This window comes from Podarcis raffonei, chromosome 8 (genome assembly GCF_027172205.1).
Source record: "Podarcis raffonei isolate rPodRaf1 chromosome 8, rPodRaf1.pri, whole genome shotgun sequence".
Taxonomy (NCBI): Eukaryota; Metazoa; Chordata; class Lepidosauria; order Squamata; family Lacertidae; genus Podarcis; species Podarcis raffonei.
The window spans coordinates 88,733,529-88,855,424 of NC_070609.1; the positions used below are offsets into that span (position 1 = coordinate 88,733,529).

At 45.8% G+C, this 121,896-nt stretch overlaps 7 protein-coding genes, 1 long non-coding RNA gene and 5 pseudogenes across 9 annotated transcripts; 7 read left to right on the forward strand and 6 right to left on the reverse strand.

Moving 5' to 3' along the window:
- Positions 1-11,835: 11,835 nt before the first annotated feature.
- On the reverse strand, positions 11,836-26,712 carry VAMP8 (vesicle associated membrane protein 8). 2 transcript variants are annotated; one of them, XM_053401451.1, is made up of 3 exons: positions 26,635-26,712; positions 15,520-15,681; positions 11,836-12,270 (listed from the first exon to the last, which is right to left on the reverse strand). In XM_053401451.1, the coding sequence occupies exons 2-3, from the start codon at positions 15,658-15,660 to the stop codon at positions 12,127-12,129; spliced, it is 285 nt and encodes a 94-aa protein (XP_053257426.1). In that variant the 5' UTR covers positions 15,661-15,681; positions 26,635-26,712; the 3' UTR covers positions 11,836-12,126. The 2 variants fall into 2 exon arrangements, with proteins under 2 accessions (XP_053257426.1, XP_053257425.1); XM_053401450.1 differs by lacking the exon at positions 26,635-26,712 and adding an exon at positions 26,518-26,628.
- A 13,853-nt stretch (positions 26,713-40,565) lies between these two features.
- LOC128420358 (disintegrin and metalloproteinase domain-containing protein 21-like) lies at positions 40,566-43,409 on the reverse strand. Its single transcript, XM_053401958.1, has one exon. It carries the CDS (start codon positions 42,819-42,821, stop codon positions 40,566-40,568), a length of 2,256 nt encoding a protein of 751 aa, XP_053257933.1. The 5' UTR covers positions 42,822-43,409.
- A 5,414-nt stretch (positions 43,410-48,823) lies between these two features.
- LOC128420046 (cytochrome b-like) lies at positions 48,824-50,111 on the reverse strand (annotated as a pseudogene).
- Positions 50,112-50,216: 105 nt separating this feature from the next.
- On the reverse strand, positions 50,217-52,320 carry LOC128420359 (NADH-ubiquinone oxidoreductase chain 5-like). Its single transcript, XM_053401959.1, is given in 2 exon segments — positions 50,217-51,548; positions 52,311-52,320. Coding segments are annotated over 2 exon segments (633 nt in total). The 3' UTR covers positions 50,217-50,925.
- An 806-nt stretch (positions 52,321-53,126) lies between these two features.
- LOC128420360 (NADH-ubiquinone oxidoreductase chain 2-like) lies at positions 53,127-56,081 on the forward strand (annotated as a pseudogene).
- Positions 56,082-56,143: 62 nt separating this feature from the next.
- Positions 56,144-58,521, forward strand: LOC128420361 (cytochrome c oxidase subunit 2-like; annotated as a pseudogene).
- Positions 58,522-58,882: 361 nt separating this feature from the next.
- LOC128420039 (NADH-ubiquinone oxidoreductase chain 4-like) lies at positions 58,883-62,820 on the forward strand (annotated as a pseudogene).
- On the forward strand, positions 61,361-62,820 carry LOC128420362 (NADH-ubiquinone oxidoreductase chain 5-like). Its single transcript, XM_053401961.1, is given in 2 exon segments — positions 61,361-61,400; positions 61,489-62,820. Coding segments are annotated over 2 exon segments (663 nt in total). The 3' UTR covers positions 62,112-62,820.
- A 116-nt stretch (positions 62,821-62,936) lies between these two features.
- Positions 62,937-64,213, forward strand: LOC128420045 (cytochrome b-like; annotated as a pseudogene).
- Positions 64,214-80,902: 16,689 nt separating this feature from the next.
- Positions 80,903-90,631, reverse strand: LOC128420034 (disintegrin and metalloproteinase domain-containing protein 21-like). Its single transcript, XM_053401414.1, has 2 exons — positions 90,481-90,631; positions 80,903-83,934 (listed from the first exon to the last, which is right to left on the reverse strand). Exon 2 carries the CDS (start codon positions 83,443-83,445, stop codon positions 81,190-81,192), a length of 2,256 nt encoding a protein of 751 aa, XP_053257389.1. The 5' UTR covers positions 83,446-83,934; positions 90,481-90,631; the 3' UTR covers positions 80,903-81,189.
- Positions 90,632-92,197: 1,566 nt separating this feature from the next.
- LOC128420363 (transmembrane protein 116-like) lies at positions 92,198-105,435 on the forward strand. The gene is made up of 5 exons (XM_053401962.1): positions 92,198-92,301; positions 96,720-96,846; positions 100,322-100,481; positions 100,925-100,998; positions 104,658-105,435. The coding sequence occupies exons 1-5, from the start codon at positions 92,198-92,200 to the stop codon at positions 104,865-104,867; spliced, it is 675 nt and encodes a 224-aa protein (XP_053257937.1). The 3' UTR covers positions 104,868-105,435.
- On the forward strand, positions 103,696-104,496 carry LOC128420058 (uncharacterized). Its single transcript, XR_008331960.1, has 2 exons — positions 103,696-103,918; positions 104,284-104,496. It is a non-coding gene; the product is annotated as an uncharacterized LOC128420058 (long non-coding RNA).
- Positions 105,436-106,613: 1,178 nt separating the features above from the next.
- Positions 106,614-109,156, reverse strand: LOC128420036 (disintegrin and metalloproteinase domain-containing protein 21-like). The gene has a single exon (XM_053401415.1). The coding sequence runs from the start codon at positions 109,154-109,156 to the stop codon at positions 106,901-106,903; it is 2,256 nt and encodes a 751-aa protein (XP_053257390.1). The 3' UTR covers positions 106,614-106,900.
- Between the last annotated feature and the right edge of the window lie 12,740 nt (positions 109,157-121,896).

The following is a 121,896-nucleotide window of genomic DNA, read 5'->3' on the forward strand; positions in this document are numbered from 1 at the left end:
GACCAACTAAGTTTGTTATTGGTATGAGCTTTCGTGTGCGTGCACACTTCTTAATCTCCTTTCTTATCATGTATATCCATTGGTTCAGCCCCTCCCCCCTGGAGCTACAGAAAACAAGCTTGCTCCATCTCCCATATTCTTCTTAATTTCCCTAGTTTATTGGACTTTATGGCCCTTTTTGTTGCAACACCTAGTGACCCAGAAGTTAAGCTGCACTGACAACAATGTGGTGCTTAACTCTGAGCTCCGTGCAACGTGATGTTTTGGACTATAACTTCCATCACGCCCAGCCATTCAGCCCTATGATGCTAGGTACAACAGGAGTTGCAGTCTTAAACATCTAGAGGTCAGGGTAAAGGTAAAGGGACCCCTGACTGTTAGGTCCAGTCGCGGATGACTCTGGGGTTGTGGCGCGCATCTCCGGGTCATGTGGCCAGCATGACTAAGCCACTTTCTGGCGAACCAGAGCAGCGCACAGAAACACCGTTTACCTTCCTGCCAGAGCAGTACCTATTTATCTACTTGCACTTCGACGTGCTTTCGAACTGCTAGGTTGGCAGGAGCAGGGACCAAGCAACGGGAGCTCACCCCGTTGCGGGGATTCGAACCGCCAACCTTCTGATCAGCAAGTCCTAGGCTCTGTGAAGCCTTATGTCGAGGGATACTCATAGTCCAGTGATCTACAAGGTTTCTGAGGCAGTGGACATACCCATGTTCATCATTATTACATGAACATGTGTACATTTTGTTTCTCTCCAAATGTCTTTAGCGCATGTCCTTACCAGCCTCTTCTGCCCAGTCTAAAAGACGAGAAGAGAAGAACTCCAGAGCTGGTGCCTCTCAAACTCTGCTTCTTGTTGCCTCGCTCCATAATATCTACACAGATTTCCATCTTTGGCAGAGATCAGACCAGCTGCTCAGAAGCAGGCTGACCCCTCCTCTCTCCTCCTCTTGACCTTACCGTTTTGTAACAGCATTCCCAGCAGAAAGTTGTTTCAAGGCTTATGGGAGGCCTGCAAGGGGGACAGGGACTGTACAAGACAATTTCTGAAGAATCAAGAAAGTTGCTTTCCCTAACATAAAATCCTGGATGCCTGGACTTCTAGTGCTAAAGGCAGGGTCAAAACTAGGCTTTATTTCACCCAGGTTAAAGACCCAGTTTGGCACCCCTTATATGCATTTGCCAGGGATGCGGGTGGTACTGTGCATTAAACCACAGAGCCTAGGACTTGCTGATCAGAAGGTAGGCGGTTTGAATCCCCGTGACAGGGTGAGCACCTGTTGCTCGGTCCCTGCTCCTGCCCACCTAGCAGTTCAAAACCACGTCAAAGTGCAAGTAGATAAATAGGTACCGCTCCAGTGGGAAGTTAAACGGCGTTTCCATTCACTGCTCTGGTTTGCCAGAAGCGGCTTAGTCATGCTGGCCACATGACTTGGAAGCTGTACGCCGGCTCCCTCGGCCAAGAAAGCGAGATGAGCGCCACAACCGCAGAGTTGGCCACAACTTGACCTAATGGTCAGGGGTCCCTTTACCTTTATGTACATTTGCCAACACACACACACAGGCTGGGAGCCTCAATGGCACCCCTCTAGAGGCTGCACCTGGGGCAGCAAACCTGGCTAGCCCCCCCCCCCGCCATAGCTGCAGCTCTGCTAAAGGTGGTTCTTCTAAGCATTCTTCTGTGAAAGTCTTCAGTGGTCAATGGAAGAGCTGTTGCACTTTCTTCATATCTCCCAGTCAGATCCCCAGCAGCATACAAACCTTTTTACCCACACTTAATTCTACTTGTTTCTTTTCAATATTGTGCAAAAATGAAAATGGAATAAGTGTAAGGTACTTGTTGAGTGAACACCTCAAACTTTTTCTGTCCTAGGTCAGAAAGGTTCCTTTCTTTGTACAAAGGGTGCGGGGGGGGTTGAGAGTGTCTGCTATTTATTGTGCATTCATTTATTTGCTGGTGTGGTAGTGGTTAGACAATATTGTGTCAAGCAAGTGTTGTCCCATAGTTTTTGGTGCACTTTCCCACCACTTTCCTGAATGCAAAAGTGTGGTTTTAAATGTAAGTGGGTTTGTTTCAAATTGACTTTAATTGTGGAATCTGAATTTGCTAGTTGTAATTGAATCCCACCCCAAAACAGCAGGAATGCCCCTCCTCCGCAAGACAAAAAGATTCTAGGATGTGTGCCTCACTGACAATTTCAATACCCAGAAGGTGGAAGAACCAACAAGGGGCTCATCTATTTTGGATCTGGTCCTCACCAGTAGGGAAGAACTGATAAATGAAGTGGAAGTCCTGGGAAACTTGGGAGGAAGTGATCATATTCTCCTGGGTTTCAGGAAAAAAGGGGAAACTGAGCGTAGTCAGAGACAAACTCAGCACTTTTAAAAGGCCAGTTTCAAAAAGCTGAAGGAGCTACTGGGTGTGATCCCATGGTCAGAAACACTCTATGAGAAGGAAGTCCAAGAAGGATGGGAGTTTCTAAAAGGAGAAATGTTGAAGGCCCAAATGCAGACGATACCAACAAGAAAGGAAAGTGGGAGACATCTAAGGAAACTGGTGTGGCTGCATAAAGAGCTTACAGATGAGCTGGGAGTTAAGAAGGGCATGTATAAGAAATGGAAGAAAGGGGAACTCACAAAGGAGGAGTATGCACGAGTAGCCAACAGTTGCAGAGAGGAAATAAGGTTGGCTAAAGTTCAGAATAGCTCAGGCTTGCAAGAGAGGTTAAAAATAATAATAAAGGTTTCTTTGGCTGTGTCCGAAGCAAGAGGAGGAACAAGCAAGTGGTACGTCCTCTCGCTGGGGAACACAGAGAAATGCTATTGGGGACCGAGAAAAGGCAGAACTACTCAACACCTACTTTGCCTTTGTTTTCACCCAAAAGGAAAGTGATGCCCAAACTGGTGATAACAGAATAAATGATGTAAGGAGGGAGCTGCAGCCCATGATAGGAAAAGAGGCAGTAAGGGAACACCTAGCCACTTTAAATGAATTCAGATCTCCAGGGCCTGATGAGCTGCGTCCAAGGGTATTAGAGGAGCTTGCAAATGTAATTTCAGAGCATTTGAGAATTCTTTGAGAACAGGTGAGGTCCCTACAGACTGGAGGCCGGCAAAGGTTGCCCCCATCTTCAAAGGCGGGGGGGAGACGCAGGTAACTACCAACCTGTGAGCTTGATATTGATACCAAGGAAGGTCCTGGAACAGATAATTCAGCAGTTGGTCTGCAAGCATTTAGAAAAGGATGCTGTGATTACTAAGACCCAGCATGGGTTTCTCAGAAATATGTCAGACCAATCTGATTTCTTTTTTTTATGTAATTACAAACTTGTTGGATCAGGGAAATGCTGTTGACATGGTGTATCTTGATTTCAGTAAGGCTTTTGACAAAGTCTCCCATGATATTCTCACAAGGAAGCTGGTAAAATGAGGGTTTGTAGCTGGTTGACTGACTGAACCCAAAGAGTACTCATTAATGGTTTCTTGTCATGCTGGAAAGAAGTGACAAGGGGGGTGTCGCAGGGTTCTGTCCTGGGCCCGTTGATGTTCATCGTATTTATAAATGACTTGGATGAAGGAATTGAGGGGGTGCTCATCAAATTTCCAGATGACACCAAACTGGGAGGGGTAGCTAATGTTGCAGAAGACAGACAGAATTCAAAACGACCTTAACAGATTGGAGAACTGGACGTAAGCTAACAAAATGAATTTCCGTAGGGACAAATGTAAGTTTCTGCACTTAGGCACCAGGAACCAGATGCACAAATATAGGATGGGGGACACCTGGCTTACTAGCAGTACACGTGAAAAGGATCTAGGGGTCTTGGTGGATCACAAGCTTAACACGAGTCCACAGTGTGATGCAGCAGCAAAAAAAGCTAATGCTATTCTAGGCTGCATCAACAGACGTCTAGTGTCTGTTAGGATATAGTTCCATTCCTCCTTAAAAGAGTCAGGCATGATTGTTGTGTCTCACATGCCTGTTTACTCCCAGCACTGTGCTCACTGGGAGTTTCCATTTTGTATATAGCTTTTGTTCCGTCTGTTTTCCCTGACACAAATGCAAGCAGTCATGTTTTTCCTTTGTTCTGACCTACGTTGAATAAAGCTGTAAATACACTCTCCTGTCTGAATCTTCCGTTGTGGAAACTCTGCTGAAAAGGGTGTACACGAGTCTTGGAATATCTCTGAGGCTCATGTCGCTAATTGACTGATGCTGTTTCCATGGGAGACCGGTGATTGTCCGGAGACGACGTGCAGGCTGCCTGATGCCTTTGTCTCCCTGGCAGTATCCCAACAGTATCCAGATCAAGGGAAGTAATAGCACTACTGTATTCTGCCTGGGTCAGACCACATCTGGAATACTGTGTTCAATTCTGGGCACCACAATTTAAAAAGGATGTTCACCAGCTGTAACGTGTGCAGAGGAGGGAACCAAAATGATCAAGGGTCTGGAAACCAGACCATATGAGGAATGTTTGAAGGAGCTGGGTATGTTTAGCCTAGAAAAAAGGAGAGGAGATACGATAGACATCTTCAAATATCTTAAGGGCTGTCACATGGAAGAGGGAGCATGCTTGTTCTTTTCTGTTCTTGAGGGTAGGACTAGAGGCATTGGCTTTAAGTTACAAGAAAGGAGATTCTGACTAAACATTTGGAAAAACTTTCTGACAGTCAGAGCTGTTCGGTGGTGGAACAGACTTCCATGGGACGTGATGGACTCTCTTTTCCTGGAGGTTTCAAAGCAGAGACTGGATGGCTATCATGGATTCTTTACCTGAAATTCCTGCACTGCAGGGGGTTGGACTAGATGGGTGCCTTCCAACTCGAAGATTCTATGACTTTAAGAGCCCAGTCGCACACAGTCAGTCTCAGAATTGTTGCCTGGCACAAAGGAGCAAATGCCTGTGCCCACAGAACTCCTTCCCATTTTAAAACTTTTTGATATGTTAATAGACCAGCCTTAGAAATGCCAGCAGCACAACGAGGCGCCTTCAGTTGCTCCAGCTGCAACAAAACATGTCTCTCCTGCATTGGCCTCCCCAGCCACAGCAGACACTGTAACTCTCCAGTAGTTTTGACTTCATTCCCAAAGGCGCACTCCTGTCTTGTTTCCTGAGTCAGACGGATGCCAACAACAGAATAAAGAAACACAATGGGCCAGGTGGGGGGCTGCAGCCCCCACCGACATACTTCCTCATCTCCATCCATAAGGGATAAGGAATCTGAGCATGATGCTAGCAAGGGCTGTGCCTGCCTCAGCCAGAAACTCCCTTTATTATAAGGCTGGGCTATTATATGGGAGTCCCAGGTCACTAGGTCAAAGGTGCTTTCAGACAATGGCATCTGTCATCACCTGCCTTCCCCCCAGAGAAGCACTGGGTACAGGGGGTGGGGGAAGGGGAAGAGGGCATCCCATTTGAGGATCCCATTTAAAACTAGTGCTGCCCCTATATAAAGTGTTATCCTTAGCTACCATGTGAGAGTGAGTGAGTGAGTGAGTGAGTGAGTGGACTGTTAAAAGGTTGTGATAAATGGCAATGAAATACAAAAAGCACAGGCTGACAATTCAATTAGCTTAAATGTTCATTTCGTATACTCAGTGATCGTTCCTGGTAACTGGTTCACATAATTGGCCTTAACAAGCCATCTTAGTATTGTAAGTGATGGCCACCAATTTGGATAGCTTTAGAAGAGCTGAGGCTCCAATACTTTGGCCGCCTCACGAGAAGAGAAGACTCCCTGGAAAAGACCCTGATGTTGGGAAAGATGGAGGGCACAAGGAGAAGGGGACGACAGAGGACGAGATGGTGGGACAGTGTTCTTGAAGCTGCCAGCATAAGTTTGACCAAACTGCGGGAGGCAGTGGAAGACAGGAGTGCCTGGTGTGCTCTGGTCCGGGGGGTCACAAAGAGTCGGACACGACTAAACAACAATAACAACAGCAGAGTCTCCCAGCCATGAGGGCTCTGCTCTGCCTCCATTGTCAAGGCAGCAATGCTTCTGAATACCAGTTGCCGGAAACCACAGGAGGAGAGAGCTGCTCTTGTGCTCAGATTCTGCTTACTGGCTCCCCGTAAGAGACATCTGGTTGGCTGCTGTCTTCTTATGTTTTAATTAACAACTCTTGTGGGTCAAGAAACCACGGTCTCTATTCAGACCAAAATGACCAGAATCAAATGCACTACTGCTGTGTTAGCAACATCAAAGTGACCTCCCCAGGGTGCAAGCTTGGGCAGTGTGTATGGAGGTCCTGGGTTGCCCAGATTACAGGACCCCATCCTCAGCCCCGCTGATGTGGTCCACAAAGTAATACATTTGGCACCAGACTGGCTGCAGCAGTTGCCAGGAGGAGGCATACAAGATGCCACCCAACCGTCTTAGGGACTCCACTCTGGATTTGTGGAGGGTTTACTTTATAACCTTTTCTTCTCCTGAAAATATCTGACCAGGCAGTGGAAGTTTAGGATCAGTGTTTTCCTTCTCCTAGATGGGCTCCCTTCTCAAGTTGACGAGCCCCCTCTGCCCCTCCCGTCTCTGCATGTACAGAAACTGCTCCACCCACCACAGCCTCTCTTTACATGTAGAGGAAGTTCCTTAGTCACAGAGGGTTTGAGACCCATCAGCTGCCCTCACCTGGTTCAGCTGGCCAGTCAAAGCCATTCCCGGGGTGTGACCACTGTCGCACGCTGGCAGCTTCTAGGAGCCACAGGTGATAACTGAATGCAGGGTGGGAACAAACTACCCCAGAAGCAGCCAATGTGTCCCCCCACCAGAGGTGCTACTGCTCCCCTAACATCCTGACAATTAGCTGCTTTTCTTTTAGGAGAAAGAACCTCCCTCTCAATATATTGAGGAGCTGCAGATGATTTTTTTAAAGGAAGGTTAGCATTGCAAACACTGAAACCCAGAGTTTAGCAGCACCATGGTGTGGCTTTCAGGACAGGCAGGTTCCGATCCACCCACTTGACCCATTTTCTCACTTGGTTAAGCAGGTTGCGGCTATGCACCTAAAACTGGTTGGGGTGGAAGTTAGCAAGACAAAAAGACATACATGGAGGCCCAAGTGCGCCTTTTCCATGGAAGGTACATTAATACTTGCAAGACACATTCCCCTTCTTTGCAGGTTTGGGGAGATCAACAAGGCTTGCATAGAAGTACATCAGCCTGCTCCCCAATGACTTTGCAGAAGGGGGTGGATCCAGTTAACCTCTAATTCTGTCTTCAACCTTCCCTGACAATCCACACCTCTCCAAGCTCTCTGGCATTTCCCAACTCTGAAACCTCAGATTCTTTAACTGGGTAATTTCAAGGACTAAGCCAGCAATCTTTTGTACACAGAGAGAATCTGCAACTGAGATAAAGGCTGAATCTGTCAGAACTAAATCAGCATGGTCCTAAACAGATTGACTCAAGTGAGCAGGGTCCTGCTTTGGACCACAGACAATCATTAAGCCAAAGCAAACACAAGTTGTTTACAAGTTGGGCAAGACCCCACTCCCTGCTTATTTCTCAACTGCACATGACCCACCCAGTTTTCATTAGGCAGTCGGGGTGGTGGGAATCTTCAAAGCAACCAGGAAAGGCAAAACAAAATCTAGTACTTTTCTTTAAAAGGAAAAAATGCCCTAACCAAAACCCAACCTCAGTCTGTGTTCTACTTTACCAAAAAGCTTTTACAGTCAGAAGACTAAGATGCAAGTGTAAGTTCACAGCTTTGAAAACAAGAATTCCCCCCCTTTAATTCTTTCATTCGCAACGTGATGTTCTTCAGATGTTTTGGAATAAAACTCCCATTGGTTCCAGCCAGCACCGTGCAGAAGGCTGCTTTAGACGACATGGTTTCAAACCAAGGTCCTCCCAAATGGTTTTCTTTTTAATAGAAAAAAAGGTGTTGGTGCTCAGCATGAAGTTGTTACAGTTAAGTGCTGCACTTCTAACATTTGAAAAAAACAATGCACAAAAAACTGCCAGTACTACATACCCTTGAGTACCCCCAGAAAAAAAAGCACTGGCCTCCCCCTACAGAAACCCATTTCAAATTTTGATTTCTAAAACACCCACATTTTAAAAAACCCCCAACATTATGACGTTTTTCATTGGCAGTTCAGTTTAAGAAAGCTATTGACACAAACACAAAACATTATTCACTCCTGCCTAGAATGCTAACATAGAAACACTCTCATTTAGTACCGGCACTTTAAACCATCCTCACAATGTTTTTTTCAGAAACCATTTCCTTGGAGTTTTCATTCTGGACAGCAGGGGGCACTGCTGTCCTTTTAAGTTAGCCAATGCAGGAATTTGTTCCCCAAACCATTATCCTTTGTATTACATTTGAGACGTTTCCAAATTCTGCATTTAAAAAACAAGCCCCTGAATGCCTAGCATGCTCAACATCGCAATTTGATGGGAAAACATAAGTGTTGTAAGAAAAATACAGCTCCCTTTCCCTTACGGGATATCCAAGAGCCGATATAGAGCCCTTATGTAGGTTCTCTGTCTATAGGAGAAAATCACAGAGGCCAACCAGAGAATATTGAGAAGCAAAGTGGCTAGTAAGCCTGATCTTTATTAAACTGTTGCAACAGGGTCCCCCACTCCCCCCCCCACAGGGAAGGAGAGGAACTCAGAACATTGCTGTGCAAGCTCTTATATAGACTTTTGAAATTGCCTACACTGAACTCTAGACCATCCCCCAAAACATCATACATACATAACAGAAAGACGTGGTCCCCAGCAGAAATTTGAGTGTTGAGTCAGTCCTGTCAGCCAGGATACCTGATAATACCTTATTTGATTGCCTTTTCTGGGTAGCCTGGCCATTCCTTTGAGATGGTAAATAGTTCCTTAATCTTTTACACATATCGATAGTGTGCTCAGCTTAACAGATACTTACCAGACTGTATTTACAGGGAGGTGTGAGCCCCTACAGTCCAAAGACAACTAGAAAGCTTTTCCCATTTCCTTCCTCGGTGCAGAGAAATATTTGAGGTCAATTTGGGAGAGTCAAAATGGCTCAGGATTGTTCTCCTGTACTATTTCAGACACATGGTCTATACACACACACACACACACACACACACACTATATTTTTCACTCCATAAGACGCACCTGACCATAAGACGCACCTAGTTTTTAGAGGAGGAAAACAAGAAAAGCCAGCAAGAACTGCAGACACGCTCGCTTGGCACAGCTCTCTAAAGATACACAGTGGCTCTTGCTGGCTTTTCCGGGAGGTGGGAGAAGGGACTGACGGACTGCCCTCCGTCCCTTCTCCCACCTCCTGGAAAAGTTAGAGCAAGCTGCGCAGCTATCTCTGAAGCCAGCACAGCAAGAGGGAGAGCTGCACAGCGCCTCTAGTTGTGCTGGCTTCTCAGCAAAGCAGGATGAGGGATGGAAGGGAGCCTCTTGCTGTGCTGGCTTCAGCAAAAGCTGTGCAGCGCCTCTTCAGCGAAGTGGGAGGAGGAACGGAAGGGGCTCCGTGTAAGGGCTCCATTCTGTTCCTCCTCCTGCTTCGCCGAGAAGCCAGCAGAACAAGAGACGCTGCGCAGCTCTTGCTCTTCTGGCTTCAGTGATAGCTGCGCAGCCTGCATTCGCTCCATGAGACGCACACACATTTCTCCTTACTTTTTAGGAGGAAAAAAGTGTGTCTTATGGAGCGAAAAATATGGTATGTGTTTGCCTTGTACAATTATGAGCATTATATATATATATATATATATATATATATATATATATATATATGAATGACCTTAGAATTCCTACAGCAATAACTAAACCCAAAGATGAGTGCACATACATGAGATACACAGATACAACTGCCACACGCAGGACCCATTCCAGTTTGAACACAAGGCGGAATTCACTAACTGTTGATATACATAGTGAAAACTGGGAGGTTTGGCGCGGGGTGTGTGTTTATTGACTGATTTAAACCATTTATATATTGCTTAACTAAAATAGTCTCTAAGCCTCTGGGCCTGCCCCTCCCCTGAAGAAGCCCAATGAAGTGTTCTGCAGTAGACAAAAGCTAGCACACTATTTTGTAAAATCTGTCATGTAATCAGTGCTTTGGGGGGGGGGTTACTCAAGGATACACAGTACTGGCACCTATGATTTCGAATGTTAAAAGCGTGGCACTTACTGTAACAACTTCATGGAGAGTACCAGCACCCTTTTTCAAAAAGAAAAAGAAGAAAAAGAAAAAGTACTGGCCCTAATACAGATTTTGGGATCTGAGAGCCAGTGTGGTGTAGAGGTTAGAGCAGTGTTTCTTGATCTTGGGCCCCCAGCTGTTGTTTGACTACAACTCCCATCATCCCTAGCCACTGGTCCTGCTAGCTAGGGATGATAGGAGTTGTAGTCAAACAACAAGCTGGGGGCCCAAGATCAAGAAACACTGGGTTAGTGTGTTGGACTAAGACCTAGGAGACCAGTGTTCAAATCTCCAAAATGGAGAAAAGTCATCCACAACGATGTGAGGGACTGATAAAGTCATACAGAAAACAATAACTTTAAGTTATTGCTGCTAAAGATAGTTCTACAAGCTGCTGAATCATAAGGTGTGCTTAGTTTTTAACACATGGCTTCTCTATTTTGGATTTATTTCTGTCAAATCATGATGTGGTGTAATGTGTCATTTGTTGTTGTTCATCAGAGGTTGTATTTACCTAAGACCTGCTAAGGAACAGCTGATTGTTATTACGTTCACATACAGTATGTAAAACCACAGAATTCAAAGAGGGTGTACTTTCTTTTTCCCATGACACACACAAAAATTACACACACACATTTTTTCTTACAGGCCTACACAGCTTCCTCTTCTTTTCTGTCAGATCCAAGGTCCATCCCACAGTGCTATGAAATGAGTCACAGAGGCAAACTTCTTCTAAACGGATTTCTGTATTAGCCAATTACTTATAAATACATTTATTACAGTGAGCAAATCTGTGTATGCAGGGAGAAACAACAAAAACAAAACCATCAGCTACAGCGGAGACCCTGCAAAGATCCAAGGAACTTGATCAGGAAAGGCCACAGTCAGGCAGAAGGCCTGGAGCAGAGGGCCAGGGCAGGCAGAGGAAGAGGGGCAGAGAAGCAGGCTCCCATGCTCTGCCATGCAGGGTGGCACACCCCAGGAGAAAGGCCTGTCTCAGAATCAAGGTCTAAGGCAGCCTGGGCCAAACGGGCATTCTCCAGATGTTTTAGACTACAAACCCGTACCAGCCCCAGCAGTGATGGGAGTTGTAACCTAAAACACCTGGAGGGTACTTGATTGGCAAAGGCTGTCAAAGGGAATTAAATACACAACAGTGAATGAAGCAGAAACTTAGAGCACCTTTAAAAAACAAACAAACCTGCCTCATAGTTTTGGTTTTTTTTAAAAGCCACTTATGGACAAACGTCTCCTCTCCAAAGTGTTCACAGGAGACTTGGATGCCTGGATGGCCTCTGCACAATGCCCATCCCCGCTTTTAAAGGAGAATACAGACATTTCCCCACCCCAAACATTAATTACCAATAAAACCTCTATACAAGGAGCATCCCTCCATAGGGCTTCTGGGGCTCCCCAAACCCATTCTGGCCAACAGGGAACGCTGATCCCTTCCCCCAAGCAACGTTTGTCAACACTGTCACCTAATTAAGATGGAAGTGACCCAGCCAGGTCCCTCAAAGAGGCTGCTTGGGGAGGAGCAGCTAAAGGCACTTTGGGAATCAGAACCCTCCAGGGAGCAGGAGAGAGGAAGGGAATCTTAGCAGCTGCCAGGCACAGGTAACAGGAATTGCATCGCAAACAGTTGTTGGCACCAGTATCTGCAGGCTGGAGTGGGGGGTCTGTTTGGAAACTTAGGGAGTGTGGAAACGAAGCTCTTAAGGTCTGGTGGCAGAGATTCTTATTGCCCTGAGGCTAAAGAGAGGAGGAGCTGGTGAGGAAGGAAAGGGCAGTCTAGGGAGGGGAGTGTGTTTGTGTGTTCTGAAGGAGCAGTCAAGGACCCCTGACAGCGGTGCTCAGCCAAGGGCCTGGTGGTTCCGTTAGTAATTTTGAGGACTAAGAGAAGCAGTGGCAGACAGGAGCCAGAGTTGGAGCGAGCCGAGAAGATCCAATGCCAGGAGGAAGAGAGTTAGGTTGGGATGACACCCGTAGCAAAGAGAATGATCAAGATCAGGATGATGGCCACAATGATGCAGATGATGATGATCATCTTGGCATTCTTCCACCAGTACTTGCGTGCCACCTTCTGTGAGGTTGTCTTGAAGTGTTCCGACTACAATGGAGAGAGAGAGAGAGAGAGAGCTGTGAACACAGGAGGAGAGAGACCCCCTCAGCCACACACCAACCAATGTGGGACCGGAAAGGTCTCCTCACAAAAAACAAACAAGAATTAAGAACGTGAGATGAGTCCTGCTGGATCAGGCCATGGCCCATCTAGTGAAGCATCCATTTCTCACAGTGGCCAATTAGGTGCCTGTGGGAAACCTGCTAGCAGCACTCTCCAGGTGCCAGTTACAGCGCTATGAGAGACGGAGGACAACCTTCCTCCATGCTATGCATCACTTATACAATTCTATCCTGTCACCTTTTTGCTCAACTTAGAAGTCCCAAACACTGCAAACCCCCAGGGGAGTCACTCAATTCCCTTGATCAGTTGCTTGCCTTTTCCTGGAGCTTTCCAAACTCCGCAAAACCCTTTTTTGAGGAAAGGCAACCAGAAGTGAACATAGTATTCCAAATGCAGTTGTACAACAGATTTGTGTAACTGCATCAAGTTACCAGCAGTTTTATTTTCAGTTCCTTTCCTAATGTTACTGGGGTCCCAATACAGGTCAAACCCAGCAGTTATAAATTTGGCACAGAAACGGACTGGCAGCCAGGCTATAATCATTGTGATGGGTTCAGAATGCCTAGTCCCAGTTATTAAAGTGGCCACCTAGCTGTGGTATCCAGTCATCCAAGGCAGCCCAACACACAATGCATGGCAGTAGTCTATGTGCTGTTTGCATCTTCTGCAGCTCTGTCAGGCCATCTACAGCAGCCATTCCATCAGGAATGGAACTGCAGGGCCTCTCCATCAGCTCTGCTAAGAGATTGCCAAATGCTTGGCTCTGCTCCAAATTCTTTTCATTCCTGCTGCTCAAGACCTCCAAAACTAAGGATTAGTGCTTGTTTCCCCCTCCCCTCGACCTATTTCCTTTTGGGTTGTAAGCCTGAGGCAATCTTCTCGTTTATATTTGTAAGCTGAGCTTGAGAGCACTTTTTGTGTGTGTTGAAAACCGGGATAAAAATGCCAATAAAATAATAATTAGCAAGTGTGTCTCTGTGTTGAAAGTGTCTCTGGAATTCTGTAAATATTTTATAGTTAATATTTTTATTCTACTGTTGTATTACCCATCCTGGGAGCATTTGTTGAAGGGCTGGATAATAAATTGAAATTAATAATAATAATAATAATAATGATGATGATGATGATGATGATAATGGCAGCTCATGGCCCCCTGTTTCGATCAGGTACCCCCAATTAAGGCTGCTGAGCAACTTTCCAGCCACCAAACCCAGGTGACAGATTCAAAAGTCAGGTAAAACCTTGCACATTCCTGTGCGCTAGTCTTAGGTGGTACAGCCAACTGCTCCGCCTCATTCCAGGAAACAGCTTAGCAAGTTGTAAATACCAAAGGTAGAATAAAGGGCAGAGGGTGGTTGGGGCCTTCCTGGGCTCTCGGGGATTAATCAGCCACACTACAAACAGCTCCACCCGTCCACTATGCTCCTTAGACACAGGACCTCTGGTGCGCTGCCTGAAAGGAGCTGGGCCTTTGGGTGCTGAGGCCCACCCTCTGCCTCAGCACCCATAGGCTGGTCACACGGCTAACGCAGACCAAATTGTGCCAGATTCTGACTTTTGAGTCAGAGGAGATCTCGGTTTAGAAGAGCCCAAGTTGGCAATGATAAAAGGACACCTGGGATCAGCTGCGCACCATGGAGAAAACCTGCATGTTATTTTCAGAGCAGCTGGGAAGAAAATGTGCTGGGTGCAAGTCCCTCTCTGCAGTAAGGAGGGATTTAAGACCCCGTCCCAACAAGCTACTTGCAGGGAAAAATCACACTTGAAAGCCAAAGGAGCTAAACATTTCGCCCGCTCTGAATTCTGAGCAGTGGTTGGACTGAGGCACTGTTATCCGTGGATAAGGAGAAGGAGTTTCAATTTGCAGCAGAAACACTGAATGCAAAGAATGCCTCCGTTGGCTGTACAGTGGGCTACAAACACACGTCTAAATACACCTATAGAGTTAGAACATGCTTGCCACTTGCAACATCCTTGAACTAGTGTGGAAAACCAGAGGATCATACCAAGTCACACCTTATGGTTTTGATGGCACTATTGCCAGAGCCCCAGCAATGTTGAAAAAGCCCCTGCTCTACCCATGAGCAACTTCCCCTTCAAGCTGAAGCTCTCAAGCTCAGAGCAAGTTTGCTGAGGGCAGGGGGTCTGCACCCTCCAGGTGCCTCCTCCCATCATCCTGAGGCAGCATGGCCAATGGTCAGGGATTATGGGAGCTGTAGTTCAGCAAAACGTAGACAGCCACAGGTTCCCTGTCCTTAGGCCCAGGTCTGTGTTTCTAACTGGAAAACATCTTTCCTTCCAATGGAAACTTGCAGATGTGGCGCAAGCAGAGATAACCAGATGTACAAATGTAAGATGGGGGACACCAGGCTGGCCAGTAGTACATGTGAAAGGGATCTAGGGGTCTTAGTAGACCACAAGCCTAACGTGAGTCTGCCCAGGAATGGAAAAGTACCACTTTACTCTGCCTTGGTCAGATCTCACTTGGAGTTTTGTGTCCTATTCTTGACAGCACAGTTTAAGAATTGTAATGACAAGCTGAAACATGTGCAGAGGGAGTGACCAAGATGATCAAGGGTCTAGAAATCAAACCTTATGAGGAACAGTTAAGGGAGTTGGGTATGTTTAGCCTGGAGAAGAGAACATTGAATCGAATCATAACATTGTGGAGTTGGAAGCGACCAAGAGTCCAACCCCCCAATAACCAGGAATAACCATCTTCAAATATTTAAGGGGCTGTCCCAAGTTAGATGGAGTGAGATTGTTTTCTGCAGGTACAGAATGAAGGACCCAGACCAGTGGACCCAAATTACAAGAAAGGAGATTCTAACTAAACATTGGGAATAAATTTCTCACGGTAAGAGCTGCTTGCCAGTGGAACAGACTCCCTCAGAAGATGGTGGACTCTCCTTCATTGGTTTTGAAACGGAGACTGGATGGCCATCTGTCAGAGATTCTTTAACTGTGATTTCTGCATTGCAGAGGGTTGAACTAGATGACCCTTGGGATTCTAGGAACTACCATCACTTTCCCCAAGGCCTGCTTGGGGACTCTGCTCTTCTCTACCGAGTCACTAGGCAAGTCCCCCCACTCTTCAATGAAAGGAGCTTGGTGGCCTCCTGTGAAAACCTCACCCCCTTTGACTCTGCTCAGAGCACAAGTCTCAGAACCTACCGTCGCTTCCAGGTCCTCCGTCTTGTTGCGCAGGTGGTCCAGGTTCTCTCCCCTTGCCAGCATACGCTCCACATTCTGCGTCATGATGTTCTTGACACCCTCCACCTCATTCTGGAGGTTCTTCACCTTGTCGCTTGCCATCCCGGGGGCACTTCCACCCTCCTGGAGGGAAGAGAAGGAAGGAAGAGGGCTTAGGATGGAAGACCTGGGTCAGCCATGGATGTTGGCAACCGGAAGAAGGAAATCCAAATGGAGCTCCCAGCGTCCCACACACCAACAAATATGGGACGGGAAAGGTCTTCTGCACAACCCTCACAAAACATAAACAAGAATGCACTTGAGAAACCCACAAGCAGGACCCAAGCACAAGAGCAACTCTCCCTTCCTGTGGCTTCCAGCAACTGGTCTTCAGAAGCATTGCTGCTTCCAATCGTGGATGCAGAGCAGTCATCCTGGCTAGTACCCATCGACAGCCCTCTCCTCCATGAATTTGTCCAATCCTATTTTTAAGCCATCTAGGTTGGTAGCCATCACTGCCTCCATTGACAGACTGTGCAAGGTTGATCCAGGGGATTGTGAATGAAGGAGCTGCTGACTGCCTAGGCCCCTGTTCAGAAAATATCTCTGTTCCACAACTGCCAATATCATAATGCCTTTATACATATCTATGGTTTGACTGCCCTTAGAATACTGCAAACAGCTCTGGTTGCCACACCTCAAAAGGGACATTGTAGAATTGGGTAATGTGAAGAAAGGGGCAACCAGATGATCAGGGGGCTGGAGCAAATTTAAAACTTCCCAAGGAGGAAAGGGAACAATATTTTAGGAGTTTTAGTTAGGACTAAAAAAAAGTGAGTAAGGGGCAGGGGACAGGACAGATGCATATAAGATCATGCATAGTGTGTGGAGAAAGTAGACTCTGTTAGAACCCAAAGAAATCATCTAATGAAATGGAATACTGGAAGATCCAGAACAGACAAAAAAAAGAAGTAGCGCTTATCACAGAATCCGCAGTATGCAATGATGGCCACAACCTTATATGGCTTTAAAAGGGGTCCAGACAAATAAATATAGGATAAGGGTATCAACAGCTACTAGCCATGATGGCAACGTGCTTCCTCCACTGTCCAAGGCAGAATGACAGTTCCTGGGAGTCTGAAGTGGCGAGAGTACGACTGTAGCACTCAGGTTCTGGTTGCAGACTTCACATTGGGCCATCTGGTTGGCCAATGCAAGAACAGGATGCTGGACTAGATGGGCCCCCTTTGGCCTGCTCTATCAGCCAGGCTCTCCTCCTATTCTTAACAGGGCACACAATTTGCCACTATAGTAGCTGCTCATGCAAATGCCACTTGTGCAAGGACTAAGCAAGAACCAACAGACCAAAGAGGAAGAGAGCTCAAATTAATCCATTGGCCTTGCACCAAGACACACTCTGAAAATAGGAACCAAGTCTGATCAGAAAGAGCAGGCTTCGGTCGTACAAGAGAGGCCACTTTCACCCTGCCTGCCTGGGAGTGGCGCGGCGGCTTGGGCGCCCACAGACTCCGCACTGCCCCAAACAGCCCGCCCGCCACCTCCCCCTCAGCTGTAGGGCGGCTGAGTGGGAAGAGGCAGGCAGGCTCCTTGGAGGCCCCACAGAGTGTCCTGCCCTGGCTCACGCCGCCCATGGGCACAGGGCATGCCCGCCACCCCAGGTGCCCGATCGGCTTGCTTCACCGCTGTCTTCAGCCCAAGCATCACATTTCCTCGAGGGCAACTTTTTGCACCATAGAGGTGCTGTGACATTAAGACTGTTAAAACCATAATGTATTTCTACATTATGAGAACATAACAAAGAACTGGGCCCATCTAATCCAGCATCCTGTTTTCAGTTGGTCAACCAGATGCCCCAATGGAAAGCTTGCAAGCAGGACCTGGTTGCCACAGCGCTCTCGCCACAGCGCTCTAACCCAGCGGCCAGTAGTCAGAGGAACATTACCTCTGAAAGTGGGGAGAACATAGGAATTGTGACTGGGAGCCATCGCTCGCCTAATCCTCTTTGAAAGCCATCCAAGTTGCTGGCCATTACTGCACCTTGTGGGAGCAAATCCCATAGTTTAACTATGCGCTATGTGAAGAAGTACTTTATTATATATTAATTATGCTATATTATGTACTATTCATATTAATTAAAGCACAGGAGGAACTCAGCATTATTAGAAACCCCACTGAAATGCCAGGAGTGTTAGACAAGGCCAAACAGATAAACAACAGTTGTCTCAAGGAAGAGAAACCATTCGTCATCCTTATTCACATAGATGTTGCAATCCCGGTATCACCAGATTCACTCAAGAGTTCCACAGAGTTGTTTCCTCAGAAATTATCAGAGTCAGATGACCAAACTTGGGGATAAGAAAGCAAAGACAACCAAACTCCAGAAGTGGAGACTGCAGTCACCCAGGGGTGCCATCTCACCCTCAGGATTGTGGGTGCTCACCACCATAACGAGAACGTGTGACATCACACACACACACCCATGCACAATGCACAAAGTTGCATTGCGCTTTTGGTGGGGGGCTTCTCCTCCCCCTCGCAGCCAGCAAGGCACCCTTTTCCGTGGGGAGGGGCTCAGGCATGGAGGCAGAGATTCTGCCTCTGAGCCCACCTCCCTGGAAAAGGGGGCCTCACTTGCTGGCTGCAGAGGGTGGGGCTGAACTGCTTCTGTCTCAGAGGCAGAGCCACAGAGGCTGGTTGGCTGCCTCCCTCTGGTTTTGCTCACTGACTTTGCGGGTGCCCAGCCCCCATAATTATATTATTGTGGGTGCCCAAGCACCCACAGCCCCTGGGGTTGGCTCCTGTGCAGTCACCGTGGCCACAATTTCTGGACACTACAACACACGTCTTCTGAACTAATGCAGAGATACAATGGGCAGCCTCCACTGGCCTGGTAATTACTGATTCTATTTTATTTCATTACTATTGTATAGAAGAACAGTTACGACAGACCCTGTAATGATCAGTGTGGAAATCGCAGCTGTACTCAGGATGCCACCTTTCCTATTAACCACTGTGTCACTTTTATATAAAAAATAATAACCATTTTAGGGAATAGAAGCATATTACATCATTCAAGGCTCATTTTTTCTAACTGTAATTGCTGCCTTCAATATACTTCTTGTGGGACTGAATCATCAGTGTCCTGCTTTAGGGCTGTATTCCACCAAGTTATAGCAGACCCACAGAACTAGTGGAGCTTAGTCATGTGCATTTCTTTCAATAGGCCTACTCTGAGTACAGCTAACATTGGCTGCAACCATTTAGTATGAAGTCAGATAAAACAAATGTGGACAGATTTTATTTCAGATGTCATAGAGTCACTGGAATTTGATTTCCACATCTCACTGGCCTGAAGTCTTTTAAAAACAGGTTCTACCACCTGGTGGTAGGCAAGAGTGCTTGGGGACAGCCAGGTTTGGTGGTGAATTCTATATCAAAGAGCAAAAACGCCACGGAATAAGGACAGCAAGCCCCTGCTTCAACCAGCCATCTTCAACACATGAAACCATTCTGTATCTTCTGAAACCAATCCTTAAAACCAGAGACCAAAGAACTCCAGCTCACGGTCCAGACACATCTAAGGATGTTGGCAGGGAGACACTCAAACGGTGCTCCATCCTACCTGCCCCGGCACCCGAGCCTGCTGCCAAGTCAGTGCTTCTGGAGAAGCTGCAGCAAAGAAGCAGGAATGCTGTGCAGGAAGGCACCAGAGGTCTTGAGCAAGTCCCCAGCAGAAGTGACACATACTTCTTTCCACCGGGAATGCAGAATATGCCAAGCATCCCCCAGAACCAGCAGAGCCACTCTGCAGTCAACAGCCTGGCATCATCCCCAGCTCAGAGTTGCTTTAGTGGGGAGTAACAGAATCACAGAGTTGGTAGGGACCCAAGGGTCATCTAGCCCAACCCCCTGCAATGCAGGAATCTCAGCTAAAGCATCCATGACAGATGCCCACCCAACCTCTGCTTAAAAACCTCCAAGGAAGGAGAGTCCACAGCCTCCCAAGGGAGACCGTTCCACTGCCAAACAGCTCTTACGGTCAGAAAGTTTTTTTCAATGTTTAGTCAGAATCTCCTTTCTTGTAACTTGAAGCTATTGGTTTGAGTCCTACACTCCAGAGCAGGAAAAAGCAAGCATGCTACCCCTCTCCATGTGACAATCCTTAAGATATTTGAAGATGGCCATCGTATCTCCTCTCAGTCTCCCCTTTTCCAGGCTAAACATACCCAGCTCCTTCAAGAGGTCCTCGTAAGGCTTAGTTTCCAGACCCTTGGTCCTCTTGGTTGCCCTCCTCTGAACACCTTCCAGCTTGTCAACATCCTTCTTAAATTGTGCCTGACTTGGTTTAAAAAAAATTGATGTTTTTGTTGTTATTTTTGGAAAATTAATAAAATGTTCCAAATCCTTCTTAAATTGTGGTGCCCGGAATTTGACAAAGTATTCCAGGTGTGGTCTGGCCCAGGCAGAATACAGTGGTACTATTATTTCCCTTGATCTGGACACTAGACTTCTGTTGATGCAGCCTAGAATAGCATTAGCTTTTTTTGCTGCTGCATCACACTGTGGACTCGTGTTAAGCTTGTGATCCACCAAGACCCCTAGATCCTTTTCACGTGTACTGCTAGTTAGCCAGGTGTCCCCCATCCTATATTTGTGAACCTGGTTCGTCCTGCCAAAGTGCAGAACTTTACTTTTATCCCTACGGAAATTCATTTTGTTAGCTTGTTCTCCAATCTGTTAAGGTCGTTTTGAATTCTATCTCTGTCTTCTGTGACATTAGCTACCCCTCCCAGTTTGGTGTCATCTGCAAATTTGATGAGCACCCCCTCAATTCCTTCATCCAAGTCATTTATAAATATGATGAACATCAACGGGCCCAGGACAGAACCCTGCGACACCCCCCTTGTCACTTCTTTCCAGGATGACAAGAAACCATTAATGAGTACTCTTTGGGTTCGGTCAGTCAACCAGCTACATATCCACCTAACAGTTACCTCATTCAACCCACATTTTACCAGCTTCCTTGTGAGAATATCATGGGGGACTTTGTCAAAAGCCTTACTGAAACCTGCAACTGTTGGCTACTCGTGCATACTCCTCCTTTGTGATTTCCCCTTTCTTCCATTTCTTATACATGCCCTTCTTAACTCCCAGCTCATCTGTAAGCTCTTTATGCAGCCACACCAGTTTCCTTAGATGCCTCCCACTTTTCTTTCTTGTTGATATTGCCTGCATTTGGGCCTTCAATATTTCCCCTTTTAGAAACTCCCATCCTTCTTAGACTCCCTTCTCTTTGAGTATTTCTGACCATGGGATCACACCCAGTAGCTCCTTCAGCTTTTTTGAAATTGGCCTTTTTAAAGTCCAGAGTGTGTTGCTGACTACACTCAGTTCCCTCTTTTTCCCTGAAACCCAGGAGAACATGATCACTTCCTCTCAAGTTTCCCAGGACTTCCACTTCATTTATCAGTTCTTCCCTACTGGTGAGGACCAGGTCCAAAATAGATGAGCCCCTTGTTGGTTCTTCCACCTTCTGGGAAATGAAATTGTCAGTGATGCAATGGAGGAACTTCTCAGACCTTACACTCTTGGCAGAGTCTGAGTCCCAACAGATATCAAGGAAATTGAAGTCCCCCATGATCACTATATCTCTCCCTTTTGAATGTTTGGTAATCTGCTCTAGTAAGGCATCATCCAAGTCTTCAGTGTGGCTTGGTGGTCTATAGCAGACACACACAGTAAGGTCACTGTTGTTTCTCTCTCCTGCCATTTTTACCCATATAAATCTCAATCTGCTTTTCATGCTCCAGGTCATGGACTTCTTCAGAAGTGTACACATCCTTTATATACAATGCTACTCCTCCTCCCTTCCTGTTTGGCTTATTCCTTCTGAACAGGTTATACCCCTCAATTCCTACATTTCATTCACGAGTCTCATCCCACCAGGTTTCAGCAATGCCTACCAGGTTGTATTTGCCATCCTGTATTAAAAGCTCCAATTCATCTTGTTTGTTTCTCATCCTGTTTGTTTCCCATACTCTGTGCATTTGTGTAGTGCAAGAGGCTTCAACCTCTGGAGCCCAGCAATGCTGGTGCAGCCAAGAGTGTTGTTCCTGGGCTTCTAACAGCAGCACAGGGAGAGCAGTCTTTTTTCCTGCCACCCAGCTGATTGCTGGGCATCTTTCCTCTTATAAGCGTCAAGCTGACCAGTTGGTAGTTGCCTGGTCCTCTTCTTTTATCGCTTTCGAAAATGGGGACATCTGCCTATCTCCAGTCCACAGGGACCTCACTTGTTCTCCACAAATTCTCAATGATTATAGACAGAGGCTCTGAGATCACATCTGCAGTTACTTTAGTACCCTTGGCTGCAGCTCATTAGAGATTTGATTTGAATTAATTTAAAGTAGCTAAGTGTTCCTTTACCACCTCTTCCTATCTTGGGCTGCAGCTACCACTCTGCAGCATTTATTATATCACCACCAGATTGGGCGCAGCTTTCTTTTTGAGTGAAGACAGAGGCAAAGCAGGTGATGAGCAGTTTCGGCTTCTGCCACCCAGTAGCATTTCTGTTTTGTTTACACACAGAGGACCTACTACCTGCTTGTTCTTCCTCTTGTTTCAAACATAGATGGGGAAAAATATTTTTATTATTTTTGACCTCTCTTGCAAGCCTAAGTTCATGCCAAGCTTTAGCCTATCTGGCCTTCTCCATGAAAGTGTTGGCTAACCTAAAAACATTTTTACTGGCAGGCAATGTATCACTCCTCAAAAAATTAGTAAGGGAATAAAGGGACTTTTCCTGTCTCTGGTGGGAATGCACACAGGCTGCTGTATTCTCAAATGAAATCTTTCAGGAGATATAAAAATTATTAAAACGCATATTAAAATTTATCCTCTATTATCCTTACTAAATATGTTGAAATATACCACGAAGACATTTTGCCAAAAGGAAATTTTGACATGGATGCTGTCAGCTGTCAGGATTTTTACAGCACAACAGTGGAAATGACTAAAAGAAATATGTCTATATCCTTATGGTATAAAAATATATGGAAATTGGTTATTGCAGGAAAAAACAGCACGTACGTTACAGGTCTCTAAAGGGCTGGAAGATTCCAGTGATTTCTACTCAGTATGGTGGGATTTTATTTTACATAGTTTAGCTTCAGATTCACAGAGAAATATGGATGCCATGATCTTAGATTAGATGTTGGGGTACTTAACTTCCTCCCTGCGCATGCCAAGCCTCTTCTGTGACACACTTCCAGTTCCAGAGGTTGGAAGGATGATCTCACTAGGGGCGTCCTTCACCTCCAAGTTGCCATAATGGCAGTTTGTGGGTCTGGGGGCCAGGTCGTCTCTTCCCATGCCCCATACCACTTATGTGCCTTGAAATGTTTTTCCTCACTCACTGCCCCAAAGAGGCTCCAAGCACCAAACCCTTTGACTCGGGGCTCCTTTTCGCCACACAGATGTCCAAACCTACAACTGTGATTTTTTTTCCTTACTAGAAAATTGTATACTCCCAAATGCATTTGCAAAAAGGATTGATTCCATTTGTCTTAAGGATTTGTAAACAGAACTCCATAAGCAAGCTCTAATGCTTTAATTTGGCTGCCAAGGAACAAAGGACTATTGGGTTTAATTCTTTCACAGTCATATTCTTAACCTTGTAAATTATACCCAGGTTTTCTCGTTCCCACAATTTTTACTCTCCTGCAGGGTTGGTTCAAAGGCTTGGCTTCAGCCATTATAGTCTCTGGGCAGCTCCAGATGCACTTTTCCATTTGCATTCATAATTCTTTGTGTTCGCGATGGTATCGGGGCAGTTATAAGCAGTCGCACTTTCAATACAGTTTGAGCCTACCAACAGTTTCAGGGTGGACACACCGTTTCATTTCTGGTCAGTGCATGTCCTGTAACTGCCTGCTGAAATCCTTTAACTCCTCATTCCACAAATGTTCTGGTTTACTTTTTTTTGTCTCACCTTTGTTGGACTATAGTGCAAGAGGATACCTCCCAACAGCAATAAGACAATAACACTGGGGAAGTGGAACGATGTGTGCATGACTAGGATAAATACACCACTAATGCACAATGATTGTGTCAATGGCATGTTATGGTACACCCCCCAAACAAACAAAGCAATCTGGAGGGGCCCTCTGTGCTCTAGCATTCTACTTATAGCTGCTAGAGTCTGAACCAGGTTAATTTTTACAGAACCACAAATACAAGCAAGCAGTAACAGAAATTCAGGAATATATTCAGCTAAAGGTAGGGCATAGGGAATCTAATTTTGAATAAATGTGCAATTAATTGTTTTGAATTTTATCATGTTATTATGGGGTCATGGGTTGTGCAAGCCTCCATTCTGATTTTATTTTTATTTTTTTGTGATGTGTAGCGGGCAAATTTGGAGTAGAGTCCCTAAGACGGTCAGATGGCACCTGGTATGCCCCTTCCAGCACCTCCTGCAGTCAAGCTGGTGCCAAATGTCTTGCTCTGCTTTCCTTTGGACCACATCAGTGAGGCCAAGACAGGGGTCTTGTCTGGACAGCCTAGACAGTCCACCGCTCTTAACCACCTGTATAGAGCCACCACACTGTATAGAGCTGTATAGAGCCACCACACTGGCTCTATACAGTGGCCGTGGGGGCTGTGGCCGAAAAAGTTTCACATCCACTGATCTAAACTGTGTACAAGGATGACCTTAGAGGGGTGAGGAGTGGCTTTCCTGGACAGCCAGCATTTCAAAATCCAACATTCCACAGAACAAAGAAGCTGGGCTTTTCCTTGAACATTCTTTTGGCAGCTCTGACATGAAAACTGGAGTAAAACATCCCACGCATTGCCAGGGCTGGAATTAATAGCTGCCTTATCTTCAAACCTATTCCTGGAAGCTGTTTGCTAGGAAATGCAAAGCGGGAGTCCAAAAGTCTGGACCAGGGCAGGTCTGCTATACCCTGTGCTTGCTTCCCTAAACAATGAAAACACCACCACCATTTACAGTCACCCTGAGGCAGCTAAGTGCACCCTCCGTGCAAGACCCAGCACAGTTCAGGGGATACAGGGCTGAGGTTACACCAGGAGGGGTCAAAACCCAGTGCAGTCCTGGGCTCACACCCAAGTCATGGGATAGGCACTCACTCTCTGCTATCACTCACTTTTGCACAAGGAACCCACTGACCTCACACAGCTGTTGTGATGACAGTCAATAACAGACCATAAAAGCTATTTCCATGTAGAAAAACCGCTACACAGCTAATGAGCAACCAGTGCAGGTCAAGAGTAATGAGAAACTGGAATTGAACATGGTAGCCTCTCCCAACAAAATGCTCTGCAGATGTTTTGGACTACAACTCCCATCGGTCCCATCATCAAACTTGGGTGGAGGTGACAGGAAATGTAGTCTAGAAACAGATTCTGGGCTCATCCACCCTTACCTTTTGCCCCACTCTTTCCAGGCGCAGATCCGTACTTAAATGCTCCGTGTCAGAATGTTTTCTCTCTTTTTTTTTGCCCCAGTGAAATCTTGCTCTTTAGCACTCAGAGCAAACGTCAATTCAGGTTTTCTACAGATTGCCATTTGCTCCAAGCGAGCTTTAAAGAGTGGGTTTTTGTGGTGAAAGCTCTGAGGCAAAAAAAAAGGGGTGGGTGCTCAGACACAGAGCTTTAAAGTGCAGACCTTGCCTGGAGGAAAGGCAAGTGTGGATAAACCCTCACGCTATATATTTAAAGTGCATGACTTCCCCCAGATAATTCTGGGAGCTGTGGTTTATAAAGGGTGCTGGAAATGGCAGCTCTGTGAGGAGGAAACTACCATTCCCAGGATTCTCTGGGAGGAAGTCATGTGCTTTAAATGTGCATTGAATATGCTGTAATTGTACAGCGTGGATTTGACAGCTGGACGGCTTATGGCTCAAGAATGCTGGACTGGTGTATGAAGAATCCAGAGGACGAAAGAGCAGCATAATAAAGTTTCAGTGATGAGATTAACAGAAGAAATATCCTAGCAGTGGGACGGGCTCTGGACTCTCCTTTCTTAAGAGGTATCTGAGCACGGATCCAGCAGCGATGGGCTTCTGGCAATGGCGGGGGTAGGACTGGATGACATTTGGGGCCCCTTGGGGGCAAGATTTCAGTGCCCCCCCAGAGTGCTAAGCTGCAGCCAGGGGTGACACTTGAATAAAAAATGGGGCGGGGGGGGGGCAGGTAATCCCTGCCCCGCATAATTGATCATATGACACGGTGCACTATTTGAAGGCAAGACTCATCAACTTTGGGGGGCGCTGGACCCTCAGATATTTTATTGGGATGCCGAAGACCCCACAACCCCGAGGAGTTGGCTCCTATATGGCTGCAGCGGTTCAAGTGTCGGCTTGGGGTCAAGGCGGGGCTCAGCCACGGCCAGTTCCACCTCTCCCAGCCTAACCTGCCTCGCAGGCTTGTTGGGAAGATAAAGAGCGGGCGGGACTCGGGGGAGCCACCGGCTGTTGCGGAAAGCCGCGAACTGTTGCTCGAGCTTGCCAAAGTGCCACTTGTCGGTTTCTAGAGGGCGTCTGCAAAGGCCGGAAAGGTTTCGAGGAGAAGCCCGGGAGGAGGAGCCCAACTCGCCCCAGCAGCCCAGACCAGGAAGAGCGCCAAGCCCCGCAAAGAGGTTTCCCGAGGGGGCCGGAGCCGCGTCCCGGGGCCTCCGAAACCCCCCCCCCCGCCGCCACCACTCCTGCCCTGCGCCCCTGAGCGCCGCCTCGACGCCGGCCGAGCCCGAGGGCGGAAGGAAGGCGCGCCAGAGCCGGGGGAACCCCGAGCGCCCCAGGGACGCGGCCCCGGCCTCGAGAGGAAGCCCCCGCCCTCCCCTGGCCAAGCGCCCGCGCCGCGCCCCCGGCCGAGCCACGTCGAGGCGCGGCGCCGGACGGGGCGGCGAGAAGGCAGCAAACTCGGCGCGGCTGGAAAGCTCACCATGAGCCCGTCGAGTGGGTCCCCCAAGCAGCCGCTTCCCGGTCCTCGGCGAGCTCCCCAAAACTTCCTGCTTCTCTCTGGCTCCCCGCCGGCGGCCGCCCCTTCCTGTCCGCCTACCTTCTGGTCTCAGGTGGCCCGGGGCGGGTCCTCTCCTCCGACGCCGCGCCTCCTTCCGAGAGAGCGGCCCCGGGAGGAGCCCCACCCCCGCGGCGGATGCTGCTGCTTTGTGTTTCCTTGACGTGGCTCGATGGCATGGGCGTTGCCAGGGGGGCAGCTGCCCCTCCCTGCCCCCCTAAATCAATAAAATCAGTAAAAATACATAGCAGACTTAGGTTCTGCCACCCCCAGCAAAAGGCCTGCCCCCCAACAAAAATCTTGGCTACACCCATGTACACAGGGGTTGTAGTTACAGGTAGGTCTGCTGGTCTGCTGTAGTCGAAACAAAATTAAAAAAAATCCTTCCAGTAGCACCTTAAGACCAACTAAGTTTGTTATTGGTATGAGCTTTCGTTTGCATGCACACAAAAGCTCATACCAGTAACAAACTTAGTTGGTTTTAAGGTGCTACTGGAATGAATTTTTTTAGTTTGTTTTGACCTAGGGGTTGGTTACGTTCGCCCCCGCCAAGGGCGTAGGCTCAGGGGGGGCGCAGAAATCTCTCCACACTGACTTGGAGTGGCTAGGAGCCTTCCCGCCCCGTCCGCACTCTCCTTGCCAAGGGCACAAGAAAGCCTAGGTCCGCCTCTTTTAACACATCTTTACACTTGGAAGTTTGCAATGGAGGAGGTGCAGAACATTATATCTCAAGAAAAGACCTGCGCAGAGCTTGTCTGAGGCCCAGGAGTGGGACTGTTTTGTTGTTTCTCAGACCGGACTGGAGTTCTTTAGCCCCTGTTGGCCAAGGTGTGAACATCTCTGTTATGTACTAAAGTTCTCACCCTGGGCCAGCAGGGGGATACTGTAGATAGTTTTCACTCAGGTCCACATATGCAAATAAGGGATTGAAAGTGACATTCAGTGATTGGATAGTTTTAGAAAGTTGTTACAGTTGCGTTGTACTGGAGCTCTATATAAGCAGGCTGGCTGAACTCTTCAGTTCAGTTCTGTTCTGGCCTGTGAATAAACGAGCTGATTGGAGAATCACTGTGTCGTCTGATATGTTCACCCACAACTTAATCTCCGTCAAGGGTAAAGACACCCCACCCTCCTCCTCAGTGCCTCCCCGTTGTGAACTCCAGCAGAAGAGAATCTGGCTGACATGGAGCTGTGCTGGGGTGGGGGGAGAGAGATGTGAAACTTAGCAGGAAGGGACAGGTCACTTTCATTGTGCTCTAAGGCAATACAGTGGTACCTCGGGTTAAGTACTTAATTCGTTCTGGAGGTCCACTCTTAACCTGAAACTGTTCAGAAAGGAAACCCACATGACCTGAAAGTGTTGCTGTGCAATGCCAGGTCAATGATGAATAAAACCACTGCCATCCACGACCTGATTGTGGATGGAGGATTTGACCTGGCATGTGTGACAGAGACCTGGTTGGATGAAGCAGATGGGCCTGTCCTTGCCGCTGCTTGCCCACCAGGTTTCTCTTACGCACAGCAACCCAGGTCATGTGGGCGGGGAGGGGGGGGTTGCAGTGATTTTTAGGAAGTCATTAGTCTGCACCAGGCGTCCTATTGGGAAGACCCAGTTTTCTGAGTGCATGTTCTGGAAGTTGGGCAATAGGGGCAGTACAGTTTCTGCTGGTCCAAGCTAGTTTGAACCAGCCCAAGCCAATTTGAACATGTCCAAGTGGATTGGGACTGGCCCAGACAGGTTGGAGCAAGTCCAGGCCAATTGGAGCAGGTGCAGGTGGTTTGAAACTGGCCCAAGCTGGTTAGAAAAGGTTCAGGCTGGTTGGAACAAGTTCATACCAGTTCGGTCCGGTCCAAGCCATTGGAACCAGCACAAACCAGTTGGAAAAGGTCCCAGCAGGATCCAACTTGCCCAGACCAGTTTAAACTGTTCCAGACTGGTTGGAACAGGTCTATGTTGGTTTGAACCGGTCCAAGCCACTTGGAAGCTCTTCAGACCGGTTTGAACCAGTCCAAGCTGGTTTGAACTGGTTGAGGCCGGTTTGAACTGCCCCAAGCCAGTTTGAACAGTTCCAAGTGGGTTGGAACCGGCCCAGACAGGTTGGAGGAGGTCCAGGCCAGTTGGAGCTGGTGCTGGTCATTTGAAACTGGTTGTGCTTGTCCCGGGGGGGGGGGGTTACCATGTGGAGTGCTCTAAGTCCGGTCCTAGGTCAAGGGTAAGGAGGCTGTCCGTCAAGGGGAAAGCGAGGTCCAAAGCGAGGAGTCGGGCGTGGTCAGGAACTCAGGAGAGCAGGTCAGGGTGCCGGCAGGAACAGGTAACCAACGATGTTACTCCCACAACCTGGGACTGGGCTGACTGGCCTTTATCTCCTCTGGAGCCTAGGGCAGACCTGGCCCACAGGTGACTCGCCTCTCCTGGCCTTAAGGCGAGCACTCCTCCTGAGAGAACTTAGTTCCCTCCGCCTCTCTGCCCTGAGCCTCTGCAGCTTAGGAGAGGCTGGAGGGTTACTGGACCCAGAGACAACCTCACCTTCCCCTGACAGGGCTGAGAGAGGCACACCTGCAGGCAATGGGTCCTCGATCACCTCCGGAGCCAGAGCGGATTCAGCTGGTGTCTGCTCCTGAGGATCCGGCACAGGTAAGGGCCCTTCAGGTTCAAGCCCCAGCCCCGGCTCAGCCAGCCCTGGAGACGGGGGATCCTGTGCAGGCTGGGATTCCTCAGGTTCAGCCGCTGAATCAGATTCCCAGGACATCACACTGCTCCAAGCTAGTTAGAACAGGTCCAGGCCGGTTGGAACAGGTCTATGTCGCTTAGAATTAGCCCAGACCAGTTGGAACCTGTTCATACCAGTTGGGTCCGGTCCAGTTTGGTTGGAACCAGCCCAAACCAGTTGGGAAAGGTCCTGGCAGGTTCCAACTTGCCCAGACCAGTTTCAACTGGCCCAGACTGGTTTGAACTAGCTCAGACTGCTTGGAACAGGTCTAGACTGAGTTGTGGTGGTCCAAGCCAGTTTGAACTGGTCTAGGTCAGTTTGTGCCCGTCCAAGCCAGTTTGAATAGTTTGAGGCTGCTTGGAACAGTTCTGTGTCACTTGGGAGCAGCCCAGACCTGTAGGAACCAGTTCATACCGGTTGGATCTGGTCCAAGCCAGTAGGAACCAGCCCAAACCAGTTAGAAAAGATCCAGGCGGGTTCTAACTTGCCCAGACTAGTTTGAACTAGCCCAAACTGGTTGGAACTAGCTTACATAGGAACAGGTCTAGCCTATGGAGGCCAGGGCCTAAGGCACACCCCCGAGAGGTGACCCAGGGGAGTGCCTAGTTGATGTGCATCAGCAGGGCTCCCCCTGCTGGTGTTAACCCTTCCGGGTCTTCAAGCAAGCAGGCCGAAGCTGGATAGTCAGATAGGACCAATGCCTAAGACAATTGCACTCATCACCTGTAACCAATAAAGTTGCTGGCAATTTTACAAGTACTATTACAAATATTGTATCGGAAGGAAAGTCTGTAGAGAACCCTGTGGACATAAGAAGATGCTTTCAGAAATATTATAAACAACTGTATAAAAAGGGTAAAGAAGATAAAGCTAAAATTGAGCAATTTATCAGAACTAATGGTTTGCAGAAGATTCCCAAAGGTAAAAGGATCCTACTAAATAGTCTAATCACAAGACAGGAGGTGGAAAGCGCAATAAATTTAATACAACTTGGCAAGGCCCCGGGACCAGATGGTTTAGCAGCAAAATACTATACGACATTGAAAGATTGGGTTATCCAGCCATTGTTAGAAGTTTGCAATAAGATTATAGGAGGGGACAAAGCACCCGAAACCTGGAAGGAAGCCTATATTACTCTGATTCCAAAACAAGATCAAGATAGATGGAACGTCAAAAATTATAGACCAATTTCCCTACTTAACGTGGATTACAAAATCTTTGCCAATATATTGGCCAACAGGCTTAAGAAGGTCTTGTCAGAATATATACATGAGAACCAGACAGGTTTTCTGCTTGGATGACATATCAAAGATAATATAAGGAGTATAGTAGATATTATGGAAAAATTGGAAGCAAAAAAATTGTAAAGCAATGTTAATGTTCATTGATGCGGAGAAGGCCTTTGACAATGTATCTTGGAATTTTATGACACAAAATTAAGAAAGTATTGGGGTGGGTCAGGAATTCTTAAATGGTATTAATGCGATTTATCATGAACAAAAAGTTAAAATTATAGTAAATAATGTGGTATAGGAAGAAATTAGAATTGAGAAGGGAACCAGGCAAGGGTGCCCACTTTCCCCTCTGCTTTTTATCTCGGTCCTTGAGGTCTTGTTAAGTATGATAAGGACGGAAGAACAAATTAAAGGTATAGTAGTAGGATCCTAACAATATAAATTAAAAGCCTTTGCTGATGACTTGGTGTTGACGCTTCAATATCCAGACTCCAGTGCAGTAAAAGCACGGGAGATGATACAGGAGTTCAGACAGGTAGCAGGAGTTAAGTTAAATGAGAGCAAAACCAAAGTATTAGAGAAAAGTCTGGACAATGAGGAAAGGAAATTATTACAAAAAAAGACAGGCCTAGTCTTTGTGAAAAAAGTTTAATATCTGGGGGTTAATTTGTCGGTGAAAAATTTGAACTTACACAAAGATGATTATGAGAAATTATGGAATGAAATCAAGAGAGATCTGGAAATTTGGTAAAATTTAAAATTGTCATTAATGGGCCGGATTTCTGTGGTTAAGATGGATGTATTGCCAAAGATGCTGTTTTTGTTTCAAGTCCTCCCAATTACTGAGAATGTGAAATGTTTTAAAGAATGGCAGAAAATTTTATCTAGATTTATCTGGCAGGGGGGAATACCCAGAATTAAATATAAACTACTCTAATGGTTATGGGGTTGCTCGTGCGTAAGTTGCCGCCACTCCTGGCTAGGTGGCCTGGTTAAACCTTTCCTGGCTGGACAGCCCCTCACTTCGTGGCTGTTCAGTCACTGGCAGAATCCGACAGTGGGCGTTTCTTCAACCTTTTCCAACATAAAAGTTGTTTGACGCCCAGTCTCCTCCTAGCCTCCCTGCGCGGAAGCCTTCTGCGCAGGGTGGGCGTGGGTAGCGGAGGACCTGTGCTCTCTCCGCTGGTGTCCAGTGAAGAGTCTCGGAGCCTGCTCTCCGCTTCCCCCATTGGCCCCCCTCCATCCCTGGTGTCGCGCTGATTTTCTTCCCCAACAGGAGACCTGCCTCTCTCCCTACTTGGCCCCTCTCCAGCATCGTCGTGGAGCCCCTCCTCCTCCTCTCGTTCCGATGGCAGTTCCCTGACAACCACTAATGGACTCAAAAGAAAGAGGGGGATTCTCCCTGCCAGATTTGAAGATTTACTTTGAAGCCGCAGCTCTTTGTTGGGTTAAGGAATGGATACAACTGGTCGAGGCCAGTTTATGCTGGTCCAAAGTTTGAACTGGCCCAGACTGCTTGGAACACGTCCAGGTCAGTTGGAACAGGAGTCTCTTGGCCAAAGGAGCCGGCGTACAGCTTCTGGGTCATGTGGCCAGCATGACTAAGCTGCTTCTGGAGAACCACAGCAGCACACGGAAACGCCATTTACCTTTCCACGGAGCGGTACCTATTTATCTGCTTACACTTTGAAGTGCTTTTGAACTGCTAGGTTGGCAGGAGCAGGGACCGAGCAATGGGAGCTCACCCCGTTGCGGGGATTCGAACAGCCAACCTTCTGATCGGCAAGTCCCAGGCTCTGTGGTTTAACCCACAGCGCCACCTGTGTCCCGTTATGTTGGGGTAGGGGAATGCTAAAACAGCCCAGGGAAGACAGGAACAGGTTTTCCTGTCATCTCCAGCTGGGTGAGAGTGCCTTTTTCAAAAATGATTTTTTATGAAGACAACTCTGCATACAGCTTGTTCGCTTCAGCCCTGTGTGAGCTGGCGACAACTTATTGCCTAGGCTTGTAGGGTCCTGCCCGCCTCTGCTCCCCCCTCTTTTCATCTTCAGGGCTCAGTGGTGGGAGGGAGGGCAGAGATAATCACCAGCACCCCCTCCACCCCCCAGGTCTCAAGTTTGGGCCCTGAAATCTATGGGGACGGGGGTGCTCCTAACCTGGCAAGTCTACTGAGCATGTTCAGGAGCTACACAATGCTGATCGACTTTTGCTTTTGGGCAGGTGGGTTTTTTTTTTAATAGAAAAAACAGGATGGAGAAGGAAATGGAACTGTCATGCTTAACTAGGCCTTTTCCAGGAGGCGAGCAAAAGGGGCTGCAGTGTGTTGAACCCCGCTGCAACATTTTGTTGCAGGTTCTACTCGTCTTTCAAAATGGCACTGGATGCTCCTTCTGAAAAGCAAATGGGGATTTTTTTGGGGGGGTGGAGGTGGCTGCTCTTTGGGGCCACTCAGTTTATGGGATTTCTACCCCAGTATCTTCTCAGATGACAATCTACACTGTCCCCCCTCCCTGTGTTGCCATTTTATTCTAACGCCAACCCTGTGAGGTATGTCAGGCTGAGAGGATGAGCAACAGGTCCATGACAACCCAAGGAGAGTCGGGGGCACTATTCATGTTATTTCATGTCAAAGATTTCTAGTGGGGAGGGGCAGCGGTAGAGCACCTTGTTTCGAATGCGGAAGGTACGAAAAGGGGGGGAAAGCTGAGGCAAACAATTTCAGAGGAGGCCTTTGTTACGAAAAAGGAGCAATGCAGAAGCAAGCACCAGGTGGCTGGAATGGTAAACAGGATGTGGATGCTATTGGATTGTACCGTGGGAACCAGGGACAGTTTGTAAAGTGCTCTGAGAGCCGGATGTTACCTCAGAGCAGCACATGACCCTGTACTGGAAGTACATGGGTGGAGTTTATTCTCTCTCTGCAGCAGGGAAGCAGAGTGTGCAGACATGTTTTCTCTGTACTGGTGAACGACAGGAATAAAGACATGTAAATATATTTCTGTCTGTCTCTTTCCCCCTCCCTGGGAGAGGAGTGGGAGGAGTGGTGTGTTCTCCTTCACGTTGAGGAGAATCGCCGATTGGAGACCTCCTTTGATCTTGCCGGGAGACGCAGACAGGAGGTCATAAGGATTCAAGCCGGGCACCTGGAGGGTGGCCAAATTCCTCTGGACTCAGAGCTAAGCTGGAGGCTCTGACTTTTGGCTTGAATTCCGACAACTGGTAGCAGAGGATGGTTATCTGATCTATGAGAATCTGCATGAGAGGTGAGAGGTCGATGAATCGTTGCCATCCTCTGCACCTAAGGAGATAAAGAAAAGCGTCTGCCTGCAGCCAGAAAGCTGAAACAGACAGCTGGACACCGAGAGGAGTGTATTCCAAGGCAACGGAGCCAGAAAAGGTATGCAGCATTTCGGGCAAGAGAGAATGAACGCAGAAAGGCTTATTTTCTGGTTCACGAGAAAGAGCTGCGTTTGAAAAAAACAAGCTCTGAAAGAGCAGGCTTGCATACCAGGAATTCCTGTGGTTAGATAAGGAGTTCCGTCCTGAGCAGGTTGCTAGGCAACGTCTGCCAGTTACTGAGTGGCCTAAAAAGAGCCTGGGAAATCGAAAGTGTATCTGCGCAGCTGTGCAAGGGTTTTGAAAAAAAACAGCCCGAAGGTTTGCCTGCCAGTGAAGCAGTAAACAAAGACTTTTGGAGTTTACTGGCTTGAAAAGTGAAAGCTGGCTTGAGATTGACTGTAAAGCTGACCCTTGGATTCAGCATGGATTCCAAGAAGGCGGGAGGTTTGCCCTATCCCCCTCCCCTCACTAATGACAATTATTCATCTTGGTCTATAAAGATGAAGGCCCTGCTGCAGAATCAGAGGGTCTTTGACGTGATTGAGAACCCCATCCCAGCAGCACCAACCCAAGGTTGGGAGTCACAGAATCTGAAAGCCAGAACGGCTATAATTCTGTGTGTGTCAGATGACCAATTGGTGCATATTCAGGGTTTGGAATATGCACGGGAAATTTGGGAGATGCTACGAAGAACACATCAGAGGGATGCTGGTTCTTCAGCGTTGCTGTATTTTGAGAAGCTGACCAATCTGAGGCTTGCGCCTGATGGAGATGTTCAAGCGCACCTGACGGAGATGAAATATCTGCGCCAGCAGATGGTGGAACGCAATTTCCGTCTGCAGGAGGAAGTGTTTTGCTTCATGATGATCAACAGCTTAAATCGGACTTACAAAACGGTTGCCAGTCAGCTTGGTTCCCTCCCGGCACAAGATTTGACCGCGGAGAGGGTGTGTGCCGTAGTTCTGAATGAACAGGACAGACTTGCTGCACTGGAAGTAAAGGACAGGGGCAGGGAGGAACGGAGTTCTAATTCCCCCGCAGATGAAGCTACTGGAGAAAAAGCTCTAGCTTTGAACGCTGTCCGATGCTACAATTGTGGACAGGCTGGGCATCTTCAGCGGAACTGTAAGAAGCCACGTCAGCCTAAAGGAGCGAAGGGCCGCTCAGCAAAGCCTGAGGCGTCAGGCAAAGGTCACACCAAGACTTCGGTGAAACCTGGAAAAGCTTTGATGGCGAAAGGAACCACGCCAGACGTTGGGAACTCGTTTGTTATTGACACGGGCGCGACAGTTCATATGTCTCCACACAAAGAACTCTTTTCATCGTTTAAGAAGCAAAGCTTCGCTGTGAAACAGGCCAACGGTCAGGAGCTGGAAGCGGCCGGCGTGGGGACTGTCTATCTTAAGAGTCTGGACTTGACAATAAACAATGTTTACTTGGTTCCTGAATTGAAGTTCAATCTGCTGAGTGTTTCGCAGATTGCAAAGAGAGGACTGAAACTGTCCTACGATGCTGAGAGCTGCGAGATCTACAAAGATGGAGAGTTATATCTTTCGGCCAAAGAGAAGGATGGACTATATTTGTTGACTTTTGCACAAAGTGATTACATGGAATGTAATTCATCTGTGTCTAACCTAGTTTCTCTTGCAGGTGTGAGCAAGAAGAAGACCGGAGTCAACAGAGCATTTCAGCGGGTGTATGCTGATGTGATTGGTCCTCTAGAACCATCTAGAGGCAATGCAAGATATTATCTTGTGTGTGTGGATCATTTCTCTAACTATGTCTGGATTTATGTGTTGAGAAAGCCACAGGAAGCCTTGGAGAGGTTTCAGGAGTTTTGTGACAAAGTTAAGTGTATGCATGATGCTAACATTGATTGTCTATTCACAGATGAGAAGCAGATTTTTCTTTTACAGGATTTCCAAAGGTTCCTGCAGAAGAAGGGGATCAGACACAAGATTTCTGTTTCAGCGGAAGCGTGGAACAGGGGTGTCTGTGTACGGGTGAACAGAGAATTGCAAAAGGGGATGGAAGCGCAATTGCTAAGTTCACATCTGCCACATGAGTACTGGGCCGAGTCTCTGATGTCGTACTGTTATACGAAAGTGAGAAAGGTTTCAAAAGAGTTGGGAAGTTCTCCTTTTGAGAAACTGTTCCACAGAAAACCTTCTGTTGCCCATTTCAAGGTTTTTGGGTCTCATGTGAGAACAGAAGCTCCAGGTGGAGTAAAAAATGCCAGAGGCATTTTTGTGGGGTATGAAAAGGGTCTCTACAGAGTAATTTTGTCTGAATCTGGTCAGGTGATTCTCACAAAATTTCTAGAGAGTGCTCCTGAACAGGAGAGAGTGATAGTACACACTTTTCCCACTGATGACGATTCAGATGATGATGATTTCACTGATTTCAGCTGTACAGAAAGTGATGACACTGATAGCTCGGAGAGCTCAGTTGTCACAGTCATTGAGAGGAAATCTCACACAATAGATAGGCCTTCACAACTGAAGGATGAACCACTGTTTACCATTGGAACTAGTTCTCCAAAGAGTCCTGAGACTGGACCAGTGAGCAGAGAGGATCAGCACCTCATACGTAGGTCTGAGAGAGTAACAAAGGGTCAACCACCCAAGAGGTACTCAAAAGAGTTTGCTAACTTAGCTGTTGCATGTGTTGCTGTTGTAAACAACCGAGGACAGGTTGGAGCTGTGTCTAAGTCAGAGACAAAGACACAACAGAGAGTTGCTAGCCAAGGTAATGCAGATGCACTCATTCCTTGGAAACCAGACAACCAGAGAGGTACACTGGGGAAACCAGTGGCGGGGAGTTCCAAGGGTGGAACTGAAACAACAGGGGAGTGTTATGTGTATAACAACTGTTTGTTTTCTTCTCTGGACCATGCTTTGCTTGCTGCAACACGCATTGATTCTTTTGGGGGAGGATGTTACGAAAAAGGAGCAATGCAGAAGCAAGCACCAGGTGGCTGGAATGGTAAACAGGATGTGGATGCTATTGGATTGTACCGTGGGAACCAGGGACAGTTTGTAAAGTGCTCTGAGAGCCGGATGTTACCTCAGAGCAGCACATGACCCTGTACTGGAAGTACATGGGTGGAGTTTATTCTCTCTCTGCAGCAGGGAAGCAGAGTGTGCAGACATGTTTTCTCTGTACTGGTGAACGACAGGAATAAAGACATGTAAATATATTTCTGTCTGTCTCTTTCCCCCTCCCTGGGAGAGGAGTGGGAGGAGTGGTGTGTTCTCCTTCACGTTGAGGAGAATCGCCGATTGGAGACCTCCTTTGATCTTGCCGGGAGACGCAGACAGGAGGTCATAAGGATTCAAGCCGGGCACCTGGAGGGTGGCCAAATTCCTCTGGACTCAGAGCTAAGCTGGAGGCTCTGACTTTTGGCTTGAATTCCGACAGCCTTTTTGTCTGTTTAAAGATGTGGATAAGGAGACGGAATACATTTAAGGGAGGAAAACAGGGTGATAGCCGAAGAAAAGCACAGTAAACAGCAGCAACAGTGAGGATAGGAGACTCCAGAGAGGCTGGAAACGGACTAGGCCTCAACATGAAAGCAAAGTACCGTATTTTTCACTCTATAGGACGCACTTTCCCCCCTCCAAAAATTAAGGGGACATGTGTGTGCGTCCTATGGAGCAAATGCAGGCTCCTTGGCTTCAGCGATAGCAACGCGAAGCCTCCGAAGCGCAGAGGGAGCACTCCCTCCGCGCTCTGGAGGCTTCGCGTTGCTTTCGCTGAAGCCTGGAGAGCGAGAGGGGTCGATCAGCGAAAGGAACCTGAAGCCTTTGGAGTGCAGCACGAGTTCCAGCAGCGCTCCAAAGGCTTCAGGCGGCTATCCCTGAAGCCTTTCGAGCGCAGCGGGACCTCACGATGCGCTCCAAAGGCTTCGGGTTCCTTTTGCTGAAGCCGGGAGAGCAAGACTCTCCTGGCTTCAGCCGAGAGGGAGAGCTGCGCAGCGCCCCTTCAGCCAAGCGGGAGGAGAAATGGAAGGGGCTCCATTTATCCTGCCGCTTCGCTGTAGGGGCGCTGAGCAGAGAGGGGGAGAATATTTTTTTTCCTGTTCTCCCCCTCCTATGGTCCAGTGCGTCCTATGGCCCGGTGTGTCCTATAAAGCGAAAAATACGGTATTTCATGGAGTTGGACCAGTGGCTTTCAGGCAAGGGTCCCTCCCAGACCTACCTGGAGGTGTCAGGGATTAAACCCAAGACCTTCAGCATGCAGATCAAGGGGTTTAGTGCTGCGTTGTGTTCCTTCCCCCCCTAAAGAGTAAATTAAGGTGGTAGTCCTCATGGTCTTGAGGGGGTGGGAAAGAGCTGATTGAAATGGCACCACCGTATTCTGCTGCTTCAACTGGAATTTTGCTGCTCTCCAGTTCTGCTGCAGCCACTGACCCGCCCGTCTCCCCATCTCTCTCCTAGGCCCTGACAGCGTCATCCCAGGGCCTCCTGAACTGCGCTGTTTACTGCTGGACCCAGCATACGTTCCGCTGCATGAAGCGCAGGGCCTGCCAAGACGGCGAGACCCAGACGCCGCTCCTGCGGTCCCAGAAGAGGTTCTACGAAAGCACGCTCCCCGCTGCTGGACGCCAGGTGGAGGCTCCTGGCTGCGGGCTCCACGGCGCTGTGAGCAAGGGAGCTTTTGGAGTCCCTCTGGCTGAGCACCCGAAACTCTCTCCTCCCACTCCTTTGGCACCCTCCTCACTGCCACGTATTGCCAGAGGGGAAGGTGGGCAGCCCAGCCACCTTGGCCCACCAGGCTCCCCACCTGATCCCACCCATTCCCTGCCAAGTTAAAGAGACCTTATCCAGTCCAGCGCCCTGTAACCTATCAGGTGGGAGGGAACGGCCAATAACTTTGGCATTCAGAAAAGGACTGGTCTACACAAGGAGCAAGACTGCGATGGGCCAGCGGCGGCAGCAACGGCAACCTCTCCCCAATGAGCCTTTTGGTGGAGCAGGAAAACTGAGGCTTCGTCATGGGACCTGGATGGTGTGTTTGACAACCGTTACTTATATGGGCGAGGGGGAGCCTCTTTTCATTCTGCAGCCGTTCCTGTACAGGAGATTATTCCAGGACTGTGTTGGAATCTGGATGTGTGTGATAATAGGCTGCTGTGGGGCCGACCTTTTCTTCCTCAGAGCTGCTTGTTTTTGTCGTTTTCCACTCAACAGTAAAGACAAAAGGGAACATGTAGCATTTATTGTCTTGGATATTATTATTATTATTATTATTATTATTATTACTACTACTACTACTGTTAACATTTATATGAGCCAGTGTGGTGTAGTGCTTAAGAGCGGTGGACTCGTAATCTGGTGAACCGGGTTCGATTCCCCGCTCCTCCACATGCAGCTGCTGGGTGACCTTGGGCCAGTCACACTTCTCTGAAGTCTCTCAGCCCCACTCACCTCACAGAGTGTTTGTTGTGGGGGAGGAAGGGAAAGGAGATTGTTAGCTGCTTTGAGACTCCTTAAGGTAGTGATAAACCAGGATATCAAATCCAAACTACCCTTCTTCTTCTTCTTGTATCTCATCTTTCCTCCCAGGAGCTCAAGCTGGCTTACCTCCTACTCCTCCCCACTTTATCCTTACGACAACCCTGTGAGGTAGGTTAGGCAAAGCTACTGTGACTGGCACAAGAGCCACCCCGTGAGCTTCGTGTCTGAGTGGGGATTCGAACCCAAGTCTCTCCCAGACCTAGTCCAGCTCTCTAACTACTGCGCTATCACTGACTCATACACACACACCACACCATCGTGTGTGGTGTGTGTGTACGCTTGTACACACGGAGGGGGCCCTTTGAATACATTGCGAGTTGTGCACATCTCTGCATGCTTACTTGGAAGCAAGTGCCACCCCTGCAATGGGACTCCCTCCTGGGCGAGTTTGGGCGGCCATATAAGCATGTCTCTCTTCCATCATTTGCTCAGCCGAAGCTCAGTTTTGGCCAACATGGTGTCCTCCAGCCGCTTTGAACCAAAACTGCCCTCAGCCCTGGCCATCAAATTGCAATAAGAGAATCTTGTGCTCAGGTCCTGCTTGTGGGTTTACCACATGCCTCTGCTTGGCCACTGTAAGAACATGATGTTGGACTTGATGGGCCATTGGCCTGACTCGCCAGGACTCTTCTCCTGTTATGTCTTTGCTGTTTCACCCTGGATGAAAAGGGCGAGTGAGGGAAAGCCAAGTTTGTACACATGGTTAATTGTGCAAACCCAGTTCCTAAATGCTAGTGAAATGACACTTAACGGTCCTTGAAGTTCTGAGTTAGTCACCCAACAAGGACAAACTGTTTTACTACTGCTAGGTTACACAGCACGGAGTGAAACATTTGATTTCATTAAACTATTTCAGTGCATTCTTCTTAAGGCTTTTGCAACTGGGGGAAAATGCAAATTTTATTAGAGCAAAGACCGTATTACAATTGCTCCTATTATAAGGACTATATACAGGGGAAATTTATTTCTGGGATGAGGGAGCATGTGCGCCGCCCCGACATATGGCTGAACTACAGTTCCCATCAGCCACTGGCACAGCATGGTCAACAGCCAGGGATGATGGGAACTGGAGTCCACTTGCCACCAACCTCTGCTTTATTATAGATGCTTTGGAGTGCAGTCGATGTCTTAACAGGAGGTCCAAGGATGCCTTGAAATGTCCACAAGCATTACTCTTTGGAATCTGTAGAGTTCAATCCTTCCTTTACTTTGCAAACGCGACAAGAATCAACTTGGTCAACATCTAGGCTGCTGCCTTGCAGATTCCCTCCAACCCGTGAGCTGGTGAATTGCCTACACCATTCTGGTAGCTTCCGCAGCCTTGGCACAATAAAAGTGATAGCGGCAAGAACCAGGACTCCTAGAGGGATCACTGTTTCAAAAGTTCGTTTCACGACTTTTGTGCTCCAGTTCTGCCTTGGATACCCACCATCGATGCTTCCCCCAGACCCCCAAAACATGCAGTTTGGAGGGGCCCAGCCACTGTTGCAGTGGCAGTTATTGAGGTTGTTACAAACACCTCTGTCATTGCACTTTTTGTTGGGATCACACACTGCCTTCTTCCTGAAAATGCACGTATGGTTCTTGCAGAGTTTCCCAGGGCCACATGGAGTGCCATCAGGCACCATTCCGAGATCCACAAAATCTGTCCTGCCATGGTAGGCCACGCTCCAGCAGCTAGCGCTAGTGCCTGACAACTCAGTGGGAGTCACGGCATAGTGTGGCATTGAAGGTATGTTTCTGACGTTGGTACACTGAACTCTCCCGCACTTTACGTCTTGAGGCTGGCATTTCACAAAAGTACTTCCTGTCCAATCCCTGCCACAGTTGCCATACGCATCCCCCACACTATTCCGAGACTGAAAGCAGGATGCTGGAGCCGCTGTGGCTCCATAGCCAAAGATCCTGGCGCACAGGTACTTGTGAGTCCAACACTGCTTGGCATAACAATGGGAATCATGTTTGCTGCACGGCGTCCCGTCTTGCATGTACACATCATTGGGGCACCACTCAGATTTCCCACTACAGTACTCAGGAAGGTCACACTCATTGATCTGAATTCGACAAAGGTCTCCACTTGGAAGGAAGTGACAGTTTTTACAACATGGCCCAGAAGAGCATTGTGCAGGTGGCTTCAAGGTGCAGTCAGGGTTGCAGCAAAGATTCTGCTTGCACCTCTGCGTGCCGCCGCAGTCGCATTCTTCTCCCTTATCCAACACTCCATTGCCACAATGCTTGATAGATGGTATCTTTTGGGGCCTGTTGTTCAGGCAGTCCAGGTTCCCTTCCAGCACAAGTTCTGCAAAAGTGTGAATGCTGCAGTTGCTGAACTTGTTCGTTTCTGCCTTGTACGAATGCATGACACAGGTTTTGTATCCTCCACAAACACAGTTGGATTCGTCGTGTTCAAGCCCCATGTGATGACCCAACTCATGGGACATGGCCCTTGAAAAGAGAATTGGATTCTTCTGTAAGTAGCTCAAAACCCCTGCAGAATAGCTTGGCCTGCAGATGGCATTACCATATGACTTCCCGAGGGTGTGCTCGAACTCCTGGTGAGTGAGCAACAGGGCTGTGTCGTGCTTCATCCACTTCGCAAGACCGTTCACTCTCCAGCTGTTGAAATTATTCAGAAGCAACCCAACGTCATTTGTAACCTCGAAAGGGTTGCCTGTGTTCCAGATCTCCAGTCCAATCAGGACAATACTTGTGTGCAGCTCCCGGAAGTGCACACCCATTAAGTTAACTATGTCCAAAATGAGGTATGCCATCCTGGTTTCATTGGCACCTTCAAACTGAAACAGCTTCTCGTCCACAACAATGTACAGCTCAATGTATTTTGGGTGCCTTGGGTCACGCCGGGTCCCTCTTTCCGCCCTCAGTTCTTCTGCCTGACGCTTTGCAACTGGAGCTCTCATTCCACACATACAAGGCTTTGGTTCGTTGATCAGGTAGAGAAGGTGCTGAAAAGTTGAAGAACCGTGGAAAGGCTCTATGCCATAATTTCTGTCTCTGATACTTAGGAATCCTGTCAAGCCAGAGCAGGTCTTCAGAACCACAAGCGAATTGGCTACGCCATCCACATGCCCTTCGTGGTAGCATTCAACAGGGATGTAGGGATGACTTTCGATCCGTCTGCCCTGGGAACTGTATGTGAAGAGTGGGAGGTTTTTGACCAGGAAGTCGTGCTTCCTGGGCTTCAACTGAATGACGTAGTCCTTTCCTGATACATTGAGGATATAGGAAAGTTCATTCTTCTTGGCTTTCCCTCCCCAAAGCACCAACTGCCTTGGGGTGATCACTTCATACGACGTATACTCAGGAGCAGGAAATGAGCTGGTGGGAAGGAGGAACCCCAGCAAAATAACAGGATTCGTCAACTGCAGAACCAGCCATTTGTGGAGGCCACCACTGCCATGTGCCATGATTTGCTTCCACTATTCACTATCCTTAAACAGCCTAGAGTAGAGAGGAGACAGACTGGGCTTTCTGACTTCACATCCCCACCAATCATTGATTCTCAAGAGGCTTTTTTAGACTTGTCAGCGTGCTCAAGAAAACACAAGGCAATTCCTGCCACTGCCACCATCTCTCTCTTGACGGTCGTCAACATCATTTGGTTGTGAGAGAGTTCAAAAAGGTGAAGTGGCCACTGCTGTCTGGCATTTTCAAATGGAGTTAGGGTAACCAAAACACTGGCCGTCCTTAAACCTTTGACTCTAAAGGCCTCCGCAACTTTAGGGCCTAGGCGCCAACATTTTCTCTTCTCAGAAGCGGTTGTGGTCACCTTTTTGGGTGATAAGAAGGACCAAAAGGAAGAAGGGTGGACACCAAAGAGAGGAAGATACCCCAATAATTATATTCCTCTAGTCCCAGGAATTCTCATTTAATCTTCTAAAGTGTATTTCCAGAGACTTCTAGATGACAAAGGAGATGACAAAGAGGGAGGAGGAACCACCATGCCGGTTCAAATGTCCTCTCCTGTGGTGGGAAATTCCATGACCAGGCTAACGGTTTCTCATGCTATTTGAATATGGACATTCCATCTGCTGAGGCAGGTGGGCATTGGAAGAGCACGGAACACGGTAGAGAGCAGCTGTTTGCTATTCTCGATGTGGATCCGAACCCACTTATTGCTGGAATCCTGGCCAAGAGGGCTGACCTAGGCCACATTCACACTGTGGGTTTAAAGGGGAATTGTGAAGGAAGAGTATACATGAGTAGCCAACTGTGACAGGGGGAAAGGTCAGGCGGGCTAAAGCTCAGAATGATCTCAGGCTTGCAAGAGAGGTGAAAGATAATAAAGCCATTTCCGAACTGAAGAGGAGGTGGGGTTGCGGGCCCACGCCCTCCCCATGCACACGGGGGCTGGCTCACAGCCCCCGCAAGAATGAAGGAATCCTCACGCGTGTCATCTCCCTGCCTAGCCAATGGGCTGGTCGGGGGTGTGTGTGTGTGGCCTGGGCTATTTATGCCCCGAGGACCGCCCTCTCTTCGCCTCTCCAGCTGATAGCTGTAGCAGGAACCCCCCCACCCCAATCATTCTGTTTGTACAAACTTTACACACACACACACTCACACACTACATACACCACATTTCTGTTATAAATTCATAGAAAATCAAGCATACATCGGATTTGCACTGTTCCATTTTATTTTACTCCATATGACAAGAACTATCAAAGGGGGGTGGCTTGGTCCTGGTCAGCCATAATCCCTTCACCGTCTCAGCACATCCACAGGAGCCCTGCCCAGTTGCTATGCCAACCCTGATGATCCCAGACAGAAGACAATCAAGATCACAAAGAAGTTGCATATGGGAGTGGATTCAGCATGGACTGAAACAAAGGACAATGATCAGATCTTCCCTCTGGGGGCAGGAAACTGCAAACTCCCCTTTGTCTCCTGGAAGTGACTCATGGGGAGGGGGGAAAGGAGGAACTAGCCAGGTGACAAGACACTCAGGTTACCACCAACTCCTCCCTCAACCCCTCCTTTCTGTAATGTATGCATGATGTTTCTGGGGGTGGGCTTGACCTAGAGGAGGGGAATTTCAAAAAGTTTTTATAAGACCTTGCACGCTATTTTTAACCTTAAATACCGTGTCCTGTGTATTTATTTCTCAAGGGGGGAGGGGGACTTGCCACGCAATAAAGGTTTATTTGGCTATGTTCAAAGCAGCGGGAAGAACAAGCAAGTGGTAGGTCCACTGAGGGGAGAAAACAATGAAAGGCGGGAACTGCAGCCCAATATAGGAGAAGTGGTGGGAAAGGAACACCTAGCTACGTTAAACAAATTAAAAGCTCCAGGGTCTAATGAGCTGTACCCAAGGGTACTAAAGGGGTTTGAGAATGTAATCTCAGAGCCTCTGTCTATAATTTTTGAGAATTCCTGGAGAGCAGGTGAAGTCCCTACAGACTGGAGGCAGGCAAATGTTGTCCCTGTTAAGTTGTGGGTGAACATATCAGATGACACAGCGATTCTTCAAACAGCTCTTCTTTTTTCAGAGGTCAGAACAGGAACTGAGCTGAAGGGCTCAGTCAGCCTGCTTATATAGAGCTCCAGTACACATAATTGCTCCAACTTTCTAAAACTATCCAATCACTGAACATCACTTTCGATCCCTTATTTGAACACTTATCCACAGTATCCCCCTGCTGGCCCAGGGTGAGAACTTCAGCACATAACACCCCTCCCCACCGAGATAAGGCGTTAGTTACCATCGTAATGGTTTCCTTATATACAGCACTACACATTGGTTCAATTAGGCACAAAAGCATATCGGTTACATTTCACATACTTCCATTAGACCAACAGTATTACATGTCCAACAACATAGTCCTTTAAATAAGTTGGGCGCTTGGAAACTCTGCCAGACTGCCGGGGAGCAGTACCCAGGTCCGTTGGGCTGCCCGATTCTTGCTGAGGCTGTGGCGTGACCCTAGGTGGCGTTGAAACCAAGTCCCCTGGAACCGCTGCTGTGGGTGGAACCTCCACAAGTGGAGTTGGCGAAATGTCAGGCACGGCAGTGGTCTGAGTCTGTGGGAAGTCCGGCAGACCCTCTGAAGCGGCTTGGTTCGGCTCCACGCCCCCAGTTTGCGACCACACGAAAGCTTAGAAACAAACTAGGATTAGATACCCTACTATGCTAAGCCCTGAACATTGATAGTTATTTATACAATACTTTCCGCCAGAGAACTACAAGTGAAAAACTTGAAACTCAAAGGACTTGACGGTGTCCCATATCGACCTAGAGGAGCCTGTCCTATAATCGATACCCCTCGTTCCACCCAACCTCAACTAGCAAATCATCAGCCTATATACCGCCGTCGACAGTTTACCCTATGAAGGTCCAATAGTAGACACAACAGCCTTAACGCTAATACGTCAGGTCAAGGTGTAGCAGATGTTGAGGAAGAGATTGGCTACATTTTTTATGATAAAAAATACGAATTGCACTATGAAACACTGCATGAAGGTGAATTTAGTAGTAAAACAGATAAGAGTGTCTGTTTTAACAACGCTCTGGGACGCGTACACACCGCCCGTCACCCTCCTCAACAAAAAACTAAAGCAACTTTCATAAACAAAGATTACTTAAACTAGAGGAGGCAAGTCGTAACATGGTAAGCGTACCGGAAGGTGTGCTTGGATTAACAAAGAGTAGCTTATATAAAGCACCCAGCTTACAACTGGGAGATGCCGCATCCTAAACCACGACCTTTTTGAGCCCAACAACTTCAGCCAAATAAACCCACAAAACCCCAAAAACCCATTAAACCAAAACATTTCTTTCGGCCAGTAAATGAGATTAAACCCCACCATTGGCCTTACAAGTACCGCAAGGGAACAGTGAAAGAACAATGAAAAATCTTAAGCATAAAACAGCAAAGACCAACCCCTGTACCTCCTGCATCATGGTTTAGCAAAACCCCTTCAGACAAAGCGAACCTTTAGCCTGCCTCCCCGAAACCAAACGAGCTATTCTTAGGCAGCTATTAATCTTGAGCACACCCGTCCCTGTAGCAAAAGGGTGGGAAGACCTAAAAATAGGGGCAAAAAGCCAATCGAGCTTGGTGATAGCTGGCTGCTCAACAAGAGAATTTAAGTTCAACTTTAGGCACACATTGAACCAACACCTCTAAATTCATTATTTTTTTCCTAAAGAAAATCAATGGGGGTACAGCCCCATTGAACCGGAATACAGCCCGAACTGAGAGAGACCTAACTTTTTAACTATGAGTAGGCTTCAAAGCAGCCACCACAAATCGCGTTATAGCATTAACCAAAATTAATCCCACAACCTAAACCAACCTCCTGACATACCCCGAGCTATTCTATACCAATATAGAAATACCAATGCTAAAATTAGTAATAAGAAACACTAATTTCTCTTTGCATACCCTTAAATCAGAATAGAAAAACTACTGACAATTAACAACACTACACAACCACATATTTACCCTAGAAAACGTTATCTAAAACTTGTTAACCCAACACAGGAATGCACAAAAGAAAGGCAAAAAGCCGTAAAAGGAACTCGGCAAAAATTTGTCCCAACTGTTTACCAAAAACATAGCCTTTAGCCCTACAAGTATTAAAGGTCTCGCCTGCCCAGTGACTCTTTAAACGGCCGCGGTATCCTAACCGTGCAAAGGTAGCATAATCACTTGTCCCCTAAATAGGGACTAAATGAACGGCTAAATGAGGACGAAACTGTCTCTTACGGGCTGGCCAATGCAATTGATTCTCCAGTACAAAAGCTGGGATGAACCCATAAGACGAGAAGACCCTGTGGAGCTTCAAAACCAAAAGCATCAAACATGCCTCTTGGATTTTTAGTTGGGGCGACTTTGGAGCAAAAAAAACCCTCCAAAAAATCAACTTATTTATTAAGAATAACACACCAAAAATAATTTTTAGACCCAGCAATATTTTTACTGTCTGACCAATGAACCAAGTTACCCCAGGGATAACAGCGCCATCCTCTTCTAGAGTCCTTATCGACAAGAGGGTTTACGACCTCGATGTTGGATCAGGACACCCCTATAGTGCAGCCGCTATAAAAGGTTCGTTTGTTCAACGATAAAAGTCCTACGTGATCTGAGTTCAGACCGGAGAAATCCAGGTCGGTTTCTGTCTATGAAGCACTATTTTTAGTACGAAAGGACCAAAATAGTGGGACCCACGCTAAACAAGCTTCCCAATTAAAACTACTGATTCTTACTAAAGTAGTTAACTATGCCCACCCAACCTCACCAAAATAAGGTTTATTAAGGTGGCAGAGTCAAGCAATGCAAAAGACCTAAAATCTTTCTACAGGGAAGCAAATTCCCTTCTTAATAATGCAGAATCTTATAACACACATTATTAATCCAATCTCGTATATTATTCCCATCCTTATTGCCGTAGCATTCCTAACACTGCTTGAACAAAAAATCCTAGGCTATATACAACTCCGAAAAGGCCCAAACATGGTAGGACCTTTTGGAATTCTACAACCAGTTGCTGATGGAATTAAACTATTTATTAAAGAACCAATTCGCCCAACACACGCATCCCCAATACTTTTTATTTTAGCCCCAACCCTAGCCCTCTTACTAGCCCTAATAATATGAACCCCAATACCTATACCCTATCCACTAGCAGACCTAAACCTAGGCCTCCTATTTCTTCTTGCCCTCTCAAGCATAATAGTTTATACAATTTTATGATCCGGATGGGCATCTAACTCAAAATACGCCCTAATAGGGGCCCTTCGAGCTATTGCACAAACAATTTCCTACGAAGTCACCCTGGGCATTATTTTACTTTCTATCATTATACTAACCGGTGCCTTCACAATGTCTACTCTTATTGTTACACAAGAACACATATGACTAATTCTACCCACATGACCTCTAGCCATAATATGATATGTATCAACCCTAGCAGAAACAAACCGAGCACCATTTGACTTAACAGAAGGAGAATCCGAACTCGTCTCAGGTTTCAATGTAGAATACGCAGCAGGACCTTTCGCACTCTTTTTTCTAGCTGAATACATAAGCATTTTAATAATAAATACACTATCATGCATTTTATTCTTTAGCCCAACCATTACTCTACAAACAGAACTTTTTACAATCAACTTAATAACAAAAACCACCCTACTAACTATTGGATTCTTATGAACTCGAGCCTCCTACCCACGATTCCGCTATGACCAACTAATGCACCTTCTATGAAAACAATTCCTCCCAGCTACTTTAGCACTTTATTTATGATATATTTCTCTTCCAATCTCACTAGCTGGCCTTCCACCATTAACTTAATTCACTAGGACGTGTGCCCGAGATCTAGGGGTTACTTTGATAGAGTAAACCACAGGGACTTACTAACCCCTCACCTCCTATAGAAAGATGGGATTTGAACCCACACCTAAGACTTTATTGGTATAATTAAAAGGATAAGGATTGAGAAGAGTAAGGCTAGGACGCCACCCAGTTTGTTGGGAATTGAGCGGAGAATTGCGTAGGCAAAGAGAAAATATCACTCTGGTTTAATATGTGGTGGGGTAACTAGTGGGTTTGCGGGGGAGAAGTTTTCTGGGTCGCCTAGAAGGTTTGGTGTGAAAAGAGCAAGAGATAGGAGAAGGGTAAGGACTAGCATGGCACCTAATAAATCTTTGTAGGAGTAATATGGGTGGAATGGGATTTTGTCTGTGTTGGAGTTTAAGCCAGTTGGGTTGTTTGATCCTGTTTCATGAAGAAAGAGCAGGTGGACTATGGAAGTGCCTATAATAAGGAAAGGCAATAGGAAGTGAAAGGTAAAAAATCGAGTTAGGGTCGCATTGTCTACTGCAAATCCGCCTCAAATTCATTCGACTAGGGAGGTGCCAATATAGGGGACTGCGGAGAGAAGGTTGGTAATGACGGTGGCCCCTCAGAATGATATTTGGCCTCAAGGTAGCACATATCCTATGAAGGCTGTAGCTATAACGAGAAGTAGGAGGAGGACTCCAATGTTTCAGGTTTCAGTGTATATGTAGGAACCATAGTATAAGCCACGTCCAATATGGAGATAAATACAGATAAAGAATATGGAAGCGCCGTTGGCATGTAAGTTGCGGATGAGTCATCCATATTGGACATCTCGGTGAATGTGGGCAAGAGATGAGAATGCGGAAGAGATGTCTGGGGTGTAGTGTATGGCTAGAAAAAGGCCTGTAATAGTTTGAATAATAAGACAGAGGCCTAATAGTGATCCAAAATTTCATCAAGCAGAGATGTTTGATGGGGTTGGGAGGTCAATAAAGGAGGAGTTAATAATCTTGATAATGGGGTGGTGTTTTCGTAAGTTTAGTGTCATTAGAGGTTTTTAATAGTTGAATACAACGGTGGTTTTTCAAGTCGCAGGTTTTGGTGAAAGGCCAAATTAAAATAATGATATATTTGATTGGGTTTTTTATAGTTTGTTTGGTGATTAGTTTAATTGGGGTTGCTTCTAACCCATCTCCTTATTTTGGGGCGGGAAATTTGGTAGTTGGTGCTAGTGTGGGTTGTGGAATTTTAATTTTATTAGGGAGTTCTTTTGTGTCTCTTGTATTGTTGTTAATTTATTTGGGTGGAATGTTGGTTGTTTTTGCTTACTCTGTGGCTTTGGCGTCGGATCCATTTCCGGAAATATGAGGGAAGGTTGGGGGGTATTTTGGTGGGTATGTTGTGTTGGTGTTGTTTTTAATAGTGATATTTAGTGAAGGGGATTTTATTAGTTTGGGGGTTAGTGGGGTGGATTCACAAGGTTTATCCGTTGTTCGTGTGGATTTAAGTGGTGTGTCATTATTATATTGTTTGGGTGGGTGGGGTTTATTGATTTGTGGATGGGCATTGTTGTTAGCACTATTTGTTGTATTGGAGTTAACTCGTGGGTTAGTGCGGGGGGGTCTTCGTGCAGTTAGGTTCATATGATTGTGATAAAGCATGCTGAGGTGATAATAGAAATGGACAAATAAAATTTTATTAGGCCTTTTTGTGCTAGTGTGTTGGCTTTAATGCTAGGAAGGTTTAAGGAAACTAGTCCTTTGGGTCCTGATTTTTCTAATCAAAGGAGATCGTTGATGTGAAGGGCTATGTTTTGTCCTATAAATAGTGAGGTTAGTGGAATGATGCGATGAAGTGTTGGGTTAAAGAAGCCTAGTTGATTAGAAAATTCGTGGTGTTTTGATCGTTTTGTGGTTGTAAGTCAGGTTGTTTTTTTTGCAATTTGGAGGGCGAAGAGTGCTCCAAGGGTGGCGATAATAATAGCGGTTAGTTTTATAGAGGTTGGTATTGTGACTGGAGTAGGTTTTGTTGGAAGAAAGGTGGTTATAAGGATTAAGCCTACTACAAGGCTTCCAATGGCAAGACGAATAAGAGGATTAGAAAGGGTTGGTGGTGTATCATTTGTTAGTGATGTTGTTGTTCGTGGTGTGTTTATTTGGACGTAGAAGGTTATTCGTATGGTATAGGTAGCGGTCAATATAGTTGCAAATAGTGTAAGGATGAGGGCTCAGGCGTTTAGGTGAGAGTTGTTTATGGTTTCAATAATTGTATCTTTTGAGTAGAAGCCTGATAGAAATGGGGTTCCTGTTAAAGCGAGGTTGCCAATAGTTAGACAGGTAGCTGTAGTTGGCAATATTTTTTGTATTCCCCCTATTTTTCGAATATCTTGTTCGTTGTTAAGGTTATGAATGATTGCGCCAGAGCATAAGAATAGTATTGCTTTAAAAAAGGCATGTGTTGAAATGTGAAGAAAGGCAAGTTGTGGTTGGTTTAGACCAATGGTTACTATTATGAGTCCTAGTTGACTAGAGGTTGAGAAGGCAATAATTTTTTTAATATCGTTTTGTGTTAAAGCGCAAAGAGCTGTAAATAGTGTGGTGAGTGCTCCTAGGCAAAGGCAGATAGTTAAGGCTGTTTTGTTATTTTGTAAAATAGGGTGAAGTCGGATAAGAAGGAAGATGCCAGCTACAACTATAGCGCTAGAGTGCAGTAGGGCTGAAACTGGTGTTGGACCTTCTATAGCAGCTGGAAGTCATGGATGAAGTCCGAATTGTGCGGATTTACCTGCGGAAGCGAGAATTAGGCCAAAAAGAGGGAGGAGGGGGGGAGTTTTGGTTTCGATTGTTATTTCTTGAATATTTCAGGTTGCTAAGTGTATTGCGAGTCAGGCAAGGGCTAGTATTAGTCCGATATCTCCTACGCGGTTAAAGATAATGGCTTGAAGGGCTGCGGTATTGGCGTCTGGGCGGGCAAACCATCAGCCGATTAATATGAAGGATAAGATTCCTACACCTTCTCAGCCAACAAACAGTTGGAATATGTTATTAGCTGTAACGAGTATTAGTATGGCTAATAAAAATACTAGAAGGTATTTGAAGAATCGGGTTATATGTGGGTCTTGTGATATATATCAGTTGGCGAATTCTAGAATGGATCATGTGACGAAGAGGCTAATTGGAATAAATGTAAGGGAATATATATCTAATACAAGACTAATATTGATATCTATGTTGGCGATGTTGGTTCATGTAAAGTTAGTTGTGGAGGCTTCTATGCCGTAGTTTATGAAGATAGTCAGGGGGATAAGGCTGACCTTAAATGCTAGTTGTACAGCAGTTTTTGCGTAAAGTATGCCTCATCCTATTATTAAGGGAATTGGATTTATGGCCCTAGCCCTCTTACTAGCCCTAATAATATGAACCCCAATACCTATACCCTATCCACTAGCAGACCTAAACCTAGGCCTCCTATTTCTTCTTGCCCTCTCAAGCATAATAGTTTATACAATTTTATGATCCGGATGGGCATCTAACTCAAAATACGCCCTAATAGGGGCCCTTCGAGCTATTGCACAAACAATTTCCTACGAAGTCACCCTGGGCATTATTTTACTTTCTATCATTATACTAACCGGTGCCTTCACAATGTCTACTCTTATTGTTACACAAGAACACATATGACTAATTCTACCCACATGACCTCTAGCCATAATATGATATGTATCAACCCTAGCAGAAACAAACCGAGCACCATTTGACTTAACAGAAGGAGAATCCGAACTCGTCTCAGGTTTCAATGTAGAATACGCAGCAGGACCTTTCGCACTCTTTTTTCTAGCTGAATACATAAGCATTTTAATAATAAATACACTATCATGCATTTTATTCTTTAGCCCAACCATTACTCTACAAACAGAACTTTTTACAATCAACTTAATAACAAAAACCACCCTACTAACTATTGGATTCTTATGAACTCGAGCCTCCTACCCACGATTCCGCTATGACCAACTAATGCACCTTCTATGAAAACAATTCCTCCCAGCTACTTTAGCACTTTATTTATGATATATTTCTCTTCCAATCTCACTAGCTGGCCTTCCACCATTAACTTAATTCACTAGGACGTGTGCCCGAGATCTAGGGGTTACTTTGATAGAGTAAACCACAGGGACTTACTAACCCCTCACCTCCTATAGAAAGATGGGATTTGAACCCACACCTAAGACTCCAAAATTCTTTGTACTACCATTATACTACCCCCTAGTAAAGTCAGCTAATAAAGCTCTTGGGCCCATACCCCAAAAATGTTGGTCAAACCCCTCCTTTACTAATGAACCCCTACATCATGTCCATCTTAATCTGCAATTTAGCCCTTGGAGCAATCATTACCGCCGCCAGTTATCACTGATTCCTAGCCTGAATTGGTTTAGAACTAAATACCCTTGCCATCATCCCAATTCTAGCCAAACACCACCACCCACGAGCTACCGAAGCAGCAACAAAATACTTTATCATTCAAGCAACTGCCTCGTCCATTATTTTATTTTCAAGTATTATTAATGCATGAAACACTGGAACCTGAGATATTACCCAACTTACAACACAGCCAGCCCCTACCATACTATTAATTGCTCTAGCCATAAAATTAGGCTTAGCTCCAATACACTTCTGACTACCAGAAGTCATACAAGGCACTGACATAATAACAGCACTAATTATTGCAACATGACAAAAATTACCACCAATATCACTACTCTATCTCACCTCCAACCAACTCCCAATAACACTTCTATCATTATTAGCCATCTCCTCTACATTAATTGGTGGGTGATCCGGACTTAACCAAACCCAACTACGAAAAATCATAGCATTTTCATCAATCGGACACCTAGGCTGAATAATCTCCATTTCACTTATTTCCCAAAAACTTCTTCTCCTAACCTTATTAATCTATTTATTCATAACAACTTCAATATTTATCATTTTCATTACCTCAACAACCAAAACCACCAAAGATCTAGGAATAATATGAACAACTTCCCCAACACTCTCTTCTATTACAATAATTACCCTTATAGCACTAGGAGGACTACCCCCACTAACCGGCTTTATCCCCAAATGACTAATTCTAAAAGAATTAACCACCAACCTCCTTTTACCACTAGCAACTGCCCTCGCCCTATCTTCCCTATTAAGCCTAATGTTCTACATGCGCCTAACTTATGTTTCAACCCTAACCATCTCCCCAAACACATCAAACAACCCAATAAAATGACGATTTAAACCCACCAAACCAATTAACCCAACTCCTATAATTATTAGTATACTCCTATTAATCCCAACCACACCACTAATTTATGCCTAGAAGCTTAGGTTAATCTAAACCATAGGCCTTCAAAGCCTCTAATAGGGTCCTAACCCCCTAGCTTCTGATTAAGACCTGTATAATTTTAATATACATCTTCTGAATGCAACCCAAACACTTTAATTAAGCTAAGGCCTAAACTAGATGGACAGGCCTCGATCCTGCAAAACTTTAGTTAACAGCTAAAAACCCAATCCAGCGGGCTTCCATCTTTCACTTTTCACCTGTTTCTCTTCCCCCGTTTGAGAAAAAAACGGGGGAAGCCCCGGCACTTATGGGTACTTCTCCAAATTTGCATTTTGGCGTGAAAACAACACCTCGGGGCTGTGGTAGAAAGAGGATTTGGACCTCCGTAAGGGGGTTTACAGCCCCCCACCTAGTTACTCGGCCATTCTACCTGTGTCATTAATTCGTTGACTATTTTCAACCAACCACAAAGATATCGGCACCTTGTACCTATTATTTGGCGCCTGAGCTGGTATAGTCGGCACAGCCCTTAGCCTTTTGATCCGAACAGAACTAAGTCAACCTGGAACCCTTCTTGGTGATGACCAGGTTTATAATGTTATTGTTACAGCTCATGCTTTTGTTATAATTTTCTTTTTGGTAATACCTGTAATAATCGGGGGCTTCGGAAATTGACTAATCCCACTAATAATTGGTGCTCCTGATATGGCATTTCCACGAATAAACAACATAAGCTTCTGACTACTACCACCATCACTGCTTTTACTCCTCTCATCTTCAGGAATCGAAGCAGGTGCCGGCACCGGTTGAACTGTCTACCCACCATTAGCCGGAAACATGGCCCACGCGGGAGCCTCAGTAGATTTAACGATCTTTTCGCTCCATTTAGCTGGAGTTTCCTCTATTCTAGGTGCAATTAACTTTATTACCACCTGTATCAACATAAAACCCCCTAATATAGCACAGTATCAAACCCCCCTATTTGTTTGGTCTGTCTTAATTACAGCAGTGCTTCTTCTTCTTTCTCTTCCTGTCTTAGCTGCTGGTATCACCATACTATTAACAGATCGAAACTTAAATACATCCTTTTTTGACCCAGCTGGCGGAGGAGATCCAATTCTTTATCAACACTTATTTTGGTTCTTTGGTCACCCAGAAGTATATATTCTTATTCTTCCTGGTTTTGGTATAATCTCTCACATTGTCACGTATTATGCAGGCAAAAAAGAACCCTTTGGCTATATGGGAATGGTGTGAGCCATAATATCAATTGGCTTCTTAGGCTTTATCGTATGAGCCCACCATATATTTACAGTAGGAATAGATGTTGACACCCGAGCTTACTTCACCTCAGCTACAATAATTATTGCTATCCCTACCGGAGTAAAAGTTTTTAGCTGACTTGCAACGCTTCATGGCGGAACAATTAAATGAGATGCCGCTATATTATGAGCTTTGGGGTTTATCTTTTTATTTACAGTAGGGGGTCTTACGGGGATTATTTTAACTAACTCCTCACTAGACATCGTTCTTCATGATACTTACTACGTAGTTGCTCACTTCCATTACGTTCTGTCAATAGGCGCTGTATTTGCAATTATGGGTGGATTTGTCCACTGATTTCCCCTCTTTACAGGCTATACCTTACACCCCTCATGAACAAAAGTTCAATTTGGCGTAATATTTACTGGAGTTAACATAACATTTTTCCCACAACATTTCCTTGGACTAGCAGGCATACCTCGACGCTACTCTGACTACCCAGACGCATATACTCTTTGAAACACTATTTCATCAATTGGCTCCTTAATTTCCCTTACAGCTGTAATCATAATAATATTTATTATTTGAGAAGCTCTAGCAGCTAAACGTGAAGTCCTCACTCTTGAATTAACAAACACAAACCTAGAGTGACTTCACGGCTGCCCTCCGCCATACCACACATACGAAGAATCAACCTATGTACAAACCTCAAGGGAGGGGGGACTTGAACCACCTCTAACCAGTTTCAAGCCAGTCACACATCCTCTTATGTTTCTCCCCTTATAAGGTTCTAGTAAAATAATTACATAACTCTGTCAGTGTTAAATTACAGACTTCAAGACCTGTGAACCTTAGTGGCACACCCAGCACAACTAGGCTTCCAAAATGCAGCCTCCCCCATCATAGAAGAACTCCTTCATTTTCACGATCACGCATTAATAATTGTTTTTTTAATTAGTGCCCTAGTACTATATATTATTAGCTTAATATTATCAACAAAACTTACACACACCAACACAATAGATGCCCAAGAAGTTGAAATAATTTGAACGATCCTCCCTGCAATTATCCTTATTTTAATTGCACTTCCATCCCTCCAAATTCTTTATCTAATAGATGAAATTAACAACCCCCATCTAACCATTAAAGCTATTGGCCACCAATGATATTGAAGCTATGAATACACAGACTACGAAAATCTACTATTCAACTCTTACATGGTTCCAACATGTGACCTAAATCCAGGAAATTTTCGCCTATTAGAAGTAGACCATCGAGTTGTAATTCCTATGGAATCCCCCATTCGAATCTTAATCTCAGCAGAAGATGTTCTACGTTCATGAGCTGTCCCAGCACTTGGCATCAAAACAGATGCAGTCCCAGGTCGATTAAACCAAACTACCTTAATTACATCCCACCCTGGTCTATTTTATGGCCAATGCTCAGAGATTTGTGGATCAAATCATAGCTTCATACCGATTGTTGTGGAGTCAACACCCCTAAAATATTTCGAAGCATGATCTAAAATAATAATCTCTTCATCACTAAGAAGCTAACTTGCAGCACTAGCCTTTTAAGCTAGAGAGGGAAACAACTTTCCCTTAGTGACATGCCTCAACTTAACCCTGCCCCTTGATTCATAATATTTGTACTAGTGTGAATAACCCTTATTATATTTCTTACAAAAATTACTAATACCAATGCCCATCTCTCAGCTCCTCAATATAAAAAACAACCCAATAACCACTACTGAACCTGACCATGACCCTAAGTTTTTTTGACCAATTTGCTATTCCTAACATATTAGGAATTCCACTAATTATCCCAGCTTTGTTTTTTCCACTAACCATTTGATTTTCGACTAATCGCCTTATCCAAAACCGTTACTCAACCATTCAATCCTCACTCATCATTACTGCCACAAAACAAATAATACTACCTATTAGTACTGCAGGACATAAATGAGCAAGTACTTTTATAGCACTTTTACTAATACTCACATTATTTAACACCTTAGGATTATTACCCTACACTTTCACCCCAACCACTCAACTTTCAATAAATATAGCTCTTGCCGTCCCAACCTGATTAATAACCGTATTAATTGGATTACGAAACCAACCAACAACTTCACTAGGTCACCTTCTCCCAGAAGGTACACCAACACCACTAATTCCCATATTAGTAATAATCGAAACAGCCAGCTTACTTATTCGTCCAATCGCACTAGGCGTGCGTCTAACAGCCAACCTAACAGCCGGACATTTACTAATTCAACTTACCTCGACAGCTGTGTTGGCCCTTATAAACAGTATAACCTTAACTGCATCAATAACTCTCATTACATTAATTTTATTAACCTGCTTAGAAATAGCTGTCGCCTTAATTCAAGCATACGTTTTCGTGCTACTTCTAACACTCTACCTACAAGAAAACATCTAATGACTCACCAAGCACACCCGTTCCATATAGTTGACCCAAGTCCATGACCCCTAACAGGAGCCATCGCAGCCCTCTTACTAACATCCGGCCTTGCAGCGTGATTCCACTTCAATAATATAAATTTAATTTATCTTGGCTTTATTATCATACTTTTAACAATACATCAATGATGACGAGATATTATTCGCGAAGGTACATACCAAGGACACCATACAATGCCAGTACAAAAAGGTCTACGATACGGCATAATTTTATTCATCACCTCAGAAGTGTTATTTTTTGCCGGATTTTTCTGAGCCTTCTACCACTCAAGCCTTGCCCCTACCCCTGAACTTGGAGGCCAATGACCACCAACAGGAATTCACCCTTTAAACGCCTTTGAAGTCCCATTACTAAACACAGCTGTCTTGCTTGCCTCCGGGGTAACAGTAACATGAGCCCATCATGCCCTAATGGAAGGAAAACGAATTGATGCCATTCAAGCATTATCATTAACAATCTTACTAGGCCTATACTTTACAGTTTTACAGGCCAGCGAATACCACGAAACATCATTTACTATCTCAGACAGCGTCTACGGTGCAACCTTCTTCGTAGCCACCGGCTTCCACGGCCTCCATGTAATTATTGGATCCACATTTCTCATTGTTTGCCTCATTCGACAATCCATATTTCACTTTACAACAAATCACCACTTCGGGTTTGAAGCAGCCGCCTGATATTGGCACTTTGTAGATGTTGTATGACTATTCCTATATGTATCAATCTACTGATGAGGCTCTTACTTTTTTAATATAGCTAATATAGGTGACTTCCAATCATCCAACCCCAGTTAAATCTGGGAAAAAGTAATGAGTCTAACGCTAATATTAATTATTGCCACACTAATCTCTAGTATCTTAATACTAGTAAGCTTTTGATTACCACAAATAATACCAGATATAGAAAAACTTTCCCCCTACGAGTGCGGATTTGACCCTTTAGGATCAGCACGACTCCCTTTCTCCATCCGATTTTTTCTAGTGGCTATTCTATTTCTCCTCTTCGATCTAGAAATTGCTCTTCTACTCCCAACCCCATGAGCAATTAACCTTTCACAGCCCATGACAACCATAATATGAACCTCTACAATTATTACACTTCTAACTGGCGGCCTGATTTATGAGTGATCCCAAGGTGGTTTAGATTGGGCTGAATATGGGGGTTAGTCTAACTAAGACAATTAATTTCGACTTAATAAATTCTAATACTATTAGAACCCCTAACATGTCAATAATTCTCTTCTTATTAAAAATCACATTTCTACTCGGTCTCCTAGGCCTATCTATTCACCGAACCCATTTCATGTCTATTTTAATTTGCCTCGAAGGAATAATACTTATTCTTTTCCTAATAATAGCCACCTTTACAACCTCCACAAACACCCCAACTACTGCCATACTGCCTATTTTACTTTTAGCACTATCCGCTTGCGAAGCCAGCACTGGCCTTGCCCTACTAGTTGCTACCTCTCGAACACACGGAACCGACCACATAAAAACCCTAAATTTACTAAAATGCTAAAAATTATTATCCCAACTGCCTTTCTAATTCCCTCAGCCCTTCTACTCAACTCAAATATTCTATTTCCAACCATAACCGTATTCTCTATATTATTAGCACTCTCAAGTCTTATATTATTTAATCACCCCATACTCCTAAAAATATCTAACACATCCACATATTTTAACATTGACACCACCTCCGCCCCTCTAATCATTCTCTCCTGCTGACTACTACCACTCATAATCTTAGCCAGCCAAAACCATTTAAAAACTGAACCACTAAATCGAAAACGAGTTTTCCTAATAATTTTAACAACATTACAAACAACCCTAATCATAACTTTTGCTGCCTCAGAGTTTATTCTATTTTATATTTTATTTGAGACAACATTAATCCCCACCTTAATTATTATTACACGGTGAGGAAACCAAGCTGAACGCTTAAACGCTGGCCTTTATTTTTTATTTTATACCTTAGCAAGCTCCCTACCACTATTAATTACACTCTTATATTTTAACAATAAATACTTTCACACCTCAATAGACCTTCTCTTTATAACTCAACCAGAACTACTTCCTACAGACTCTAGCCCAATACTCTGACTTGCCTGCCTCTTAGCCTTCTTAGTTAAACTACCCCTATACGGCCTCCATCTATGACTACCAAAAGCACATGTAGAAGCCCCAATCGCTGGCTCAATAGTCCTAGCTGCTATTCTACTTAAACTAGGGGGCTACGGCCTAATCCGCATTTCATCTATACTCAACCCACACCCACCTAACCTAATATTTCCGATTATAATCCTCGCCCTCTGAGGCATTTTAATAACTAGCTCGATCTGCCTACGACAAACAGACCTAAAGGCCCTCATTGCTTACTCATCCGTAAGCCATATAGGCCTTGTAACCGCTGCTATCATTGTACAAACACCATGAGGTTTAACAGGAGCTATAACCTTGATAATTGCACATGGCCTAACATCATCAGCCCTCTTTGCCCTAGCAAATACCAACTATGAACGAACACACACTCGAACCCTTCTCCTTGTTCGAGGCCTGCAGTTGGCCTTCCCACTAATATCAACCTGATGACTTCTAACCAACCTAACTAACATAGCCATACCCCCAACAATCAACCTACTTGGAGAACTATTCATTATCTCCACCCTATTTAATTGATCTACCCCAACAATTATTATTACTGGAGTTGGAACTCTTATTACTGCCACTTATTCCCTTTATATATTTTTAATAACCCAACGAGGAAGCATTTCAACACAATTTCGACTGCTACCCCCCACCCACACTCGAGAACATCTTAACCTAATTCTACACTTAATGCCCCTAGGACTTTTAATTATAAAACCTACCCTCATTTCAGGTCTATTTACTTGTAAATATAGTTTACCCAAAACACTAGACTGTGACTCTAGAAACAGAAGCCCCACCTTCTTATTTACCAAGAGGTGTATTAACAATTAGAGCTGCTAACTCAAATAACTAAGAATAATACTCTTAGACCTCTTACCTCTATAGGAAAGCAGCAATCCATTGGTTTTAGGCACCAAAAATCTTGGTGCAACTCCAAGTAGAAGTAAAAATGCACGACCTTCTCCTTCATTCAACCCTGCTCACACTCCTATTCATTCTAACACATCCCATTCTCACAGCCATAAATCCAATTCCCTTAATAATAGGATGAGGCATACTTTACGCAAAAACTGCTGTACAACTAGCATTTAAGGTCAGCCTTATCCCCCTGACTATCTTCATAAACTACGGCATAGAAGCCTCCACAACTAACTTTACATGAACCAACATCGCCAACATAGATATCAATATTAGTCTTGTATTAGATATATATTCCCTTACATTTATTCCAATTAGCCTCTTCGTCACATGATCCATTCTAGAATTCGCCAACTGATATATATCACAAGACCCACATATAACCCGATTCTTCAAATACCTTCTAGTATTTTTATTAGCCATACTAATACTCGTTACAGCTAATAACATATTCCAACTGTTTGTTGGCTGAGAAGGTGTAGGAATCTTATCCTTCATATTAATCGGCTGATGGTTTGCCCGCCCAGACGCCAATACCGCAGCCCTTCAAGCCATTATCTTTAACCGCGTAGGAGATATCGGACTAATACTAGCCCTTGCCTGACTCGCAATACACTTAGCAACCTGAAATATTCAAGAAATAACAATCGAAACCAAAACTCCCCCCCTCCTCCCTCTTTTTGGCCTAATTCTCGCTTCCGCAGGTAAATCCGCACAATTCGGACTTCATCCATGACTTCCAGCTGCTATAGAAGGTCCAACACCAGTTTCAGCCCTACTGCACTCTAGCGCTATAGTTGTAGCTGGCATCTTCCTTCTTATCCGACTTCACCCTATTTTACAAAATAACAAAACAGCCTTAACTATCTGCCTTTGCCTAGGAGCACTCACCACACTATTTACAGCTCTTTGCGCTTTAACACAAAACGATATTAAAAAAATTATTGCCTTCTCAACCTCTAGTCAACTAGGACTCATAATAGTAACCATTGGTCTAAACCAACCACAACTTGCCTTTCTTCACATTTCAACACATGCCTTTTTTAAAGCAATACTATTCTTATGCTCTGGCGCAATCATTCATAACCTTAACAACGAACAAGATATTCGAAAAATAGGGGGAATACAAAAAATATTGCCAACTACAGCTACCTGTCTAACTATTGGCAACCTCGCTTTAACAGGAACCCCATTTCTATCAGGCTTCTACTCAAAAGATACAATTATTGAAACCATAAACAACTCTCACCTAAACGCCTGAGCCCTCATCCTTACACTATTTGCAACTATATTGACCGCTACCTATACCATACGAATAACCTTCTACGTCCAAATAAACACACCACGAACAACAACATCACTAACAAATGATACACCACCAACCCTTTCTAATCCTCTTATTCGTCTTGCCATTGGAAGCCTTGTAGTAGGCTTAATCCTTATAACCACCTTTCTTCCAACAAAACCTACTCCAGTCACAATACCAACCTCTATAAAAGTAACCGCTATTATTATCGCCACCTTTGGAGCACTCTTCGCCCTCCAAATTGCAAAAAAAACAACCTGACTTACAACCACAAAACGATCAAAACACCACGAATTTTCTAATCAACTAGGCTTCTTTAACCCAACACTTCATCGCATCATTCCACTAACCTCACTATTTATAGGACAAAACATAGCCCTTCACATCAACGATCTCCTTTGATTAGAAAAATCAGGACCCAAAGGACTAGTTTCCTTAAACCTTCCTAGCATTAAAGCCAACACACTAGCACAAAAAGGCCTAATAAAATTTTATTTGTCCATTTCTATTATCACCTCAGCATGCTTTATCACAATCATATGAACCTAACTGCACGAAGACCCCCCCGCACTAACCCACGAGTTAACTCCAATACAACAAATAGTGCTAACAACAATGCCCATCCACAAATCAATAAACCCCACCCACCCAAACAATATAATAATGACACACCACTTAAATCCACACGAACAACGGATAAACCTTGTGAATCCACCCCACTAACCCCCAAACTAATAAAATCCCCTTCACTAAATATCACTATTAAAAACAACACCAACACAACATACCCACCAAAATACCCCCCAACCTTCCCTCATATTTCCGGAAATGGATCCGACGCCAAAGCCACAGAGTAAGCAAAAACAACCAACATTCCACCCAAATAAATTAACAACAATACAAGAGACACAAAAGAACTCCCTAATAAAATTAAAATTCCACAACCCACACTAGCACCAACTACCAAATTTCCCGCCCCAAAATAAGGAGATGGGTTAGAAGCAACCCCAATTAAACTAATCACCAAACAAACTATAAAAAACCCAATCAAATATATCATTATTTTAATTTGGCCTTTCACCAAAACCTGCGACTTGAAAAACCACCGTTGTATTCAACTATTAAAAACCTCTAATGACACTAAACTTACGAAAACACCACCCCATTATCAAGATTATTAACTCCTCCTTTATTGACCTCCCAACCCCATCAAACATCTCTGCTTGATGAAATTTTGGATCACTATTAGGCCTCTGTCTTATTATTCAAACTATTACAGGCCTTTTTCTAGCCATACACTACACCCCAGACATCTCTTCCGCATTCTCATCTCTTGCCCACATTCACCGAGATGTCCAATATGGATGACTCATCCGCAACTTACATGCCAACGGCGCTTCCATATTCTTTATCTGTATTTATCTCCATATTGGACGTGGCTTATACTATGGTTCCTACATATACACTGAAACCTGAAACATTGGAGTCCTCCTCCTACTTCTCGTTATAGCTACAGCCTTCATAGGATATGTGCTACCTTGAGGCCAAATATCATTCTGAGGGGCCACCGTCATTACCAACCTTCTCTCCGCAGTCCCCTATATTGGCACCTCCCTAGTCGAATGAATTTGAGGCGGATTTGCAGTAGACAATGCGACCCTAACTCGATTTTTTACCTTTCACTTCCTATTGCCTTTCCTTATTATAGGCACTTCCATAGTCCACCTGCTCTTTCTTCATGAAACAGGATCAAACAACCCAACTGGCTTAAACTCCAACACAGACAAAATCCCATTCCACCCATATTACTCCTACAAAGATTTATTAGGTGCCATGCTAGTCCTTACCCTTCTCCTATCTCTTGCTCTTTTCACACCAAACCTTCTAGGCGACCCAGAAAACTTCTCCCCCGCAAACCCACTAGTTACCCCACCACATATTAAACCAGAGTGATATTTTCTCTTTGCCTACGCAATTCTCCGCTCAATTCCCAACAAACTGGGTGGCGTCCTAGCCTTACTCTTCTCAATCCTTATCCTTTTAATTATACCAATAAAGTCTTAGGTGTGGGTTCAAATCCCATCTTTCTATAGGAGGTGAGGGGTTAGTAAGTCCCTGTGGTTTACTCTATCAAAGTAACCCCTAGATCTCGGGCACACGTCCTAGTGAATTAAGTTAATGGTGGAAGGCCAGCTAGTGAGATTGGAAGAGAAATATATCATAAATAAAGTGCTAAAGTAGCTGGGAGGAATTGTTTTCATAGAAGGTGCATTAGTTGGTCATAGCGGAATCGTGGGTAGGAGGCTCGAGTTCATAAGAATCCAATAGTTAGTAGGGTGGTTTTTGTTATTAAGTTGATTGTAAAAAGTTCTGTTTGTAGAGTAATGGTTGGGCTAAAGAATAAAATGCATGATAGTGTATTTATTATTAAAATGCTTATGTATTCAGCTAGAAAAAAGAGTGCGAAAGGTCCTGCTGCGTATTCTACATTGAAACCTGAGACGAGTTCGGATTCTCCTTCTGTTAAGTCAAATGGTGCTCGGTTTGTTTCTGCTAGGGTTGATACATATCATATTATGGCTAGAGGTCATGTGGGTAGAATTAGTCATATGTGTTCTTGTGTAACAATAAGAGTAGACATTGTGAAGGCACCGGTTAGTATAATGATAGAAAGTAAAATAATGCCCAGGGTGACTTCGTAGGAAATTGTTTGTGCAATAGCTCGAAGGGCCCCTATTAGGGCGTATTTTGAGTTAGATGCCCATCCGGATCATAAAATTGTATAAACTATTATGCTTGAGAGGGCAAGAAGAAATAGGAAGCCTAGGTTTAGGTCTGCTAGTGGATAGGGTATAGGTATTGGGGTTCATATTATTAGGGCTAGTAAGAGGGCTAGGGTTGGGGCTAAAATAAAAAGTATTGGGGATGCGTGTGTTGGGCGAATTGGTTCTTTAATAAATAGTTTAATTCCATCAGCAACTGGTTGTAGAATTCCAAAAGGTCCTACCATGTTTGGGCCTTTTCGGAGTTGTATATAGCCTAGGATTTTTCGTTCAAGCAGTGTTAGGAATGCTACAGCAATAAGGATGGGAATAATATACGAGATTGGATTAATAATGTGTGTTATAAGATTCTGCATTATTAAGAAGGGAATTTGCTTCCCTGTAGAAAGATTTTAGGTCTTTTGCATTGCTTGACTCTGCCACCTTAATAAACCTTATTTTGGTGAGGTTGGGTGGGCATAGTTAACTACTTTAGTAAGAATCAGTAGTTTTAATTGGGACGCTTGTTTAGCGTGGGTCCCACTATTTTGGTCCTTTCGTACTAAAAATAGTGCTTCATAGATAGAAACCGACCTGGATTTCTCCGGTCTGAACTCAGATCACGTAGGACTTTTATCGTTGAACAAACGAACCTTTTATAGCGGCTGCACTATAGGGGTGTCCTGATCCAACATCGAGGTCGTAAACCCTCTTGTCGATAAGGACTCTAGAAGAGGATGGCGCTGTTATCCCTGGGGTAACTTGGTTCATTGGTCAGACAGTAAAAATATTGCTGGGTCTAAAAATTATTTTTGGTGTGTTATTCTTAATAAATAAGTTGATTTTTTGGAGGGTTTTTTTTGCTCCAAAGTCGCCCCAACTAAAAATCCAAGAGGCATGTTTGATGCTTTTGGTTTTGAAGCTCCACAGGGTCTTCTCGTCTTATGGGTTCATCCCAGCTTTTGTACTGGAGAATCAATTTCATTGGCCAGCCCGTAAGAGACAGTTTCGTCCTCATTTAGCCGTTCATTCTAGTCCCTATTTAGGGGACAAGTGATTATGCTACCTTTGCACGGTTAGGATACCGCGGCCGTTTAAAGAGTCACTGGGCAGGCGAGACCTTTAATACTTGTAGGGCTAAAGGCTATGTTTTTGGTAAACAGTTGGGACAAATTTTTGCCGAGTTCCTTTTACGGCTTTTTGCCTTTCTTTTGTGCATTCCTGTGTTGGGTTAACAAGTTTTAGATAACGTTTTCTAGGGTAAATATGTGGTTGTGTAGTGTTGTTAATTGTCAGTAGTTTTTCTATTCTGATTTAAGGGTATGCAAAGAGAAATTAGTGTTTCTTATTACTAATTTTAGCATTGGTATTTCTATATTGGTATAGAATAGCTCGGGGTATGTCAGGAGGTTGGTTTAGGTTGTGGGATTAATTTTGGTTAATGCTATAACGCGATTTGTGGTGGCTGCTTTGAAGCCTACTCATAGTTAAAAAGTTAGGTCTCTCTCAGTTCGGGCTGTATTCTGGTTCAATGGGGCTGTACCCCCATTGATTTTCTTTAGGAAAAAAATAATGAATTTAGAGGTGTTGGTTCAATGTGTGCCTAAAGTTGAACTTAAATTCTCTTGTTGAGCAGCCAGCTATCACCAAGCTCGATTGGCTTTTTGCCCCTATTTTTAGGTCTTCCCACCCTTTTGCTACAGGGACGGGTGTGCTCAAGATTAATAGCTGCCTAAGAATAGCTCGTTTGGTTTCGGGGAGGCAGGCTAAAGGTTCGCTTTGTCTGAAGGGGTTTTGCTAAACCATGATGCAGGAGGTACAGGGGTTGGTCTTTGCTGTTTTATGCTTAAGATTTTTCATTGTTCTTTCACTGTTCCCTTGCGGTACTTGTAAGGCCAATGGTGGGGTTTAATCTCATTTACTGGCCGAAAGAAATGTTTTGGTTTAATGGGTTTTTGGGGTTTTGTGGGTTTATTTGGCTGAAGTTGTTGGGCTCAAAAAGGTCGTGGTTTAGGATGCGGCATCTCCCAGTTGTAAGCTGGGTGCTTTATATAAGCTACTCTTTGTTAATCCAAGCACACCTTCCGGTACGCTTACCATGTTACGACTTGCCTCCTCTAGTTTAAGTAATCTTTGTTTATGAAAGTTGCTTTAGTTTTTTGTTGAGGAGGGTGACGGGCGGTGTGTACGCGTCCCAGAGCGTTGTTAAAACAGACACTCTTATCTGTTTTACTACTAAATTCACCTTCATGCAGTGTTTCATAGTGCAATTCGTATTTTTTATCATAAAAAATGTAGCCAATCTCTTCCTCAACATCTGCTACACCTTGACCTGACGTATTAGCGTTAAGGCTGTTGTGTCTACTATTGGACCTTCATAGGGTAAACTGTCGACGGCGGTATATAGGCTGATGATTTGCTAGTTGAGGTTGGGTGGAACGAGGGGTATCGATTATAGGACAGGCTCCTCTAGGTCGATATGGGACACCGTCAAGTCCTTTGAGTTTCAAGTTTTTCACTTGTAGTTCTCTGGCGGAAAGTATTGTATAAATAACTATCAATGTTCAGGGCTTAGCATAGTAGGGTATCTAATCCTAGTTTGTTTCTAAGCTTTCGTGTGGTCGCAAACTGGGGGCGTGGAGCCGAACCAAGCCGCTTCAGAGGGTCTGCCGGACTTCCCACAGACTCAGACCACTGCCGTGCCTGACATTTCGCCAACTCCACTTGTGGAGGTTCCACCCACAGCAGCGGTTCCAGGGGACTTGGTTTCAACGCCACCTAGGGTCACGCCACAGCCTCAGCAAGAATCGGGCAGCCCAACGGACCTGGGTACTGCTCCCCGGCAGTCTGGCAGAGTTTCCAAGCGCCCAACTTATTTAAAGGACTATGTTGTTGGACATGTAATACTGTTGGTCTAATGGAAGTATGTGAAATGTAACCGATATGCTTTTGTGCCTAATTGAACCAATGTGTAGTGCTGTATATAAGGAAACCATTACGATGGTAACTAACGCCTTATCTCGGTGTTATGTGCTGAAGTTCTCACCCTGGGCCAGCAGGGGGATACTGTGGATAAGTGTTCAAATAAGGGATCGAAAGTGATGTTCAGTGATTGGATAGTTTTAGAAAGTTGTAGCAATTATGTGTACTGGAGCTCTATATAAGCAGGCTGACTGAGCCCTTCAGCTCAGTTCCTGTTCTGACCTCTGAAAAAAGAAGAGCTGTTTGAAGAATCGCTGTGTCATCTGATATGTTCACCCACAACTTAACAGGGACAACATTTGCCTGCCTCCAGTCTGTAGGGACTTCACCTGCTCTCCAGGAATTCTCAAAAATTATAGACAGAGGCTCTGAGATTACATTCTCAAACCCCTTTAGTACCCTTGGGTACAGCTCATTAGACCCTGGAGCTTTTAATTTGTTTAACGTAGCTAGGTGTTCCTTTCCCACCACTTCTCCTATATTGGGCTGCAGTTCCCGCCTTTCATTGTTTTCTCCCCTCAGTGGACCTACCACTTGCTTGTTCTTCCCGCTGCTTTGAACATAGCCAAATAAACCTTTATTGCGTGGCAAGTCCCCCTCCCCCCTTGAGAAATAAATACACAGGACACGGTATTTAAGGTTAATGGGCGAAAACAGCCACAACTTTATTGATTGCAGGAATTGAGCAGTATTGGCTTAGGCCTATTGGCTATCAGCTGGAGAGGCGAAGAGAGGGCGGTCCTCGGGGCATAAATAGCCCAGGCCACACACACACACCCCCGACCAGCCCATTGGCTAGGCAGGGAGATGACACGCGTGAGGATTCCTTCATTCTTGCGGGGGCTGTGAGCCAGCCCCCGTGTGCATGGGGAGGGCGTGGGCCCGCAACCCCACCTCCTCTTCAGTTCGGAAGTGGCTTTATTATCTTTCACCTCTCTTGCAAGCCTGAGATCATTCTGAGCTTTAGCCCGCCTGACCTTTCCCCCTGTCACAGTTGGCTACTCATGTATACTCTTCCTTCACAATTCCCCTTTAAACCCACAGTGTGAATTTGGCCTAGGTTAGCCCTCTTGGCCAGGATTCCAGCAATAAGTGGGTCCGGATCCACATCGAGAATAGCAAACAGCTGCTCTCTACCGTGTTCCGTGCTCTTCCAATGCCCACCTGCCTCAGCAGATGGAATGTCCATATTCAAATAGCATGAGAAACCGTTAGCCTGGTCATGGAATTTCCCACCACAGGAGAGGACATTTGAACCGGCATGGTGGTTCTTCCTCCCTCTTTGTCATCTCCTTTGTCATCTAGAAGTCTCTGGAAATACACTTTAGAAGATTAAATGAGAATTCCTGGGACTAGAGGAATATAATTATTGGGGTATCTTCCTCTCTTTGGTGTCCACCCTTCTTCCTTTTGGTCCTTCTTATCACCCAAAAAGGTGACCACAACCGCTTCTGAGAAGAGGAAATCATGGCACATGGCAGTGGTGGCCTCCACAAATGGCTGGTTCTGCAGTTGACGAATCCTGTTATTTTGCTGGGGTTCCTCCTTCCCACCAGCTCATTTCCTGCTCCTGAGTATACGTCGTATGAAGTGATCACCCCAAGGCAGTTGGTGCTTTGGGGAGGGAAAGCCAAGAAGAATGAACTTTCCTATATCCTCAATGTATCAGGAAAGGACTACGTCATTCAGTTGAAGCCCAGGAAGCACGACTTCCTGGTCAAAAACCTCCCACTCTTCACATACAGTTCCCAGGGCAGACGGATCGAAAGTCATCCCTACATCCCTGTTGAATGCTACCACGAAGGGCATGTGGATGGCGTAGCCAATTCGCTTGTGGTTCTGAAGACCTGCTCTGGCTTGACAGGATTCCTAAGTATCAGAGACAGAAATTATGGCATAGAGCCTTTCCACGATTCTTCAACTTTTCAGCACCTTCTCTACCTGATCAACGAACCAAAGCCTTGTATGTGTGGAATGAGAGCTCCAGTTGCAAAGCGTCAGGCAGAAGAACTGAGGGCGGAAAGAGGGACCCGGCGTGACCCAAGGCACCCAAAATACATTGAGCTGTACATTGTTGTGGACGAGAAGCTGTTTCAGTTTGAAGGTGCCAATGAAACCAGGATGGCATACGAAATTAACCAGCCCTAAGTTATCATAGTTGGGTCAAGTTTTCACTTATGGCCCAATGTTTATTACTGCTGGTAAGCCCGTGGGGGTGTGGCGAGGCTAGGTGTTATGGGCTTATTATAGTGCCTGATACCTGCTCCGTTTTGTCTTTTAAGGGGTTTTGGGCATTTTCACTGGATTGTTGAGGCTTGCATGTATAATCTTGATAAAAAATAACGGTAAGCCCAGGACCAAAGCTATTGTTCGTGGAGGTTTTTCTGTTCCTCATCTCGGCATCTTTGGTAGGGGGGTAGGGGGGTTTGCCATAAAAAAAATGTATTTTAGTTAAATTTTAATTTATATGGTTAGATTTAGTATTGTAATTAATTTAGTTATTGTAGAAAAATAATTTTTCTTGTTTAATCAAATTTTTTTCTCGCCAAACCCCTAAAACGAGATTCAACTAAACTGATTAATTATCGGCTAATCATAGTCAACACTACACTTTATAAAATATAAATGCAACTACAATTTTTTGTTTAAACCCTTGTTAAAATTTGATTCATTTATCAAACTTTTCTCCTGAAAACTTCTAGCATATCTTAAAATTTAACAAGATGCTTTTATAAAATATGTTACCTTTGTCAGGACTGAACAACAAAGCCTTTTTTAATAATTTGTTATGTTTGTCTGGACCAAACTACAATTTTTTAAAAAATTTTTGATTCATATATATATATATATATAAAATTTTTTAATACTATTAACAACCTTTGTCATATATCCCAGGACAAAAACATGTTATTGTAGCTTATTTTTAAAAGCGCGGCACTGAAGATGCCGAGATGAGGAACAGAAAAACCTCCACGAACAATAGCTTTGGTCCTGGGCTTACCGTTATTTTTTATCAAGATTATACATGCAAGCCTCAACATTATTGTTTTAGGGTAATTTAAATGTCACAATGCCAGTAATATCGTTTTGAATTTTGTTAGGTTGCTTCTCTCTAGCATTTTTTTTGTTTTATCCTGCTGTATGCTAATGCAATAAAGGTTTGATTGATTGATTGATTGATTGATTGACTTCAAACCAGTTTTGGATGCTGTATCAATATATCGCCCAGCCCTAAATGTAACTCACATGCCAGATGCGATTTTGCTGTATTTTTAGTGCTACCTGTTTCATCTACTTCATTGCTATTATAAGAGAAGGTTGTGCTGAATTTTATTTTATTTACACATTGAGTGTATTGCTCATGTTAGTGAGATTTCTAGCAACACCTTCCTCTGAGGAAGTCAGGGTGTATTTAATCCTGGGCTTCATTGCTGCCTGAGGCTTAGAGCCCAAGCCCTCCTCATTAAACGTGATCAGGAGGAACTACAGTGGAACCTCGGGTTGCGGACGTAATTCGTGATGGAGGCACGTCCGCAACCCGCATCATTCACATCCTGAAGCACCACGTCTGCACAGGCGCAATTTGGCGCTTCTGTGCATGCGCAATTCAGCGTTTCTGCACATGTGCGAGCGGCGAAACCCAGAAGTAACCTGTTCCGGTACTTCCGGGTTTCCCGCAGTCCGTAACCCGAAAACATGTAACCTGAAGCATCCGTAACATGAGCTATGACTGTAGCAGATTCTGATAACTGGTTTTGGTTTTTCTGCAGGTTTTGCTTCTCCAAGCCAGAGCGCTGTACAAGAGGTTTCTGAATTCAACCGGCTACGTGGGCGATCAGGAGTGGGCGATGATTAAGATGGTAGAGCAAAGAGTGTTTTTGTACCCCATGATATTTTTTTGCTGCTGGGGTCCAGGTAAGGAAAGCTGGGGAATGCCCTGCCTTTGACAGTCTGCCTTGTTACGTGTCTAGAAAGTCCATGAGAGTTACCCCCGGATAAGTAGATATAGATATATCTGTGGCTTGCCCTCTCAGATAAGTTAATTTAAAGGAAATAAATAAAACAATGTTCCTTCTTACCTTTTCTCCCGATAACCCACAAAAAAAGTATTCTGGAAAATTAGGGGCAGGTGATGATGGGAATTGTAGTCTGAAAACATCTGGAGTGCTGAGGTTGAGGAAGCCTGCTTTAAAGTTTTGAAGTTTTGGGATTTCTTTGAGAGGATGCAGGTTTAATAAGTAAAACAAATAATTGCCTGGGGAAATAAAAACACCTAGCTGTGCCTTACTGAAGTCACTTTGGGGCTACAGCGATGTGATATTATTGGTGACTGAGTCCTCCCCTTTTGATTTTTCCAGCCTTTATCCTTGGAATCTTCAGACTGACATCTTTGGAGCACACCAGGCCGTACATGGGATTTTGTGTTTTAGAGGTAAGCATTGTGTTAATCTTTGAAGCCCTGAACAACTTAGGTCCCGGGTAACTCAGAGATCGCCTGAACCCTTGATCACCTGCAGGAGAGTCTTTGCTTGTGCCCCGAGTTTATGACGAAAATTTGACAACAACAAGAAGCAGAGACTTTAGTGTTGTTGGCCCAGTCCTGTGGAACTCTGCGCCACTAGAGATTTAGCAGGCGCCTTTTTGTGCCAGGTTTTCAATGCCCGCTGAAATTTTTTTCTTTTCCATCAGGCTTATGCAGGCAATTAAGAATGCATTCCCCGCCCCCACAACAGTTATCCGATTTCTGATTTTAACATTTTTATATGGTTTTCATTGCATGGTTTTATGTGCAGTTGTTGTTTATTTTTAAATTGAATATGGTTCTGAGAAAAACAAATTCAAATGCGAGCAGCCCTGTTACCTTGCTGAAAACAAGCAGGTCTGGGCCTTGTCAATGCCTGAGCAAGTGATTGTGGGAATGTTCAGGGTGGCAGGAGAGGATATATTGTTTATTAATATCCTTCCTAACTTGCGCTAGCAATTTCCTTTCCTTAGCAGAGTTTACATTCCTCTTCTCATGCACAGCAAATAACTGGTTGCAGGCTCGTGTGAGCCTCTCACTATTATACAATTCAACCTGTCTCAGATTGAATTGTACGTTCCTTGAATCCTTCTTAAAAAGAATAAAGATGCCACAATCTTATTCAAAGATGATAAAAACAAGTTTACTCACATCAGTTCACAGTTGGGTCCCTGAAGGCAAACTTAGTTACCAATATGTACATGTGGATCTACCCCATATGGGGGAATAATCCCAGTGCTGCTGCTAGCTGAGAGCTAGCAGAGCAGTCCTAGCTAGAAGCTGGTCAAACGATGAAGGAAGTCAAAGAGAAAGAGGGGAGCTGTGTGACTTGTCCTTTTGTTACCTGGACAGGTAAGGTCACGCCCACCTTCTATCACATGCAAAAGGAAGGATGCTCCAGCCAGGAGGAACAGGAAGTTTTGACTGGCTGGACCAAACATTCCCTCGCATGTCTTCTCTAGCGTTACAAGGAATGTTGTACTTGACTGCCTCTCATGGATTACATCCCACAGTGATTGCGTGGGAGCTACATTTGGATCCCTCTGGGCTCCATGACGGAAGCTGTCAATGCAAGGAAAATAAATAAAAATAAAACAAACAATGTGAGCCTCAGGTCAACCCCTGACGGCACCACTGATATGACCAGCGCTGTGGACAATGGAACCTATGGGCTAGCCCTGCACGGTGGGCCCCTTGCCCCGACTGCAGCTGGGGTAATAAAGCCACATTAAAATGAATCCTAAAAACTAATAGCAAACTCATTCTCCACCTGCCAATTGCACCGTCCACCTTCCAAGAGAGAGGAAAGCATCACTCAAAGTTTGCAGAAGTTCAGAAAATATGTTGGAGTAAAGGTAAAGGGACCTCTGACCATTAGGTCCAGCCATGACCGACTCTGGGGTTGCGGTGCTCATCTCGCTTTATTGGCCAAAGGAGCCAGCGTACAGCTTCTGGGTCATGAGGCCAGCATGACTAAGCTGCTTCTGGCGAACCACAGCAGCACATGGAAACGCCATTTACCTTTCCACGGAGCGGTACCTATTTATCTGCTTACACTTTGAAGTGCTTTTGAACTGCTAGGTTGGCAGGAGCAGGGACCGAGCAATGGGAGCTCACCCCGTTGCGGGGATTCGAACAGCCAACCTTCTGATCGGCAAGTCCCAGGCTCTGTGGTTTAACCCACAGCGCCACCTGTGTCCCGTTATGTTGGGGTAGGGGAATGCTAAAACAGCCCAGGGAAGACAGGAACAGGTTTTCCTGTCATCTCCAGCTGGGTGAGAGTGCCTTTTTCAAAAATGATTTTTTATGAAGACAACTCTGCATACAGCTTGTTCGCTTCAGCCCTGTGTGAGCTGGCGACAACTTATTGCCTAGGCTTGTAGGGTCCTGCCCGCCTCTGCTCCCCCCTCTTTTCATCTTCAGGGCTCAGTGGTGGGAGGGAGGGCAGAGATAATCACCAGCACCCCCTCCACCCCCCAGGTCTCAAGTTTGGGCCCTGAAATCTATGGGGACGGGGGTGCTCCTAACCTGGCAAGTCTACTGAGCATGTTCAGGAGCTACACAATGCTGATCGACTTTTGCTTTTGGGCAGGTGGGTTTTTTTTTTAATAGAAAAAACAGGATGGAGAAGGAAATGGAACTGTCATGCTTAACTAGGCCTTTTCCAGGAGGCGAGCAAAAGGGGCTGCAGTGTGTTGAACCCCGCTGCAACATTTTGTTGCAGGTTCTACTCGTCTTTCAAAATGGCACTGGATGCTCCTTCTGAAAAGCAAATGGGGATTTTTTTTGGGGGGTGGAGGTGGCTGCTCTTTGGGGCCACTCAGTTTATGGGATTTCTACCCCAGTATCTTCTCAGATGACAATCTACACTGTCCCCCCTCCCTGTGTTGCCATTTTATTCTAACGCCAACCCTGTGAGGTATGTCAGGCTGAGAGGATGAGCAACAGGTCCATGACAACCCAAGGAGAGTCGGGGGCACTATTCATGTTATTTCATGTCAAAGATTTCTATTGGGGAGGGGCAGCGGTAGAGCACCTTGTTTCGAATGCGGAAGGTATGAAAAGGGGGGGAAAGCTGAGGCGAACAATTTCAGAGGAGGCCTTTTTGTCTGTTTAAAGATGTGGATAAGGAGACGGAATACATTTAAGGGAGGAAAACAGGGTGATAGCCGAAGAAAAGCACAGTAAACAGCAGCAAGAGTGAGGATAGGAGACTCCAGAGAGGCTGGAAACGGACTAGGCCTCAACATGAAAGCAAAGTACCGTATTTTTCACTCTATAGGACGCACTTTTCCCCCTCCAAAAATTAAGGGGACATGTGTGTGCGTCCTATGGAGCGAATGCAGGCTCCTTGGCTTCAGCGATAGCAACGCGAAGCCTCCGAAGCGCAGAGGGAGCACTCCCTCCGCGCTCTGGAGGCTTCGTGTTGCTTTCGCTGAAGCCTGGAGAGCGAGAGGGGTCGATCAGCGAAAGGAACCTGAAGCCTTTGGAGTGCAGCACGAGTTCCTGCTGCGCTCCAAAGGCTTCAGGTGGCTATCCCTGAAGCCTTTCGAGCACAGCGGGACCTCACGATGCGCTCCAAAGGCTTCGGGTTCCTTTTGCTGAAGCCGGGAGAGCAAAACTCTCCTGGCTTCAGCCGAGAGGAAGAGCTGCGCAGCGCCCCTTCAGCCAAGCGGGAGGAGAAATGGAAGGGGCTCCATTTATCCTGCCGCTTCGCTGTAGGGGCGCTGAGCAGAGAGGGGGAGAATATTTTTTTTCCTGTTCTCCCCCTCCTATGGTCCAGTGCGTCCTATGGCCCGGTGTGTCCTATAAAGCGAAAAAGACGGTATTTCATGGAGTTGGACCAGTGGCTTTCAGGCAAGGGTCCCTCCCAGACCTACCTGAAGGTGTCAGGGATCGAACCCAAGACCTTCAGCATGCAGATCAAGGGGTTTAGTGCTGCGTTGTGTTCCTTCCCCCCCTAAAGAGTAAATTAAGGTGGTAGTCCTCATGGTCTTGAGGGGGTGGGAAAGAGCTGATTGAAATGGCACCACCGTATTCTGCTGCTTCAACTGGAATTTTGCTGCTCTCCAGTTCTGCTGCAGCCACTGACCCGCCCGTCTCCCCATCTCTCTCCTAGGCCCTGACAGCGTCATCCCAGGGCCTCCTGAACTGCGCTGTTTACTGCTGGACCCAGCATACGTTCCGCTGCATGAAGCGCAGGGCCTGCCAAGACGGCGAGACCCAGACGCCGCTCCTGCGGTCCCAGAAGAGGTTCTATGAAAGCCCGCTGCCCGCTGCTGGACGCCAGGTGGAGGCCAAGTCCGCTGCGGGCTCCACGGCGCTGTGAGCAAGGGAGCTTTTGGAGTCCCTCTGGCTGAGCACCCGAAACTCTCTCCTCCCACTCCTTTGGCACCCTCCTCACTGCCACGTATTGCCAGAGGGGAAGCGGGATATCAAATCCAAACTACCCTTCTTCTTCTTCTTCTTGTATCTCATCTTTCCTCCCAGGAGCTCAAGCTGGCTTACCTCCTACTCCTCCCCACTTTATCCTTACGACAACCCTGTGAGGTAGGTTAGGCAAAGCTACTGTGACTGGCACAAGAGCCACCCCGTGAGCTTCGTGTCTGAGTGGGGATTCGAACCCAAGTCTCTCCCAGACCTAGTCCAGCTCTCTAACTACTGCGCTATCACTGACTCATACACACACCACACCATCGTGTGTGGTGTGTGTGTACGCTTGTACACACGGAGGGGGCCCTTTGAATACATTGCGAGTTGTGCACATCTCTGCATGCTTACTTGGAAGCAAGTGCCACCCCTGCAATGGGACTCCCTGTTGTGGGTAGTCAATTACGTCCAGGGGTCCGGCACACTTCTCTTGCGCAGCTCTGGTCTTCCCCCCTGGGACCTTTGACTCAGCAGAGCTTGTAAAAGACAGCGGAAGCAGAAGCAGAACGTTCTGTCGTGTGGTAATAACTCAGGCTGAAACGCAGCAGTCTTCTTATCTTAAAGACTTTATTCCTTAGCAAAACACAACAGTTATAAATCTCCTGCCTGGAGATAGAGCGGACATCTCGCTTGCTCAACGGAGCAAACACGCACACAGAGAAAACCACACCCCTTCCGTGTTCTATGCCCGCCCTCAGAATGTGAGGCGTCATCACTCAGAACTCTTAACCCTGTAAGTTCTGAGCCTCTCCTAACACCCCCTCTCGAATCACGTTCTGAGAGGACTTCTGAGTGTTCAACACCTTCCCCATTGCCTTGCGCCCCTTCCTGGCATCGTTGTTAGGCACCTGTTGAACCTCACAAACCTCAGGTTCGCACTGTGCGAAACCAACCCACGCATTTGTGACCTGAAACCTCTCAGGTGGAATTCCCTTTGTAGCCCGCGATGACCGCCTGGGCACAAACTGGGGTGCTCCTCCCGACCCACTGGGGCCAGCGTGTGCGTCTTCCTCATCAGAAGACTCCCCCTCCGACTTGACACGTCTGTGAGCTTTCTCCATTATGCGCACAGGAGATGAGGGCTCACTCTTGGACACTCCCTTAACAACCTGTGGAGACGCCCTACTCTGTTCAGGGACCTGGTCTCCACCAGCAGGTTCAGGCTTTGGCTCTCCTTCCTCCTCAGAGTCGTACAGACAATCTGAGTGAAAGTCAGAGCGCACTTTGCGCCTTGCCCAACCATCCTGCTCAAAGAACTCAGCCTGTTTACTGACCAGAAGCTTGGTCTGATCACCTTCTGGATATGCGAATCTCCACCCTTTTGTCGCAGGCTCATATCCACAGAAGATCATTTCCTGGTACCTTGGGCCACCCTCCTTCTGCAGAAACTTTGGTACAGGCACCATGGCTCTGCTACCAAAAGTGCGAAAGAAATGCACAAGCGGCTTCTGCTGATGAAGCAGGAAATACGGGGTATCACCTACCACTGCATTGTAGCACCTGTTCATCGTGAAATTGGCCGTTTTTACCGCCTCCCCCCAAAAACTGTGAGGCAAACCAGAGTCATCCAGTAGGATCTCGGATGCTCGAACCAGAGCTTTACTCCTAAGCTCTGCCACGCCACTCTCCTGAGGAGAAGTCACCTTGTGACGTATCCCCCTCTGGCGAAAGAAACCCTTTAGAGCAGACCCAGTGACCTCTGAACCTCGGTCACATTTGAACCCTTGCACCTTGGTGGAGAACCTTAGTTCCACCTCTGCAACCCAATCTTTGATCAGTTGCGTTGCCTCCTCCTTCGTTTTCAGCGTGAAAGCCCATGAGTTTTGCGTGAAATCATCTGTCAGCACCATCAGCCACTTGGCCTTGCCCAGACTTGGCTGTGGCATACCTAAAAGGTCTGCATGCACAAGCTCAAAAGGCCTCGTGGTCACTCTCTCCACTCTGGGATGGCTAAATCCCTTGTTTCTGGCTTTTCTGCAAGCCTTGCAATTCAAAGGTTTACCACATTCTTTTACCTTGCAACCTTTGGTGCACTCTGATAACATCTGGACGTCCTCACAGGACCCATGTGACATTCTCTTGTGCCACACGCAAGCACACGACACATGAGTGTGATCAGTGGCTTTCCCAATATTCCCCTCACCCTCCAGTGGTGTTTCCAAAACAAAGAGGTTGTTTTGATCTTTTCCAACACTTACGAGCTGCCTCCCACCTCTGGAAATTGTACAAACATCTTTTTCAAAACTCACAGAATATCCCTCCTGTAAAAGAGAAGGTACAGACAGCAGGCAATGTTTTATCTCAGGGAGAACATAAACCTTCAATTCAGCCTGTAAAAAAGAGACAAACATGTTAGAAACATGGGTTACACGTCCCTGTGAACCTGTAGCAAATCTAACTGTTTTCTCAGTTGAAACAGCCTTGCAGTTCCACATTTGTCCATCAGGTGGCGCTGTTACCAAATGGGCATTCGCAGCCGAGTCAACAACCCAACGTAGGACTCTCCCCCCTCCGGAGTTGTCCTTCTTTGTTGCCTTCGCAACTGACTCCCTGCCCCCCCCGACCTTGGGGCTCTCGTTGCAGGTGTTGTTGTTGTCCAAAACCGCCATAGAAGCAGACAGCTGATAAACGTTTTCCTCCCCTTCTGGAGCGCGTGCTTTGTGCGGTTTCCCACGCCTGCTCCCTCTGTTGCCATGGAAACCCGGCTGGTTCCCATGGGAAGCAACCTTGGAAACGTCCTGCCCTGTCTCCTTTGCTCTTTGTGGGCAGCTGCGGCACAAATGGTCCGGGGAGTTACAAACAAAGCAGCGGCGAACGGAAAAAGCCTGAACAGAGCACTCCGCTGGTCTGGCCCCTCTGCTACTGGAGGAGCCGCCCGAGCCAGCCTTGCCCTCTCTGATACGCCGTTCTTCTTCATCCCCCAGACGGCCGGTCACATATTCCAGCGTCAGCTGTTGCGGATCCATTGACTCCAGAGTTAGACACAAATTGTCATAACTCTTGTCCAGAGAGCTGAGCAAGATATAAACTTTCAGCTCCTCTGAGAAGTTCACCTGCAGCAATCTCAGCTGGTTGAACACAGAAAGCATCTCAGTTACATGCTTCCTGATGCTGACCCCAGGACGCAGCTTCATCTCAAACAAGCGCCTGGTGGTGTGTATCTTTGCCCCAGCTGTTGTTCTGTGGTGCACTCTCTCCAGCGCACGGTAGGCCTCAAAAGCAGTCTCAAGCCCCTCAACCAATGGCAGTTGCGAACCCTCCAGGCTGAGCACTATAGCTCCCAGGGCCTTCTGGTTCCGTCTGCGCGAGGCATGAGCATCTGCGATCTCCGCTGCCGTTGCTCCGGCTCCTGGCTGGGGCAATGGGGCCTGTAGCACCGCCTCCCACAGACCCTTGGCTTGTAGCCAGGCCTTTAGCTTCCTACTCCACTCCTCCCAGTTCTTGCCGTCCAGCCTTTCAAAAGGGACGGAGTACGATTCATGGCTGTCTGCCATCTCTCCCCCGGGGCCCGGCCTACTCACGATACAGTAGCACCTCCCGGTCCGGCAGATCCTTCCCAGCGAGCTCCCTTCGCTCCAGCTGGCTCCAGCTACTCCTTAGCTGGCCTTTGGCTGCTGGCCTCTCACACGCACGAACGTTGCTTATCTTTATTGCTGACCCCCATAACCTGTTGTGGGTAGTCAATTACGTCCAGGGGTCCGGCACACTTCTCTTGCGCAGCTCTGGTCTTCCCCCCTGGGACCTTTGACTCCGCAGAGCTTGTAAAAGACAGCGGAAGCAGAAGCAGAACGTTCTGTCGTGTGGTAATAACTCAGGCTGAAACGCAGCAGTCTTCTTATCTTAAAGACTTTATTCCTTAGCAAAACACAACAGTTATAAATCTCCTGCCTGGAGATAGAGCGGACATCTCGCTTGCTCAACGGAGCAAACACGCACACAGAGAAAACCACACCCCTTCCGTGTTCTATGCCCGCCCTCAGAATGTGAGGCGTCATCACTCAGAACTCTTAACCCTGTAAGTTCTGAGCCTCTCCTAACACTCCCTCCTGGGCAAGTTTGGGCGGCCATATAAGCATGTCTCTCTTCCATCATTTGCTCAGCCTAAGCTCAGTTTTGGCCAACATGGTGTCCTCCAGCCGCTTTGAACCAAAACTGCCCTCAGCCCTGGCCATCAAATTGCAATAAGAGAATCTTGTGCTCAGGTCCTGCTTGTGGGTTTACCACATGCCTCTGTTTGGCCACTGTAAGAACATGATGTTGGACTTGATGGGCCATTGGCCTGACTCGCCAGGACTCTTCTCCTGTTATGTCTTTGCTGTTTCACCCTGGATGAAAAGGGCGAGTGAGGGAAAGCCAAGTTTGTACACATGGTTAATTGTGCAAACCCAGTTCCTAAATGCTAGTGAAATGACACTTAACGGTCCTTGAAGTTCTGAGTTAGTCACCCAACAAGGACAAACTGTTTTACTACTGCTAGGTTACACAGCACGGAGTGAAACATTTGATTTCATTAAACTATTTCAGTGCATTCTTCTTAAGGCTTTTGCAACTGGGGGAAAATGCAAATTTTATTAGAGCAAAGACCGTATTACAATTGCTCCTATTATAAGGACTATATACAGGGGAAATTTATTTCTGGGATGAGGGAGCATGTGCGCCGCCCCGACATATGGCTGAACTACAGTTCCCATCAGCCACTGGCACAGCATGGTCAACAGCCAGGGATGATGGGAACTGGAGTCCACTTGCCACCAACCTCTGCTTTATTATAGATGCTTTGGAGTGCAGTCGATGTCTTAACAGGAGGTCCAAGGATGCCTTGAAATGTCCACAAGCATTACTCTTTGGAATCTGTAGAGTTCAATCCTTCCTTTACTTTGCAAACGCGACAGGAATCAACTTTGTCAACATCTAGGCTGCTGCCTTGCAGATTCCCTCCAACCCGTGAGCTGGTGAATTGCCTACACCATTCTGGTAGCTTCCGCAGCCTTGGCACAATAAAAGTGATAGCGGCAAGAACCAGGACTCCTAGAGGGATCACTGTTTCAAAAGTTCGTTTCACGACTTTTGTGCTCCAGTTCTGCCTTGGATACCCACCATCGATGCTTCCCCCAGACCCCCAAAACATGCAGTTTGGAGGGGCCCAGCCACTGTTGCAGTGGCAGTTATTGAGGTTGTTACAAACACCTCTGTCATTGCACTTTTTGTTGGGATCACACACTGCCTTCTTCCTGAAAATGCACGTATGGTTCTTGCAGAGTTTCCCAGGGCCACATGGAGTGCCATCAGGCACCATTCCGAGATCCACAAAATCTGTCCCGCCATGGTAGGCCACGCTCCAGCAGCTAGCGCTAGTGCCTGACAACTCAGTGGGAGTCACGGCATAGTGTGGCATTGAAGGTATGTTTCTGACGTTGGTACACTGAACTCTCCCGCACTTTACGTCTTGAGGCTGGCATTTCACAAAAGTACTTCCTGTCCAATCCCTGCCACAGTTGCCATACGCATCCCCCACACTATTCCGAGACTGAAAGCAGGATGCTGGAGCCGCTGTGGCTCCATAGCCAAAGATCCTGGCGCACAGGTACTTGTGAGTCCAACACTGCTTGGCATAACAATGGGAATCGTGTTTGCTGCACGGCGTCCCGTCTTGCATGTACACATCATTGGGGCACCACTCAGATTTCCCACTACAGTACTCAGGAAGGTCACACTCATTGATCTGAATTCGACAAAGGTCTCCACTTGGAAGGAAGTGACAGTTTTTACAACATGGCCCAGAAGAGCATTGTGCACGTGGCTTCAAGGTGCAGTCAGGGTTGCAGCAAAGATTCTGCTTGCACCTCTGCGTGCCACCGCAGTCGCATTCTTCTCCCTTATCCAACACTCCATTGCCACAATGCTTGATAGATGGTATCTTTTGGGGCCTGTTGTTCAGGCAGTCCAGGTTCCCTTCCAGCACAAGTTCTGCAAAAGTGTGAATGCTGCAGTTGCTGAACTTGTTCGTTTCTGCCTTGTACGAATGCATGACACAGGTTTTGTATCCTCCACAAACACAGTTGGATTCGTCGTGTTCAAGCCCCATGTGATGACCCAACTCATGGGACATGGCCCTTGAAAAGAGAATTGGATTCTTCTGCAAGAGGCTCAAAACCTCTGCAGAATAGCTTGGCCTGCAGATGGCATTACCGTATGACTTCCCGAGGGTGTGCTCGAACTCCTGGTGAGTGAGCAACAGGGCTGTGTCGTGCTTCATCCACTTCGCAAGACCGTTCACTCTCCAGCTGTTGAAATTATTCAGAAGCAACCCAACGTCATTTGTAACCTCGAAAGGGTTGCCTGTGTTCCAGATCTCCAGTCCAATCAGGACAATACTTGTGTGCAGCTCCCGGAAGTGCACACCCATTAAGTTAACTATGTCCAAAATGAGGTATGCCATCCTGGTTTCATTGGCACCTTCAAACTGAAACAGCTTCTCGTCCACAACAATGTACAGCTCAATGTATTTTGGGTGCCTTGGGTCACGCCGGGTCCCTCTTTCCGCCCTCAGTTCTTCTGCCTGACGCTTTGCAACTGGAGCTCTCATTCCACACATACAAGGCTTTGGTTCGTTGATCAGGTAGAGAAGGTGCTGAAAAGTTGAAGAACCGTGGAAAGGCTCTATGCCATAATTTCTGTCTCTGATACTTAGGAATCCTGTCAAGCCAGAGCAGGTCTTCAGAACCACAAGCGAATTGGCTACGCCATCCACATGCCCTTCGTGGTAGCATTCAACAGGGATGTAGGGATGACTTTCGATCCGTCTGCCCTGGGAACTGTATGTGAAGAGTGGGAGGTTTTTGACCAGGAAGTCGTGCTTCCTGGGCTTCAACTGAATGACGTAGTCCTTTCCTGATACATTGAGGATATAGGAAAGTTCATTCTTCTTGGCTTTCCCTCCCCAAAGCACCAACTGCCTTGGGGTGATCACTTCATACGACGTATACTCAGGAGCAGGAAATGAGCTGGTGGGAAGGAGGAACCCCAGCAAAATAACAGGATTCGTCAACTGCAGAACCAGCCATTTGTGGAGGCCACCACTGCCATGTGCCATGATTTGCTTCCACTATTCACTATCCTTAAACAGCCTAGAGTAGAGAGGAGACAGACTGGGCTTTCTGACTTCACATCCCCACCAATCATTGATTCTCAAGAGGCTTTTTTAGACTTGTCAGCGTGCTCAAGAAAACACAAGGCAATTCCTGCCACTGCCACCATCTCTCTCTTGACGGTCGTCAACATCATTTGGTTGTGAGAGAGTTCAAAAAGGTGAAGTGGCCACTGCTGTCTGGCATTTTCAAATGGAGTTAGGGTAACCAAAACACTGGCCGTCCTTAAACCTTTGACTCTAAAGGCCTCCGCAACTTTAGGGCCTAGGCGCCAACATTTTCTCTTCTCAGAAGCGGTTGTGGTCACCTTTTTGGGTGATAAGAAGGACCAAAAGGAAGAAGGGTGGACACCAAAGAGAGGAAGATACCCCAATAATTATATTCCTCTAGTCCCAGGAATTCTCATTTAATCTTCTAAAGTGTATTTCCAGAGACTTCCGGTTAGCGCCAGCGATTAATGGCGGATTTCCCTCGGAGCTCCGAGGGAGGTCTGCTCCGCGGGTTCGGGTCCTGCCGCTACGGCGAAGCGGGGACCCTTAAAAATCACAGGAGCGGATTCCTGTGAGCTAAAAGACCCGGTGGGCACCTTTTGCGCCCCCCCCCGAACTGCAAAAGAGCCTTTTTAAAGGCTTCGGAGCGACGACGGGAGAGCGGCGCGGTGCTGAGGGTCGGATACAGCCTGTGGAGTGAAGCCGCATCGCCATGATTGGAGAGCGCTAATTTCTTCTATGGAATTCGGACCAAAGCAACTACTCGTGAGTAGGATGAACAGATTGGACTTACTAATGCTTTATTAGTTAAAAATTGGAACTATCACGGGAAAGGTACAAAAAGGAAGTCTGCCTCTCCCTGCTGTAAAGATTTAAAACAAAGACACTGTAAGCTGCAACTAAAGATAAGATCCTTTTTAAAGTCGAAAATCTACCGTTTGAAGACTACCCCCCACCCCTGGCGGGCAGGTGCGAAGGGGAGGGGAGATTGAACTTTTGGGTACCTGCAAGAAAGGTACGACCCTAAAGGGGAAAAGCTACCGATGTTTTGATTTGCTGGAGTCGGACTGCTGGGACAAGGGAATTAATGAAGGGCTGTCAACGCACTAGGAAAAGTTGTTACATTAACTCTGCATAAGATACATTACTTCAGGAGGGACGTTAAATACAAAATAACATTTTTAACAGTTTGAAACTGTGGCAAACTGGAAAAAGGACTTTAACAAGATACAAAAAAAAAATTATTGTTATACCCCCTAGTGGACATTCTTTGTTACATTACTAACTGAGACAACACAGTAAAGCTGAGTGGAAATTTCCCTTAAGAAACGAAAGTAGAAGTCTGGGAAGTGACCTTGGCTTTGAATGAGAGTGTTATGGATAGAGAGAAGGGGAAATTTGAAGAGAAAGCAAGTTTAAGATCTGGTAGACAATACCAAACTGACAGTTCTCATCAACGAAGGGCTTCAACGTCGGGTGGCACAGGAGCAGCTGTTGCATCTCAAATAAAAGCCAGAGCAATGTCTGCAGAAGATCCCCTGGCCCAAGCTCTTAATAAAATAAATGTATCTTTGGAAAATTTGACCAGGCAGGGAATTGAGACTAGTAGACAAGTGGTGGAAACTAATAAACAAGTCTCAGAAACTAATAAACAAGTGGCTGAGCTAGTAAAAAAAATTGATTTGAATACAAAAAGCATTGATGATCTTGGAAGTAAAGTGAATTCTAATACTGAGACTATTGCAAGACTTTTGGAAGATTCAGCCACCACCAGAAAAATGGCAGAAGAAGCAAGAGATATTGCTGTGGCTACTCAGGAGAGGATACCACCGGTTGTCAAGAGATTGGAGGAACACGACCTGACTTTGTCTATGATTGAATTACAAAGGAAAGAAAGGAATTTAAGGATAAGATTTATTCCAGAAAAGGAGGGGGACAACTTGGTGGAGTTCATAACAAAAGAATTTGTGGATTTTTGGCAACAGGATCTGGAGCAAGAAGAATTTAAAATAGTGAGTGCATTCAGACTTGGTACGAAACAAAGGAAAAACAGAGCAAGAGACTGTTTGATAACATTAAGATCTAAAGAAGAAAGAGATAAGATCTTAAATCTACATTATCAAAGATCTCTGGAGATTGAGGATTCCCACGTGGAGATTTACAAAGATATTCCGAAACATATCTTGGACGTAAGGGCAAACTACAAGGATCTGACTATTTTACTGAAAAAAAATAAGATATTCTTCAGATGGGAATACCCACAAGGCCTATCTTTCAAGTATAAAGGAAGGAAGATAAGAATAAGATCCCTGAGTGAGAAAGATTTATTTTTGAGAGATCACGAAGAGGATCTACAAAAGGAGGTGGAACTTGGAGGAGGGCCGGGAGTATCAGAGAAAGACATTCTGGACATTGCAAACCTATCATTTGGATTGTCGCCACCGACAGAGGAAGAACAACGTCTTGGAGCAGTAGGAGGAACTAAATAGTCCCATCATGGCCTTGCAACTTCTAAGCTGGAATTGTAATGGACTTAACATGCCCCGAAAGAGGAAAGCTGTTTTTCATATTTTAAAGAAAGAACAATTGGACTTGATTTGTTTACAAGAAACTCATGTGACAAGGTCACATAGGAAACTATTAGTGAATAAGAGATTGGGACAAGAATTTATTTCATCTGATAGAGTTAAAAAAAGAGGAATTGTGATATATGCAAAAGAGAAACTGTCACCAAAATTTATGTTTAAGGATGAACAAGGAAGATTCTTGGCAATTGAAATTCAAGTTCAAGGAGAAAAATTTTTGATTGTGGGAATATATGCACCTAATGAGGGGAAATCAGAATTTTTTAAGAAGTTGCATGAGACCTTGTTGGACTATCTGGACTATAACTTAATAATGATGGGAGATATGAATGGAGTAGTTTCGACGAACATGGACAAAACTCAAAGACAAACATTGACCAAGGATGGAAGACTACCAAAAACATTTTTTGAAATGACTGACAATATGGATCTGATTGATATATGGAGAACAAAGAACCCCCTTGAAAGAGAGGGAACCTTCTTTTCTGAAGCCAAATTGACATGGACTAGAATCGACCAAATTTGGGTCACTAGAGGAATGGCATCAAAGATAAAAAAAGTGGAAATCTGCCCAAAAACTTGCTCCGACCACAACCCAGTAAAAATGGTAACGAAACAAACAACAACTGGCACTTTTAGATGGAGAATGAATGACAACTTGTTTAGAGATCAAGAGGTATACAAAAAGGCTCAAAAAACCCGAGAGATTATTTTGAAATAAACATGAATACTAATGTGGAGAAAAGAGTAATTTGGGACGCAAGCAAAGCCGTAATGAGAGGATTTTTGATACAACAAAATGCAATCCAAAAGAGAATGCAGAAGGAAAAAAAAGACAAGATTCTGGAGAAGATAAAGGATGGAGAAAAAAGATTAAGATCAAAACCAAAGTCCCAAGAGATTTTGAGAGAAATTAAACTTTATCAAACACAATATATGGAATTGATGAATCAAGAAATAGAGTGGAAAATTAAACAAATGAAACAAAAGACATTTGAATCAGCTGATAAATGCGGTAAACGTCTGGCTTGGCAATTACGTAAAAGACAAAAATTAAATATGGTCTCAAGTCTAGAAGTGGAAGGAAAGAGTATTCATAAGCCCAATGAGATTAGAAATTGTTTTCAAAGATATTTTAAACAACTATACTCACAAGGGCCGCAGAAAGAAGAGGACATAGACCAATTTATTGAAAAGTATGGATTACAAAAAATCTCTCAGGAACATAAAATTGTGTTGAACCAGAAAATAACTGAACAAGAAATAGAAGGGGCCATTCAAAAGATGCAATTGGGCAAATCTCCAGGACCAGACGGACTCACTTCCAAGTACTATAAGATGTTGAAGGAGTGGATTATACAACCAATGAAGGAAGTTTGTAACGAAATTTTGGAGGGGAAAAGGGCACCGGATTCGTGGAAAGAGGCCTATATTACACTAATACCAAAGACGGAGACAGAAAAGACTCAGCTTAAGAACTATCGTCCCATCTCGCTATTGAATGTGGATTACAAAATATTTGCTGATATTTTAGCTAACAGACTGAAGAAGGTTTTGACAGAGGTGATTCATGGGGACCAAGCGGGCTTTCTCCCGAGAAGACATTTGTCAGCTAATGTAAGGAACATTATTGACATTTTGGAAATGTTAGAAGTGAACATAAACACTAAAGCTGTCCTTATATTTGTTGATGCGGAGAAAGCTTTTGACAATATTTCTTGGAGTTTCATGAAGAAAAATCTTCAGGGGATGGGGGTAGGTCAAGGATTTGAAAATGGTATTGGTGCAAAATATTCAGAACAGAAAGCTAAACTAATTGTGAACAATGTGGTTACAGAGGAATTTAAGATAGAAAAAGGAACACGTCAGGGGTGCCCAATCTCTCCATTACTTTTTATATCGGTCCTGGAGGTTTTGCTAAATAGGATTAGAAGTGATCAGTTGGTTAGGGGGATTCAGGTCGGAGTTAAACAATATAAACTGAGAGCATTTGCAGATGACTTAGTACTTACTTTACAAGAGCCAGAATCTAGTACAAAAAGGGTTTTAGAACTAATTCAAGAGTTTGGTCAAGTAGCAGGATTTAAATTGAATAAAACTAAAACTAAGGTTTTGGAGAAAAACTTAACACCTATGGAAAGGGATAGGTTTCAGAATGAGACAGGTTTAACGGTGGCTAAGAAAGTGAAATATCTGGGGATAAATATGACAACTAAAAATTTGAACTTATTTAAAGATAATTATGAAAAATGCTGGATAGAAGTGAAAAAAGACTTGGAAATTTGGACGAAATTGAAGCTTTCCTTGTTGGGTCGAATTGCAGTTATAAAAATGAATGTATTGCCTAGAATGTTATTTTTGTTCCAAACTTTGCAGATTGTGGATAAGATGGATTGTTTCAAGAAGTGGCAAAGAGATATTTCTAAATTTGTCTGGCAGGGCAAAAAGCCCAGAATAAAATTTAAGATATTAACTGATGCAAAAGAAAGAGGGGGATTTGCCCTGCCAGACTTAAAACTTTATTATGAATCAGCAGCTTTCTGCTGGTTGAAGGAATGGCTACTACTTGAGAATACAGATATTTTGGATTTAGAAGGATTTAATAACATTTTTGGGTGGCATGCATATTTGAGGTACGACAAGGTTAAAGCCCACAAAGCTTTTAAAAACCATATTGTCAGGAAAGCATTATATAAGGTCTGGACAAAATATAAGGATTTGTTGGAAAATAAAACTCCTAGGTGGTTATCGCCAATGGAGGCAAAGGCTGTGAAAAAACTTAATATGGGGCTGAAATGGCCGAAATATTGGGAAATTGTGGAACATGAGGGGGACAAATGGAAATTGCAGAGTTATGAGAAACTAAAAGATAAAGTGCGGGACTGGCTTCATTATTATCAAATAATGGAGGTCTTTAAGTCAGACAGGAAAAATGGCTTCCAGGTGGAAAAATCAAAACTTGAGACAGAATTGTTAGAATCCAGAACAAAGAATTTGTCAAAAATGTATAACTTGCTGCTGAAATGGAATACACAGGATGAAACAGTTAAATCAGCTATGATTAAGTGGGCACAAGACATTGGTCATAACATTATGTTTGAAGACTGGGAACGGTTATGGATCACCGGTATAAAGTTCACGGCGTGTAACGCCTTAAAAGAAAATATTATGAAAATGATTTACAGGTGGTACATGACCCCAGTCAAACTTGCTAAGATTTACCACTTGTCTGACAATAAGTGTTGGAAATGTAAAGAGAATGAAGGTACATTCTTTCACCTCTGGTGGACGTGCCCAAAGATTAAGGCTTTCTGGGAGAAGATTTATAATGAAATAAAAAAGGTATTTAAATATACCTTTCCGAAGAAACCAGAGGCCTTTCTCTTGGGGATGGTTGGCCAGTTGGTGTCAAAGAAGGACAGGACATTCTTAATGTATGCTACAACAGCAGCAAGAATACTGATCGCGAAGTATTGGAAGACAGAAGAACTACCCACCGTGGAAGAATGGCAGATGAAAGTTATAGACTATATGAGACTGGCAGAGATGACCGGCAGAATCCGAGACCAGGGAAAAGAGACAGCGGAAGAAGAATGGAAGAAATTTAAAGACTATCTTAAGAAACATTGTAAAATTGTGGAATGCTGAGACGTGGTGGATTTGGAAAATATGAGGTTGAATGCTGTAACCATTGTTGTTGTTGTTTAGTCGTTTAGTCGTGTCCGACTCTTCGTGACCCCATGGACCAGAGCACGCCAGGCACCTCTGTCCTCCACTACCTCCCGCAGTTTGGTCAGACTCATGTTTGTGGCTTCGAGAACACTATCCAACCATCTCATCCTCTGTCGCCCCCTTCTCCTTGTGCCCTCCATCTTTCCCAGCATCAGTGTCTTCTCCAGGGAGTCTTCTCTTCTCATGAGGTGGCCAAAGTACTGGAGCCTCAGCTTCACGATCTGTCCTTCCAGTGAGCACTCAGGGCTGATTTCATTAAGAATGGATGCGTTTGATCTTCTTGCAGTCCATGGGACTCTCAAGAGTCTTCTCCAGCACCATAATTCAAAAGCATCAATTCTTCGGCGATCAGCCTTCTTTATGGTCCAGCTCTCACTTCCATACATCACCATTATGTTATATGAAAAGAAAGGTTAAAATTTATTTATTAGAAAATAGGGAAGGATTTGTTGATCATAATTAATTAGGGATTGGAATGCAGTAAGGGGAGGTATGAGGAGGTCGGGAAAATCTTTTATGAAAAAAGGGTTTGAAATTATACATGTGGTGTTTTTTGTGTTTTGCGTGTGTTTATGTTTTTGTTTTGTTGTGATTTGTGTCTTTATAATCTGTGAAAAATTAATAAATATTTATAAAAAAAAATAAAGTGTATTTCCAGAGACTTCTAGATGACAAAGGAGATGACAAAGAGGGAGGAGGAACCACCATGCCGGTTCAAATGTCCTCTCCTGTGGTGGGAAATTCCATGACCAGGCTAACAGTTTCTCATGCTTTTTTGAATATGGACATTCCATCTGCTGAGGCAGGTGGGCATTGGAAGAGCACGGAACACGGTAGAGAGCAGCTGTTTGCTATTCTCGATGTGGATCCGGACCCACTTATTGCTGGAATCCTGGCCAAGAGGGCTGACCTAGGCCACATTCACACTGTGGGTTTAAAGGGGAATTGTGAAGGAAGAGTATACATGAGTAGCCAACTGTGACAGGGGGAAAGGTCAGGCGGGCTAAAGCTCAGAATGATCTCAGGCTTGCAAGAGAGGTGAAAGATAATAAAGCCACTTCCGAACTGAAGAGGAGGTGGGGTTGCGGGCCCACGCCCTCCCCATGCACACGGGGGCTGGCTCACAGCCCCCGCAAGAATGAAGGAATCCTCACGCGTGTCATCTCCCTGCCTAGCCAATGGGCTGGTCGGGGGTGTGTGTGTGTGGCCTGGGCTATTTATGCCCCGAGGACCGCCCTCTCTTCGCCTCTCCAGCTGATAGCCGATAGGCCTAAGCCAATACCGCTCAATTCCTGCAATCAATAAAGTTGTGGCTGTTTTCGCCCATTAACCTTAAATACCGTGTCCTGTGTATTTATTTCTCAAGGGGGGAGGGGGACTTGCCACGCAATAAAGGTTTATTTGGCTATGTTCAAAGCAGCAGGAAGAACAAGCAAGTGGTAGGTCCACTGAGGGGAGAAAACAATGAAAGGCGGGAACTGCAGCCCAATATAGGAGAAGTGGTGGGAAAGGAACACCTAGCTACGTTAAACAAATTAAAAGCTCCAGGGTCTAATGAGCTGTACCCAAGGGTACTAAAGGGGTTTGAGAATGTAATCTCAGAGCCTCTGTCTATAATTTTTGAGAATTCCTGGAGAGCAGGTGAAGTCCCTACAGACTGGAGGCAGGCAAATGTTGTCCCTGTTAAGTTGTGGGTGAACATATCAGATGACACAGCGATTCTTCAAACAGCTCTTCTTTTTTCAGAGGTCAGAACAGGAACTGAGCTGAAGGGCTCAGTCAGCCTGCTTATATAGAGCTCCAGTACACATAATTGCTACAACTTTCTAAAACTATCCAATCACTGAACATCACTTTCGATCCCTTATTTGAACACTTATCCACAGTATCCCCCTGCTGGCCCAGGGTGAGAACTTCAGCACATAACACCCCTCCCCACCGAGATAAGGCGTTAGTTACCATCGTAATGGTTTCCTTATATACAGCACTACACATTGGTTCAATTAGGCACAAAAGCATATCGGTTACATTTCACATACTTCCATTAGACCAACAGTATTACATGTCCAACAACATAGTCCTTTAAATAAGTTGGGCGCTTGGAAACTCTGCCAGACTGCCGGGGAGCAGTACCCAGGTCCGTTGGGCTGCCCGATTCTTGCTGAGGCTGTGGCGTGACCCTAGGTGGCGTTGAAACCAAGTCCCCTGGAACCGCTGCTGTGGGTGGAACCTCCACAAGTGGAGTTGGCGAAATGTCAGGCACGGCAGTGGTCTGAGTCTGTGGGAAGTCCGGCAGACCCTCTGAAGCGGCTTGGTTCGGCTCCACGCCCCCAGTTTGCAAGAGAGGTGTAGGTGGAGCCTCACCATCTGTAAGTGTCTGTTCCGGAGCCATGAGCGCAGCTGGGGGCACTGCAGTAGTGCCCAAGTCCCCAACCCTGCGCCTAAGCTGGTCTATGTGCCAGCGCCACAAACGTCCGTCTTCGAGCGCCACCTGGTACGAGCGAGGTCCAGTGACTCCCACTACTGTGGCTGGCACCCAAGGAATGTCCCCCACAAAGTTCCGGGCAAAGACCTGGTTTCCTGGAACAAATGACCGTGGCGCGTTGGCACCGCCTGGAGGTTTGGCCGCGGCAAAGTCCGGGGGCAGCCAAGCCGGTCGAGCGGAGACCTGAGGCGGCGGCCCATAAGCAGTTTGGCAGGACTCCGCCCTGGGGCCGCATGAGGGGTGATGTGTTGCACGAACAAGTATTCAGCAATCCGCTCGTGCCAGTCTCCCTGGTCCAGGCTTGCCAGTGCCTCTTTTGCCAAGCGCACCATTCTGGATGGTGCTGGATGGATGAAATGGTGCCGTTAGGGCATGGCAGATGCCCAGTCCCAAAAGGTATCGCTCAAAAGTGCCTGAGGTGAACTGCGGTCCGTTCTTGGAGACGAGGACATCGGGACACCCATGCGTTGCAAAAAGGCCTCGCAGCACCCGGATGACTGCCTCGGTAGGGGTGGAGGGCATCAGGGCCACCTTACAACTTTCTAAAACTATCCAATCACTGAACGTCACTTTCGATCCCGTATTTGCATAACTATCTACAGTATCACCCTGCTGGCCCAGGGTGAGAACTTCAGTACATAATGGTCCCCATCTTCAAAAGAGGGGGAAAGAAGACCCAGGTAACAACCAACAAGTGAGCAGCGACATCAATACCAGGAAATGTCCTAGAACAGATAATTCAACAGTCAGCCTGTGAGCATTTAGAAAAGGATGCTGTGATTACTAAGACCCAGCATGGGTTTCTCAAAAACTAAGTCACGCCAGACAAATCATATTTCTTCTTTTGATAGCGTTACAGGCTTGGTGCATCGGGGGAATACTGTGGACATAGTGTATCTTGATTTCAGTAAGGCTTTTGACAAAGCCCACCCATATTCTTATGAGGAAGATGGTAAAATGTGGGTTGAATTAGGTTAACAGTTATACATCTTTGACAAAATCTTAGTTTTAGGTTCTAACAGTTCTGTTTCCAATTTTGATTTTTCCACCTGGAAGCCGATTTTCTTATCCAAATTATATGCCTCCATTATCTGATAATAATGAAGCCAATCTCGCACTTTGTTTTTTTAGTTTCTCAAAACTCTGCAGTTTCAGTCTATCTCCTCCTTGTTCCAAAATTTCCCAATATTTCGGCCATTTGGCCTCCATATTGAGCTTTTTCTGAGCTTTCGCTTCCATTGGTGACAACCACCTTGGGGTTTTATTTTCCAATAAATCCGTATATCTAATCCAAACATTAAACAATGCTTTCCTGACAATATGGTTATTAAATGCTTTATGTGCTTTAACCTTGTCATACCACAAATATGCATGCCACCCAAAAACGTTGTTAAAACCTTCTAAATCCAAAATGTCTGTGTTCTCAAGAAGCAGCCAGTCTTTCAACCAGCAGAATGCTGCTGATTCATAATAAATAAATCCGTATATCTAATCCAAACATTAAACAATGCTTTCCTGACAATATGGTTATTAAATGCTTTATGTGCTTTAACCTTGTCATACCACAAATATGCATGCCACCCAAAAACGTTGTTAAAACCTTCTAAATCCAAAATGTCTGTGTTCTCAAGAAGCAGCCAGTCTTTCAACCAGCAGAATGCTGCTGATTCATAATAAACTTTAAAGTCTGGCAGGGCAAATCCACCCCTTTCCTTTACATCAGTTAATATCTTAAATTTTATTCTGGGCTCCTTGCTGTTGAAATGGAACACTCAGGATGAGACGGTTAAATCTGTTATGATTAAATGGGCACAAGATCTTGGACATAACATTATGTTTGCTGACTGGGAACAGTTGTGGACCACAGGTATGAAATTTACGGCATGTAATGCCTTAAGAGAGAATATTATGAAAATGATATACAGGTGGTACATGACCCCAGTCAAGCTTGCAAAAATTTATCATTTGCCCGACAATAAATGTTGGAAATGCAAAGAAAATGAAGGTACATTCTTTCACCTTTGGTGGACGTGCCCTAAGATCAAGGCTTTCTGGGAAATGATTTATAATGAATTGAAAAAGGTATTTAAATATACCTTCCTGGAGAAACCAGAGGCCTTTCTTCTGGGCATAGTCAGCCAATTGGTGTCAAAGAAGGATAGAACTTTTTTTATGTATGCTACAACAGCAGCAAGAATACTTATCGCAAAGTACTGGAAGACAGGATTTACCCACTCTGGAAGAATGGCAGATGAAGATGATTGACTACATGGGATTGGCAGAAATGACTGGCAGAATCCGTGACCAGGGAGAAGAGTCGGCGGAAGAAGATTGGAAGAAATTTAAGGACTATTTACAGAAATATTGTAAAATTAATGAATGTTAGAATGATGTCGGATAGAAACTAAGTGGTTTCCAGCTGTAATGTTTTGAGTGATATGGAAAAAAAGGTGCAGAAATAGGTTAAAAATTACTGTTAAGGATTTGCTGAACTAACAATTTGAATTGGAATACAAAAAAGGGAGGTATGAGGAGGTCGGGGAAATATGTTAATGAAAAATAAGTATTGTGAACTTTATGTGTTTTTAAACTTTTTTGTATTTTTGTATTTTTTGTTATTTTTTCTGTGGTTTAACCCACAGCGCCACCTGCGTCCCTATGGAATTGAATATGTATTAATTGTTAGAGGCCAGGAGGGTTATCACAAGAAAATAGAAGTATTTAGAGGGATTAACTAAGGATTTATGGTATAGCTAAATCTGGTCTGCAGTTACTGCTGAAAAAAATAACTAAAAAATCAAGGTACAGTAGAGAGCAAACAAAAAAAGCTTCATTTTCAAATACGTTGCAAATTTTAATTTTGTATATTAATGATTACAAGGTCCAAATGACTCTTAGGAATCATAGAATCATAGAATGGGATCCTGAGGGTCATTTAGTCCAACCCCCTACAATGCAGGAATCTCGGCTAAAGCATCCATGACAGATGGCCATCCAACCTCTGTTTAAAAACCTCCAAGGAAGGAGAGTCCACAACCTCTTGAGGAAGACCATTCCACCAGCTCTTACAGCTTTAAGTGAAAATTTCACTTATATTTATAAACAAAACATCTCTCTTTACATATCTTATTACCACCCCCACAACAACAATCATATATTTTCCCCGCAGAATGTGCATGAAACAACCAAATTTGAATTTTGTGCGTATGTTTAATTTTAGTTTTCATTCAATTTTGTTGTTCTTCTGTTCTTGTGTGTCTATAAATAAATAAATAAATAAATAAATAAATCAATAAATAAATGTTTAAATAAATAAAAAGAAAAATACATTTCTTAACAGAAGGGGGAAAAAGCCTGGCTGCAAAGAAAAGTTTCCAGTAAACATTTGAGAATTAGTATAAAAGGTGAATGTTTGAATCTCTCTTGGCAGAGTCTTACGCAGGAGCTGGCTAATGACACTAAAGGCTCGCTTCTGTGTCGATCTCAGATGAGCCTCGCCAACTACGACGTTCCTGCAAGTGATCTCAGTGATCAAGCTGGGATATAAGTGTTCAGTTGGACCCTGAGATGCCCTGGACCTGTGTCATTCAGGGCTTTGTAAAATAATACAAGGAGCTTGAACCTGGCCCAGTTTGAGATGTCAGCCAGGGGCCCCATCAGCACTCTGGCCACCAGCGGAAGCTTCCAAGGGCAGCCCGACATTGAGCGTGTTGCAGTAATCCAGTCTCGAGGTTATCCACTCATGGGCTACAGCGACCAGGCTACTTGGGGTGCCTCCTTTTGACAATGATTGGCCCTGCCTGTGTGAGCCTCTACAGCCTGTCCCACTGGACTGTGAGTCCATATTGTGCTTTGTCAGGGACTAGGGTCCCCTTCTAATAATAAATAATAATAATAATAATAACTTTTATTTATACCCCACCCTCCCCAGCCAATACCGGACTCAGGGCGGCTAACACCAGGTATAAAAACAATTAATTAAAATACAACTTAAAAACAAGATTAAAATACAACATTAAAATGCAGCCTCATTTCAGTAGAAACTCAAATCAGAAACATTTTGGGGATGAAAACGTCAAATCTTCACCAAGGCCAACTATCCAGACTGGTCCTACGTGGGCCAGAAAAAAGCCAGGGAAGTCCCCAAATAGGAGTTCCCTCACAGAAGGAGAAAAGAAAAGAAAGAGGGGGAGGGAATCAAGTTGATTCCAAGTCAAAGGCCAGGCAGAACAACTCTGTCTTACAGGCCCTGCAGAAAGAAATCACATCCTTCAGGGCCCTGGTCTCATGAGGCAGAGCGTTCCACCAGGCCGGAGCCACTGTTGAAAAGGCCCTGGCTCTGGTTGAGGCTAATCTGACTTCCTTAGGGCCCAGGACCTCTAGGGTGTTGCTATTTATGGAGCTTCTATCTCCTTTCTGTCTGGCAGGTGCCTCTTGATGCACACGGAAGTCAAGTTCATCACCGGTCCCCATCAACATCCGTGCAGTGTGATGTTCTCTTACGGCATCGGAGTGTTTTTCATCTCATTCCTGGCCAGCTTCATTGCTATCCTGGTAAGAGACATAGGTGCTGATTGCAAAAAAGTTGGCCTCAGGAAAAGCAGAGCTGGGCTCCAGGTGATCTGGAATTTCAGGTGTGGGCAGGGAGGTATTCTAGAAGCCAGGGTGGGGTCTAAAACAGGAGGGATTCAGTTACAGATAGGTAGCTGTGTTGGTCTGCCGTAGTCGAAACAAAATAAAAAAATTTCTTCCAGTAACACCTTAGGAACAGTTGGTTTGTTATTGGTATGAGCTTTCATGTGCATGCACACTTCTTTAGATAAGGTATCTGAAGAAGTGTGCATGCACACGAAAGCTCATACCTTATGGTGCTGGAGGAGACTCTTGAGAGTCCCATGGACTGCAAGAAGATCAAACCTCTCCATTCTTAAGGAAATCAGCCCTGAGTGCTCACTGGAAGGACAGATCGTGAAGCTGAGGCTCCAATACTTTGGCCACCTCATGAGAAGAGAAGACTCCCTGGAAAAGACCCTGATGTTGGGAAAGATGGAGGACACAAGGAGAAGGGGACGACAGAGGACGAGATGGTTGGACAGTGTTCTCGAAGCTACCAGCATAAGTTTGACCAAACTGCGGGAGGCAGTGGAAGACAGAAGTGCCTGGCGTGCTCTGGTCCAGGGGGTTACGAAGAGTCGTACACAACTAAACGACTAAACAACAACAACGTGCTACTGGAAGAATTTTTTTTATTTTATTTCGAGGAGGGATTCAGGTTCTGGAACAGCAAGAAGGGCCAGAGATAGGGGCATAGAATCAAAACTAGGCAGAGATCAAGACCCAAAGCAGTACCCATGGGAAAGACTCAGGCACGAGACACGTTGGCTGGACTGGAGAGTCAAGCCTTGAGGCCCTTAGGATCAGCTGGCAGAACATGGGAAGCTGCCTTGTACAGATCATTGGCCCATCTGGATCAATATTTCCTACACTGACTGGCAGCAGCTCTCTGGGGTTTTGGACTGGGTTCTCGCCCAAGCCCTGCCTGGAGATGCTGTCGGGGACTGAACCTGGGACCTTTTGCATGAAGTTTTACTGAAGTTCTCACCCTGGGCCAGCAGGGGGATACTGTAGATAGTTATGCAAATAAGGGATCGAAAATGACGCTCAGTGATTCAGCTCAGTGATTCAGCTTAGAGGGTGGCCGCATCTGGCTGTGCTCTGATGTCCATCGACCCCACCTTCGTCGCCAGTGTTAAGTCATGGGTGAACATATCAGACGACACAGCGATTCTTCAAACAGCTCTTGTTTATTCACAGGCCAGAACAGAACTGAACTGAAGGGTTCAGTCGGCCTGCTTATATAGAGCTCCAGTACAACGTAACTGTAAATTTTCTAAAACTATCCAGTATCACTGAGCTACAGATTGGTGTTGCAACCCAGAGGGACCGTAGGGCCTATTCCACCAGGCTTAAAATGGAAAGGGGGAGCAGGCAGCGCAGGTGGTGAGACTTCGGGAAACCCTAGTTTGGGACAACACTCCCCACAAACTCCCCACAGTAGAATCATGGAATCATAGATCTTTTTTTCCTGGGATGACATCACTCTCTGTAATCCTGGCAGCCTCCCTCTCCCAGCTCTGCTGTTGCTTTTTGCAAACTAACACACAGCTGGAGTCTATCCCCTTTCTTGCCTGAAACTGAATGTCCCGCCTTTTCTGCCATCGCCTGTTTTTGTTCTTCAATGGCACCTCTCTCCGCCAATCTCCTGAGGAAGCTGGCTTGACTTATTTTTTAGGCCTTGCCAAATAATTTGACCGAACCCCTCATTTACTAATTTCAGAAACTGTGGGGAGAACCGGGCACCCAGGAATTTTAGGAGACCCTTGCTCCCTGCAAACCCATAACTATACAGTTTATGCTTACCCAACAATTTCATAATGTGAAGGGAGTCCTCTGTTTTCATTTTTAGCTGTGTACATAATAAAGCTGTCCCTGTCTATTGCAAAAGAGTCTTTGTGCTTTAAACCATATGTGAATTTTATTCTGTTAGTCAATTTTTCCACAAGTGCTGCTTAACATACTGCATTGTACCAGTTTGTCAAAGAAGCAGCCCCCCCCCCCCAGATTCTTCCAGCATTTCATTATTACGAGCCTGGCCACCAGGGGTTTGAACTGTAACTTAGTGCTACCTCGTGCAGAAAGGCTGAGCAGAGCCAGCTCTGGATATTTAGACGTGTTTGGTTCAGTATTTGCTTTTATTTCAACAAATTCTTCCTGGAACTGAGCCACTTTCCCACATGCCCACCACATGCTGATGAGACCCCAACGTTCTCTAGCATTTTGAAGACTAGGAAGAGCCAATGTTGGATGGGCGTATCGGTGTGAGATACCATTTTTGCAATACAATGCAATTGCATCTTATGGGCAATTGACTTCCACAATTTCAACCCTGCAAATTGAAACCTTGCAAATTAATTGCATGCAAGGTGGAGAGCGTAAAAAGCTCATTTTGTGCTGTGTTTTCCTGATGTGGAAAGAGCTTTTAAGCACCCCACGTTGTCTACTGGGCTCTCATGAGATTTCACGGGAACTTAAATGGCCCTATGAGATCTCGTGAGGGCATCTCAGAGCTTGTGTGCTGAATGAGACGTGCCCATTAAGGAAAGCAAAGTGCTTAAAAGCTCTCTGCCTTGCTTGGAGGGTAAGGTCTGCTCTCGTGCTGGCTCAGGAAAGTAAGGAGGGTCACAGGAGGGCGGATCCAGTATATGTGGTTTTGCATATATGGGGCTGTTCAATATCTGGTTTTCAACATCGCAATATATCACCAGCTAAACATAGCAATATACCGATATATCACGTAGTCTGAAATAAGGCTGGAGCTATGTAGAGGCATTGGCTGGCTTCACGTCATGTTTTGCGATATGTTGCCAGGTCTAAAACTATGACGCCGATATCACAGTATAGACTTCAAACCAGTTTTGGATGCTGTATCAATATATCGCCCAGCCCTAAATGTAACTCACATGCCAGATGCGATTTTGCTGTATTTTTAGTGCTACCTGTTTCATCTACTTCATTGCTATTATAAGAGAAGGTTGTGCTGAATTTTATTTTATTTACACATTGAGTGTATTGCTCATGTTAGTGAGATTTCTAGCAACACCTTCCTCTGAGGAAGTCAGGGTGTATTTAATCCTGGGCTTCATTGCTGCCTGAGGCTTAGAGCCCAAGCCCTCCTCATTAAACGCGATCAGGAGGAACTACAGTGGAACCTCGGGTTGCGGACGTAATTCGTGATGGAGGCACGTCCGCAACCCGCATCATTCACATCCTGAAGCACCACGTCTGCACAGGCGCAATTTGGCGCTTCTGTGCATGCGCAATTCAGCGTTTCTGCACATGTGCGAGCGGCGAAACCCAGAAGTAACCTGTTCCGGTACTTCCGGGTTTCCCGCAGTCCGTAACCCGAAAACATGTAACCTGAAGCATCCGTAACATGAGCTATGACTGTAGTAGATTCTGATAACTGGTTTTGGTTTTTCTGCAGGTTTTGCTTCTCCAAGCCAGAGCGCTGTACAAGAGGTTTCTGAATTCAACCGGCTACGTGGGCGATCAGGAGTGGGCGATGATTAAGATGGTAGAGCAAAGAGTGTTTTTGTACCCCATGATATTTTTTTGCTGCTGGGGTCCAGGTAAGGAAAGCTGGGGAATGCCCTGCCTTTGACAGTCTGCCTTGTTACGTGTCTAGAAAGTCCATGAGAGTTACCCCCGGATAAGTAGATATAGATATATCTGTGGCTTGCCCTCTCAGATAAGTTAATTTAAAGGAAATAAATAAAACAATGTTCCTTCTTACCTTTTCTCCCGATAACCCACAAAAAAAGCATTCTGGAAAATTAGGGGCAGGTGATGATGGGAATTGTAGTCTGAAAACATCTGGAGTGCTGAGGTTGAGGAAGCCTGCTTTAAAGTTTTGAAGTTTTGGGATTTCTTTGAGAGGATGCAGGTTTAATAAGTAAAACAAATAATTGGCTGGGGAAATAAAAACACCTAGCTGTGCCTTACTGAAGTCACTTTGGGGCGACAGCGATGTGATATTATTGGTGACTGAGTCCTCCCCTTTTGATTTTTCCAGCCTTTATCCTTGGAATCTTCAGACTGACATCTTTGGAGCACACCAGGCCGTACATGGGATTTTGTGTTTTAGAGGTAAGCATTGTGTTAATCTTTGAAGCCCTGAACAACTTAGGTCCCGGGTAACTCAGAGATCGCCTGAACCCTCGATCACCTGCAGGAGAGTCTTTGCTTGTGCCCCGAGTTTATGATGCAAATTTGACAACAACAAGAAGCAGAGACTTTAGTGTTGTTGGCCCAGTCCTGTGGAACTCTGCGCCACTAGAGATTTAGCAGGCGCCTTTTTGTGCCAGGTTTTCAATGCCCGCTGAAATTTTTTTCTTTTCCATCAGGCTTATGCAGGCAATTAAGAATGCATTCCCCGCCCCCACAACAGTTACCCGATTTCTGATTTTAACATTTTTATATGGTTTTCATTGCATGGTTTTATGTGCAGTTGTTGTTTATTTTTAAATTGAATACGGTTCTGAGAAATACAAATTCAAATGCGAGCAGCCCTGTTACCTTGCTGAAAACAAGCAGGTCTGGGCCTTGTCAATGCCTGAGCAAGTGATTGTGGGAATGTTCAGGGTGGCAGGAGAGGATATATTGTTTATTAATATCCTTCCTAACTTGCGCTAGCAATTTCCTTTCCTTAGCAGAGTTTACATTCCTCTTCTCATGCACAGCAAATAACTGGTTGCAGTCTCGTGTGAGCCTCTCACTATTATACAATTCAACCTGTCTCAGATTGAATTGTACGTTCCTGGTAAATTCCCTTGAATCCTTCTTAAAAAGAATAAAGATGCCACAATCTTATTCAAAGATGATAAAAACAAGTTTACTCACATCAGTTCCCAGTTGGATCCCTGAAGGCAAACTTAGTTACCAATATGTACATGTGGATCTACCCCATATGGGGGAATAATCCCAGTGCTGCTGCTAGCTGAGAGCTAGCAGAGCAGTCCTAGCTAGAAGCTGGTCAAACGATGAAGGAAGTCAAAGAGAAAGAGGGGAGCTGTGTGACTTGTCCTTTTGTTACCTGGACAGGTAAGGTCACGCCCACCTTCTATCACATGCAAAAGGAAGGATGCTCCAGCCAGGAGGAACAGGAAGTTTTGACTGGCTGGACCAAACATTCCCTCGCATGTCTTCTCTAGCGTTACAAGGAATGTTGTACTTGACTGCCTCTCATGGATTACATCCCACAGTGATTGCGTGGGAGCCACATTTGGATCCCTCTGGGCTCCATGACGGAAGCTGTCAATGCAAGGAAAATAAATAAAAATAAAACAAACAATGTGAGCCTCAGGTCAACCCCTGACGGCACCACTGATATGACCAGCGCTGTGGACAATGGGACCTATGGGCTAGCCCTGCACGGTGGGCCCCTTGCCCCGACTGCAGCTGGGGTAATAAAGCCACATTAAAATGAATCCTAAAAACTAATAACAAACTCATTCTCCACCTGCCAATTGCACCGTCCACCTTCCAAGAGAGAGGAAAGCATCACTCAAAGTTTGCAGAAGTTCAGAAAATATGTTGGAGTAAAGGTAAAGGGACCTCTGACCATTAGGTCCAGCCATGACCGACTCTGGGGTTGCGGTGCTCATCTCGCTTTATTGGCCAAAGGAGCTGGCGTACAGCTTCTGGGTCATGTGGCCAGCATGACTAAGCTGCTTCTGGCGAACCACAGCAGCACACGGAAACGCCATTTACCTTTCCACGGAGCGGTACCTATTTATCTGCTTACACTTTGAAGTGCTTTTGAACTGCTAGGTTGGCAGGAGCAGGGACCGAGCAATGGGAGCTCACCCCGTTGCGGGGATTCGAACAGCCAACCTTCTGATCGGCAAGTCCCAGGCTCTGTGGTTTAACCCACAGCGCCACCTGTGTCCCGTTATGTTGGGGTAGGGGAATGCTAAAACAGCCCAGGGAAGACAGGAACAGGTTTTCCTGTCATCTCCAGCTGGGTGAGAGTGCCTTTTTCAAAAATGATTTTTTATGAAGACAACTCTGCATACAGCTTGTTCGCTTCAGCCCTGTGTGAGCTGGCTACAACTTATTGCCTAGGCTTGTAGGGTCCTGCCCGCCTCTGCTCCCCCCTCTTTTCATCTTCAGGGCTCAGTGGTGGGAGGGAGGGCAGAGATAATCACCAGCACCCCCTCCGTCCCCCAGGTCTCAAGTTTGGGCCCTGAAATCTATGGGGACGGGGGTGCTCCTAACCTGGCAAGTCTACTGAGCATGTTCAGGAGCTACACAATGCTGATCGACTTTTGCTTTTGGGCAGGTGGGTTTTTTTTTTAATAGAAAAAACAGGATGGAGAAGGAAATGGAACTGTCATGCTTAACTAGGCCTTTTCCAGGAGGCGAGCAAAAGGGGCTGCAGTGTGTTGAACCCCGCTGCAACATTTTGTTGCAGGTTCTACTCGTCTTTCAAAATGGCACTGGATGCTCCTTCTGAAAAGCAAATGGGGATTTTTTTTGGGGGGTGGAGGTGGCTGCTCTTTGGGGCCACTCAGTTTATGGGATTTCTACCCCAGTATCTTCTCAGATGACAATCTACACTGTCCCCCCTCCCTGTGTTGCCATTTTATTCTAACGCCAACCCTGTGAGGTATGTCAGGCTGAGAGGATGAGCAACAGGTCCATGACAACCCAAGGAGAGTCGGGGGCACTATTCATGTTATTTCATGTCAAAGATTTCTATTGGGGAGGGGCAGCGGTAGAGCACCTTGTTTCGAATGCGGAAGGTACGAAAAGGGGGGGAAAGCTGAGGCGAACAATTTCAGAGGAGGCCTTTTTGTCTGTTTAAAGATGTGGATAAGGAGACGGAATACATTTAAGGGAGGAAAACAGGGTGATAGCCGAAGAAAAGCACAGTAAACAGCAGCAACAGTGAGGATAGGAGACTCCAGAGAGGCTGGAAACGGACTAGGCCTCAACATGAAAGCAAAGTACCGTATTTTTCACTCTATAGGACGCACTTTTCCCCCTCCAAAAATTAAGGGGACATGTGTGTGCGTCCTATGGAGCGAATGCAGGCTCCTTGGCTTCAGCGATAGCAACGCGAAGCCTCCGAAGCGCAGAGGGAGCACTCCCTCCGCGCTCTGGAGGCTTCGTGTTGCTTTCGCTGAAGCCTGGAGAGCGAGAGGGGTCGATCAGCGAAAGGAACCTGAAGCCTTTGGAGTGCAGCGGGACCTCACGATGCACTCCAAAGGCTTCGGGTTCCTTTTGCTGAAGCCGGGAGAGCAAGACTCTCCTGGCTTCAGCCGAGAGGGAGAGCTGCGCAGCGCCCCTTCAGCCAAGCGGGAGGAGAAATGGAAGGGGCTCCATTTATCCTGCCGCTTCGCTGTAGGGGCGCTGAGCAGAGAGGGGGAGAATATTTTTTTTCCTGTTCTCCCCCTCCTATGGTCCAGTGCGTCCTATGGCCCGGTGTGTCCTATAAAGCGAAAAATACGGTATTTCATGGAGTTGGACCAGTGGCTTTCAGGCAAGGGTCCCTCCCAGACCTACCTGGAGGTGTCAGGGATTGAACCCAAGACCTTCAGCATGCAGATCAAGGGGTTTAGTGCTGCGTTGTGTTCCTTCCCCCCTTAAAGAGTAAATTAAGGTGGTAGTCCTCATGGTCTTGAGGGGGTGGGAAAGAGCTGATTGAAATGGCACCACCGTATTCTGCTGCTTCAACTGGAATTTTGCTGCTCTCCAGTTCTGCTGCAGCCACTGACCCGCCCGTCTCCCCATCTCTCTCCTAGGCCCTGACAGCGTCATCCCAGGGCCTCCTGAACTGCGCTGTTTACTGCTGGACCCAGCATACGTTCCGCTGCATGAAGCGCAGGGCCTGCCAAGACGGCGAGACCCAGACGCCGCTCCTGCGGTCCCAGAAGAGGTTCTACGAAAGCACGCTGCCCGCTGCTGGACGCCAGGTGGAGGCCAAGTCCGCTGCGGGCTCCACGGCGCTGTGAGCAAGGGAGCTTTTGGAGTCCCTCTGGCTGAGCACCCGAAACTCTCTCCTCCCACTCCTTTGGCACCCTCCTCACTGCCACGTATTGCCAGAGGGGAAGGTGGGCAGCCCAGCCACCTTGGCCCACCAGGCTCCCCACCTGATCCCACCCATGCCCTGCCAAGGTAAAGAGACCTTATCCAGTCCAGCGCCCTGTAACCTATCAGGTGGGAGGGAACGGCCAATAACTTTGGCATTCAAAAAAGGACTGGTCTACACAAGGAGCAAGACTGCGATGGGCCAGCGGCGGCAGCAACGGCAACCTCTCCCCAATGAGCCTTTTGGTGGAGCAGGAAAACTGAGGCTTCGTCATGGGACCTGGATGGTGTGTTTGACAACCCTTACTTATATGGGCGAGGGGGAGCCTCTTTTAATTCTGCAGCCGTTCCTGTACAGGAGATTATTCCAGGACTGTGTTGGAATCTGGATGTGTGTGATAATAGGCTGCTGTGGGGCCGACCTTTTCTTCCTCAGAGCTGCTTGTTTTTGTCGTTTTCCACTCAACAGTAAAGACAAAAGGGAACATGTGGCATTTATTGTCTTGGATATTATTATTATTATTATTATTACTACTACTACTACTGTTAACATTTATATGAGCCAGTGTGGTGTAGTGCTTAAGAGCGGTGGACTCGTAATCTGGTGAACCGGGTTCGATTCCCCGCTCCTCCACATGCAGCTGCTGGGTGACCTTGGGCCAGTCACACTTCTCTGAAGTCTCTCAGCCCCACTCACCTCACAGAGTGTTTGTTGTGGGGGAGGAAGGGAAAGGAGATTGTTAGCTGCTTTGAGACTCCTTAAGGTAGTGATAAAGCGGGATATCAAATCCAAACTACCCTTCTTCTTCTTCTTCTTGTATCTCATCTTTCCTCCCAGGAGCTCAAGCTGGCTTACCTCCTACTCCTCCCCACTTTATCCTTACGACAACCCTGTGAGGTAGGTTAGGCAAAGCTACTGTGACTGGCACAAGAGCCACCCCGTGAGCTTCGTGTCTGAGTGGGGATTCGAACCCAAGTCTCTCCCAGACCTAGTCCAGCTCTCTAACTACTGCGCTATCACTGACTCATACACACACCACACCATCGTGTGTGGTGTGTGTGTACGCTTGTACACACGGAGGGGGCCCTTTGAATACATTGCGAGTTGTGCACATCTCTGCATGCTTACTTGGAAGCAAGTGCCACCCCTGCAATGGGACTCCCTCCTGGGCAAGTTTGGGCGGCCATATAAGCATGTCTCTCTTCCATCATTTGCTCAGCCTAAGCTCAGTTTTGGCCAACATGGTGTCCTCCAGCCGCTTTGAACCAAAACTGCCCTCAGCCCTGGCCATCAAATTGCAATAAGAGAATCTTGTGCTCAGGTCCTGCTTGTGGGTTTACCACATGCCTCTGTTTGGCCACTGTAAGAACATGATGTTGGACTTGATGGGCCATTGGCCTGACTCGCCAGGACTCTTCTCCTGTTATGTCTTTGCTGTTTCACCCTGGATGAAAAGGGCGAGTGAGGGAAAGCCAAGTTTGTACACATGGTTAATTGTGCAAACCCAGTTCCTAAATGCTAGTGAAATGACACTTAATGGTCCTTGAAGTTCTGAGTTAGTCACCCAACAAGGACAAACTGTTTTACTACTGCTAGGTTACACAGCACGGAGTGAAACATTTGATTTCATTAAACTATTTCAGTGCATTCTTCTTAAGGCTTTTGCAACTGGGGGAAAATGCAAATTTTATTAGAGCAAAGACCGTATTACAATTGCTCCTATTATAAGGACTATATACAGGGGAAATTTATTTCTGGGATGAGGGAGCATGTGCGCCGCCCCGACATATGGCTGAACTACAGTTCCCATCAGCCACTGGCACAGCATGGTCAACAGCCAGGGATGATGGGAACTGGAGTCCACTTGCCACCAACCTCTGCTTTATTATAGATGCTTTGGAGTGCAGTCGATGTCTTAACAGGAGGTCCAAGGATGCCTTGAAATGTCCACAAGCATTACTCTTTGGAATCTGTAGAGTTCAATCCTTCCTTTACTTTGCAAACGCGACAGGAATCAACTTTGTCAACATCTAGGCTGCTGCCTTGCAGATTCCCTCCAACCCGTGAGCTGGTGAATTGCCTACACCATTCTGGTAGCTTCCGCAGCCTTGGCACAATAAAAGTGATAGCGGCAAGAACCAGGACTCCTAGAGGGATCACTGTTTCAAAAGCTCGTTTCACGACTTTTGTGCTCCAGTTCTGCCTTGGATACCCACCATCGATGCTTCCCCCAGACCCCCAAAACATGCAGTTTGGAGGGGCCCAGCCACTGTTGCAGTGGCAGTTATTGCGGTTGTTACAAACACCTCTGTCATTGCACTTTTTGTTGGGATCACACACTGCCTTCTTCCTGAAAATGCACGTATGGTTCTTGCAGAGTTTCCCAGGGCCACATGGAGTGCCATCAGGCACCATTCCGAGATCCACAAAATCTGTCCCGCCATGGTAGGCCACACTCCAGCAGCTAGCGCTAGTGCCTGACAACTCAGTGGGAGTCACGGCATAGTGTGGCATTGAAGGTATGTTTCTGACGTTGGTACACTGAACTCTCCCGCACTTTACGTCTTGAGGCTGGCATTTCACAAAAGTACTTCCTGTCCAATCCCTGCCACAGTTGCCATACGCATCCCCCACACTATTCCGAGACTGAAAGCAGGATGCTGGAGCCGCTGTGGCTCCATAGCCAAAGATCCTGGCGCACAGGTAGTTGTGAGTCCAACACTGCTTGGCATAACAATGGGAATCGAGTTTGCTGCACGGCGTCCCGTCTTGCATGTACACATCATTGGGGCACCACTCAGATTTCCCACTACAGTACTCAGGAAGGTCACACTCATTGATCTGAATTCGACAAAGGTCTCCACTTGGAAGGAAGTGACAGTTTTTACAACATGGCCCAGAAGAGCATTGTGCACGTGGCTTCAAGGTGCAGTCAGGGTTGCAGCAAAGATTCTGCTTGCACCTCTGCGTGCCGCCGCAGTCGCACTCTTCTCCCTTATCCAACACTCCATTGCCACAAGGCTTGATAGATGGTATCTTTTGGGGCCTGTTGTTCAGGCAGTCCAGGTTCCCTTCCAGCACAAGTTCTGCAAAAGTGTGAATGCTGCAGTTGCTGAACTTGTTCGTTTCTGCCTTGTACGAATGCATGACACAGGTTTTGTATCCTCCACAAACACAGTTGGATTCGTCGTGTTCAAGCCCCATGTGATGACCCAACTCATGGGACATGGCCCTTGAAAAGAGAATTGGATTCTTCTGCAAGTAGCTCAAAACCCCTGCAGAATAGCTTGGCCTGCAGATGGCATTACCATATGACTTCCCGAGGGTGTGCTCGAACTCCTGGTGAGTGAGCAACAGGGCTGTGTCGTGCTTCATCCACTTCGCAAGACCGTTCACTCTCCAGCTGTTGAAATTATTCAGAAGCAACCCAACCTCATTTGTAACCTCGAAAGGGTTGCCTGTGTTCCAGATCTCCAGTCCAATCAGGACAATACTTGTGTGCAGCTCCTGGAAGTGCACACCCATTAAGTTAACTATGTCCAAAATGAGGTATGCCATCCTGGTTTCATTGGCACCTTCAAACTGAAACAGCTTCTCGTCCACAACAATGTACAGCTCAATGTATTTTGGGTGCCTTGGGTCACGCCGGGTCCCTCTTTCCGCCCTCAGTTCTTCTGCCTGACGCTTTGCAACTGGAGCTCTCATTCCACACATACAAGGCTTTGGTTCGTTGATCAGGTAGAGAAGGTGCTGAAAAGTTGAAGAATCGTGGAAAGGCTCTATGCCATAATTTCTGTCTCTGATACTTAGGAATCCTGTCAAGCCAGAGCAGGTCTTCAGAACCACAAGCGAATTGGCTACGCCATCCACATGCCCTTCGTGGTAGCATTCAACAGGGATGTAGGGATGACTTTCGATCCGTCTGCCCTGGGAACTGTATGTGAAGAGTGGGAGGTTTTTGACCAGGAAGTCGTGCTTCCTGGGCTTCAACTGAATGACGTAGTCCTTTCCTGATACATTGAGGATATAGGAAAGTTCATTCTTCTTGGCTTTCCCTCCCCAAAGCACCAACTGCCTTGGGGTGATCACTTCATACGACGTATACTCAGGAGCAGGAAATGAGCTGGTGGGAAGGAGGAACCCCAGCAAAATAACAGGATTCGTCAACTGCAGAACCAGCCATTTGTGGAGGCCACCACTGCCATGTGCCATGATTTTCTCTTCTCAGAAGCGGTTGTGGTCACCTTTTTGGGTGATAAGAAGGACCAAAAGGAAGAAGGGTGGACACCAAAGAGAGGAAGATACCCCAATAATTATATTCCTCTAGTCCCAGGAATTCTCATTTAATCTTCTAAAGTGTATTTCCAGAGACTTCTAGATGACAAAGGAGATGACAAAGAGGGAGGAAGAACCACCATGCCAGTTCAACTGTCCTCTCCTGTGGTGGGAAATTCCATGACCAGGCTAACGGTTTCTCATGCTATTTGAATATGGACATTCCATCTGCTGAGGCAGGTGGGCATTGGAAGAGCACGGAACACGGTAGAGAGCAGCTGTTTGCTATTCTCGATGTGGATCCGGACCCACTTATTGCTGGAATCCTGGCCAAGAGGGCTAACCTAGGCCAAATTCACACTGTGGGTTTAAAGGGGAATTGTGAAGGAAGAGTATACATGAGTAGCCAACTGTGACAGGGGGAAAGGTCAGGCGGGCTAAAGCTCAGAATGATCTCAGGCTTGCAAGAGAGGTGAAAGATAATAAAGCCACTTCCGAACTGAAGAGGAGGTGGGGTTGCGGGCCCACGCCCTCCCCATGCACACGGGGGCTGGCTCACAGCCCCCGCAAGAATGAAGGAATCCTCACGCGTGTCATCTCCCTGCCTAGCCAATGGGCTGGTCGGGGGTGTGTGTGTGTGGCCTGGGCTATTTATGCCCGGCGCGCCCGAGGACCGCCCTCTCTTCGCCTCTCCAGCTGATAGCCAATAGGCCTAAGCCAATACCGCTCAATTCCTGCAATCAATAAAGTTGTGGCTGTTTTCGCCCATTAACCTTAAATACCGTGTCCTGTGTATTTATTTCTCAAGGGGGGAGGGGGACTTGCCACGCAATAAAGGTTTATTTGGCTATGTTCAAAGCAGCGGGAAGAACAAGCAAGTGGTAGGTCCACTGAGGGGAGAAAACAATGAAAGGCGGGAACTGCAGCCCAATATAGGAGAAGTGGTGGGAAAGGAACACCTAGCTACGTTAAACAAATTAAAAGCTCCAGGGTCTAATGAGCTGTACCCAAGGGTACTAAAGGGGTTTGAGAATGTAATCTCAGAGCCTCTGTCTATAATTTTTGAGAATTCCTGGAGAGCAGGTGAAGTCCCTACAGACTGGAGGCAGGCAAATGTTGTCCCTGTTAAGTTGTGGGTGAACATATCAGATGACACAGCGATTCTTCAAACAGCTCTTCTTTTTTCAGAGGTCAGAACAGGAACTGAGCTGAAGGAAGGGCTCAGTCAGCCTGCTTATATAGAGCTCCAGTACACATAATTGCTACAACTTTCTAAAACTATCCAATCACTGAACATCACTTTCGATCCCTTATTTGAACACTTATCCACAGTATCCCCCTGCTGGCCCAGGGTGAGAACTTCAGCACATAACACCGAGATAAGGCGTTAGTTACCATCGTAATGGTTTCCTTATATACAGCACTACACATTGGTTCAATTAGGCACAAAAGCATATCGGTTACATTTCACATACTTCCATTAGACCAACAGTATTACATGTCCAACAACATAGTCCTTTAAATAAGTTGGGCGCTTGGAAACTCTGCCAGACTGCCGGGGAGCAGTACCCAGGTCCGTTGGGCTGCCCGATTCTTGCTGAGGCTGTGGCGTGACCCTAGGTGGCGTTGAAACCAAGTCCCCTGGAACCGCTGCTGTGGGTGGAACCTCCACAAGTGGAGTTGGCGAAATGTCAGGCACGGCAGTGGTCTGAGTCTGTGGGAAGTCCGGCAGACCCTCTGAAGCGGCTTGGTTCGGCTCCACGCCCCCAGTTTGCAAGAGAGGTGTAGGTGGAGCCTCACCATCTGTAAGTGTCTGTTCCGGAGCCATGAGCGCAGCTGGGGGCACTGCAGTAGTGCCCAAGTCCCCAACCCTGCGCCTAAGCTGGTCTATGTGCCAGCGCCACAAACGTCCGTCTTCGAGCGCCACCTGGTACGAGCGAGGTCCAGTGACTCCCACTACTGTGGCTGGCACCCAAGGAATGTCCCCCACAAAGTTCCGGGCAAAGACCTGGTTTCCTGGAACAAATGACCGTGGCGCGTTGGCACCGCCTGGAGGTTTGGCCGCGGCAAAGTCCGGGGGCAGCCAAGCCGGTCGAGCGGAGACCTGAGGCGGCGGCCCATAAGCAGTTTGGCAGGACTCCGCCCTGGGGCCGCATGAGGGGTGATGTGTTGCACGAACAAGTATTCAGCAATCCGCTCGTGCCAGTCTCCCTGGTCCAGGCTTGCCAGTGCCTCTTTTGCCAAGCGCACCATTCTGGATGGTGCTGGATGGATGAAATGGTGCCGTTAGGGCATGGCAGATGCCCAGTCCCAAAAGGTATCGCTCAAAAGTGCCTGAGGTGAACTGCGGTCCGTTCTTGGAGACGAGGACATCGGGACACCCATGCGTTGCAAAAAGGCCTCGCAGCACCCGGATGACTGCCTCGGTAGGGGTGGAGGGCATCAGGGCCACCTTACAACTTTCTAAAACTATCCAATCACTGAACGTCACTTTCGATCCCGTATTTGCATAACTATCTACAGTATCCCCCTGCTGGCCCAGGGTGAGAACTTCAGTACATAATGGTCCCCATCTTCAAAAGAGGGGGAAAGAAGACCCAGGTAACAACCAACAAGTGAGCAGCGACATCAATACCAGGAAATGTCCTAGAACAGATAATTCAACAGTCAGCCTGTGAGCATTTAGAAAAGGATGCTGTGATTACTAAGACCCAGCATGGGTTTCTCAAAAACTAAGTCACGCCAGACAAATCATATTTCTTCTTTTGATAGCGTTACAAGCTTGGTGCATCGGGGGAATACTGTGGACATAGTGTATCTTGATTTCAGTAAGGCTTTTGACAAAGCCCACCCATATTCTTATGAGGAAGATGGTAAAATGTGGGTTGAATTAGGTTAACAGTTATACATCTTTGACAAAATCTTAGTTTTAGGTTCTAACAGTTCTGTTTCCAATTTTGATTTTTCCACCTGGAAGCCGATTTTCTTATCCAAATTATATGCCTCCATTATCTGATAATAATGAAGCCAATCTCGCACTTTGTTTTTTTAGTTTCTCAAAACTCTGCAGTTTCAGTCTATCTCCTCCTTGTTTCAAAATTTCCCAATATTTCGGCCATTTGGCCTCCATATTGAGCTTTTTCTGAGCTTTCGCTTCCATTGGTGACAACCACCTTGGGGTTTTATTTTCCAATAAATCCGTATATCTAATCCAAACATTAAACAATGCTTTCCTGACAATATGGTTATTAAATGCTTTATGTGCTTTAACCTTGTCATACCACAAATATGCATGCCACCCAAAAACGTTGTTAAAACCTTCTAAATCCAAAATGTCTGTGTTCTCAAGAAGCAGCCAGTCTTTCAACCAGCAGAATGCTGCTGATTCATAATAAACTTTAAAGTCTGGCAGGGCAAATCCACCCCTTTCCTTTACATCAGTTAATATCTTAAATTTTATTCTGGGCTCCTTGCTGTTGAAATGGAACACTCAAGATGAGACGGTTAAATCTGTTATGGTTAAATGGGCACAAGATCTTGGACATAACATTATGTTTGCTGACTGGGAACAGTTGTGGACCACAGGTATGAAATTTACGGCATGTAATGCCTTAAGAGAGAATATTATGAAAATGATATACAGGTGGTACATGACCCCAGTCAAGCTTGCAAAAATTTATCATTTGCCCGACAATAAATGTTGGAAATGCAAAGAAAATGAAGGTACATTCTTTCACCTTTGGTGGACGTGCCCTAAGATCAAGGCTTTCTGGGAAATGATTTATAATGAATTGAAAAAGGTATTTAAATATACCTTCCTGAAGAAACCAGAGGCCTTTCTTCTGGGCATAGTCGGTCAATTGGTGTCAAAGAAGGATAGAACTTTTTTTATGTATGCTACAACAGCAGCAAGAATACTTATCGCAAAGTACTGGAAGACACAGGATTTACCCACTCTGGAAGAATGGCAGATGAAGATGATTGACTACATGGGATTGGCAGAAATGACTGGCAGAATCCGTGACCAGGGAGAAGAGTCGGTGGAAGAAGATTGGAAGAAATTTAAGGACTATTTACAGAAATATTGTAAAATTAATGAATGTTAGAATGATGTCGGATAGAAACTAAGTGGTTTCCAGCTGTAATGTTTTGAGTGATATGGAAAAAAAGGTGCAGAAATAGGTTAAAAATTACTGTTAAGGATTTGCTGAACTAACAATTTGAATTGGAATACAAAAAAGGGGGGTATGAGGAGGTCGGGGAAATATGTTAATGAAAAATAAGTATTGTGAACTTTATGTGTTTTTAAACTTTTTTGTATTTTTCTATTTTTTGATATTTTTTCTTTTTTCTTTTTGATTCTTTTTTATTGTATTAATTTTGAAAACTTTAATAAATATCTTTTAAAAAAATGAATTAGGTTAACAGGTGGATTTGTAGCTGGTTATAGCTGGTTGACTGGATGACTGACTGAATGCTGGGTCTGGTGAGACACATGCATGTTTGCATGTCTGGGCCAGTTCAAACTGCTCTGGGCAAGTTGGAACCTACCTGAACCTTTTCCAACTGGTTTGGGCTGGTTTGAACCTCTTGGACTGGATCCAACTGGTATGAACTGGTTCCAACCGCTCTGGGCTGGTTCCAAGTGACATAGACCTGTCCCAACCGGCCTGGACCTGTTCTAACCAGCTTGGGCCAGTTTCAAATGACCTGCACCTGCTCTGACTGGCCTGGACCCACATAGAGATTTCTCAGGAGACAGATGAGGTGATCAGGCCCTCCCATTTCTTTAAGAACTTGCCATAGTTTGCTGTGGTCGACACAGTCAAAGGCTTTTGCATAGTCAATGAAGCAGAAGTAGATGTCTTTCTGGAACTCTCTAGCTTTCTCCATAAAGCCACTCCTGACATAAGGAGGGGGGGTTGCGGGCTCACGCCCCATCTACATCCTCACGGGGCTGGCTGCAGACCCGCGGGACTTGGGGGATCCCGGGATTCATTAGTATTCATCATTCACAGCACCAGCCAATCGGCTGGCGGCGGGGGCAGGCTTAGTGGGGGGCATTTAAGGTCGGGGCAGCCCGTGCGCTCGCCCCTTTCTTTTCTTTCAGCAGCTGTGGTTTCCCACCCACCCTTTAGGTTTTCATTTGGACTTTGCTATGGGCTTTGGCTGGTCGCCGCAAGGGGCCTGGCAGGAGTTTTTCCACTTGGCTAATTGGCATTATTTTGGAAGCCACTTGGTTTTTTCGCCTACCTCGTAGCAAAATGTCACAACACCTTTGGTTTGGGCGGTTAGGCATCGGCAGGGGTATTATTATGCAAATGAGTTGGGGGGGAGGAGCGCCATCACCTCCCCCAAATGTTGAAGGGTAGTCCGATAAAGGGCTCCGGGGGGCGTCGCCTCGTCTGAAACCTATGGAGGCTAGGGCCTAAGGCGCGCTCCCGAGCGGTAACCCCTCGGGGAGCGCCTAGGGATGTGCATCTTGGGGGCTCCCCCTGTTGGTGCTTAACCCTTCCCAGTTTTATACCGTTTAGTCTGATAGGGCCAATGCCTAAAGCCAATACCACTCTTACCTGTAATAAATAAAGTTGTGGCCATTTTTTGCCCATTAACCTAAATTCTGGTGTCCTGTGTCTTTATTTATTCCATCAGTGGGAGGGGGCGGGAATCGCCACGCAATCCAGCCTATGTTTGCAATTTGGTCTCTGGTTCCTCTGCCTCTTCTAAATCCAGCTTGCACTTCTGGGAGTTCTCGGTCCACATGCTGCTTGAGCCTACCATGTAGAATTTTAAGCATAACCTTGTAAGCGTGTGAAATGAGTGCAATTGTGCGGTAGTTGGAGCATTCTTTGGCACTGCCCTTCTTTGGGATTGGAATGTAAACTGATCTTCTCCAATCCTCTGGCCACTGCTGAGTTTTCCAAACTTGCTGGCATATTGAGTGTAGCCACTTAACAGCATCATCTTTTAAAATTTTAAATAGTTCAGCTGGAATACCATCACTTCCACTGGCCTTGTTATTTGCAGTGCTTTCTAAGGCCCATTTGACTTCACTCTCCAGGATGTCTGGCTCAAGGTCAGCAACCACACTACCTGGGGTGTACGAGCCATCCATATCTTTCTGGTATAATTCCTCTGTGTATTCTTGCCAACTCTTATTGATGTCTTCTGCTTCTGTTAGGTCCTTACCACTTTTGTCCTTTATTATGGTAATCTTTGTACAAAATGTTCCTTTCATATCTCCAATTTTCTTGAACAGATCTCTGGTTCTTCCCTTTCTGTTGTTTTCCTTTATTTCTTTGCATTGCTCGTTTAAGAAGGCCTTCTTGTCTCTCCTTGCTATTTTTTGGAAATCTGCATTCAATTTCCTGTATCTTTCACTATCTCCCTCGCATTTTGCTTGCCTTCTCTCCCTCGCTATTTGTAAGGCCTCGTTGGACAGCCACTTTGCTTTCTTGCATTTCCTTTTCATTGGGATGGTTTTCGTTGCTGCCTCCTGTATAATGTTGCGAGCCTCCATCCATAGTTCTTCAGGCACTCTGTCCACCATATCTAAATCCTTAAACCTGTTCCTCACTTCCACTGTGTATTCATAAGGGATTTGATTTACCGTATTTTTCGCCCTATAGGACGCACTTTTTCCCCTCCAAAAATTAAGGGGAAATGTGTGTGCATCCAATAGGGTGAATGGAGGCTTTCGCTGAAGCCTGGAGAGTGAGAGGGGTCGGTGCGCACGGACGCCTCTCACTCTCCAGGCTTCAGGAAGCTATCCGCAAGCCTTCGGAGCCCGGCGGGAGTTCCCACCGGGCTCCCAAGGCTTGCAGACAGCAGACAGCAGCCCGAAACCCGGGGAGTGCAGCGGGGTGCACCCCGGGCTTCGGGCAGCTCTCCGCAAGCCTTGGGAGCCCAGCGCGACTTCCCGGGCTACAGCGCCACGCTCCCCGGGCTTCGGATAGCAGCAAGCTTTGGGAGCGATGGCAAGGACCCATTCTGGGGGCTGGGGTCAGGGGAAGCTTGGGCTTCCCCCGCCCCCAGCCCCGCAAGCTCTGGGAGCGATGGCAAGGTTGCGCAACCTCGCCTTCGCTCCCGGACCCGTTCTGGAGGCTGGGGTTGGGGGAAGCCCGGGCTTCCCCCGTCCCTAGCCTCGCAAGCTCCGGGAGCGATGGCAAGGTTGCGCAACCTCGCCTTCGCTCCCAGACCCGTTCTGGAGGATGGGGTCGGGGGAAGCTCGGGCTTCCCCAGCCCCGCAAGCTCCGGGAGCGATGGCGAGGTTGCTCAAAACGAAGGCTAAAAACGAAGCCAGGACAGCTAGCGGGATCCATCTTTGGCTTCTTTGCTCTTTGGGGCTCGGGGGGGATATAATTTCCCCCCCTTTATTTCCCCTCCCAAAAAATAAGTGTGCCCTATGGGCCGGTGCGCCCTATAGGGCAAAAAATACGGTAGATTGTATCTTACCGGCCCAGTGGTTTTTCCTACTTTCTTCAGTTTAAGCTTGAATTTTGCTATAAGAAGCTGATGATCTGAGCCACAGTCAGCTCCAGGTCTTGTTTTTGCTGACTGTATAGAGCTTCTCCATCTTTGGCTGCAGAGAATATAATCAATCTGATTTCGATGCTGCCCATCTGGTGATGTCTATGTGTAGAGTCGTCTCTCGTGTTGTTGGAAAAGCGTGTTTGTGATGACCAGCTTGTTCTCTTGACAGAACTCTATTAGCCTTTGCCCTGCTTTGTTTTGAACTCCAAGGCCAAACTTGCCAGTTGTTCCTTTTATCTCTTGACTCCCTACTTTAGCATTCCAATCCCCTATAATGAGAAGAAAATCCTTCTTTGGTTTCACTTCTATAAGGTGTTGTAAGTCTTCATAGAACTGGTCAATTTCTGTTTCTTCAGCACCAGTAGTTGGTGTATAAACTTGGATTACTGTGATGTTAAAAGGTCTGCCTTGGATTTGTATCGAGATCATTCTATCATTTTTGAGATTGCATCCCAGTACAGCTCTTGCCACTCTTTTGTTGACTATGAGGGCCACTCCATTTCTTTTACGGGATTCTTGCCCGAGTAGTAGATATGATGGTCATCCGAACTGAATTCGCCCATTCTCATCCATTTTAGTTCACTGATGCCCAGGATGTCAATATTTATTCTTGCCATCTCATTTTTGACCACATCCAACTTACCCAGGTTCATGGTTCTTACATTCCAGGTTCCTATGCAATATTTTTCTTTACAGCATTGGACTTTCCTTTCGCTTCCAGGCATATCCACAACTGAGCGTCCTTTCGGCTTTGGCCCAGCCACTTCATCAGCTCTGAATCTACTTGTACTTGTCCTCCGCTCTTCCCCTATAGCATGTTGAACGCCTTCCGACCTGAGGGGCTCACCTTCCACCGTCATAACTTTTATATGCCTGTTCTCTTTGTCAATGGAGTTTTCGTGGCAGGGATACTGGAGTGGCTTGCCGGTTCCTCCTCCAGGTGGATCACGTTTGGTCAAAACTCTCCACTATGACCTGTCCATCTTGGGTACATAGTTCATAGCTTCTCTGAGTTATTCAAGCCCCTTCGCCACGGCAAGGCAGTGATCCATGAAGGGGGAAAGAGGCCTAGACCGCTTCAAACCAGCCTAGACCTGTGCAAACCGGCTTGAAGCAGCAGAAACTGGCCTAGACCAGTTCAAACCAGTCTAGACCTTTTCAAACCGGCTTGAACTGTCACAAACCAGCCACGACTGGTTCAAGCTGGCTTGGACCAACACAAACCAGCCTAGACCAGTTGAAACTGGCCTAGACCAGTTGAAACCAGCTTGGACTGGCCCAAATTGGCTTGGCCCAGTTCAAACTGGTCTGGGCAAGTTTGAACCAGCCTGAACCTTTTCCAATTGGTTTGGGCTGGTTCCAACAGGCTTGGGCTGCTCGAAGCTGTCTGGAACTGTTCCAACTGACTTGGGTCGGCTCAAACCAGCTTGGGTTGGCACAAACAGGCCCAGACCGGTGAAAACCAGCCTAGACCGGTTCAAACTGGCTTGAACCGGCATAAACCGGCCTAGACCGGTTCAAGCTGGCTTGAACCAGTATAAACCGGCCTTGACCAGTTCAAACTGGCATCGACTGGTTCAAACCGGCCTAGACCTGTTCAAACCAGCTGGGACCGGTTCCAACAGGTCTCAACAGGTTCCAACCAACTTGGACCGGAACAAATCTGCTTGGACTGGTTCAAACCAATCTGAGCTAGTTCCAACCAGTATGGACCAGTTCCAACTGCTCCGGGCTGGTTCCAGGTGACATAGACCTGTTCCAACCGGCCTGGATCTGCTCAAAGCTGTCTGGTACTGTTCTAACTGGCTTGGGTCGGCTCAAACCAGCCTAGACATGTTCAAACTGGCTTGGACCGGCACAAACCGGCCTAAACTGGTTCAAACCGGCATCGACTAGTTCAAACCGGCCTAGACCGTTTCAAACTGGCTTGAACCAGCATCAACTGGCCTAGAAAGGTTCAAACTGGTTTGGAGCAGCAGAAACCAGCCTCGACCGGTTCAAACCAGCCTAGACCTGTTCAAACTGGCTTGGACCAACTTCCGGTAATGGCAGATGGGAGCTATTTCAGCTGAAAAAATCCTCAGATCAAGCGTTCTGAGGATCTGGTGTTTCGGTGGGTGCCTTCTGGCAACTCCCCCACTCCCCAGTAAGCTCTTAAAGAGCCCTGAGAGCGAGTGGGGTTGGAGACGCGGCACAGCGGAAACGACTCACTTCCTTTACAGTGCAAAGCTCCGAGTCTGGCGATCGTGAGCGGTCAATTCCTCCAAAAAAAGGACACACAAAAAATCAGAACTGTGAGTAAAAGACAAAGTTTAAATCAGGATATTTTTGGGACACAAAGGGATTTAAAAATGGAGGTGATCCCTTTTGCTGAATTAAAGGAGAATCGGTTATCGTGGACCAAAGCCTTAAGTGGGAATAAGACTGGTAGAAAGTTTGCAAGCAAACCTCAAAACTCCTCTTCTGCAGGGGGAAAGGGGGATGAATTTTTTTGACTTTAAGAATCCTGAGAAACTGAGCACTGACAGTAATTTTTTGGGAGCTCCATTTGAGGAGTAAAAGGGGGTAAAAGGAAATTTGGGACAGGAGATATTTCTGACTTTTATATTGAGGCTTGTGGAGGGAATCTGTCTGCCTCCTTATCTCCCCCTTGTGACTGAGACTAACCTTGGATAAAAAGTAAAAAGCCATGGATGGGGGAGATAAAGGAGAAAAGGCAGAGAAAACAAAGCAAAGGAGGGGCTCTAAGGCTCCAACCTTTGAAGAGTCTGTGATGCAACTGCTACAGGAAATTAAAGCAGAAGTAAGAGGCAGTCAACAGAGCATACAGGACTTTGCAGATTTAAGACAAGAGTTGAAAGGGGTTAAGACAGATATGCCTGTTGTCTTTGTCCATGGAGTTTTCTTGGCAGGGATACTGGAGTGGCTTGCCAGTTCCTCCTCCAGGTGGATCACGTTTGGTCAAAACTCTCCACTATGACCTGTCCATCTTGGGTGCCCTGCTCGGCATAGTTCATAGCTTCTCTGAGTTTTTCAAGCCCCTTCGCCACGGCAAGGCAGTGATCCATGAAGGGGAGGCAGTGATCCATGAAGGGTCCATGAAGCTGAGGCTCCAATACTTTGGCCACCTCATGAGAAGAGAAGACTCCCTGGAAAAGACCCTGATGTTGGGAAAGATGGAGGGCACAAGGAGAAGGGGACGGCAGATGGTTGGACAGTGTTCTCGAGGCTACCAGCATGAGTTTGACCAAACTGTGGGAGGCAGTGGAAGACAGGAGTGCCTGGCGTGCTCTGGTCCATGGGGTCACGAAGAGTCAGACACGACTAAACGACTAAACAACAACAAGACAGATATATCAGGTCATGAACTAAGATTGACGCAGTTGGAAACTGTGAGAGTTTCTGACCTGGAGAGAGCGCAGCAAGAAGCCTCAAATTCAATTGCATTGCTACAGTTGAAAGAGAGGGAAAGCCATTTGAGATTGAGAGGAGTACAACAGAAAGTGCAGGACAATTTGAAGGACTGGCTAATTGATGACTTTTCAGCTTGTTCGGATCTTCCAAAAGAAGAATCACCGTATTTTTCGCTCTATAAGACGCACCAGACCACAAGACGCACCTAGTTTTTGGAGGAGGAAAACAAGAAAAAAAAATATTCTGAATCTCAGAAGCCAGAACTACAAGAGGGATTGCTACACAGTGAAAGCAGCAATCCCTCTTGCTGTTCTGGCTTCTGTGATAGCTGCGCAGCCTGCATTCGCTCCATAAGATGCACACACATTTCCCCTTACTTTTTAGGAGGGGAAAAGTGTGTCTTATAGAGCAAAAAATACGGTAAATTCCTAGATTGATAAGGCCTATAGATTTGGACCAAAAAATGACTCTAAGATTACACATGACTGTATGGTAATTTTTAAGACCAAAGAGCAAAGAGATATTATTTTAGGCCACCACTACAAAAAAAGTTTGAGAGATCCCGAAACATTTTTTGGCCCTGAGAAATAACTACACAGAATTGGCCAGTGCTCTAAGGAAAAGCATCTTTTTTAGGTGGGTGTTCCCGGGAGGTTTCTCTTTCAAATTTCAAGGGAGAAAGCAAAGAATTAAGACTGTTGGGGAGAAAGAGAGATTCTTGGAGAAAAATGCAAAGGAACTTGGACTGGAAAGCTCCCTTCCATTGGGGGCAGGGGCAGCGACTCCTTAAAAAGTCAAGATGGCTTTAAAAATTTACTTCTGGAATGTAAATGGTTTGAACTCACGCCAAAAAGAAACCAAGTTTACCATGTTTTGGTAAAACAGAATCTGGATATAGTTTGCTTACAAGAAACACGTTATTAGACTTCATAGAAAGATCCTTCAAAATAAGAAACTTGGACAGGAATTTATTTCATCAGATGAAGGAGGAGGAGTGGTTTTCTATGTTAAAGAAAAATGGAAACCCAAAATGTTATTTAAGGATGAGGATGGGAGTTTAAGATTGATGCCTAAGAGTCAGCAGATTCAAAAAGAAATTAAAGCTTTGCAGATCCAATTTTCTCAAATTAATCAAGAAATAGAATGGAAAATAAAAATGATGAAACAGATAAATTTTGAATCTGCAAATAAATGTGGAAAATTATTTGCACATTTATCTGCAAATAAATGTGGAAAATTGTTAAAAAAGACAGAAACAAAGTACTATTACAAATTCTGTATCTGAAGGAAAATCTGTGGGAAACCCTGCAGATATAAGAAAATGTTTTCAGAAATATTTTAAACAGCTGTATAAAAAAACTAAAGAAGATAAAGATAAAATTGAGCAATTTCTTAAAGTAAATGAAATGCAAAAAAATCCCATGGTTCCTACTTAATGGTATGATTACAAGACAGGAGGTTGAGATAGCAATAAATCAGATGCAGCTAGGAAAAGCCCCAGGACCAGACGGTCTTTCTGCAAAATATTATAAAACTTTGAAAGATTGGTTAATCCAGCCGTTAGCAGATGTGTGCAATAAGATTCTAAGAGGGGACAAAGCACCTGAAACCTGGAAAGATGCATTTATAACTCTGATTCCAAAATCAGAACAAGATAGATGTGATGTGAAAAACTACAGACAGATTTCATTACTCAATGTGGATTATAAAATTTTTGCAAATATATTGGC

Excerpts from the sequence above, each read along its gene's own strand:
- LOC128420034 (XM_053401414.1), bottom strand. The coding sequence starts at position 83,445 with ATGGCACATGGCAGTGGTGGCCTCCACAAATGGCTGGTTCTGCAGTTG.
- LOC128420036 (XM_053401415.1), bottom strand. The coding sequence starts at position 109,156 with ATGGCACATGGCAGTGGTGGCCTCCACAAATGGCTGGTTCTGCAGTTG.
- VAMP8 (XM_053401450.1), bottom strand. Across the intron at positions 12,271-15,519 it reads CGGAGGACCTGGAAGCGACG|TCGGAACACTTCAAGACAAC; the intron begins GTAGGTTCTGAG and ends TCTCCATTGTAG.
- LOC128420363 (XM_053401962.1), top strand. The coding sequence starts at position 92,198 with ATGAGCGCAGCTGGGGGCACTGCAGTAGTGCCCAAGTCCCCAACCCTG. Across the intron at positions 92,302-96,719 it reads CCGTCTTCGAGCGCCACCTG|GTGCCTCTTGATGCACACGG; the intron begins GTACGAGCGAGG and ends TCTGTCTGGCAG. Across the intron at positions 100,999-104,657 it reads TGGGATTTTGTGTTTTAGAG|GCCCTGACAGCGTCATCCCA; the intron begins GTAAGCATTGTG and ends TCTCTCTCCTAG.
- LOC128420358 (XM_053401958.1), bottom strand. The coding sequence starts at position 42,821 with ATGGCACATGGCAGTGGTGGCCTCCACAAATGGCTGGTTCTGCAGTTG.